General features: G+C 35.8%; 3 protein-coding genes across 7 annotated transcripts; 1 reads left to right on the top strand and 2 right to left on the bottom strand.

Moving 5' to 3' along the window:
* The first annotated feature begins 51060 nt into the window (after positions 1–51060).
* Positions 51061–55047, top strand: med28 (mediator complex subunit 28). The gene is made up of 4 exons (XM_056460283.1): positions 51061–51246; positions 51583–51649; positions 52603–52715; positions 54479–55047. The coding sequence occupies exons 1-4, from the start codon at positions 51085–51087 to the stop codon at positions 54674–54676; spliced, it is 540 nt and encodes a 179-aa protein (XP_056316258.1). The 5' UTR covers positions 51061–51084; the 3' UTR covers positions 54677–55047.
* Positions 55048–55174: 127 nt separating this feature from the next.
* On the bottom strand, positions 55175–62518 carry tmem144a (transmembrane protein 144a). The gene is made up of 12 exons (XM_056460272.1): positions 62319–62518; positions 62072–62215; positions 60533–60655; positions 60304–60403; positions 59180–59260; positions 58573–58651; positions 58370–58446; positions 57294–57412; positions 57091–57210; positions 56897–56994; positions 56438–56491; positions 55175–56022 (listed from the first exon to the last, which is right to left on the bottom strand). The coding sequence occupies exons 1-12, from the start codon at positions 62395–62397 to the stop codon at positions 55939–55941; spliced, it is 1158 nt and encodes a 385-aa protein (XP_056316247.1). The 5' UTR covers positions 62398–62518; the 3' UTR covers positions 55175–55938.
* Positions 62519–68591: 6073 nt separating this feature from the next.
* gria2a (glutamate receptor, ionotropic, AMPA 2a) lies at positions 68592–137218 on the bottom strand. 5 transcript variants are annotated; one of them, XM_056460258.1, is made up of 16 exons: positions 136957–137218; positions 136607–136747; positions 106310–106549; positions 97176–97372; positions 96971–97024; positions 92037–92195; positions 91739–91906; positions 91551–91655; positions 86995–87102; positions 86709–86915; positions 84197–84564; positions 83546–83744; positions 79018–79265; positions 75823–75937; positions 74084–74299; positions 68592–70559 (listed from the first exon to the last, which is right to left on the bottom strand). In XM_056460258.1, the coding sequence occupies exons 1-16, from the start codon at positions 137027–137029 to the stop codon at positions 70395–70397; spliced, it is 2763 nt and encodes a 920-aa protein (XP_056316233.1). In that variant the 5' UTR covers positions 137030–137218; the 3' UTR covers positions 68592–70394. The 5 variants fall into 5 exon arrangements, with proteins under 5 accessions (XP_056316233.1, XP_056316200.1, XP_056316209.1 ...); XM_056460225.1 differs by having other exon boundaries at positions 74165–74299; XM_056460234.1 differs by lacking the exon at positions 75823–75937 and adding an exon at positions 75286–75400 and having other exon boundaries at positions 74165–74299.
* Positions 137219–144179: the final 6961 nt, after the last annotated feature.

The following is a 144179-nucleotide window of genomic DNA, read 5'->3' as shown; positions in this document are numbered from 1 at the left end:
GACACCTTTACAACATAACAAATTTTGCAAACTATGAATCTAGAAGGGCGATGCAATGGTGCAGTAGGTAGTGCTGTCGCCTCACAGCAAGAAGGTCGCTGGTTCGAGCTTTGGGTGGGTCAGTTGGCATTTCTTTGTGGAGTTTGCATGCTCTCCCTGCGTTTCCATAGGTTTTCTCCGGGTGCTCCGGTTTCCCCCACAGTCCAAAAACATGCGCTATAGGTGAATTGGGAGGGCTAAATTGTCCGTAGTGTATGAGTGTGTATGGATGTATCCCAGAGATTGGTTGCGGCTAGAAGTGCATCCGCTGTGCAAAACATGTGCTGGATAAGTTGATGGTTCATTCCGCTGTGGCAACCCCGGATTAATGAAGGGAATAAGCCAAAAAGAAAATGAATGAATGAATGAATGAATCTAGAATTCCTACATCTATACTAAAACCCGTCAATGAACCACACTGTGCTTATTCTCTTTAAGTAACAATCAACAGTGACACTTAACAGGAATAGCACACAATTAAATTATCACACACAGTTAAACCTTAAGGACTATAACGTGCTGGGGGCTTGATGGTACGTTCAGGATAACTCTTAGTCTCTTTGTGAGGAGTTTGTTGCAACACCTATGTATCCTTTGTAGGTGCATCCTCGAATTGTGCTGATCCAGTTGGAACTGAATTGAGACTGGGGGGCAATGTCTCTTCAGACATAGAACCATCATACAGATTTGTTTTCTAGTCCGTAGAGAACCTAGCGTTCACTGGACCAATATCCTCTCCACAGTCATCATCACTCCGATGTGCCAACATCTGATCAACATGACGCCTCCAGTAAACTGAGTCCCACATCCACTCTGTAAGATACAGGTCCTGTTTTTGCTAACACAATTCCAGGCATCCACTTCTTCCCCTGCCGGAAATCACGAACCAATACCTTGTCCCCTACTGCGACTTTAGCATGCACTTGACGTTGCTAGTACTGTTTCTCTTGAGCTTTTTCAACAACAGCAACCATATTAGGCTTGATCAGATCAATATGTGACCGTAATCTCAGATGTAGGAATAACATGGCAGGTGATTCCTTCGTGTTGGTATGTGGAATATTGCAGTATGCTAAGAGAAATGTGTTCAGCCTCTGTTGAATGGATGCTGATCCATTTGAACAGTGTAAAGCCTGTTTTAATGTCTGAACCATGCGTTCTGCCAAGCCATTCGTAGCTGGGTGAAAAGGTGCAGAGCGTGTGTGTGTGACATCGTTAGCTTTGAGAATGTCAGGAATTCGTACGAGGTGAACTGAGGACCATTATCACTAACCAGCACTTCTGGAAGGCCATAATGACTAAATAATGTCCTCAGCACTTGAATGGTCTTCGCAGAAGTAGTTGAATCCATCACACACACTTCGGGCCACTTTGAATGAGCATCTACTACAATGAGATACATGTGTCCCTCAAATGGACCTGCATAGTCTACATGATTATGTTGCCATGGAGACTCTGGCCATTTCCAGGGGTGTAAGGGAGAAGGTCCAGGTGCTTTTAGTGTTTGTTGGCAGGACTGACAGTTCTTTGCCAACTGTTCTACTTAAGTGTCAATACCTGGTCACCAGACATAACTCCGCGCAACTGCTTCATTCGCATGACACCTGGATGTCCAGTATGAATTTCAGGCAGCACCCTGGATCGCAATTTAGGAGGAATAACTATCCTCCTTCCCCACATAAGACAGCCTTGTTGGATTGTCAACTCATCCTTACTATTCACATATGGGGCAAAAACATTACTAGCATCCCTAAGGTGTAGAAAATGTCCAGTTGTCACCATCTCCATTACTTGTGACAAGATTGGATCAGTCCTTGTCTCTCTACAAACATCTGCGCACTGCACAGGTAGAGCCACTAGTTGTTTGATTTGAAGTAACTGCACTGTGTCATGTTTAACTTGAGGTGCAGTGGGCAGAGGCAGTCGCGATTACCCATCTGCATTATAATGATGAGCACTGGATATCATAATCATAAGCTGCTAATAACAAAGCCCAGCGTTGAAGCCTTGCCGCAGCCATCATAGGTGGAATGGCTTTTGTTGAACTAAAAATGGTTGTAAGTGGACGGTGATCCATGAGTAATATAAATTTGCTCCCATACAGGTATTGATAGAATTTACGTACTCCAAAAACAATACCAAGTGCCTCTCTTTCGATGTGAGCATAATTTTCTTGAGGCAAAGGCGATTTTTCCTGTCTATTTGGAAATATGTGCGAGATGACAGCTCCTACGCCGTGTGGTGAGGCATCACAAGCCAACCTGATAGATCATAATGTGTCAACACGCCCTGTGACAGCAACAAGCTCTTAGCTTTACCAAAAGCTTCCTTACACTCCTGAGACCACAGCCACTTTTTTTTCTTTGCACAAAAGAGCATTAAGAGGGGCCAACACTGATGCCAGATTATGAATAAATCTACTGTAATAGTTTAGTAGTCCCAAAAATAAACAAAGTTGGGTAGTATCCTTAGGTGCAGGTGCATCTACAATTGCCCTGACCTTTTCTGGTGACTTGAGCATCAATGATGTGCCCCAAGTATTCCAACGAATCCTTAAAGAATTCACATTTCTCACATTGAAGGGACAGTCCAAATTCGTTCAGAACTGCATCCACATTTTTTAGATGTTGTTCCTTATTGGACCCCATCACCAGTATCCCGTCGAGGTAGCAGTGTACATTGGGAAGGCCTTGTAAAATCTGATCCATCGCTCTTTGGAAAATCGCCGGTGCCGATGCAATTCCGAATGGTAAACAATTATAACAGAGCAGCCCTTTCAATGTGGTGATTGTGAAATATTTCCTTTCTGCTACCTGAACTTGGAGGTATGCATTGGAGAGATCTAATTTGGTGTAACGTTGACCCCCTGCTAAGGATGCAAATAAATCCTCTATGTGTGGAACTGGGTAAAGCTCAACACACAGAGCAGGATTCACTGTCACCTTAAAATCTCCGCATATTCTCACATCCCCAATCCTCTTTATAACTGGTACAATCGGTGTGGTCCACTCACTGCACGTCACTGGGGAGATAACTCCAAGCTCCACTAATCGGTTAATTTCGGCTTCAACTTTTGGCTTCAGAGCAAAAGGAACATTGGGTACTTGGCAAAACTTGGCTGAGATTGCGGCTTAAGTAAAATATGGCTTCAATACCCTTTAACATGCCTAGTCCTTCCGTCTTTATGCTTTGTCAGCATAATTTCAAGTGAATCAGTTCACACTGTCTTAATTTCATACCAGTTTGGCCTGATTTTCTTTAGCCATACTCTGCCGAAAAGTGGTGGGGCCGTTCCTTCTACCACATAAAGTGGCAATTTTGCTTTTTGTTTGTTCATTTTCACTTTGACCTTAATAAGCCCTATACAGGACACTGCTTCTCCAGTATATGTTTTCAAAATAACATTCGTTGTACGCAGTGGTCTGTGAGCCAATTTTTCCTTGTAAAGATCTCTGGAAATTAAAAAAAAACAGAAGCTCCAGTGTCCAGTGTCCAATTCCATTTCCAAAATTTCTCCTTCCACTTTTGGTTTCAGACAAATATGTGATAAATCATCTTTATTATTCACCACATTCAGTGCAAGTTCTTTTTTCTGCCACTTTATTTTTACATTTTCATCTACACACCCTAGAAATGTGGCCTTTTTTACCACAGTTGTGACACGGTTGCTCTCTAAAATAGAAATCTTTCTCACTGTGGTTTGTTTTTCCACAACAGTAGCACTTTCTTTCCTCTTTAGCTTGCAGAGATAGTGCATTAACTTTCAAAGAGCCACTTAACTGTTGTGATTCTCTTGCAGCCGTTTCCATCGATACAGCGATCTCCACTGCCTTTTGGAACGTGAGCACTGCTTCCGTGAGCAGCCGTTTCTGTATGTACTCCGTTTTTAGTTCGCATACAAAACGAACGCGCAAGGCATTTAGCAAATGTGTTCCAAATTCACAGTGTTCACTCAGTTTTTTTTAGGATGGCAACAAACTGTGTTACAGTCTCTGTATCATGCTAACTGTAGTTATGAAACCTGAATCTCTCTGCAATCACGATTGGTTTTGGAGAAAAATGATCTTTCAGAACACTCACAATCTCATATTATGCTTTTGTGCCCGGCTTTATTGGGGCGATTAAGCCATGCAGCAGTCTGTATGTAGAGAAGCTTATGACACTCAACAACACCGCTACTCGTTTGTCATCTGCAATATCATTAGCAGAAACAAACTGTTCAAACCTTTCAATGTAGGTAGCCCATTGTTCGAGCAACTCATCAAAGGCGTACATATAGCCTAGAAACACTGCCATCTCATTGTTTATTATTTGTTTTACATTCGTGACAGTCTTTTTATCCACTTTATGTCAAGTTAGGAGTTCATCGTCACATACATCCATTTAAGAAGATAATCCTCGTCGCCAAAATGTTATATTTTACCATTAATATAACATGAGTAACACACTGAGACGATCGCTGTATTGAACACACTTATTTCTTTACTGAAAAAAGTAAACACAGCCAGACTTCTTCAGGTGCAATGTATCACAGGTATCAGGATAACTAGAGCGCCCTCTAGCCTTGCAACATGTAGTGCATACATTCCACCATTTATCTGTTTTATTTAGATCTTTTACGTCATTTTCATACAGTGACAAAATCAAAATATAGTCTTCTGAATATTTTCAGCCCTAAAGGAAATCTGATAATCAGGGCTTAATTTGTGCCGGAACACGCCGGTTTCCCTCCTCAACCGCACTCCTCACCCATCCGCTGTTCACTTCCAAATTCATCCGCGATGCGACACCCCTCCGCTATCTAACGCCCCGCATGACCCACCACACCCCCCTTCCCCCCGGCCCCCGCTCTCTACATTCGTGTGCGGACACCTCTTCATACTCGGGTAACATGCCGGATCCGTTATCCCGATCTGTTCCAGGACCTCGCAATTCACAAATTAAGCACTGCTGATAATTATAGCTTATATATTTGTACATACATATAATACATATATATGGTAGTTCAGACTTGCCAAGTTCAAACTTGGAAGAATGAACTAACGAGGACGTAAGGACACAAGTAGGGTACTTCTTCAAATGGAGCAGCAGTGTATTTAATAACGTCATTTACCTCACCATGAATTCATCAGTTTCACTGTACATTAACCATAAAATGATCTAAAACTATAAAGCACGGCCTTATAATTAATATTCTATTGATATTATAAATCTATATTTTTGATTTAAAAAAATGTAAACATAAATCACAATAAATGTGAAGTAAAATGTGTTATTTTACACAGACTCGTGTCTTTGATTATCAGATTTAATAAACTACAGTGGACATTATACAAGTATAAAGTACAAGACGTAAACAATAAGAAATAAAGATAACATTAGGCATTGTACAACACGGTAACATAATTCAAGACAATTCTAAAACGTAACAAAATAATAGATTTAAAAGACTAAAAAGTATCAGTTTGATATGCACAAGATTAATTAAATATCATGTTTTAACTACAATGGACAGCTGCAATCCAGCGATACATCCGAGATGGACTGGCCAATTAAAGCTGCTCTCGGGCTGGGGCTCAGAGTCCGCATAAGCTGAGGCAGATTGCCAAAGACGCGCTATCTTTGTGAATAAACTGCCGATTTGATTTTCAAACAACATTCTCGCCTGTAAAACTCTTAAAACTTTATTTTGTGACACAACAGAGGGGTATTTTTATAACCGTGCGGGTTTTCTCCGCCATTAGCTTTCGCTGGTTGGGCTGCATTGCATTCTGGGATACCTGTGCTTCACAAGTTCACACAAGTCACCTCTAGATGCATCTTTGACAAAAGGGGCATAACAAGTACACATCCGGGAATTTTTTCTGTACTGCTGTATTTCAGCAAAGGTTGATGACGTTTCACGAGAACACAAGAACGCAAGTACAGACAAGATCGCATATTAAGAAACAGCCTATGTCTCTCGGGTGACCTGGGAACGCCTTGGGATCTCCCCAGAGGAGCTGGAGGAAGTGTCCGGGGTTCTCTTCAGAGACTGATACCCCCACGACCCAGGAAAATGGATAGTTTTATGGTTAACCCATAAATCAAAATTCTGTCATTATTTACTCGCCCTTCACTTATTACAGATTACAGATTTCTAACATTTTTCAAAATATCTTCTTTTGTGTTGAACAGAAGAAAGAAACTGGGTAAATAAATGATGACAGAATTTTCATTTTTGAGCATATAAAAACTCCTATGGTATCTGGACACTAAAATGGCACTTAAAGGTCCCATATACTGCATTGGCTTTTAAGTTAAATTGTTCTTTGGCAGCTACATAGTAGATTTAAAGCTTCGGTAAGTTAAAAAAACTCCAGAAATGGTTTTAAATGCTCATTTATTACGGCATAAAATACCCACAGAATCAGAAGGTCCATGATTGACCATATATGGTTCATGTCGTGTACATTATGAGCTCCGCTCTGACGTATCGCTCTTACAGACGTGCACACACACAGCATAATGTACACAGAACACGAACAAATAGGAACCCAGTCAGAGTGACGTTAACCTATTTTGCTCACCAGATCTGTTGTGCATAAAGGATAATTTGTAATTAAACTTGACAAAGGAGTGTGATAGAGATGTATCGTGTTGTATTTTATAGCTATAGTAAAAAAAAACTATGCCAGGAACTAATTTCAACCTCTGCATGAACAGATGACAATTTATCTCAGTGATGTGACATGATTCAGCAGTATACAGCAGTGTTTGTTGAAACATGCGCATCAAATTTCACAACAAACATGATAAATTAACAAAAATAAATCAATTTTTATGATCTTAGAGTTGCATATGAGTTGTGTTCTCATGACGACATGGCTGCTCGTCAGGTCCGGATGAATGTCCTAAAGTAGGCATACATGCAAATGCGTTTATTTACATGAATTTACATGAAAACGAGGAAACAGTGGTGTCTGAGGCTCACATTATGCCCATTTCCATATACTGATCTTTTACTATTCTACTATGCCTTGGCATATCCAGATTTTCATTGTAGGACACCTTTAATAATGCAATAATTAAAAGAAAAGAAAAGAAGCTAACCATGTCTGCATACTACTGGACATAGTAGTAGATAACAAAAATAGTAACAAGACAAATGAGCTAAATTAGCATGAATATAAAAAAAGTGCTTATTTCTCTAAGGCACAATTTGATCCATTCACACACAGACACACACAATTTGAAAATAATAGAGACCGAGATGGGAAAACAATGCAAGTGAAGAGAAAGAGAAACAGAATGACAAACATGTGTGTGTGCGAGTGGGTGTAAGTGCAGTTCCATTTTTGAACTAGCCGCCTGTGGTTAATTAGGTGTAAAAGTGACAAGCATCCTTGACCAAACTCTGCCATTTCACTTGAACACCAACAAATGCCCGACAGCACTTGACAGTCTGAAGTGTGTACCATCGTCACAGTGACGGCAGAATACTCATTCTGTCACCCCCCACACGCATTTTCATTTTTACAACTCTATTAGCATAATAATCTCCATATTAAACCCATTACTGTCACATGAATCCTCCCTTTCATTTATGCCATTCTTTTACACAACTTGTGTTTCCTTTGTTTTATCGCATATCTCTTTGTCTCTATATTATTATTATTACTATTTTTGTACCCTGTGCGGAGGAGCAATGATGAACCATTTTTGTGAGTTTTTTAATTATAATTTTTTTTCCACTCTCTTCTTCAGATGTTCTTTCTCATTTATTCTGCCATTCTTTGACCAATTGCATCTTCTCTCGCTTCTCTTTCAAAACCTGCAGCAGCGCTGGGTTTGTGTTAGCAGTGAGCTGATGTGGCAGGTCATGTTGGCTGCTGGTCATATTCAGTCAGAACATACACTCTGTTTCACTGAGCCACGTCCAAAGCCACTGGATTCTGGGACGGGGAAAAAAAAAACTCAGCAATATTTTTTGACAATACAGCAGACCTGATGAGACATGCCTTTTTTGGTTTGTCTGTGTGTTTGATGCAACAGGCTCATTGGAAATAATGCCAAAATATACGTCAACGTACAGTTGAAGTCAAAATTATTAGCACTGCTGTGATTTTCTTTTTTTTTTCAAATATTTCCTAAACGATGTTTAACGAAGCAAGAAATTTTTATTGTACAGGGTGGGCCATTTATATGGATAGACCTTAATAAAATGGGAATGGTTGGTGATATTAACGTCCTGTTTGTGGCACATTAGTATATGTGAGGGGTCTTGAAAATAACTCATGAAAGAATAAAGTCACATTAAAACCAAGCACACCATTGTTTTTTCATGTGAAATTCCCAATAAGTTTATTAACGTGTATCCATATAAATGGACCACCCTGTATTTCCTAAAATATTTTTTCTCCTGGAGAAAGTCTTAATTGTTTTATTTTGGCTAAAATAAAAGCAGTTTTAAATGTTTTAATTCAATACTTTTAGCCCCCTCAAGCAATATTTTTTTTATGATTGTCTAGACTGTCAGAACAAACAATCATTATATAATAAATCATTACCAAAGATTTGCCTAATTACCCTAACTTGCCTAGTTCAGTAGTTCCCAGCTTGGGGGTCAGGACACCCTGGGGGTTCGCGAGACAAGGACGAGGGGTCGCTTTATAATTTTCAAAAATCAAAAAATGTTATTAAACTATAAGAATTACCATATTTTATTTATAACCCACAGAAGACACATAATACATAAAAAAATAACAACATGCAAATAAAAAGCCATCAGCCTTTCAATTTTTTTTCCATTTGATTGCAACCCCTTGGGTATTTACCTTAGATTAACAATACAGCAATCGCTGCAGTAGACTGATTTTATGGCACCAGATTAAACTTTTAAAACACCTTTATGGTACTTAAATACATTAAAAATAAATACAGACCACCACTGAACATGAAGGTCGATCTCTGAGTGGAGGTCTCCAAATTAAACCAAGAATAGACTTGTGCTGTAAACATTGTGCCCACCGGTTTTAATTGGGTGAAGTTAATAATAAATTAAACAAATTAATGGGCAACCTGAGTTCTATTCCTCTCTCCAGGTCCTTTGCTGATCCTTCCCCTATCTCTGCTCCCCACACTTTCCAGTCTGTAAATCTTCACTGTCCTATCACTAAAGGTGAAAACCCCTAAAAAAAAATAATAATAATACTAAAATAATAATTATGTTCTTGTTAAACTGTTGCACTTTTTTGTGTTTGTTTATAATCACCTCAGAGAATAGTGGGCACGAATCACGAATCACGGGCATTGTTATTTTTCGGGTCGCAAGCTGAAAAGTTTGGGAACTCCTGGCCTAGTTAACCAAATTAACCTAGTTAAGCCTTTAAATGACACTTTAAGCTGAATACTTGTATCATAAAATATCTAGTACAATATTATGTGCTGTCATAATGTCACGTTACAAGACAGACGTGTATCTGAAACGTACATAAAACAAACCCTAAGTAACAAACACTATAAAAAATGTTGGGTTCCACACAATCAAAATGTGTTAGGGCAATATGAAGGAATTAAGTTAACTTGTTACTTTTTACAAATTGAACATTGAACATAAAACAATTAAGTTTTCCCACAAAAAAAAAACATACAGCAAATGTGTACAAAAGCTTAGATAGCACCTTAGTCTAGTGTATTTGTTATCAGTGGATTTGTGAAACGTGCAACAAAATATACCAGGAAAGCAAAGTATTTTACGTTTTGCCAAAAATGAGAAAATTAGACTCCAAGAGAAAGACATTTTCTGTTTGTTAAAACTACTTAAGAACTTAAGAACTAGTTAAGAACTTAATTGTTTTATGTTCAATCTACTTAAATTTGTAAGAACTAATGAGTTAACTAATTCCTTCATGTTGTCCCAACACAAATCAGTTGTGTTGACAGTTTATATTCAATCGGCCTGGATTGGTTTGATTGCATTTCTGAGACTGCCATTCTAGTGTGTCTTTAAAAAAAGTCAAAGTATTCTACTTAGCATTCAACTTATGCTTATGCCACAGCCATACCACCCTGCAGCCCAAGATCAGTCACTCACTGAAGCTAAGCAGGGCTGAGCCTCGTCAGTACCTGGATGGGAGACAACATGGGAAAACTAGGTTGGTGTTGAAAGCGGTGTTAGTGAGGCCAGCAGGGGGTACTAAACCTGCGGTCTGTGTGAGTCCTAATGCCCCAGTATAGTGAAGGGGACACTGTTCTGTCAGTCAGTGGCGTCTTTCGGATGAGACGTTAAACCGAGGGCCTGACTCTGTGGTCAATTAAAAATCCCATGGCATTTCTCGTAAAAGAGTAGTGGTGTAACCCTGGTGTCCTGGCTAAATTTTCCCTTACCATCATGGTCTCCCAATCATCCCAATCCACCAAATTGGCTCTATCACTGTCTCTCCACTCCATCTATAGCTGGTGTGTGTGATGAGCGCACTGGCGCCTTTGTCCTGTGGCTGCCGTCGCATCATCCAAGTGGATGCTGCACACTGGTGGTGGTGTGGAGAGACCCCCCTCATGATTGTGAAGTGCTTTGGGTGTATGGCCATACACGACAAATATATATAAATAAACATTACATTACATTACAACTTCAGTAACAGACATCATTTCAGAGTAAAACAGGTCATTTGAGAGGAAAAGGTTTTAACCATTTAAGATATGACTGAATAATGGGTGTCCCGACTCCCTATGTAAGTCGTACTAAATGAGATCGTAAAAATCAATACATATCATCCGCGAAATCTAAAAGTTATGCATTTCCATTGCATTGATTTCCAATAAAGGGAACTGTCTACATTTCTGCAAATCTAAAATATGCTATGTACACTAAGCTTTTTTTCTAAGTTCAGATATACAACCTTCTTGTACAACTAAGAGAGTTGTACCAAGCAAACTGCATTGCGTCAACTTCATGGGATTGTAGCTCTTTCCCTCATTAAAGTGCACAGTCTAGTACCTGTGTCATTATTTAAGTCTGATTTTCATGTATCTATTTGTTTCAAATCAAAGTGAATCCCCTTGTGGATGTTTGGCTTGACTCATGGTAATAACACTTCAGCAAAGACTTTTTTAAAATCCCTATAGGAAAAATCAATCATAAAAGTACTTTAGAAACCATTACTGCTAAAAAAAGTGGGTAAGCACTAATGCACTCTATTGAGCCTGCATAAATACAACAGTATTGAAAAATCTCATGTCTCAAAACATGTATATAAGGAAGTGTCATCGAAAAAAGGTTTATTTAATCAAGCACCTTTCTGAATGCTCTTGATTTTGCCCTCAATTGAGGCTATTCTACACACTGATTGCTCTAAACAACTGCTGCTTTTGCTTTTGCTTTTAAAATATTATCAAATAATGGAGCTTCAAGCAGGGATGTTGAAGTACCGCTGTCTGTAAAATACTGATAAACCCGTGTCAGTGGAATGAATGCATAAAGACCTGAGATGATTTTATCTAATAATATTTCAGCCGTGCGTGTTTTCTATCAGCTGCAAGCACCAGATTCACAAATGTATCACTCTTTGAAGCATATCAGTCAAACAGATTAGCAAAACGTCTGAAAGGGTTCACTCAGTTCGATTCATTCGAATAGTTCACTCTCAAACAATCATGTTTGAATTAGTTTTTGCATATTTGATGTGTTAAAGATTTTATCAAGGAGGTATATGGACAAATTAAGAAACAGAACTTATCAACAATGAAGAAGCTCTTATTATTATGTATGTTGTGGTGGGGTAAAGATGATTTTTCTATATTTAAAAAATGACTTGAATGTCATGAGAGTTTAATTTCATGAAATCAAGTCAGTCATTTGCATCACCGGTCAATATAGGTCAATCACTGACCGACTCTTTGCTCTTTTTGCTTGAGGCTTTAAAAAGTGCCGTGTTACTGTAATGTATTATACATCTTTTACTGTGGCAGAAATGTACTGCTAAGGGATTCTTGGGAGACTGTGAAAACAAAAGCTGTCAAAATTCATCAAAACATATCAATTACAGACTTTCCTGCTGTATGGAAAGTTCCTTTTTATATAAATGACAAATGCACAAATTAAATATATTAAATATCCTTAACACAACTGAATTAATGACTGTTCACTCAGTCTTCATTCTGTATAAAATTAATAAAACAAGTGTTATTACATTGACAGCTGTTATTTTCAATAGTAAGGTGAAAAATGTTAATACAAAAACATTACTGCAGGAATAGACCAAAAAGTCTATTTTAAACAATGATAATATTGAATAATTAAATATTGGTATTATTATGATAATCTTAATGATAGTCTTGTTGCACATGTATATTTGTGGGTATAGCCAAAAATGCAAATGCATGAGTCAAATCTATTACTTACATTTTTATTTTATGCCAGAAAGCATTAGAATATGAAGTAAATATCATGTTTCGTGAAAATATTTTGTCAAATTCTTTCTATAAATAAATCAAAATGTATTTTTAATTAGTGATATGCAGTGCTAAAAACCTGATTTGCTCATTTAAAGGGGATTTTCTAAACATTTGGATTTTTTGAACCCTCACATTTCAGTAAACTCGTCCAAATATTGTTTTGTCTTAACAATACATTAATAGGAAGATTATTTATTTAGATTTCAGATGATGTATAAATCTCCCAAAATTGACCCTTATGCCTCAGGTTGAGGGGGGTCTATCATAAACACTAAAACAAATAGTAAAAAGTGTAAAAAAAAAAAAAAAAACTTCTCTACTACAAAAACTACTGCTTTGTTCTAACTACTTATTTAAAATGAGCTAAAACAACACAATTCTTGAGTTTTTTGTGTCAACTAGATTGTTTTATGTTCCCAGCATTCTTTACAGTGTATGTGTCACGATCACCAGCGATCATACTCCCAGATCGCTGGATCTCACACACATGGACTACAAATCCGCCATTCATGGACTACATATTCATACATGCACTCCGTTCACACACACACACTTGCTTCCCCATTTCCACTGATTGGACTCCCACAGCTGTTGCAGCTTCTGGACTGATTGCAAACACCATTTAAACCACACACACTCTCACTTCCATTGCCGAGTCTTGTTTAACTGTAAAGTGACATCACAACGCGGTTCCCTTAGTCTTGTTTTGATCTTTTCCTGGTTTCCCTTTCTCCTTGTCTGCCGCCTGTCTACCGACCTCTCGCCTGTGTTTAACTATGATTCTGGACTGCCTTTATACATCTGTTTGCACCTGTGTTGACCATTGCCTCCCTGAGTTTGAATAAACCTGCACGTGGATCCTAAACCTCAGTTGTCGCTGTCACTCCCCGTGTAACAGAATGCAATACACACTCTGTTACATATAAACTATGTCATATAAAAGTATATATAAAGTTATATAAACTACTTATATAAAATTCTCGAGTTTGGTTTGGGACAACTTAATTGTTCCATGTTCAATTCACTTAAAAATGTAATAACAAAAAGTCAAGACAACAAATATTTCTATGTTCTATGATCAGGTTTCAACATTTTTTGTTGTTGTTAAAGCCTGTTTTTTAAAACAAAATGTAAATTTTTTAGTTTGATGTAAATTGAGATTACTAGAAAAGTTAATTTGAGTCAACAAAAAAACTAAGGCATCAAGATTTATTTTTACACTGTAATCAGTTAACTTGTTTATTCCTTCATCAGGCCCGTAGCCAACCTATTGAAAGGGATGGGGGTTTTTCTGAAAAAGTGGACCTTTTCTGCAGTTATTCACCTGGTTTTCTATACAATTATGTATTTTAGTAACGTTTTAAGAACAAATTTTTGCTGGATCAGCCTGTCGGATGGTAATCATAACCACACTTTTTTGATAAAGTGCTCACCATACTATTTTACTACGAAGTATTTATTTACAAACTAGGATTTAAATTGTAAATTAATCCAGTTTTATAAATATTATTATGAGATTAGCATTTTTAAACTGAATAAAGAAATATAAAAAAATTACTTATTTTTAAATACAAATTTATTACCATCCATCATTTAAAAAAAAATGGAATCTGAAAATAAAAACTGTAGCCTATGGGCAAATAAAAAATGACCAGCTCATTAATCTTTCCTTAGTCATTTGGCCACTTAATTAAAATTATAATTGAAAATTACATTTGTCTTAAAGCCTTCTATCTATAATTTTCATAATTTATGATGGCATAGCAGTCAAAAATGGCCTAAATTAACTCATATTGGGGTCAAATTCTGGACTTTATCAGTGGAGGCGTGGGTTTTTTGAACCACCCACCCCTGGATATGGGCCTGTTTATGTCGTCCAACAAATCACTTGTGTGGGACTCAGCAATTTTACAGTGCAAGAAAGAAATTTGAATCATGTAAATTATTAAAAGACACATAAAAACAGTTTTCTCATTTACTTTTTTCCATTAGACTTCATTATTACAGCTTCTTAAAGCTCTATGATGGAGCACCACTGACTATTAAATTGAAATCTATCAAGTGTGCCAGCTTAACATTTACAAATAAGTACCAGGCCCACTTAGATAAGCCTGAATAAATGTCAAATTGCAAAGCTCTCTGTGACGTCTCACCCACCCTTAACCTCACCGGTCAGACATATAAGCTGAACTCCAGAGACAAGAAAAAAGAGCAACAAACAACATGCACACTACATCTGCTTGAATATCTTCCTCTTCCTCTAGAGACGTGTACCACGCTGTGATGCACCAGTCAGGATGTTGTAGGAGGGATTTGTTCTGTTCAGACTAACATTGGACTATGGAATAAATTGGGCTCTCCACAGCCCACAGTGTCTTTAAACTGAGTGACAGAAATGAGCCTTCCCTGTAGCACTCTGAAACTATACATTTTTTTTAGTGTCATGAAAAATTTTATTAATTTGTTATACTTTTTTGGGTACTGTAAGTACGGGGATGAAAAACCCAAATAGGAAAGCAAAATGTATAAAATATGAGACCTTTATAAAGTAACAATGTTCTAACTTTGTTCACAACAAGAAGATCACTGTTTCGAGTCCCGTCTGGGCCAGATGGCATTTTCGTGTGGAGTTTGCATGTTCTGCCCATGCTATGTTGCAGCTGGAAGGGTATTCACTTTGTTAAACATATTCTGGAATAGTTGGCGACCCCTAATAAATAACGGACTAAGCCGAAGGAAAATGAATGAATGAATTTAAAGCCTGTATTTATAGCTAATTAAAGGTATTCTTAAAGGGATAGTTCACCCAAAATTTAAGGTTCACTCACCCTCCAGTGGTTCCATGCCTTGATGAATTTTTTTTTTTCTGTTAAACATAAAAAAGATATTATGAAAAATGTAGGAAACTGATAACCATTAGACTTCTATAGTAGGAAAAACAAAAACTATGGTTCAATGGTCAATGGTTACAGCTTTTCAACATTTTTTAAAATATCTTATCTTGTGTTTAATAGAAAAAATAAACTCCAACAAATTTGTGATGTGAAGATTGAGTAAATAATGAGAGAATGTTCAGTTTTGGGTGAATTATCCCTTGAAGTAATGATTAAAGATGTCATTGAATTACTAGAATAATTCATATGAGAGGTGATGTTGAGAAACATATGCTATATTTTCTAATAATTATTCTGCTTTTATTGTGGTTTTACACACCTGTTCAGATGTTGTATTTTAGAACATTTGTCAGATTTTTATCCTTAACGATGGGCCATTGAATTATTTAGGAAAAATAATGCACACTCAAGGTAGTGAAGCAGCCACTGGAGTGACCATTACCCAGATGTGCATTATTTTCTAATACCTCAATGGACCTGAGTCTATTATTCTGCTAGTATGGTTACTACACTTAAAGAGATTGTTGATGTTGTATTTTCAAAACATTTTCCATGTTTTTGTCCTCAAACATCTCATGTGTTTTGGACTAGTTTCTTACACATCTCATCGAAAGCCTTTGAAATCATTCATTTATCATAATACAGTCAAACCTGCCAGGATTGGAACTACTTTAACTCTGCGTCTATCTGAAAATAGAATGTTCAACTTCTTTATAGTAATGCAGTGTTTCCCCTACCATTATATAAGGGGGGCACCCCGCCCTCCCAACAGCTGTACCCGCCCCCCTTGAAGGCACGTTAATTGTAATATCTTATTTACACAACAGCATGTCATTTCTGTTCTGCGCTCACGCTCACAGTAGCTAAAATATATACAGATGCAGACATCCCAAGTCTTCCGGAAGTTCCGAGAGTGTCCCGCAAATGCATAGAGACTCCCGGATGCCCGAAACAAGATAATCTCCCGGAAATGGTGCATCTCCGGCCCGGTCTTTAAATATGTCCTGCATTTCTCTTAGTGTCTAGTTATGACCTCTCTGGAAAGCTCAGCGTGTCTTCCGCAAATTCACACCGGCTCCGTGATCCCCCAAAATTAATTTAAATACCCCGGAAATCATGGCGACGAGAGTGGAGGAGCAAGGGAACAGATCACGAGAGGCACAAGCATAGTCTAAGCTTTACATTTGTTAGGTTAAATGAATAGAGCAATAAAGATATTGCGAGTGCAAATCCCTCTATCTCCCTGATTGAGAGATCTGCTGTCAATAGTTGGAGATGAGCAAATTACTTGAATGGTCCTGCATGTATTCAGGCCTTTTTACATTTAACAACTGAAAGTTCTGTGTTTTGACAATATTGCAAGTCCACTAAAAGCTGGCTGGAATTATTAGATAAAACTTTTTAATACAATTTTATAATAACTATTTTTTTGTAATACACTCATTGTGTATTACTTATAAGAAGTAGTTTATGAGCCTTTTTCCTTTCAGTAAACAAGTATTAGATTCATAGATGTGCATTTTTCATAATTTTCATCTTTCAACAATGACTTGGGTTTCCAAAATGCATTGTTTGTCATTTTTCTTTGGTGATTCTGCTTTGGTGACCCCTGATAAATAAGGAACCTAAGCTGAAGTAAAATGAATGGATGAATTATTTTCTGTAAAGCTGCTTCTGGCCATGACATGTTCACATCTAAATTTTTATAAGAGACATAATTAATAAATGTCTCAATAAATGGGCCAGACATTTCTGACTTTCCATTCCAAGAGGCTCAAGAAATGTTCTTCCAGAAGCCCATAAAGATACATTGCAGTGACAAAAGCTGCACAGTTTGTGAATAAAAATGTTATATGTTAAAAATAATAAAAATATAAATGTTAATTTAGAATTTACAAACGGTTGTACAGTTCAAATAGTTGTTCAGTTATTTACTGCTGTCATTAAAAAACCATGACTCCTTGTGTCAGTGTGAGTCTATGTTTTTCTCTTCTTTTTAATTCTTTTATAACACATTTTATCAGCTTTTATTTTATTTTATTTTTATTCTTACCATTTTTATGTTTGTTTTTATTTCTCTTATACTTGTTTCTTTTATTCCTGTTTATGTAAAGCACTTTGATTTGCCACTGTGTATGAAATGTGCTATATAAATAAACTTGCCTTGCCTTGCCTTGCCTTAACATTATTTATATTCTTTATTAATTTCCCATTAATTGTATTTCATTATTGTCTACCCCTACCCCAACCCTAAACCCAACCATCACACTAATGTAAAAACAGATTTGGATTTGGAGTCTTCTCTATTAGTATAGCTGATTAACCATGCGCATTATTTATATCATTTAATAAATTCATATTAATTGTATTTTATGAATGTCTACCCCTACACCAACCTTAAACCCACCCATCACAGTAATGTAAAAATAGATCTGAATCTGGAGTCTTCTATATTAGTATAGCTGATCAACCATGTGAATGGATAATAACAGCCTTCTGAGCCTACCATTAGGCGCAGAAGGCCCCTACTGGCGCATATCTATTAGCTGATAACCACTGATACGCCCATTCAATCGAGTGGTAACGTTTGAAGCGGGTGGGTTTCCTGGGTTACATATCTTGATATTACACTCCAAAAACAAAAAAGAATCAAGATAAAGTTTATGATGATGATGATGATGAAGCCTTTAGTCACATACACTTGTCTACATGTAGCGAAATTGGACCCCTCCAACCACACACATACATCACACATTATCATTAACTGTTTGTAACCTGTTGATTTGAATTTGTCATTTTTTAAAAAAGATTGGTCGTCAGGTTCCTTGGAATCAATTTAAATCGGTTAATAATAATTTAAATCCAATACTATTAGATTCAATCTGTTAAAAGATTTAAATATGGTAAAAAAGCCAGATCCAATTACTTAAATTCTATGAGATTGGTTCACTTAATTTTCAGGGGCAAAATTGATGCCGCTCCATACAATAGATGAATTAATAAGATGCATTTAAAACACATCAGATTTATTGATATTATTACATAAATCGTGATCTAATTTGTTTAATTTATGGTTAACTAACAAATATTAACCCCTTAACTACCTGCTCGACCAAATAGTTGACCATATTTTGACTGACTATATTTTATTGAGAGAATTACTAAACCTCTACCATCTGGTTGAAGTATGTTATGCCAAAACATACCACGTATCCACTAGTTGTCACTAACTCAATCAAAAGCACTCGTCACAAGATTACTTCTACCATTGAAGTCAAACCAAGCAAATCACTCCTGACATGTGAACTGTTTTTGGTGAAAATTTGCAAGGTAAGCATTTTTTTTCACATATTACCCTCTAGTACCCTAGCATTACTAAGTTATGTTACTTGGTGCCATGAAAAATATTTAGTATGTTTGTAATAATTTTTCAAAAATATGCTCAACCAAATGGTTGATTTGCCTATTTATGGCAAAATAAAAGTGGTAACACTTACTGTACAATAACAGTACATGAATAATGATGTGTTAATATGTAAACTAAGCATTACTTTATTATGGACTAATGGTGAGGTAATGTGTGCGCTAATCATGAACTAACTTTAACTACAACATGAGTTCATGTGTAAATAATGGCTAGCTTAATTACTTATTAGAACATGCTTGTTTGTTAATTTGTGTATTAATTACCACATTAGTTTATGCTTAATTTAACCGTCATGAACTCATTCATTCATTTTCTTTTCGGCTTAGTCCCTTTATAAATACAGGGTCGCCACAGCAGAATGAACCGCCAACTTATCCAGCACATGTTTTATGCAGCCGATATCCTTCCAGCTGCAACCTATCTCTGGGAAACATCCGTACAATCTTGCATTCACAAACATACATGACGAACAATTTAGCTTACCCAATTCACCTGTACCGCATATCTTTGGACTGTGGGGGAAACCGGAGCACCCGGAGGAAACCCACATGAACACGGGGAGAACATGCAAACTCCACACAGAAACGCCAACTGACCCAGCCGAGGCTCGAACCACCGACCTTCTTGCTGTGAGGCGACAGCACTACCCATTCTTAACTACTTATGAACTCCTTATGCACATTCGTCTAGTGTGATTACACTGAATAATAATAGAAAAGTGTTCAGTCAACATCAACATGAACAGAAGTTCATGAGTAGTTAAGGGTGAGTTAATGGTGATGTGCCCCTCCAAGTAAAGTCATGACATAATTTTATATTAACAGCTCATGAGTTCATGCTGGTTACATTTAGTTTAAACCTAAATGTTAATTAATGCATTAAATAACAACATGTACTAACAAGTAGCTGAGGTAGCCATTTTTCATACTTGAACTCTTGTGACTCAAGTTGTAGTTAACGTCAGTTCATGATTAGTGCATGCCTTAACTCATCATTAATTCCTAATAAAGCAATGTTTACATATTAATACATCATTATTCATGTTCTGTTATTACATAGGTTCTGTTAACATAAATGATTTCAAATCATGCATTTCTGCAGTCAGAATGGACTGTGTGCTGAGAAATATTAACTTCTGATCATTCACAGAATAAATATGACACAGCTAATTATTTATTCATGAATATACTGGGATAATTTCTTAAGTATATATTTTTTTCCATACTTTTGGGATATTTTTTGAGTAAATATAATGAATTCTTAGAGCTAAAGTTTGTTAGTTAAATACCATATCTAAAAATTAAATAAAAAGTATGTTATCCAAAGGAGTGGAAATTTTACATGCAATCAAAATACATGAATCTTATTTGTTGGACCTAAATATTTTTTGAGTGTGTTTAGAGATCTGAACAGCATCACATTACATTTTATAGTTTTATTAATGGCTAAAATGACAAAAGAAAATGACAAAAAGTTGTATTTAAAACATATAAAAAACTTTATGATGTGTTCATAATGTGTAAATACTTTAGTATGAAAACAAATTGCCATTTTTCATTTATTTTAATCCTACCCATATCTTAATGAATTCCTCCAACAGCTACATTACTAACTGATTTGCATTACAATTCATCAAGTAAACTAATTTATTCCAGTGACTGTCACAAATCAAATTATACATCATATTATATAGTCACATTGTGTTTTTATATCTATGAAATTGACAAAACTAGAGCTGTTCTTTGTGACCTCAGCCTTTAACTACCAAACGAGGAAGAAAAATGACCATAAAATTGGCCTGTATGATTCATGCTCCATGCTTTTGGTGAGGAAAAGACAGAAATATAAGTAAATTATTCTCTGAAAATCTTGATCTCCATGGCAGCTCTCAAATCAACTGTTACGCCTGTGACTCCTCTGATGACGTCTAGGGTTTTACATCATGACATTAAGAGACATTCAAAGACCAAAGCATCTGCAACATGCGTCATGCAGTTGGTGACATTTCTGATTAGCCATTTCTTGATCAATGAATGATGACTTTAGCACAAGGTCAGTCTAAACCTGTCAGTCAAATATGAGGGACATGTCCACTTTTATGGATTTACAGAGATGGATTACTTTTCTATAAATCTCTATTTGTGTTTCACAGAGGAAATGATGGCATGAATGTAAAGGATAAGAGATTTTCATTTTCAGGTATACCTTGAAATGTATTTTTTGGGAAAAAATGGTAATAAAATAAATTTAAATATCATTATCAGAATCAGAATCAGAATCAGTTTCATTGCCAAGTGTGCTTCACACACACAAGGAATTTGTTACAGAAGCTTCCAGTGTACATAAAGTGACAAGTGACAACACAAAATAAATCTGAAAAAATAAAATAATAATAATAAAAAATGATAAACATTAAACAGATGCGGTTAGTCAAGAAACCTGGATGTTGAGTTGTATGTACAGATTGTTATAATATACAGGTTATAAGGTGCTGTGTACAAGTGCGAATGTAGAAAGTATTGCATTGTATATTGATATAAGGTGCTGTGTACAAGTGCGTATGAGAAAGTATTGCACATATTTATTGCACAGTAGGGGAATATCTGACTATTCATAAGGTAGACAGCCTGAGGAAAGAAACTTTTCCTGTGTCTGGCTGTTTTTGTGCTTGGTGCTTTGAAGCGCCGACCAGATGGTAACAGTTCGAACAGGTAGTGTGCTGGGTGTGAGGCGTCCAGAGTGATTTTTCGAGCCCTTTTACTCACTCTGGAAGAGTACAGTTCTTGAAGTGTAGGAAGGGTTGTGCCAGTGATTCGTTCAGCAGTCCGGACTATTCGCTGTAGTCTACGGAGGTCGGTTTTGGCAGCTGAGCCAATATATAGTACAATTATAGTAAGTAAATAATGACAGAATCAGGTTATTTTGTTTAATTATAACTAAAGTGTTGTCAATGTAGCTCACACATTTTTTAGAATCATTTACTTTGTTTTTTCCAAATTACAAATCAACAATGAACAAAAATTACAATGGTAATAACTAGTCAATAGTATCCAAAACAGGTGACCATTCATTTATTAATTTTCCTTCGGCTTAGTCTCTGATTTATCAGAGGTTATGAACTGCCAACTATTCCGGCATGTTTTTTTTAATGCAGCAGAAGCTCTTCCAGCTGCAAACCCAGTACTGGGAAACACCCATTCACACTCATTCACACATTAAAGGGCACTTATTTTACCCCTTTTTAAAGTTTTAGTATTAATATTATGGTTCTTCTGAGTGTGCCAGTTTAGGTTCAGTTCAAAACACAATTTAGATTTTTTTTATCATAATGTGTTTAAAAAGTGTCATTTTTGGGGGCGTGTACACAGGTGGTTGTTTTAGGGGTGTGCTGCTTCACATTAAAAATTAGTTTCGACTTCCCACCCAACTTAACAAGGGGGCGGAGCCAAGAGCTCTCCCACTTTGTGTATGGCAACAGACAGTCAGACCGAGAGAAGAAAGTTGAGTGAGAGGACAAGCATTTAGCCGTACATTTACGACCCGGATTCAGACACAGACCAAGCAGAGACTACTGTTGAGGAATCAATATTCCTAATGTGCCAGAATATGTCAGAATGGTAGTTACAAAATCATTAGTGTCTTTGCATTGTTTTACAGCGGCTATGTAACGATGTATGCGTCATCCATATAGGGATGCAACGATTAACAGGTTTCACTATAAACTGCGCTTTAATTCTACGCGGTTAATTAATCATAAAGGCTTCTCAACAACCGTGTTTCTGCATGGAAAAAATTGCAGCAACTAAACAAAGTTATGCCAACTGTGTGCTAGTTTAAAGTTCTGAGCTTGTACACCAAGACTAATAACCACGCACACTGGTTTAACTTTGACTGAGGCTATAAGTAAGCCAAGTTCGTTATTTCCAATGGAGGGAGGCGCACGCGAGGCAACGTGCTCACACTTTACAGCCGCACCTAGTTGAGATAACAGGGAGCTTCTGTGACCGCAAGAAATACAAACAGCTGAAGTTTAAGGAAGTCGCAATGAAAAGTACAAAGGTTTGCAAACCCACCTAAAGTTACAAACAATGGCGCCAATGAGAACGATGATGTGGTGATGTTGATCTGCCAGCCGAGATCAATCGAATGTTTTCGGAGAGAGTTTTCGAATGTTTAATGGCCCAAATCTTGATATGTTGAATTCACTGCGTGTTCAGCGCAAATGACCTCTAATTGTAAAATCTCTGTTGGTCATTGGCAGGAAGACGATGAAGACTCTTGTGTCGAGCCCAATGAGCCTTACATAAAAAATAGAGCAAGGGTGTTCCTTTGGTGACATCGCTTTGACTCACACGCTGAAAATGGCGGACATATGTTAGTTCAGACATAATAGTTCAGACATGAGTTATGTTGTTTGGGAAACGCACCCCAGTCCGGGACTCAAACCAGGACCTTCTTGCTGTGAGGCGACAACTGAGCTACCGTGCCGCCAAACTGGTAAACAGTGTTCTTCAATATATATCCTATTGTGTTTTGCATAAAGTTGAAAGTCTTTGGAATAATATAACAGTAAGTATAACCCTTTATCAGGTGAAGAGTAATTTATTGTAACTTCATTGACATTATTTACAATATAATATTTTGTTTGAAATCATAAGAAGTAAAATAACTCCCAGTAACACTATATGAGTGGCCTATAAAGTCTATTTATTTTCTGGAAATATGCATTTGTTTTCAGCAGGGTTCTGCAGGTTTCTTCTGGTCAAATTTAAGAATTTTAGACTTATACAGTGCTAAACCCGGGTGAGAGCCCTGAGCTTATGTAATCCTCGAGCCCTGGGCTCCCTCCTGCAGGGTGAGAGGGGAGTTTGAGCTCAGGTAGATCTCGATAAACTTCCCCGATTATTTCATGGCTAATGACAGATATAGGATGTCTAAGGAGAGATGTATGCTTGCTAAGAGCTTGGCTTTGGTATCAATTTGGTATGTTCAATTTACTTAGGTTGCCTGTTTTTGAACTGTCGGAGGAAACCAGAACACTGGGGGAAAACCCACATGAGCATGGGGAGAACGAGCAAACTCCACACAGAAATGTCAACTGGTTAAGTAGGGACTTTAACCAGAGACATTTGTGCTGTGAGGCAACAGTGCTAATCACTGGGACACCATGTCGCCCATCTGGAAAGAAGGGGGAGTAGGGGTGGGTAGGGGGTGGGGTTCTTCAAGACGAAGATTCTGAGATTCTAAGTTATTTTTAGTGGGTTAGGAATCATCTGATGATCTGATGGTGAATCAATCGTAAGCTGATGCGGGACCAACTTTGATCAATCATAATCACATGATCTTCTCGAAATTAGTTCATAAATATACTTCACTTCCCTGATTAGGTAATTTAATTTGGAGAATTTTCTGTAAAATGTTTAACAGCTGTTGTGAATTCTATCTCTTTGCAAAAAGAACAATCGTAAATATAAAAAATATTAAAAATGTTGGGTGTCAGCCCGATAGGGTAGCTGTACCCGGACATAGGAAAATTAAGACCTGTTTAAAATGATTTAAGATCTATAACCCAATATTTCAGTAAATCTAAGTCTTTTTAAGCCTAAAATTTTGTTTTTGAAATTTAAGACTTTTTAAGACCTCACGGGCACCTTGTTTGGGTTTATATAATATGTCAAATTTTAAAAATCATTAATTTAAATAGATTTTTTTATATCAAAGTAAAAAACTTATTTACTGTCTTTTTTAATGCATCCTTGTAAATAAATTTATTAATATCTATAAAAACATACAAACCAAAAAAGTCATGCATTAATATATTCAGCTGTACGAAATGGAAGTTTCAACAATGCAATGATTTATACCATGGCAACCATTGCAGCATTCTGGCGTGTTGCATGTTTTGGTATCAGCTGTTTTGGACAAGCATAATTTTACAGCGACAAACACTCATTATGTTTGGCAAATTTGAGCTTAACCACTGTTGAAAAGAGGTGTCATATTTTTGTTCAGTTTTGGAAGCCGGCTTCGCAGAGCACACTCTGAAAGTGTTGCCAAGTCCACTTGTTTATTGTATTTGTGCTTGGCTCATAACACGAAATGGTTTATGAAGTTAATAAAGTAGGCAGGTGCAGTTTGTGACATTCTGGTGTGTGGCTTCTTTCCAAGATAAAGTGTTTGCATTTAAATTTATTATGGGCTTGTCCTGACGTTGTCAAGATGTATCTCTTCCCTGTGATTTCTGAATCATAGACTGAAAACAGACACAGCTGTAATGCGTTTAAATGGTACACACAGCAAAATGATATGATATGGTATGGTATAGAACTGTATTATATATATGTAGTTATATATATTATATATAACTGTATATATATATATATATATATATATATATATATATATATATATATATATATATATATATATATATATATATATATATATATATATATATATATATATATATAGGTGCACATGCTATTCTTATGATGAAATTCATGTCACACACACTGTGTCTCTATAACCTTATTGGCTTGAGACTTCCAGTCTCATTCACTTCCATTGATTTTTAGCCATAAATAAACAACTCTTTATGCTCCTCGATGTTGTAAACTTGGATTTTCTTATTATATAATTTTTATGTATAGTCATGAACACACATGTTTCTAGGGGAAATAGTTTAACCGTTTATTACTGTTTGTTATTCCTGGTCATTTCTCCACAGGCAAGTCAATCAAAAGAGCTTCTCATTGCAGAATGAAGTCAATATTTTTGGCTTTATATGATTCTCTGATCCAAAATTAGAATATTTGTCAAAAAACATTATATAGACTGCATTAACTGGCTTTTTACAAATGAAACAATGCGAGGCACAACCATTTAGAGATCACTTTCAGTAAATGATGTCACAGAGTATATATATAACATATAATTTACCAGGCATTCACTACTTACTATATATAATAATATATATATATATGGTATTATGAACATCTTTGTATTTACCAGTAAACTCATTCCAGTTATAATCTGTATTAGCTGTATTACTACTCTGCGAATAGTCATTGTTTCATTTCTAAAGGAATCTGCAGTTTTGGATGAATGACTTGAATCAATTAACATTCTTTTTTTCACGTGGGATTATTTCTAGATGGCATGGTTCATAATTGTGAGCAAAATAAGGTTTCATAAAAAAAGTAATTTAGCCTGAGAGCAGACATTTTCTTTGATCCAATTCTCTGCCTTAACACCAGAACTGCAATGTAAAATATGCTGGTTTCCACACAATTGCTTTGTGAATTACGAATTAAGTTAAAAGTGCAGTAGGTGATTTGGCAAAATGCTAACCGTTTAGCATAGTATCTTTGAAACACAGTCCCACCTCAGCTGTCCAAAGCCACGCCTCCTAATATCATGATCGCCAGTTAGAAAACTTTATAGTACTTTATAATACTACAATTCTGAATGAAAAACTATTATATCTAGCACTTTTTCAGTTGTGTAGCAAGCAAAACTTGTCATAATGTGCAATATTTCATGCATGCAAAGTTCGCTGGTCTCTTACATGCTGTCCTAAAGCAACGACTGTATGCTTTGTGGTTGGTCGGCGGGGTGCAGGAATTACACTTACTACTAAGCCATACTTACATGCTATTTCAGACTGAATATTCAAAGTAGCATGGTAAACAATAAGAGCGCGTCACAGGCTGTCATTGTTAAAAAATGAACCAATGTGAATATAAAACCAACTTCAGCTCAGTAAAGCAGGCTAGACGGAATAGTGCCATTTACTGATGTTTTATTGTTAAACTAAATAAAAATCTACATTTATCGATGCTGTAAAAGATCCCTTGTGACACTAAAAATAGTCACATCAATCTTTCACTGATTTCAGTGGCTGAACAACAATTCTGTGCATATAACCAGGGGAGTTGCTAGACATAAAGCTAGACATTCCCCCATCTCCCCATCATATATATATATATATACATTATTTTTATATACATATTATTATTCTTCAACATAATCTTAAATGTAACTGGAAAACAATGTTAAGACCACTGGAGTGATGCTAAGATCATTTAAGAAATTACTTTTGCATAAATATTAATTTCATTTGAATGAAATTCTATAGACAATTCAATAAAATACAAAAAAAAAAAAAGATATGTTATAGGATTATATGTTGTAGACTTGACACATGGCAGATAATTAGGTTTGTTAAGTCTTACCTCCCTGACTCGTCATCCCTCCTTTTTGCTTCATACAAAAAAATCTATCAGGAGGCATGCTGAGTAAGATCACCATCATATTGTTTAGATATTGCATCACTTTAGTTTTGTCCACTTGCAAAACAAAAAAGGCTGTTACGCTGGTTTTACAATGCATGAGCGGCGCGTAACAAGCAGGTAGCCGTCTTTTTTGGCGCTACCGGGACTCTCAGAAGAAGAGCAGCGTGTGCGAGAGGCGCGCTACTTCTCTGCGCACACGCGGAGATGCGTCGGTTTGCTTTTTGATTACATTGCTTTTACCAGCGTTGGTTCGGTTGCACATAGAGAATAACGTCTTTATTTCGGAATTACCACTCCTAATAAATACACTTTGCATATGAAGTAAATCATATCTCAATGCATTTACTGGGGCACTGGAGATTTTTACTGGGGCACGTGCCCCAGTGAATTGGATCTAGCGACGCCCCTGCATATAACCCATTCATAGAACAACAAAATCTACAGAAGCTTTGCGTGACTAAAAGAGTTTTAAAACATAACATCAACTGTCTAAAATAAATACTTCAGCCATGGTGTCGTCTTTCCTCCAGCGTGCAAAAGTAACTCCAATATTGATTCAGGATTTTAAAGTTTTGATTCAGCATTTGTTTGTACCGCTGTCACTCTCTCGTGTGCACATGAATGGCACATAAACGGTGGATCTGCATGGTGCGTTGATGTTCAAATCTACATTTGCTAACAGAAAGTTTGGGCTACTTATCAGAATTATGGGAATTGTCTTATGCCTTTCCCAGAATATAAAAATACATATAAATAGATCATTTACTTTATTAATCACTATTGGAATGTGAAGAGACTTTCAACCAGCACAACAAAAAATGTTTCTGAAGACAATCACCTACTGCACCTCTAACTTATTAGTTTTTATAAATTTAAGTGGATTAACATAAAACAATTATGTTGTCCCTAAAAAACTCAAGAATTGTGTTGTTTCAGCTCATCTTAAATAAGAAGTTTGAACAAACAGCAAACATAATTTTGCAAATTAATAACTAAAATAAAACCCATATAACTATAGTTTCCTCTAGTTCTAAGTATTTCTACTTTGAATGCCAATGAAAATAGTGAAAAAACATTGCTCTCCGACTTGCTAGTCAAGGTTAGGTATGCATCTTTGGGTCAGTCTAGTAACTTGCACACAATTATAGGCTATATTACAATTAAAGATTATGTTTTTAGATGATGTAATTATGTTATTACATATGACAACAGACATTCAAAGCTTCATTTTGCAATCTCAATAGAAGCTTTGAATGTAAATACTGTATGGTGACAAATGAAATTCAGCACAGTCTTATATGAACATCATTCTAGTAGTAGTGGTAGCTCCATTACTAAAAGAGTTTGACACCCTTGCTGTTGAAAATGTGTAGAGTTTTGTAGATCTGACCTGATTTATTCAGGAGTTGCAGAATACAAGTGTCACTCCAGTAAATTACTGAGCTGTGTATGTACCAAACAGGATTTGTCAGGATTAAGTGGATTGACATCTGAATGTAACTGCAGTGTTTACCTGACCTAAGTGACCTTTCTCCCCCTTCATCTCTCTGCTCTTACCTTCAGGTAACAGATGAAGATGAATGTGAGAGGCGTGATGTACTGCAGCACCAGCATGCCGGTGGTGTAGGTGAGTTTGATTTCTCTGGAGGGCCACTCCTCCACACACACCACTTTTCCCCGATACTGCTCCTGAAACACTGAAGGCAGCTGCTTGAGCGGGGCGTCTGTCACCCGGGAGAACAGTAGAAAAGGTGTAGCGGTGAGAACAGCCAGGGCCCAGGTCAAGCTGATGCCCAGGCACGCGTGGTTCAGGCTGGGCCTCCATCCGCGAGGGTGCAGGATGAGCTGGTGCCTCTCGATGGCGATCAGAACCAAGGAGAATATCGACACTGAGACGGAGCAGCACTGAACCAGGCTGTTGAGTTTACACATGACTGCACCGAAAACCCAATGGTCCATGAAGGTGTAGATGAAGGTGAAGGGCAAACACACCACGGCCATGAGCAAGTCTGAAACCGAGAGGTTTGCGATTAAGACATTTGTGACATTGTGAAGCTCCCGCTGGCGTGCGATCACAAGGATGAGAGCCAGGTTTCCAACGACACCCAGCAGTACAACAGCACTGTAGGCAACAGCCATGATAACAAACAAAGAGTGGCTGCCGTAACACTCATCGCCATATGCAATCGCAGAGAAGTTCGTGATTGAACAATTCGATAAGTCCAGGGAACAGTTCAGAGCAGCGATTGGTGGAACTGGCGGAGAGAAGGCGGAGTCTGGCATTGTTCCGCCTCCTCTGTAGTCACATGGGGTTGGTTTATATCAGGTGATCATAGACTCCTTCCTCCTAGGTAATGATTTTTCCATGTCTTTGTAATTCTGGAAACACACTGTTGGGACATAAGAAAACATTCCAATCAATACTCGAGAAAGACAAGACCGTCTCTACTGTCATCTTTGATTACCAACCAATCTAGTTATTAAAAAAAAAAATCAATAAATGTTCCCTTCGGTTTTATTTAATAAAGAGTTATTTTAATCTTCTAGCATCACCTTTTCTGTTGACCTCAGGCTTGTTGACTTTCATTTCTGAGACTTATTATTACACTTTTAAAGGGCAAGTCTCTTTAATCCATATTTAATTGTGCGATAATCATCTAAGAGCATTCCACGGGCAGTTGAATAATATTAGAAAGAAATGATGATAATGTTCCACATTTCTTTAAAAGGTTTAATTAAGCTTGCGTTGGTGTTCATGGAATCAGGGAGTTAATTAAGATTTTGGCATTTGATTTTTTCTTTTTTTTTTGCATATTTAAAATGAAGCCATCAAATGCTCCCGGCTGAGCTACTGGGAAATAATAATATGAATAAAGCCACTGGATTTTGGCCCATACGCACAAGTGCACACACTCATGCATGCTTATGTTGGTTTTTCATATTTAATGGGGACTTTTTATAGATGTAATGATTTTTATACTGTACACACTGTACATTACGGACCCCTAAACACAACCCTCACAGAAAACCCTCTACCTTTTTAGATTTTCAAAAAGCATCATTCTGTATAATTTATTCCTTATAAAGACAAAAATAAAATGTCCTACAAGGTCAAAAATGACTGGAATTACTATACTTGAAGGGATTTGGTGCCCATAGGGAATTCTAGAACACATAACGCACAAACACCAAGGTATTTTTCACTGGCTTTGTTTCTATAATTAGCTAATGATATATTCTGTCCTCAACACTGCATATTTACATATTAATTAAGACAAGCATTAATATGTTAATTAAGCCATCTGCAACCTGTTATTAATTAAAAAAACTAATTTTGTTTCGATAATGTAATTAGAAATTGAGACATCCCATTTTAGTATCTGAATCAAATACATTTTAAACATGATTCCATATAACAAGCATGTTAAAGGTGCATGTTTTACTTTAAAGGGCACCTATTTTACCCCTTTTTCAAGATTTAAGATAAGTCTTTTGTGTATCCAGAATGTGTCTGTAAAATTTCAGCTTAAAACTCCCATCAGATTATTTTTTATGCCTTTCAGAATGTTTGAATTTTCTGCTCTGAACACAATTTAGCGGTTTTTGTGGCCTGCGCCTTTAATGCTAGTCCTCCTTGCCCACCGATGTATTTGTTGTGGAGTGAATTCAAGCCCTTTGCAATGATTAGTCACACACAATGTCATTTCAAAGTTTACGCACAAACAGACACATGCAGAGTGCGCATGTTTAACTTTGCAATGTTTTTGCATGGCAAATGTGACAGGATACATGTTAATATCCATTGCTGTATGGATATCTGTTATGTTAACGTACAAAATAAACCTGATTTAATGTCCACAAACCAGTATTGAAGCGTCTTCTTTTATAATTGTGCTGACATGCAGCTGTGGTGATAAAGACTGTAAAATCGATGTAATTCATTACAAACATGCACTTTTTAAACTTGTAAAACTCATTCTTGATCACATTTGATGATGATTGATGATCACTGAGAGCTGAACAGATCTTTTAATCCCTGTTGCTTTGCGCACGTCCTCTCTTGTTGATATGATTATATGCGTTACTACGGAGACATGCTAATACGCAGCTGTCAATCAATTCGGTGGGTGGAGAAACCGCACTCCTACGTAAGGTTTTGGTCACCCTCAAAATGGGGGGAATTTGAATCCTATTTTTAACGTCAGGAAATTTCAAAACAGGGACTTATTGTCTTTATATCACACCAATATGACTGTGGACACACTATACCTGCACACAGTTCTGTCCAAACAGTTTACAAACGTTTTAATGTGCCCTTTAATGTTTCAAATCATTTTTATGCAAAATATACAAATGTGATCATAAAAAAATGTTATATTTTAAAAGATAAAAACGCTTTGATTGGTACTGTGAATGATAGGGTCAAGGTAAGTATTTATTTATTTATTTATTTATTTATTTATTTATTTATTTATTTATTTATTTATTTATTTATCAGGATTCCCATTAGTCACTACCAAGGTGGTGGCTATTCTTCCTGGGGTCCATCGAACACAAAGCAAAATTACATTAATCCATAACAACAAAGACCAATAAAAAACATAAAAACCCAAATTCATACACAACATCCAGATCAACAATCCACTTAATATTGTACCATTAAATATTTCTTCAATAATTTTTTAAAAATCTCATTTTACTAGTTACAAAACATGTCTGATGGCAATTCATTCTATGTTTTCATTCCTCTTTACATTTCAACAGCATGGCCCACGCCACACTTTGAGCTAGACTTTACTGTAGGGATGTAGGGATGAAAGGGATGGTAAGAGAACAGTGGGATGAATAGGAAGGGGAGTAAGAGGATGACTGTTGAACAGGTGGGTAGGTGATCGGGTGTCCTACTATGCCCAGAGACTCAGAGTGGGGGTACTGTCTCTGTAATAGTTTGGCAGAGTGATTGGACCCCCGATTCAACCTACATGTAGAAGTGAAGAGGGTTATAGGATTGTGAATGGGAAGCGAGGAAATGGAGCAAGGGAGGGTGGGTTCAAAAGAACGAGAAGAACAGTGCTAGAGGGATGGTCTTCTTTAAATAAGTTTAAGGGAGTAGGTGATTGGTTAAGGAGACAAAGTGAGGCATGGTTCCGCAGCTGAACCTGTACAAACACATTAACTCCATTACAGTCAGTTGCTTTGCGTTAGATTTTGAAACAGGACACTAAAAAATTTCCTTTTGAGGCATGCCTGGTGTTAAAATGATTACTAGCATTACTATACAAAGGTTGACAGTACGATACACTTGGAACTCTTGACACAGAAATATTTCTTATGAAACACAACAGAGAAACAATTACCCCATTCTTCACCAATAACCAACCTAAAGTTTTATGCATTTTCATAATATTAACCCTTTTATTGCAGTGTAAAATTTCTTGTTCCGCTCTAATCTGGACTAACTGTAATTTATCTAAGTCTTTACTTGGTGCACTCGACCATACCACCACATACCACCATACCACAGTAATCTAGATAAGTATAACACTTTTTAATTCATCAGTATTCTTAGGTCATTTAATTTGATATTATATGATTTGTCTTCTAACTATGCCTTTATATGAAAAAATGACCAGAATACATTCTAATACAGAAATGATTTTAGCTGTATAACCCTTTTGTTGTTTTCCCATTTGAAAACCCTTCTCATCTTTAAGCCAGTTATAAATGTTGTAGTCGACATTAACTAAATTACCATATAATTCCCTAAACGTCTTTAATATATAATATGAGCACACATAAGACGTCCTAATTAGAAACAATTTGATTCACAGACATAAGCGCAGACACAGTTCAGACATAATCTCTCTATGAATGGTCTATATATCAGAGTCAGAAGCAGGTTGTCAAGGTAACAGAGGTGACAAAGCCTCCCGTTTTTAGGTCTCTGGTTCTTTCATCTCCTGCTCCCTCGTCTTCTCTAACAGCAGCCAAATTCTCCCCCTTCAAAAACCCACCGCTTCATAATTCACCATGTTCAGGTATTGTAAACAAACCCAATGAAAATGTATTCAGCGGAAACCTAACTGCAAGCCCAGCCGCGTATCTCTGAATAACCTTTCTTATTCATAGCAGGCCAATTCGTTTACAGTACAATAGTCTCCTGCACATGAACTGCAATGGGATCTGCAGACGGTGGCTAATCCCAGGAGACTGGGGCTAAATGGCAGGCCGTTCGCATGCTCCGTGCGGAATATTCCCTTGATAGTGCTGTTCTACAAAGTGACCTTAAGAGTAGAGTGGGCTACAAAGGGAATACGCAAGCATTTGAAGCGGGCACTTAAATGTCAAGATGGACTACCAGTCATTCATTTGTCTTTGCATGCCTGTGCAGGAACAACTAATTAGGTGTGCCGAGTATTAAAAATGCATTTCTGCTAAGTAACATTGTGTAATGGTCTACCGAGAAATGGCGCAATGTCATTTAGGACTGAAGGAATGTGCAAAGGTAATTAACTGTTATCATATAAGAGTTTGTTTGATTTCGCTTATTTTTATGGACTACATATGGCAAATGCCTTGACAAATATTACACCCTACTGTTTATTGTTCCGGTGGATCCTCATTAATACTTAAACTGTGCATAATAGTCTCCTATCACACTGACATTTACTTTTAATCATTTAGCAGACTCTTTTATTCAAAGAGGCTTACGAATGAGAGGCGATAAGGAGATAAAGTGGTGATAAGGAGACATTAAGATGCAGAAAGTTCTAAGATTGTTCAGGGAATGCTAGAACAGAGATAAAAGTGAAAAACAGTTAAAGAGAAGGTGCTTTTTTAAAGAGTCGAAGGCATTTGTAGGGTTGAGTCGAGTGCTCATTGAAGAGCTGTCTTTAGATGTGTTTTTGTAAGTTGAAAAACACTTGGTTGTTTGGGTATCTTGGGTATATGATGTGTGCATGAAGCGTATCTGGGTTATGCTTAAGATTTTGCTAGTCCTGCTTCAATAGAATTGATAATTTCTTGAATATCAACCTGACAGGTACTGTTAGATTTGGTATGGAATGGAAATGCATCATAGTTTTAAAATGCATATTATGAATCTTTTTGTGAAAAAGCAAATTCTCCTTCTAGTTTTAAATCAAAATGTCATAACTTGATATCAATTTGACATCATATCCTCATAAATACCTTCCTTTTAAAATAACAACTATTAAATTAAACCAAGTCCTGCCCTAATAATTTATTTTGGTGTGTTTTTTTTTAATTTAATGTAACTTTTAAAAAGATATAATCTGGATGGGTTACACTGGAACTTTACTGTAACAGAATCAGTATCATTTCTCTAGTGCAATGTAGACGTGTCATAATTACTAAGTAATTGCCTTATCTTGATTATTTTAACTAATTGCATGTGAATAATCCATATTCCTAAAATTAAAGGTATCTTTAAGGACACTGAACCATTTTTGAACTAATTTTTAATTCCCAAAAGAATCATTGAGTAAGGGCTCTTAAAAGAACCCTGACATGAATAACATTTTTAACAGACCATTTACTACATATACAGAACATTTTGTGTAATGGTAAGGTTCCATAGATTTTAAAGGTACTCCACTGAAAAACTGATGCCAAAAGAACCCTTTTTTAAGAGAGAGGTTTTGTGCAAAAATGTGTGTGTAATATGCAAAAGAGATATTTAATCCAATAATAATAATAATAATAATAATAATAATAATAATAATAATTAAGTATTCTTAATAATAATTATGTATAAAATAGTATAGCAAGAAGGTTGCTGGTTCCAGCCTCGGCTGGGTCAGCTGGCATTACTGTGTGAAGTTTGCATGTTCTCCCTGCGTTCGCGTGGGTTTCCTCCGGGTGCTCCCCACATAACATAACATAACATAACATAACATAACATAACATAACATAACATAACATAACATAACATAACATAACATAACATAACATAACATAACATAACATAACATAACATAACATAACATAATAATGTAATATAGTGTAATATAATATAACATAACATAATATAGGCAACGCGGTGGCGCAGTAGGTGGCGCTGTCACCTCACAGCAAGATGGTCACTGGTTCGAGCCTCGGCTGGGTCAGTTGGCATTTCTGTGTGGAGTTTGTATATTCTCCCCGCGTTCACGTGGGTTTCCTCCGGGTGCTCAGGTTTCCCCCACAAGTCTAAAGACATGCGGTATAGGTGAATTGGGTAAGCTAAAATTGTCCTTAGTGTATGTGTGTGAATGAGAGTGTATGTGTGTTCCCCAGAGATGGGTTGCAGCTGGAAGGGCATCCGCTTCGTAAAACATATGCTGGATAAGTTGATGGTTCACTCCGCTGTGGCGACCCCGGAATAATAAAGGGACTAAGTGGAAAAGAAAATGAATGAATGAATGAATGAATGAATAACATATATATATATATATATATATATATATATATATATATATATATATATATATATATATATATATATATATATATATATATATATATATATATATATATATATATATATATAATATAATATAATTTAGGATTCATTTAGATTTAAGATTAAATTAGCTAGTAAAATATTATTGAAATACATATTTATATTGTCCAATTAACTTTTTGATATGAAAATTAACATTAAAAATAAATGTGTATATATACAGTTGAAGTCAGAATTATTAGCCCCCCTGAATTATTAGCCCCACTGTTTTTTCTCAACACATTTCTAAACATAATAGTTTTAATAACTCATCTCTAATAACTGATTTATTTTATCTTTGCCATGATGACAGTAAATAATATTCATTCATTCATTTTCTTCTCGGCTTTGTCTCTTTATTAATTTGGGGTCACTACAGCAGAATGAACCACTAACTTATCCAGCATTTGTTTTATGCAGTGGATGCCCTTCCAGCCACAACCCATCTCTGGGAAACACATAAACACACACTACGGACATTTTAGCCTACCCAATTCACCTGTACTGCATGTCTTTGGACTGTAGGGGAAACCGACTCGAACGCAGGGAGAACATGCAAACTCCACACAGAAAACACCAACTAACCCAGCCGAGGCTTGAACCAGCAGCCCTCTGGCTGTGAGGAGACAGCACTACCTACTGCGCCACTACATCGCCCCAGTAAATAATATCACTAGATATTTTTCAAGACACTTCTATACAGCTTAAGGTGACATTTAAAGGCTTAACTAGGCAAATAAGTTAACTAGGCAGGTTAGGGTAAGTAGGCAAGTTATTGTATAATGATGGTTTGTTCTGTAGACTATCAAAAAATACATAGCTTAAAGGGGCGAATAATGTTGACCTTAAAATTGGTTGAATAAAATTAAAAACTGCTTTTATTTTAGCTGAAATAAAACAAATAAGACTTTCTCCAGAAGAAAAAAATATTATCAGACATTTTGTGAAAAAGTCCTTTCTCTGTTAAACGTCATTTGGGAAATATTTAAAAAAGAAAAAAAATTCAAAAGGGGGCTAATAATTCTGACCTCAACTGAATAGTTTTCTTAACTGGGCTGCAGCTGGAAGGACATCCACTGCGTAAAACATATGCTGGATAAGTTGGCGGTTCATTCCGCTGTGGCGACCCCAGATTAATAAAGGGACTAAGCCGAAAAGAAAATGAATGAATGAATGAATGAGTTCTCTTAACTATTTATTTGAAAATTATTTTATTTGACAAAACCAGTACAAAATGTTAATTCTCAACAGTTTCGAGCAGTAGACCACATAAGTGGACTGAATATTTGGCCATTATTCACTAACCCTGATGTTATACATTCTGTATTCTGCTTTTTTATACTAGTCCATAAGGATTTTTCAACAATTTTGAGAGCAATGATGAGTCCCTTTTCCAGCAACATTTTTAGTTTTTTTATTCACAAATGTTCTTTTAAACATTAAAAGTAGACTCCAATGCTTTTATTCTGCTTTCTGTGTCCTTTCATTTATTTTGTTTCAGCTTAGTCCCTTATTTATCAGGCGTCGCCACTGCGAAATGAACTACCAACTGCAGCATATGTTCCACGCAGCGGATGCCCTTCCAGCTTCCTCCCAGTACTATACACTCTCACATTCACCCACTATGGCCAGTTTAGTTCATCCAATTGACCTGTGAGGAAAACCAGAGCACCTGGAGAAAACCTACGCAAACACAGGGAGAACATACAAACTCCACAGAAATGTCAACTGGCCCAGCCGGGACTCAAACCAGCAACCGTCTTGCTTTGAGAGGACTGTGCCGCCCATCCATAAACTCGGTTGTGTATAATTGTAATTTGATGTAGACACCAATACAGGACACTGATCTCTCTAAAAGCAAGTGAAAAAATCCTTCTTTTAAGGAAGGTCATTTCAATTAACCAGTTGATTTAGTAAAGAAATCAGACTGAACAATTTATTCGCCAATCAGTCACTCACTCAATCAACTCTCTCTCTCAATAATCCACTTGCAGCTCAAGCTGACGAGAGGCTACCAGTAGGAAAAATCAGTGAATGATTACTGCCGTGGTCTGTTCCTCATGCAAAAAAAAAAAAAACCCTGATGTGACTCAGAAGAAGACCTTCTTGATATTTATTTTCATTCTTCTTTTGTGAGTCACTTGAAATAAAACATTCAGCTAAACGATTAAAGTTAAATGTCAATGAGACAAGAGACTTTTATTCTCACGGTTTCCGTTTTAATGAGTCTCCAGTGGAACATTAAACAATCAGATCATTTGCCACATGTTGTTCATAACAATAAGAGAAACCAAATGCAGTCTTGTTATATTTATTACAGCATTATTCAAATATTTTATTCATTACCGAGGCTTCACTAGACAATATGTGTGATATTTGACAGTAGATTATTCATCTATTTGTCCATAAACACAAAGGGAATTTTCAAGCCTAAAAGTCATTGATGTTATGAACAGTTGCAGAATAAATGAATAATAAATTAATTAATTAAAAAGCTGTTTAAAGATTGTTGGAAATATCATTCATTCATTTTCTTTTCAGCTCAGTCCCTTTATTAATCTGGGGTCACCACAGTGGAATGAACCGCCAACTTTTCCAGCACATGTTTTACGCAGCGGATGCCCTTCCAGCCACAACCCATCTGGAAAACATCTATATACACTACGGACAATTTAGCCTTCCCAATTCACCTGTACCACATCTTTAGGGGAAACCGGAGCACCCGGAGGAAACCCATGCGAACACAGGGAGAACATGCAAACTTCACACAGAAACGCCAACTGACCCAGCTGAGGCTCGAACCAGCGACCTTCTTGCTGTGAGGCGACAGCACTACCTACTGCACCACTGCGTCACCCTGTTGTGTATCAGAATCTTGTAATTATTGGCAGCCCAGAAACTCAATCAAATTAGACTCTAGGGTCAGTATTGACCAACTTTTTTAAATGAATTGATTAACCATAAAATTAACACATTTATGATTATGCGATGAATCAGCAGTGGGTTTTTAATGCCATTGCCATGACAATATAATTAGGTCATCGGCTGTGGTCTTTCTAGAGCCCCATGGAGAAACTCACAATAAGTGCCAAATGAATCGGACGTGAATGACATCTATTTCAAACTTCCAAAAATAAACGGGTTTCAAATCTGTCAGCAAGACGCTCCCACACCTTGAGGCTTAAAAATAAGAGATGAAATTATACAAAGAAATGACATAACATCTTCACCACCTAATAAAGTCATTGGGAACCATGGGAACCAGACAAGGTAGAGATTCTGTACACACACACATACACACGCACACACACACACACAAAATAGGTGAAGATGAAGAAAACACTGTGAGATCAACTGACAAAAGAGGAAGAAAAAAAAACTTCCATTATCTAATACCTGAAGTCTTTACAGTGTTCTAGATTAGTAAAAACCATAAGAAACCATAATGTTGAAATCTATAAAACCCACTGTAAACTATGAAGAAATCAGGTCTTACACACACTAGCACCAAACATCCTTCAGGCAACAAAAAGACACTAAATGAACTTTGATATTTTCAGTCTGCACCAGGAATTTATAGAGCGCCATAAAAGACAAATTCGAAGAGAATGACAGCAGTTACAATAATAATACGCATGTGGTGTAGAAACACAACTGCGATAAGAAACAAAGAGATTTCATTTGAGCCCACCAACACATTACCTTAATGTCTCCTCTCAACAATCCGAAATGTGCCATTAAATCCTAAAGCGAAAGATAAGCCCGTTCAGGGGAATCGTCTAGGTGTGCGCGTGGCATCGCCTCACTCTCGTTCCCAGGGGAGACAGTTTCGAGCTTCAGGATCAATTATTGCGCGTTATTAGCCTACAAACTCATGAGTTAAGTGGTTTCAATGAGTTTATCGTAAACAGGTCAAAGTCCTGCAGGTACTTTAGTCCTCACAGCATAATGATCCATTTCTTCGAGATCATCAGCCGCGCTCGGCGTCGCGCGTTTGGTGCGCAAAGTTTATTTCCCAACGCATATCAATTAACCCTAGATTTCAGTTTCCTTTAGACAAATACGTGTTCAAACCGCGTCCTAACTGACAGAATGACAGCAACATATATAGAGGATGGTTGAATGGCATTTCGTGACTGGCTGTTCGTAAATGACACGATACATTCGCGTGCGAAAAAGCCGAAATAATGAAGTGTAAAAGGCGTTCAGGAGACTTACCTGCTGTCGGTCAGAGCTGAAGACACAAGCGCGTCTCCATCAGTCTGAAGTGAGTGGACGTGTGTGTGTGTGTGCAGCGCTGACTCTGAACTGACAGCTGGCTCCACGGAGCGTCTGCACAAGCGTTACTCACGCGGGGCTCCATGGCTGTCCGAAAGCAACCAAACGCAACCACTTCACTGCGTGACGCGCTGATGCATTCAGAGAATGACACTGACTTATTTACGAGCTTCTGATCTTCGTTCGTTTATTCTGGGTAACTTTACTCGACTTTATTACAGCTTTGTCACGAGAAATATATGAGGCTGTTTGCACAATTGAAATAAAGTTGGACCATAACAAATGTAAGTGTATTTTTACACTCACAGTACACTGTAAAATGCAGGGTTTCACACAATTCATTTAGTTTAAAACAATTAACTTGTTCCAAACAAATCTTAAAAATTGTGTTGTTTCAGCTCATTTTAAATAAGAGGTTTTTTGAAGTAGCAAAAAAATCATTTTTATTAGATTTCTATTGATGTATGGTTTGTTAGGATGAGAGAATATTTGGTCGAGATGCAAGTATTTGAAAATCTGTAATCTCAGAGCTGTTTGCACTGATGGTCTCTGTGTAAATAATGGTCAGTTTCTGACCTTGAGGTAATCATACAGTCTGACTTGTTTGCATTACAATAAATCAATGTAGCCTATAATTAGAAACCAGTCCTTCATTCATTATAAAATAAAGGTGGACCATAACACCCGTCTTAAGTGTATTTTACACTTACAGTACACTGTAGAAATGCAGGGTTCCACACAATTCATTCATGTTGTCCCAACACAAATCGATTAAGTTAATGTAACAAATGTTTGTGGATTGAGCTTAAAACAATTAAGTTGTCCCAAACAGTTCTTAAGAATTGTGTTGTTTCAGCTCATTTTAAATAAGAAGTTTGTTGAAGTAGCAAAAATCCTTTTTATTAGATTTCTATTGATGTATGGTTTGTTAGGATGGGAGAATATTTGGTCGAGATGCAAGTATTTGAAAATCTGCAATCTGAGAGTAAAAAAAAAATCTAAATAATGGAGAATTGCCTTAAAAGTTTTGATATATTTAGGAAATGTACAACATATCTTCATGGAACATGATCTTTATACTTAATATTCTAATGATTTTAATGCACATGATGCATTTTTGAATATAAATTTGTGCAATGGCAAATGTTGCAACTGAAAAGTAAACATTTGTTGTTGTTATTTTTTCTTTCTGTATTGGAATATTAAGGTATTATGAAGGATCTTTAACAATCACAAACACTTATCATGCAACAAACGGTTATTTATAGTGGAAAAATGATTTTTTTAAAGATTATTAAAATGCTCACTATACAAAGGAAAATCTACACTCAAAGTAAAAAACAGAAAATAAGGTGTTACAATTAATAGTTCTTTTGGGTCACACTTTATTTTGATGGTTCGTTAGTTGAATATAAGTTATATTGCATCTACATGCCAACTAATTCTTATTAGATTATAAGTAGACTGTTAGGTTGGGGTTAGGGTTAGTGCAAGTTGACATGTACTTGCAAAGTTCCTTATAGTCAGTTAAATGTCAGTTGAAGCAGCAGTCTCAACAGATATTAAGCAGACAGTCTAATAATACTCAAATGGACCATCAAAATAAAGTGTTACCCCATGTACTCCTATAAACATGCTCAGTTTATTTCATTATTTACAAAATTTCAAATACAATATTTTGGAATATTATGTGCTTTTAGTTTTGTAATATTGAAGTGTGACAATTAGTCCTAACCTCTCCTATATTTTCCCAATATCTTAACTCTAAAAAATAAAGGGGTTTCTCAAAGATTCTGTAAGAACCATTTTGGTTGCCAAAGGAACTTTTCGGTGAAGCAGTGAACCAAAAGAAGGTAACACTTTATTTGACCATCAAAATAAAGTGTGACCGAAGATGGTTTGGGCTATTATTGTATTTGTCACTCTCCTATTTAATATTAAAGCTGCTTTGAATCTATCTCTGTCATTTAATGCACCATAAAAGGTGACAAATTGACATGTGGATGTTAGTTTAATTCATAGTTCAAAGCCTATTTAAATGACAAAATATGCCCTCCAAACAACCATTTTTATATAATATTTTTTGTAATAGCTGCAAGGTAAACAAGTGAGCTCAATAAATCACTCTGGCATACAGTCAACTATAATAATGGATTTTAACTGAAAGGTTGAGTTTTGTTCTCAGGACAAAGACATTTGTCATAAATGTCAGGTCAGGGCACTTGCATGCATTTTAAATGCTAAATTCATCCTTTACCGAATCTCCTACACTTTATATATTTTTGTCATTGCATAATTTGTTCTTATACACCATTCAATCTGACTTCTCTTCAGCTGAAGCTCAGACTGTTTGCACTGATGGCCTCTGTGTAAATAATGGTCAGTTTCTGACCTTAAGGTAATCATACAGTCTGACTTGTTCGCATTACAATAAATCAATGTAGCCTATAATTAGAAACCAGTCGTTCATTCATTCATGCATTCATTAATTTGGTCACACATTAAAATAAGGTTGCATTAGTTATGTTAGTAATATACTTACTAACATGAACTAATAATGAACAATATTTGTACAGCATTTATTAATGATAGTTCATCAGTTACCAATGCATTATTAAAATCCAAATTCATGCTTGTTAACATTAGTTAATGCACCATGAATTAACATGAACTAACAATGAACAAATTTATTTCCATTAACTATTATTAACAAAGATGAATAAATACTTTAAGAAATGTTTTGTTCATAGTTTTTTCATGTTAGTAAATACATTAACTAACATTAACTGATACAACCTTAGTGTAAAGTGTTACCATTCATATAGGGAATTAAAATATTAAAATATATATAGGGAATTAAAAATAACATTGTGATCATTTAAAGACAGTAAAGGGTTAAAATTTTACTTAGTCTTTTTTGGACTCTTGTTAAAAAACTGCTATGTTATTAAATATTTTACAATTTTTAGCCAAATCTCAAAACTGTCCTATGGTGTTATACTGTCTCAAGCATAGTTCAATAAATTACAGCTATTTTAATTAAAAAGTAAATTGTAAAATCATTAATAAATACACCAGGCGTAATTTTACATCTGACTATTTTAGTAAATGACAATCTTTTTTTATCCATATATTTCTACAAATAAATAAACATGCTAGTTACAAATCAGCATTTTACTGAAAACCGTGATTAGATGAAGGAGCCCATCATTCAAGATCAAGACTGAAGGTTTCTGACATGCACCGGTTGAGTTTTTGTCTCAGAATTCCACATATTATTCACCTTTTAATCACAGCTTTTTTTCACAACCAATATAAAGTTTATATATATATATAAACCAAATATTAAGTTTTGTTGTCCTTTGGTGTGACACCTTATTTATTGAAAATGATAAGTCCAACAAGTCATGGAGAAAAAAAAAAATATTATTAATTTCATACTATGAAGATAAGTGTCCAACAGTGAAGATAAATTGCTCTCATACTATTTGTATATTATATTAAGAGTTGTTTTTATTTAATTTTTGCTAAGTCACATATTTAAGGTGGACCATACAATTCAGTAAAAATGTTTCAAGAGTTCACACTTAGCTGATGATTAATTATAAGCTTGTTTGGCATGCTGTCCCAGGAGAGAGCCCTGAGCTCATAAGATCTCAAGCCCGGGGCTCCCTCCCGTTGCAAGGCGAGAGGGGAGTTTGAGCTCAGGTAGATCTCGAGAACTCCCCTGCTGTAATAACCAATGAACAACCAGTGATTGCTCTTGAGAGATAGGCATTTACTAGGAGCATGTCTATAGTGCCGGTTTGGATTAGTCAATTAACTTATGTTGCATGTTTTTGGACGGTGGGAGGAAACTGGGGAACCCGGGGGAAACCCATGTGAGCACGGGGAGAAATGCAAACTCTGCACAGAAACGTCTACTGGTTTGGTAAAGCCTGGAAGCAGAGACATTCTTGCTGTGAGGCAACAGTGCTAAGCACTGGGCCACCATGTCACCCATCTAGGAAGAAGGAGGAGTAGGGGTGGATGGGGGGATTCTTCAAAACGAAGATAGCGGTGGTACATAACCCAGGGTATTTTCAGTAGCTTAGGGGTCGTCTGATTAGTGCATTGAGAATTGGATAATGCGGATCCAGCCGCTAGCAATCATAAGCCTGGGATCCTCTCTAAATTAGTTTATAAATAAACTTCACTAATTAAATTGATAAAGTTAGTAACTCCTTATACTGTACCAGATATCAAACTTTTAAGTACATAAATATAAAAAATGTATTTAAAAATTGTGTTTTACAAAAAGGTTTTAACTACCTATTTTTCAGCTACCTGCGTATGTGCATGCATAGGGGAGAATAAGGATGTTTGCAACATGGGGCAGCTGCAACTTATTCCTCTATTCAGGAATGAGCTAGAGTGATGACATTCATACTACATACAGTTAGACCCTCCTTGATTCTGAGAGAATTAGCCATTTGTGACCATTCCTTCAGCATAAAACCCATTTTTAGGAAAAAAATATTTTTTTTAATGTTCAGAAAATTTCTCATACTGTCTAATCTGTTTTTGTGAAACATTATTCATTCATTTAATTTAAATCACTGTTTTCTTAGTTTGAAATAGGTGTTGCTATCAAGCGTTAAAGCTATCTCCCTAACATAGACTGTTTAATCGGCTGACAGAGTTGGAACAGTTGCGACATGTTGTTGCAACTGTCCCCATAATTTATTTAAAAGTGCCATATTATAATTTAAATTTAATCACAGTTTCAATGTAATTTATTTTGAAAAAAAAAAATATTTATTTTCTTCAAAAAGGTTTGGTCTAGATTTCCAGTAAAAAATATTTTTGTTCAGTTTTTTAGGTCTGATAATTGATTGTTTGTTGCTTGTTCTTTTAATAGTCTGTATTTATATGCCCAATTTAACATTTAGTCTGGTGTGCATCATTGTTTCTCAGAGATAGGTTGCAGCTGGAAGGGCATCCGCTGTGTAAAACATATGCTGGATAAGTTGGCGGTTCATTTCGCTGTGGCAACCTCAACAGTTATATCCTTTCGGGTTTGGGAAGAGTGGGGGCAGTTTTAACACTTGCATTTCGTTCAGTTTCTCAGAGACAATTTTTTTGTGGAAACCCACAAAATATATAATAAATATTTTTTTATATAATAAACCCACATCTATTGGACACCCGCCCACATTGCTGTAACGTGTACATACTTGAACAGACAAAGTCAAACGTTGCAACTGACCCTGAGCAGGGATTGCTGCAGCATTCATTGAAGTGTAATAAAAAAATCTAATTCTCTTTTTTGGTAAACAGACTAAATGTTTATTCATTCAATCAATTTCTTTTTGGCTTAGTCCCTTTATTAATCTTCATGAATCACCAGGCATCACGGTTTCAGCTAATAATCGTCTTAAATGTTTTACTTAAGAAGAAATCTAAACTTGGACTGCCTTAGGGTGACTAACAGCACATTTTTATTTGTGCGTTTACCTCATTAATCTCCTGTAGGGTTCATTTACAGTGACAGTACTATTCAATATCATTTTTTTTGTGGCCAAGACTTCAAAACAGTTCAGAACACGGTTTTTAAAATAGGTTTAATGTTAAATATGGGTTAAAATAGGTTAGATATTAAACCTAAGCTGACAAATACTCTGGAATCAGTTGTAAAGCATCGAGTGAAATGTTCCGATAGAGCTGACATTGTTCAGATCTGTTTTACCTAGTATAGTAGCGCCATCTGATGGTATAAAGTTGTAAGACAAATTTAGTTGCAAGTGTGTGTCAATTAATGTAATTTAATCCAACCGGGCAAATTCCCTTCCATACAGAACCATGAAGCAGCAAATCAGAGAAGTCAGCTATTTTATAATAATAATAAAAAAAAAAAATCTTAGAAACATTCTCAGTTAAGAGCATTAGGGGTGTACTGAAAGGGTTAAGATTTTTGGTTGATACATATATCGATTAACAACAAAATCTCTTTCATTCATGTATACATCAAGACAAAAGCAAATGTAAGCTTTTCCAAAATCACACAAAAAAAATAAAATCCAGCAAAATGTCACAGTTACTTCAGTCACTATACACAACAAATGTGTGTGTCCCTGACAGGATATTATTGGGCTACATGAAATTAAATCAATATTAAAATTTGTGAAAAACTATTCTGTACAAATAAATGAAGCCCACGGGTCAATGAAGAGGCTTTGAAACACTCCTTTGACACTTAATGACAAGTAGACAGATGCTCTATAGATTTTTCTGCCAATTACATTAGCAGTAGCTCTGGAGCTCAAGCTCTTTTAAATGTCAGTGAACTTTCTCTCTGACCTGTTTGTGCGAGCTGTCACTTTTTATCTGCTTGGTTCTTTTACTCAAACTTCTTTAAAAGGCCCAAGTCAGTGGGAAGGTTGAAATGGCAAACTGTGAGCTGTTATTCTTCTCTCTTTCTCTCTTTCTCCTTGCATGGGTGTGCAATGAACAATGTGCAGTTGGATGAAGATGAAATCTAAAAGTATGATTTTCTATGGACTATTCTATGGCTATGATTTTCAGGACACAAAACAACTTTGTAGCCTACATATATGTTTTAGGGATTTGAATTACGAAAACCAATTTTAACTTTTTTGTTGTTGTTATTAAATCTGTCTCAGAGATGTTATATCCCTAACATGGATTTAATTGTTTTAACATTCTAATATTGAAATAAAAAAATATCTGTCATGATGAATTACAGTAAGATATAACCAAAGAGACAGAAGACAGACATACATTTCAATAAAGATTTTAATCTAAACATTTCATTTTAAATCGCAATTTATTGACCAATCCAATCAAACTAGCAGGTAATGTCATAGGATTACAAGCCTGACCCTACTCCAAGGCCAGTACACACCAAGCTGACACCAAACAACTAGTGCAGATGAAACCCCATTGTGTTGTCACCTTGCATTGGCTCAAGTCTGGTTCCATCAGAACCAAAAATCTGCCCATGAGCATACCAAACGGATGAAAGCTGACTGTAACAAGAGAGCAGGTTGTGTCTTTCTGCCTCCACGGAGGGCAGTATCTGTTTTCTTGTTCACAGTGGATGACGGAAAGTTCACTGCAAAGTGAAAAAAACAGCGTTCAGTACCATTATCACAGTAATTGTCACTCACCACAAATGGTTTCGCTCCTGCAAATATGTCTAATAATCTAATAATCCATATCCTTTGCAAATATTTGAGAAATGTTGCTAAATTCCAGCCACCTCATTGCGGTCTTTCTTGCTTACTTGCTACGTCACTTCCCAACATCACACTCGTGCTCTGATGTGTTGCTGAAAAGCCACCCAGAGCTCTCTCTTCAGCCAATGGCCAATGATGATTCAACATTCTGAATCAGGCCAACAAGCTCCAATGTTAACCGGATGAGAGGGGACACACCAAACCAACTAGCTGAACTTACTAAACCTGACAGACGAAGCCTAACAACCAACCTTCAACTTGGTGTGTCCCGGCCCTTAGGCCCATTACGTTATTTCTGTGTTCCTCATCTCCTGTGATCCTCATCGTTTCCTGTGTACTGCCTTGATGTCTCCTGTTAATCCCTGAATGACTCCTGTGTCTCCTACATCTCATGTGTTGTTCATTTTTCATAAACCATCTTTGAACTCAGTCAAGACAAAGGTTTAATATAATTGCATTAATTATTGTTATTGCATTATTATTATTGCATGCATTATTAACTTTATCTGCACTCAATTTGCAATACTGTTTATTAAAAACACTGTTTTGCACTACTTCCTATGTGTCGCCTCCTGATTATTGTGATGGAAGACCATACCAACACCAAAACACCATGGATTTCCACCCACTGCCACTATCACCATGGATCCCTTTGCGAACTAGTTATAACCTCATTCAAATCTTCCCTCGTCTCAGCTCTGCCAACAAAACCTCCCCTTTTGCCTTTGCAAGTCACATTGGAGTGTAATGGCTTTTTGTTGCAAGTGAATCTGTATCTGTATATTGGGATTAGAGTTCCCCATGGAAATCTCTAATGTGTTTTTGATATAAAGCTCTGATATAGATGATTTCCATATGTAACGCTAATAATACCATAATCAATCACTTATTTTACTTTTTGCTAACCACCTTGCTGAAGTTTTCAGTGTGTCCACTGGAGTACTTTCCACAGCTGTTCCATCTGCATCAAGGATCCTCAAACGTCAATGAGTACAACTTGCTGTTATGAACTAGTGGCAGCCAACAACTGGAATGAATTAGCGCTTCTCTGAGCTTATCGACAAGTCTGAACATTCACATTAAGACTGGAACTGGAACATTCCACCATTAGCATCATACTGGGATGCCTGTGGTTGTCTTCATTCTATAAATTCAGTTGGAATTCATCTGATGTCACCTGCTGGAATAAAGACTAAACAAAATTGTTTCCAGAATTATCCCATCCTTATCTGTTTCAGTAGCTCCCACACTCATTGAAAGTCCTAAGACAAAGATCCTTGAAGAATACTGGGCGTTCCAGAAATTTTCATGTGGATTTTCTTGTGTTCCCGTTGCAGCGGAAAGATTTAAGTCTTGCAGATTCTGAAAGAACTGCCTACAGCTATGTTGCGCTATGTATTCTGCAACTCCTAGAGTTTTCACCTGAAGTCAACTGGTCAGATTGCAACAAACCAAATGCAGCCTACTAACTACATGTATACAGTTTTCATGAACTTCATATTTTTTTTTACGAAAAAATATTTTTATTTATCTATCTATCTATCTATCTATCTATCTATCTATCTATCTATCTATCTATCTATCTATCTATCTATCTATCTATCTATCTATCTATCTATCTATCTATCTATCTATCTATCTATCTGTCTGTTTTGAAACAAATGATTTTGGCTCATATTGACCCGTTTTGTTCTCTTACAGCCAAAAACCCATAAAGCCAAATTTAGCTGTTGAAATTTACCTAATGTTCATTTTATGTCTTGTGAAATTATTTTAATCTAATTTATAAATTTACTTTTAACCTTTTAAATTGATGTGCCACAATATGTAAGCCTGTTTAAGTAAAACAATAAAATAATTAATGTAAATGTGACTTTTTATTTAACAATTCTGAATGTTTCTCATAATGACAAGTCCAAACTCTGAACATTTGTCTTGAAATAATTCTGATCAGTATTGCAAGTTTATATTTTAAACTATTTTTTAACACAATTTATTTCTCTAGATCATGGGAGAAGCAGTAATTTGAACTCAAATGTGACCAGACTTAAAATCATAAAAAGGCGTTGCATTACCTTTATTATCCCATGCCGCACACAGACTTCTATAACCACCATCAGAACCTTTTAACTTTCATCATGTCCTGCTTTGCTTCATATGCAGGTGCCATCCAAATATGGGACTCCTGGATTTATGTCTCCAACCTGCTGAAAGCTGATCTGGACCCCAACCTGCACCCACCTGTCGAAGTGTATTACTAATGACTGTGGATGATTCAGCTCCATAATCCTGTGTGAAGTGTAGTAACTTTTTTGACCATGAGAGAATTTCAGCTGCTTCTATGAGAGTTCTATTTGTGACATTTGAGGAATTTAAGAATGTTGAAGGAATTTACAGATTCATTCGGGTATTAACAATTCACTTCAAATGAAAATGTAAGCTATTCTTTCTTTCTTTCTTTCTTTCTTTCTTTCTTTCTTTCTTTATTTATTTATTTATTTATTTATTTATTTATTTATTTATTTATTTATTTATTTATTTATTTATTTATTTATTTAAACACAAAAGAAGATATTTTGCAAAAAGGTTGGAAATCAGTAGCCATTGACATCCATCCTAATAGACAAAAAACTGTCAGTGGCTACCAGTTTCCAACTTTATTCAAAATCTCATCTTTTGTGTTTAACAGATAAAAGATTTTCATTTTTGGATGAACTCTTCATATAGTTTTTAAAGAAATTCACTCAAACATTTGCACTTCACACAGGATTATAAAGCTGATATTACAAAATAGAATACAAAACAAGATTTAGCCTACATTCATTCATTCATTTTCCTTTGGCTTATTCCCTTATTTATCAGGGGTTGCCACAGCAGAATGAACTGCCAACTGTTTCAGCATGTTTTACACAGCGGATGCCCTTCCAGACGCAACCCAGTACTGGGAAACACCCATACACACTTACATTCACACTCATACACTATGGCCAATTTCATTCATTCATTTTCTTTTCTGCTTAGTCCCTTTATTAATCAGAGGTCGGCACAGCAGAATGAACCGCCAACTTATCCAGCATATGTTTTACACAGCGGATGCCCTTCCAGTCGCAACCCAGTACTGGAAAACACCCATACACACTCACATTTACACTAATGACCAATTTTGTTCAAATCCAATTCACTTATAGTGCATGTTTGGACTGTGGGGGAAACCAGAGCACCCGGAGGAATCCCACACGAACACAGGAAGAACATACATAGGGAGAAGATGCAAACTCCAAACTCGAACCAGCAACCGTCTTGTGTGGTGACAATACTAACCACTGAGCCATCATGCCACATTTAGGTCTACATTCATTCATTCATTTTCTTCTCGCTAAGTCGCTTTATTAATCTGGGGTCACCACAGCAGAATGAACCGCCAACTTATGCAACATATGTTTTACACAGCGGATGCCCTTCCAGCTGCAACCAATCACTGGGAAACATCCATACACATTCAATCACACACATACACTATGGACAGTTTAGCTTACCCAAATCACCTATACCACATATATTTGGACTGTGGGGGAAACCGGAGCACCCGGAGGAAACCCACACCAACACGGGAAGAACATGCAAACTCCACACAGAAATGGCAACTGACCCAGCTGAGGCTGGAACCAGCGACATTTCTTGCTGTGAGGCGATTGTGCTACCCACTGCGCCACCGTGCAGCCCTTAGGTCTACATCTGCATGTTAATTATGTTTTTGCATTGACTATATTATTAATTCTGAGAAACTCAAAATGGCTATATAAACAAAATCTATTTAATTATTAGCATTCTTTCGCTATGAGATGATAAACTGGCACAAACCTGGGCCTACATGGCTTTCATTGCACGCATTGTACAATAGATGGCGGTACTTCACATTTGGAATGAGTGCTTTGCCGCACACGAGGAAAAGAGCTTGTTGTTAGTGGGGAAAATGGCGTCGTCCATGGGCGGAATGTTCACAGGTCAGCAACCTCCTGGATCTCATCCACCTCCGGGTCCCGGTGGTCCAAGTCAGCCAGGGCTCCTCACCGGTCCTCCCGGTAACAGAGGGGCGAATAACACTTTAGTGGATGAGCTGGAAGCTTCCTTCGAGGTAAAGAGCTCATATAAACTCTTTCTGCTAATATAACATTGGTGCAACTGCACACTAACGTTAAACTTTTGTTAATGTTTGTTTAAATATTTCATGTATGCGTTTTATGTATGCGATCATTAAATTATTACCTTGGCTGTTGATTGAAATGATGTGTATAATCGCTAGACAGTTAATGGAGTTTTAATTTTTTTTTTACATTGTTTCTAATGTGTGTGTGTGTGTGTGTGTGTGTGTGTGTGTGTGTGTGTGTGTGTGTGTGTGTGAAATTTATGGTGTTACTGGTTAATATTGTGTGTTATAATGTCCGTTGATGTGTGTTTTTAATTCTGCCAGGCGTGTTTTGCATCTCTTGTCAGTCAAGACTATGTCAATGGAACCGACCAGGAAGAAATTCGAACTGGTAAAGATTGTTTTTATTCGTCTGTGGTTCCAAAAATGTTGTATTGATTTTATTTAATGATATCAAACACCAATACCAGTGAACCATATTCAAATATTACAATTTACATTAAGCCGCAACAACATCACAGATGACCATTTAACTAATGTCATGCTCTCATTGAATGTAGAACAAAAATGTATATACTGCAAGTTTTCTGAAATGTTATATTTAAATATGAAATTAGGTAAAAATATAAAAACGCACATTTTTCATAAAGATTCAGAACAAAAATCTTCCTCATTTCCTGTGATCTCCTCTTATCTTTAGTGGGAAACCATGTGAGAGCTAGCAAGATTAATATTGTGCTTTAAGCTTTAAAGACATGTATTGTAATCAGTGTTATGTGTAGTTACAAATTAGCTAATTAATGTAATTACTTTTCTACTGAAAATGTAAAGTAAGGGATTACTTAATTTTTAGGTAATTTAATTAGTTACTTATAATGTACAGGCCTTAAATATGTGGTATTTATGAAATGTGTCATTGCTTTGAAATGTTTTGATATGTTTATTATTCAAAGATCTATTTTTGGAATCTAAAAGGTCCTGTTTGGCTCAAATGTACAGAATTATGCTTAATTTATATTGTCTGTGTAAGATTTATAGAGATTTTACGTAGCGTTGAGTTAAGTGCTTAAATTACATAAAGAGCATTTAAGTTACTTTTCCGACATAACTTTATTATAAAATTCAAATACAATTTTAATTATGTAATTAATTACTTTTTTTGAACTAACTTACCCAACAATGATTGTAATTAAACTTTAGACACAAATTAACAAATGGTAGTTTGGAAGTCATTTCTTTCCAATAGTCTGAGCGAAGATGCTATAAAAGAAATGTAGGCCACAAACTCCAAACCGACCAGTGCATTAAAAAAAGGTTTACTGTTATTTATTTTGTGTATTTCAGGGGTTGATCAGTGTATACAGAAGTTTCTGGACGTGGCCAGACAGACTGAATGTTTCTTTCTTCAGAAGAGACTACAGCTCTCTGTACAGAAACCAGAACAGGTGGAAAAAGAGGTATACTCGTACACTTTCAGCAGTTTAAAATACAATCATGCATCATCTAAACCAATACTGCTTTCAAAACCCTTTTAAATAGTTAATCTTCAACTTTATACAGCATATTACAATTAACTATGTTCCTGTTGTTTCATTTGATAGAGCATTGAAATGGAATACTTTTTTGCCATTGAAACACCAACAAAAACAAACAAACAAGCAATTGAAATGATTCAAACACACCTTTTTCAATGCAATATATGATAATTCCTCAAAAGCAGACATTTGCTATTTTCTTCTATTATTTTACTATAAAGTCAGCGTAAAGAGACTTATTTCAGTATGTTGATGTATTTCAAACTGAAACAAAAAAGTCTATAGAGCTAAAAAATACTTTTTGGAAGTAATGCCATCTCGGATACTTGAGACTCACTCATTGAAGGTTATTTAAAGGAGAAGCTCCCCCAAAATGTCAATATTACAACCAGGGGCGTCGCAAGACCCAATTTACTTGGGCCAGTGCCCCAGTAAATGCTTTGAGATATTACTTCATATGCTAAGTGTGTTTCTTAAGACTGGTAATCCCGGAATAAAGACGTTGCTTTATTATTGGAATAAACTCTATGTGCAACCGAACCAATGCTGGTGAAAACATGTTTAATCAAAAAGCAAACTGACGCATCTCTGCATGTGCGCAGAGAACCCAACCAGCGCCTCACACGCACTGCTCCTGCTGGACCCTGACGCGCTGCTCTTCTCCCGGTGCGAGTCCCGATGGTTAACATGCATGCCGAAAAAAAGTACTTGCTGCTCACGTGCCGCTCATACGTTGTGAAACCGGTGTAAAAGCCTTTTATGCAGAGGTGATGGCATGAACTGAGCTTTGCAAATCGACAAAACTAAACTAAAGAGCGGGTAATCTTACGAAGCATGTCTCCTGATAGATTTTTTGTATGAAGTAAAAAGTAGGAATGACGAGTCAGGGAGGTAAAGACTTAATAAACCTAATTCTCTGCCATGTGTCCAAGTCTAAGACAACAGATAATTCCATAATACATCTTTTTTGTAATCCATAGAACTGTGCCAGTAAAGCTCTATGTCTAGCAACGCCCCTCATTGCAACAGAAACCAAAATGTTATACATATATTTTTAGAATTCCCTATTTTTAATGTTATCAGACAACGTTTTGGTCTGGAGAGACTTTTAATTACAAATCCTTCAAAAATGGTAGAAACTGTTTTAGATTTTTATCTTGCGTATTATTTTCTGCAGTTGATATATTTTTAATGTTATTGTTATTTTTTTACTATTATAGAAAATTAATATTTATAAAATGTTGTAAATTTGATCTGGTTTTGCCATAAAATAGTCAGAGAAGCTGACATTGCAATAAATTAAACTCTCTTTCCCCAACTGAAATGAAATAATGAGTAGGGGGCGGGGCTTTCTTTTTGCACATCATTCCCTCATAGCAAACTTAACGGTATGGGGGCGTGGCTATGAATATTGTGGCTGAAGTCATCAAACTGACGTTAACATAGAAGGACCACCCTTTCAACTACAAAAGCAATTGGGGATTAACTTTCATGGATTAATTGTTTATCTGAAGAATGATTATGCATGCTAGTAATATGGAAAAAAAAATTATTGTGATTTCTCACAGACTTTAAACCAGATTGGATCAAAATATAGCTTGAGTTTGTCTGCAAGACGTTTTAAAACTTGACTTAACCAATCACAAATGTTTATAGTAAAATCTATGTTCTGTTAAATCTCTCAGGATGCATCAGAACTGAAGAATGAACTCCAGAGGAAAGAGATGCTAATTCAGAAACACCTCGCCAAGATCCATCACTGGCAGCAGGTATTGGAGGACATCAATGTCCAGCACAAGAAGCCCACAGAACTGCCACAGGGTCCGCTTGCCTTTCTGGAGCAGGCCTCAGCCAACCTCCCCGCTCCAATGAAACCAAACTAATGTATTTACACAGATCCAAAAACTTGCTTCAGACTGTGCTCAATGGGACGCTTTTTCCTCTCCCTCCCAATAAATGGTACAGGAAGCCCTTGGTATGTTACAGTGTGCTTCAAGAGCTACTAAATAACATTATTACCACATATTCCTCATGAAGGTGTTAGGTTTTGAAGAAGTCAAAGTTATTTTATATTTTTTCATAAGGAAACTTAAGAATTCATTAGTTAGCTTAGGAAATGTTCTGTAGAGGAGTTATATTGATCTGAATTAGGTGGGATAATTTTTTGTTCATAGTTTACAATTTTATTATTCTTTTTTTCTTTGTACAGCTTAAAATAAAAATTTTGTCATACATTTTCATATTTTTTTAAAAAGACTCTTTGGTCTTCCTGCATCTGGCATGTGTGTTTTTTATTTATATCCAGTGTTTGATACTTTAGCCTTTATACATTTTCTATTGATATAAGCACTACTGATCAATTTCATCCAACTACACACCGATTATCTCACTCTTGTATTTGAATATTTATTTCCCTTTTAGAAAAAAGTACAAAAAATATGATACAAATATAAAATAAAGGCCTTTGACATTTTGGCAGCAGTAAAGAAACCCATGACATTTACCTCTAATATTATATACAGTTTCAGAAATTCAGATATAGAAAAATTAATTGCTATATAGTGCTGAAACCTTAAAACTACTGTAATTTTATTACAGTAAAAATGCTATTACAGTACTATGGATTTCCATTCATAATAATTAGAAATACAAAAAAAGTGGGGTAAAGGGAAAACATGTTTTTACCAAGAAAAGTGCATTAAATTTAAAAAATAATTAAATAGGCTTTGTATTCTTCATCAAAAAGGTATTAAGTAAGGCCTGTGAAGCGAGATCCACTGAATCTTACTGTATAATAAAAACCACTAACCATTATGTGCAAACATATAGTGAGGTCCATTATAGTGTAAACACAGAAAAAAGTCTGTAAAATATAATAAAACACAGTGAACTAGGCTCCCATAAACATAACATGTGCGAATATTGCCGTTGCAGTAACATTTCAAGTTTAAGGACCACATCCCTTTTCTGATAAAAACATCATAGTTTTCTTCAGTTTGTTCAGCTTGTTGTAGCTGTATTACCTGTAATAACCGCATAATACATTTCTAATTTTCAGCTTTCAAAAATCAATTAAAATAGGTTTTAAAAGTAGAAAAAAATAGAATAAAATATGTGTTCTGTGCATTTCTTGCCCTTAAAAGATTTAGGTCTTTGAAAATGCAGTCATTAATGCTCCAGATATAACCAAACAGAATGCAAAAATGAGGACAATGTAATTTTGGCAACCCTGAGGGAGAAAGGAAAAGAGGATGAGATGCAGTTACGTAAAAACAATTGATGCTTTGAGGAATTGGAAATTGTCCACCATACATGGGGTGTAACAGTACATAAAATGCCACAGAGACTACATTCAAATCCACTGAAAAAGAATAAAACTTTTAGTTTTTTTTTACACAATGTAATATATTGATGGTTAATTAATTTTGCACATGACTATACAGTTTGAACTAATCATCAAACATAAAGATGGATATGGAAGATTTGTACAATTACAACTTCCTCAGTGCACTACTGCTTCTTCATGTTGATTTGCTAAATATCTCCTCAATTGTAAGTTGCTTTAGACAAAAATGTCTGCCAAATGACTAAATGTAAATGTATGTGTCTACTGTTACACCCCTATCATACACATAAATGTTTACCTTCACTTCCTTGAACACCAGAACACCCCAAAGAGCTGCAATCAGTCCAGGAACCTGAAAAAAAAAAGGCAAACGCGTTGTAATTTATTGAAAAAAAATTAAGAGATCACTTACAAATTCTCAGTTTGTTAGGATTTACTGAATTCATTACATATGGATTTGAGAACACCCCATTTAATCAAATTAGTTTTATTCGTTTTATATTAAACGTTCTCATTTGTTGTCGTTGCAAATCAGGTTTGTCTCACCAAATATTGATTTCATAACTTATATATAAACAAAATATTAGTTAAATAAGTTATAATATGGTTTAAATATTGGCATTTTTTGTTCTTAAAAAAATGTACTTTATTTTTTAATGTAGTTTTACTCAAATGCATTACTTTAAAAATCACATAGAATTTTTAAACGGTTTCTTAATATTTTCCATAGCTGTATTTTTAAAGAACTGCCACTCACAGTGGTGATAATGGGGAAGCTCACTACAGCACTGAGATAGTGGTTAGCCAGGAACCAGCAGCACGTAGCAACACCCCACATGATGCCAGAAAGGAATCCTTCATGGGAAATCATGCACAAAATAACATCAGGAATACAGAGGTATGAGGGAAAAGAAAGCAGATAAACAACGCCAGAGGAAGTGACTGCGTTACCTGGCAGAACTGCTTTAGGAAACACCTGAGGCTTGTTTCTTTTGATGGCACAATACAAAATGAAATACACTGTACTAGCCAGGAAAATCCCACTATACTGTGCAAAAACGTAGTCCAGATCTACAAGGTTGACATACACAAAATATATTAAAGTTCATATTAAATGAATTCAACCAATGTTAATCAAAGTAATCTAAATTTACCAAATTGGCTAGCCCCACTGTATGGGCTGTCTGGATCTGATGCATGATTTTTTATGTACAGAACTGGAACAAAAGATGATCCGTACAGCAGTCCAGCGACGACAGCAAGGAATGATCCACTGCAACACATAACATATTTACAAATGCATTATTCTATTAGATATTGTATCAGTGTGGAGATTATATTTTTATTAGTTGTATTGTATTCAGAGGTTGTACAAAACGTATACAAACATAAAAAACACATAAAAGGTAGATTTTAATGCAGTAAAAAAGACAAAGATATAAAATGAAAACAAAGACTATTCATATAGCAAATTTCTAAAGTGAAACCGCCATTCTATGGTAAACTGGAAGGATTGGATCATCTTTAAATAAACTATTATTTAGGCCTATTTATTTATTATTCATGTACATTAATTAAGATTTAAAAAGTCGTTTTTAAACAAAAAAAGGATTTATTTTTAAAACTAAGGCATCAATTTAGTAGGCTAGGCCATATGTGGCCCATGGTAAACTTGCACAACACAGGCCCTTCGAAAATAAAAATCTTTGTGCAAGCTGTTGAATTCACATTCATTAATAGGTCTAAATAAATACATCTATTACTAAACCCATATTATCAACAAAGAAAATGTAGATGAAAAGCTAGCCTCTATGAAAGAGCTTAGACTATGATTTTAAATAACAAATACTGTACATCTCTAGATTTAAGCTAAAACACTGCTTTTTATGTTTGTTTGTTTGTACTTTCAGTTTGGTTGTCTTTTATTTCTTTTTTTTATTTCAATAATAAAACTTAACAAGTTTTTAATGAATTATGAATTAATTTTAATGCTTTGTTTTGCTATTTTATCCTCATTTATAAGTAGCAGGGTATTTACTTCTGGTTTGTTCTCCCTGGCAGCATTGTCGCAAGCTAATGATACACCTAAAAACATTTTAATAATCCCTTTGTCCGGCAACGGTGTCACATGCGTCGGTAGTGGTCATTTGGAACTGTCACCTACTGTATGTCGACACGGTGTACATAAATTAAATTATTCAACCAGTGTTTAAGTGTGATGTGTACATACACTAAACGTTTCATGCGTGGACTTAATGCATCCACCCAGGAATCATCTGTAGCCACCACAGTTTCTGCGTTGACTACCTTCAGGAGAAATATTTATAATATAAGTTAACCATTGTTCAAACAAAACCATTACATTTCTCATCTCAATTTTTAAAGGCTCCTTTAAATCCTTTAAACTCAACAGTGTTTAAAATGTCAACATACATGGTCTATTAGTAGCGGTGTTTCTTCAGATGTTGTTGATCTTTGAACATCAGTCTTCACAAAGAAAAATACAATGGCACTGTAGACACATATACAGAAATAAGGAAAATGAACGGCGGAGATGAGAAAAAAAGAACCAATGTTATTTATAATTATAAGATTTAACACCAAACATAAATGAAACTAAAGATAATAGAAGGCAGAAGTCAATTCTCTATTAACTGCAAGAATTGCAAAAGGCACATTTCTGACAGCCAAATAATGTACTGAATAATCCTTTTATCATGTTCGTTTGTTTATTCATTGCCACATCAGCAACTTATAGCTATTTCACGGCAAGATTAATACAGAACAGAACACATTACATAATAATAACAGCTTCATAATTCAATAAAAGATGACTGATAAATAAAAATAAGACATTTTACATTAAAAAATCTGATTTCAGATTAGATTTCGGTTCCATATATGATAAATAACATAAAATTCTTTCATTTTGTCACATTCAGTCAGTGTACACCTCTTGTATATTCTCAAAAGTATTCATAAAATTAAAACATCCTTTTCCTGTGACGTTAAACTTTAATGTCAATGTGTGCACATTTACCTAAGTAAACATACACCTGCTCCACAGTAGTTCAGCACTGGTTTGGAAACAGTTTCAGCACCAATACCGAACCAGCCAAACCTAAACCATCAGCAAAGAGTCAATGTGAGTTTGTGAGCCCAAGATGTTAAGACCCTCAAAACACACACAAATTCAAATACTGGGGAAAAAAAATGTATAGTTTGGGTATGTAAAAAATAAATCCGTAAAAAAACGGCAGCTGTGGTTGCCAGTATTTTACCGTTAAAAATATGGTACAAACTGTAAAAGTAATTTCTAATTTTTACAGTAAACTACCGTATTTGATTAATTTATAGATGCACTATGTCTGTATTTTAAATTACCAACATCTACACATCTTTTGTTACACAGTTAGACACGGCCATATGCAGGTGGTGATGAGAAAGTTCCATAATGAACCAATGCTCATCACAAACAACATTTCCCACAAGCAGAAAAGTGTATCATTGTATAGAAGGGGCTCAGTGTCATTCACACAGCTAATTAACACCAGTATGGTAACACGCATCAAATTAAAAGTCATGAAATAAACATTGTTTATTAACATTAGATCTAACATATGATGGGGAAACCACTAAAAAGATAGCAATGTCAACAAAAAGCATAAAAAGTGATGTGCCATGCAGGGAATTCTGCGAAAGTCAATTTACGGTTATTCGCCGTATATAGTAAGGAAAAATAATGTTAACCAGGTTACGGATTTTTTTACTGTAGCATTTTTACAGTTTTTTACCGTAAAAAAAAAATCAGCCATTTTTTACAGTCTATAAGAACATAAACACACGCATACATATAGACATGTACAAGTAAACACAAAAACTCTAGTAAATTACATTATTTAGGTACACGTTACTAGGTCTTTGCAAGTTGATTTTATATTGGAACCGACCATTAGAAAACTAATTGGATATTCTGGATATCGACTTTGCTGAAGTCATTTTATTGTCTGATTCCAACAAAACATTCATTTGGAAATTTACTTTTATTATTATAATTAACATTTTTGAAAATTGTGATTCATTATGCCAGCTTGGTTCATAGGCATTATAAAATAATACATTATATAAATCATCCAGTACATTCTGAAAGCAAATTTTGCTTACCGTGAGCTGGCCCAACCCAACAGCAGATTAAATGAAGCCCATATAAGAAGACCAAGACCAAGCCCAATAGTCTTTACAATGGGAACTACTGTTACATTTCCTACAGGCACACACAAACACAATGACACATAAATGAAACAGAATGCATGTATAAGGTGCATATGTTCTATTTCTCAAGCAGTAATTATTAAATGCCATATTAAGTGCATATTATATAATTCGTGATTACCAGTAGCCCAAATAGCTCCTCCCAGCATAACAAGAGGCCAAAACTTAGGACTGTTCAGAATGATGTTCACCACAAGGGAGACTGTCCATATAGCAGCACATAGGATCCACTGGAAAAACATACCTACATGTATACACAGTAGAGTTAACTGAACATATTGTGCAAGCAACATTGCTTTGGTGTGTTCTCAAAGCAAAAATTTCATTTCATATTTCAAGAAAAACAGCAACTTAAGTTAGACGTATGTTAGTTGTCAAATTTTCCAGAATAATTTGTAATAACTGTAGAAAGAATAATAACAAATAAAAAAAACACACAGAAACCATACATGCATGTTGATACTTGGGTTGTCAAACTGGTGCTGGCGACCCAAATTATTAGTCAAATTTAGTTAAATGCAAACACAACATTCTAGATTAAAATAAAACAATTTAATACATTAAATAAATAGTTGATTATTCATTAATTTTCCTTTGGCTTAGTCTCTGATTTATCAGAGGTCATTTACTGTCTGATTCCAACAAATCATAATTCGTTTTGAAATTAACAAAAACTTTAATTATTATTAATAATTATAATAGTTTATGTAATATAACATTTCTGAAAATTTGCCTATTCTGAGTCATGTCGGCTATTCCAGCCTATGTTTTACGCAGAGGATGCCTTTCCGGCCACCACCCAGTACTGGGAAAATTAGTTAATTATAATAAATATAAGTAGATTTATATATTATTAAGAGTGCAGTACTAAATCGTGTACATAAAAATAAAAAAATTATTATTTTGCTCAAATTTAATTCTAACGATACTAATGTGTTATTTAAATGAAAAAATAAAACAGTGTTTTCAAATTTAGGATTAGTGCATGTGAAATAATCAAATTAAAGTTGATAGAACTGAATTGATAATTAAATTATTATTATATTTTTCCTGTGGAATATGAGACATTGTAACACTTCCAAAGTAAGACAGCAATATTTATAGTTTACAAAACTACTGTAATTATTAATTAATTAATTAATTATCAAGCTACCTTTACAAACAAAAACATAACAAGAGCACCTAAAATTATTAACTATGCAATAAAGTCAAGATGACCCTATCATTGAAGTTAATAAAAGCAAGCAATATCCCTATATAGATTTCTGTAAGACATAATATAGTTAAGTGCATTTACATTTACACTTTAAAAAAAGATCCAAGTCAGAATTTAAAATGTTTTATTAAATTACTGAAGTTGCCAGATTACTAAATTTCAAGTTACTACTACTACACATGAAGCACAAACTTCAACCTACTATGAAACAATTGTCAAAATATGTGATTATTAGGGACTGTCAGATATCAGCTTTTACTTTTATTCCATCTTTGCTCCATACAATGAAAATAAATAAGTCTTATTTTTGCTTACCCTTTTGCTAAAATATTACTTTGCATTTTCTTCTGTTGGCACTTTGTACTATAAACCTTTACTGTGACCTTTAGAAAAGCTTAAAAGGAGGCAAAAGTGTTCAAAACCAAAAAGATAAAAATGACTAACCATCCCCTGTCTCAATCTTTTTCACCGGAACAAAGTTGCTCCCGAAGAAGACTGCAGACACTGCGCAGGATATGAATCCATAAGTCAGGTCGGAGGAGTTAGATGTGCTGTTGGACTCAACCGGACGGTCTGACAGCCAATTTTCTGCATCACAATTAAATTATGTTTTAATAATTAAATCAGCCAGCACCTGAAATGTCTCCTTAAACCAGTTCGGTTTAACGTGTCTTTGTGTTTATTAACTTACCTTTGTCCAGGTGTTGATCGGCGCCGGTGGAGAGCGCGCAGACGAGAGCAACGATAAACGCGGTCAGGTAAGGATTCATATTAGATACACATAACAATTAAGACAGGAATTAATAAAACTACTTTTATGCATAAATAGACGTAATAAAGTATATCGAGCCGAGAGCTGCTCTTTGAATAAGTGACTTAACTTCCGTGTCAGCTGACGGGCATGATCACATGATTGTGGCACGCGTGTGATAAACATTGCGTCACGTGATTGAGAGTGATGATCACAGACATTTTCACTGTTTTAGGAGGAAACTATTTTGCTGACTGTTGGACGACCTTGAAAAATAACTTAACTATTGTAACATTGTATTTACTATCTATCTATCTATCTATCTATCTATCTATCTATCTATCTATCTATCTATCTATCTATCTATCTATCTATCTATCTATCTATCTATCTATCTATCTATCTATCTATCTATCTATCAGGTCAATGGTTACAGGTACAGGCTTTCTTCAAAACCTCATCTTTATGTGTTCATCATAAAAAAAGAAAGTCAAACAGGTTTGAAACAATTAAAGGGCGAGTAAATGATGACAAAATATAAATTTTTGAGTGAACAAACCCTTTAAGGGCAAGGGTTGCACTGACCCACTCAATCTTACAGTTGGCCCACCCAATCAAATGATATAACTTTAAATCTTTGATTTGTTTATTTGTTGATTCACTTTTTTTAAATCAATTTTGTTTTTACTTATGTTTAAGTAAGGCTCTTTGTGAAAAAGAGTGAACATGAAAACATTGTTATTACATTCATTCATTAAAATAAATCATAATTTATTCACCATTTACTGGTTTGAAACCTTTTTTGTGTTTCTTCTGTTGAACACAAAATATAATATTTTGAACCTTTTGAGCTGAATATTTTGTAATTTTTTACTATGGAAGTCAATGGTTACATGCTTCCATCTTTCTTCAAAATATCTTAATTTGTTTTCAACAGAAGAAAGAAACTCAGAGTTGCGGATTTTCTTCAAACGCCTTTACAGGTTTTAAACCATCCTATGTTTCCTCATTCTGTCCAAAGTGTTGCTTTAGATGGCATCGACGACTTCCATGCATGTAATATGTTTAAAGAACCTCCCATTGAGGTGATTGTGATGTTGTTGCAATTGTCAGAAGACTGTGATCTTCTGCCAGGATCATCAAGCTGACCAGAATCAGGTGGTTTGTCTTGGTCTGGCATCTCAGCTGAGACCTGTCCACTATGGGTGACTCGACCAGTAGTTGTGAGGTACCAGTGGCATAGCTCTCAGCATCACTGATGCACACAGGCCCTCACAGCATGTCAAGCTGCAAACCGCATGAGGGACCCTAAACTATCCTAACCCCACTGTTTAAAAGCAGCAACATGTTGACCAACCGCAAACATTCAAGGCCATCCATAACCTCACACCACCATACTTGTCTGATCTCCTCCATATCACAACTCATTCCCACTCCCTTAGATCCTCCTCCTCCTTCATTCACCTCTCTGTTCCCTCTGCCCATCTCAGCTCAATAGGGAGCAGAGCTTACAGTCGCTCTGCTCCCAAACTCTGGAATTCTCCTCCTCCTGTCATCCGCAATACTAACTCTCTCCCTCTGTTTAAATCCAGACTTTAAACTCATCTGTTCAAAATAACGTACTCTTTATAACTGCATACTACATTCTGTATCATGTCCTTGTATTTTATCATCTTTTCTATTTTTATACTGTCGGTTTATTTTTTTTAATTATTAAATTGTGTATATGTTGTGCAATTTTAAATGATTGAATTGTGTATATAAATGTTGTACAGTGACCTTGGGATTCTTGAAAGGCCCTTTAAATAAAATGTATTATTATTAAATTCTGTAATCATTCACATTCATAGTATTTGTTTTTCTACTGTGGATATCAGTTCATAAATCTGAATGTCTCAATAGCATTATTGTTAGCTGGCCAAGAAAATGAGGAGCTCTGTCTTGGCTAGACTGGGATGGGCTGTGTCCAAATTCACATACTACGCAGTAGGTACTACATTTAATTTTAATGTACTACATGACTTTTAGAAATGTATGTGCTATTGCAGGGCTCAACAATAAGGAACGCCCAATAGCCCGGGGCCAGTGTGAGAGAGGCTCGGGAGAGTAGACAGAATTGTTACTGGCTTGATCAGGCTAGTGCTGCCTTGTCACTTAATTTAATTTTGCTTGCGACTATTTGTCAAGTGTGTGTCATAGAATTGATGAACAAAATGTGATGTTTTGCACAGTTTGCCGTCAGTTTGGCAAGTCAGCCACCTTTTGTCTTGCAATAAAATACCTGCATGGTTTCTGCTACATTCATTCTTCCATGGCGGGGCACCACACCAAAATTCATCCCGCCATGGCTACATTACAGCTTCTCGTTCAAAAAAATTTTTTTTTTTAAATAGCGAGTTATAATCACGGCAAAACGTATTGGTAAGTGATTTATAACAGCGCAAACTTTTCTGTAATCGTTATTTGTTTAACCCTTTAAGGTGACGTGCTGACTGACTAACTGACTGACTGACAGGTGGGTGATGCGTGAGGCCAGCAAAACATGACGCAGTTTCAGGTATGGCGAACACAGTGTTCATAATTATATTTTATTTATAGTTAAAGGTCTATGGCTCTGCATACAATGACTTTATCTTGCTGGAGTTTATAACTGTTTCACTTTACTTCAGAGCGCATTAATGACGCTCTGTAGGTCTATTGGAGACATACACAAATAATCCTAGCAAATCTAATAAATGTTGGAGACATACTTGTTACATAAACGCACTAAATCGCACTTCAGCAGCGTATATTTAAGGGTGCGCAAGAAAATCTGCACTTGAGCAGTGTATATTTGAGGGCGCGCAAGAAGTTTTGTGCACAAACAGAGGAAACCGGCGCTCGAGCACAGAGATTCACATGCTTGTATTACATAAATGCGCTCTCGACTTGTAATACTGCGCTCACGACATTTGGCAATGAAATAACCCCACAGGTAGTTGGTAGATCTGTGTAAAAGGCCCAACAAATTCTGTCATCACTGCTGGAAAAAATCCTAGAGGAAACACTGACCTGCATATTTTCCATACTGCTATATTTTACTGCTAAATATTTTCACATTTTTAAAAATATTTAAATTCTAGATTCACAGATGTTATTTTTGACACAATATTTAAAATATGTGCCTAAGAAATAGCTATTTATTATTATTATTTTTTTTGGTGGGGCCAGAGAATATATTGGCAGTGCACGTAAAAATCTGAACCACTGGTCCAATCGTGCCAGTAGAAAAAATCCTTAGAATTGAACCCTGTTTAAAGTATGAATGTGAGTAGTATGAATGGAGCTCAGACATACTACATCATCCATTTGTCATTATCAAGTTACCTATCCACAACAGTTGTCGCTTCCATCGCATTTATGAATTTTCTCGCGTGACATCATGGCATAGCGTAGCGTCCATCGGATACGCACTTCAGAATCTCTCCGGAAGTAGCAGGAAGTAGTACTTCTCGTCTACTGTTTTTTGAATACTATGAATTCGGACATACTGCTCGGCTCATATACTGCTTTGATCATACTATTGACCATTTCAGTGTGGTGATGTCATTGGCCTATGAACATTTCCTGCTTGTTATTAAATTATTTCATAACTGTAACAAGAGGGAATCTAATCATAACTTAATTTTAAAACGGCTATCATACCATTGTTTATCAATATGTGAATTTTAGATTTTTTTGGATCCTCGGAGGCTATAAAAATAAAAATGTAAAACAAAAAATATTGTTTTTGTTTGCATGCCTCAAAATGGTCTAATCTGGAAGTATGCGACCCGGCCACTGACTTTTATTCAAGCCAATATCCATGTAGCCCCTGTAGAATTGTCAGGCTAGCTAACACTGCACTTTTCTCCCCATAGACTTCCATTTATACGCATATGAATGCGTTAGACTGGAAACGCAAGTTCATGCATCAAGTTTCGCAGTTCGCTGCTGTGCAAACTTCAAGCTTGGTCAACTCTGACCTGCTAAATCGCATCACTTGAGACCAGTCAAGGATCAAAACATAACCTCTCTGAACAGAAAATTAAAATATGGCACAATCCCACCCTGTTTAGCAGCGCCGTACGACAGAATTTTGCATGCTCAAACTCTAGTGTGACCGCAGCTTTATGTATAGGAGAAAGAAAAAACAAAAACAATGCTCTGTAATGTTAAATCAGAACTGTTATATACATCAGGCCCACCACTGAGCCAGTGGAACCCCCTTTAAATACTCCTAATAGCAAACAAAAACAATGTGCTTAAGCATTAGATGCAAACGTGAAATCATGGAGGCAAAATTGATTAAAAAACTGTTACCTGAATGTGCTTCCCTAATTGATTTGATGCTGAGTGCTAATTGGCTGCAACAGACTCAAGTACGTTTGGCTACAGGGGAATGCTGTTTTCCCATTGGTTGATAAAGCTAATAAGGAACTAGGCTCAGCAAGAGGAAACTCGACTGCTGAGCTGCAGATGCTATGCCAGTCTGTTTGCCTGGAAGCCTTGCCTGAAAAGAGACTGTGTTTGTTAGTGTTGTGTGCCAGAACTATAACATATATCCTGAACATCAGGCAAGTCTTTCAGTAAGAATTTAATAAGAATACATACACACAAATGTTGACATTTTTCCTTTCGCCAAAAGATCATCAGGCAATTAGAAACACTTGGCTAAAATACTGTAGCTTGTTTACGAGTACACTAATGTGTCCCTAGTACATACTGATCAGGGCCACATCTGTTCCTGTGCTTCTGAGCCTCTCAAAGCACATTAGCTTGAATAAATCAACAAAGTTTTTCATTGGCTTAGAGCACCGTCTGTGCAGTTCACTACTGGTTAAAGGAATAGGAAAATTCTTCTTATTTGTATAAACCAACGATCTAAATGCATGGAAGCATGTTTCTGCCAGTAACAAATTATATCTTACAATTCATACATTTCTCACAAGAATTGTAAGTTCATATCTCGAAATTTTGAGTTACAAGCTTTGTTAATTTTAATTTATTTCGGGTTGCGCTTCCTCATATTTTTGTGTAAATTGTGATTTACTTCCATTTAAAAATTATTCAATACTAAAAATACTTTAATAATATTCAGTGAGCGGCAGTTTTGTGGGCGCAAATGTCTTGTTGATGCCAGAAGTCAGAGGAGAATGGCCAGACTAGTTCCAACTGATAGGAAGGCAACATTAACTCAAATAACCACTCGTTACAACAGAGGGCAATAGAAGATCGGAAAAACATTGCCTGGTCTGATGAGTCTTTATTCGCATGGTAGGGTCAGAATTTGCCATCAACAACATGAAAGTCTTGTCTATAGCACTTGAAAGTCTTGTCTATAGTCACCTGAAACTTGTCTATAGCACTTGTTCACTGCTGCTCTTATAGTTGTGTAAATTGCTTCCTTGTCCTCATTTGTAAGTCGCTTTGGATAAAAGCGTCTGCTAAATGACTAAATGTAAATGTAAATGAAAGTATGGATCCATCCAGCCTCTTATCAACAGTTCAGACTGGTGGTGGTGGTGTAAGGGTGTGGGCGATATTTTCATGGCACATTTTTGGCCCCATTAGTACCAACTGAGCATCGAATTTTCCAGTACCTTGTTGAATCTATGCCATGAAGGATTAAGGCAGTTCTGATAGCAAAAGTGAGGCTAACCCGGTACTAGTAAGGTGTACCTAATAAAGTGGCCGGTGAGTGTATGTGTATGTATAGATTATATTATATATCATCATGCGCAATAGTGCTTTAGTTGAGAATACCAGTTCAGAGAATACCAATTTCTTACCATAAAACCATCAAAATAATTTTGACATAATTATAATTCAATTGAATATGATTCAATACATTATTTGTACATTTTTATTTAAAATACATTTTGTTCCAATTAATAGAATTGTTTGGTTGTATTATTTTCAACATCAGTCCAAGTGTCATAAAAACACAACATCCACCTATTTTATTGCTCATATTTTCATACTTCTAGCAAATTATGCGGAATCTTTCACAAATGTGTTGCCACATGTTGTATAAGAAAAAAAGAGACATCCTAGATAAGCTGTTTCAACATTTCATATTCTCTGTGTTAATTTTGGACCCAGGATGTGAATTAATGTGTGAAGAGCTGACATGCTTGTCAACCCCCTGCTGTGCGCTTTCCTCCATCACACGAAACAGAGTAAAACAGAATATCAGAGGATTCTCAGTCTCTGTTTATTTCAAAATATTCCAAAAAATAAAGCAATCGGTCCACATTCCATTTAGAAAAATGTCCTCCTTTTATTTTTCATCCCATGGCAAACTCTCCAGCTGAAATGATGCTAGTGATGACCAGTCCATTTGTGTCTGGAAATGAGAGACAGCTTGGTACTTCACTCAGACGTTCCCAAACATTCTCCCAAAAAAAGCACAATATGAGCAATCCTCTAATGTGCATCTTTGTGTAATCGTGTATCATCCAAGATTTTAAGTTATACACATGAATGGATTCTATTTACATGTACAGTACATATACATATAAAACTAATGACCAAGATTTCAGGTACACAGCATGGCATAGAAAAGGGTGATCGGCTTATACTTTATCAATATAATTTTCAATATAACTATCTGTAATAATCATCTCCATCTCTCAGTCTTCAGGTCTTGACTACGTCAAAGAAAGCCCCTACTTAACTAATATAAGTGATATACATAATCATCGCTTTTATAAAAACAAACATAACTAAAGGTCATGCTTTTCACAGTTAAAACTGCATATCGTAGTGCACCTTATTAAAAGTACAATGCATTTGAAATGAAAAACAAAAACAAAACATAGAGAGCCAAAGATGACATAAATAACAAACCCTCGAGTATAGGGTGCTAATTTTCAGTCTTTACATTTCCCCGTACAGAGACAAAATTGATAAAAGCATCTGAAATGCCTTGACATATTTTGGCACACATCAATATTTGGCATTTTGAGATATCGATATATATATATAGAAGTTCATTTATTCATATACAGATCCATACCATCTAAATGGTGAAATGCAGAAGGTAAAATATTCTTGAATTTTTTAAGTTTCTTTTTTAATTAAAAGACAGAATTATAAAACTACTGCTTGCATTGTCCATAGGCCAGAAAAACAGAACACAGTGAACAAAAAAAAAAAATTAACATCACAACAAAACAAACCAGTGAGGAGAAGAAACAAAACTAGTTAAATCATTTAGATTTTTTTTCTTAATCATTTAGCATTTGCATGGTAACATTAACGTTAAATGAACAAAAGTGTAAGTATATACATAATTTATTATACAGATCTCATATAATAAGAAACGATTCTAGTCAAACGTTTGATTTAATATATATATATATTGTAGACCAAGTAAACAAAATCACATTTGACGCAGATGATTTGTGTGCTTGAGTTCTTGACAATCCAAAACACTTCGCAATGGAAACAGGAGTGGAGTTGAGTTTTTCCAGTAGGAATGACTTTAACATTGTTCCTCAGTGCAGCATTGTGATGTCATCACTTACAATGTGAAAATAAACGATGAAAACTGGAGCCAAGTGATTATGCGAGTGAATACATGAGGTCATATAACGTGTGTGTATTCAAAACGAGAACTTGGAAATGCAAAAATACACAACTTTATAGATGTGTAGCTACACAAAGTTGAAGTTGTCTGCATATGCACACACGGCGATGTGCCTGTATACCTTTTTACGTCTGTTTTTGCAATGTACACGTGACACGCTGGTCAAAATATGATTGCACTGAACAGTAAACGTGATAAAGTGTGTGTATATGGATTTGACATCCTGTGTATAGATGTTGTGATTCATTAAATATGGAATAATTAACTATTATTATGTATATATATTTATTTATATATATTTATTTATAGTGTCTGTGTGTGTGTAAGAATATGTACACGTATGAAAGTGGGGGTACAGCATGCTTGCACCAGTGTTTGTGTGTATGTGTGTGTGTGTAAGGCACTCAGGACAGCTCGCTCACACTCAGAGGCATTGCCATGCCAGGTCTCAGGTACGGCACAGCATGGACGGCTTTAGAGAAGTCTGGAGTCAGCACTCGCCCGTTCTCCCCTGTACTGCCCGTTATAGACAACCTGGCCTTACTGCGCATAGCATCTGTGAACGTCATCTGTTCCCAAACAAACACCCACACATGCGGAAATACACAGCCATTCACATACAAACCGAGAGAGAGGGAGAGAAAACAGAAATATTTGTTAATGTTGTATATGGGACGACGTCTGAAATAGAGATCTATATTAATATATGTATAACATCTATATAAACTGTAGATGTATATGAGGAGCTGATGGGGTGGAGAATGATTGACAGCTAATGGGTCTCGTACTACGATGACAGAGATTTGTAATCAAAGCAAGCGGTGCAGCCGATTCACAAAACAACAAGCGTCAATGAAGGTAAACAAACGGAAAATGAAGGAACTGCCGCTGAACAAAATGAGCTGAGGAGATTTATTCCATAAGTTTTACCCTCCCTCTGTTTATCTTCCTTTTCTTTAATCTTCATTTGATGTGAATATAGGGTCAGTTTAACACAACTTAAACTAATTGCTTGCGTGTTTTTATTTAAAGAGGTCATATCATGAAAAATCTAATTGTCTTTTTATTTTATAAAACACTGTGACAAAATTTGGGTCATTAGAATAATTTTTTTTCTGTCATTTTGACAATATAGCTGTCAGTACATCAGTAATAATAGTGATGCCTGATCTGTGTTGAGAAACCTTTAATTCCAGTTTAATAGAAATAAAGAGGATAATGGATAATGCTAGGATTTGGGTGACACGGTGGCGCAGTGGGTAGCGCTGTCGCCTCACAACAAGAAGGTCGCTGGTTCCCTGTGTTCGCATGGGTTTTCTCCGGGTGCTATGTGCTGTAGGTGAATTGGGTAAGCTAAATTGTCCATAGTGTATGTGTGTCCTGGTCCTCCAGGTTGGGGGTTGAATGTTGTGCTGACAACCCGCCTCGTAAAAACTAGATGTTACGAAACACCAATATGGTGCGACTGAATATCAACTTCAATAAAAATGGCCCTGGAAGTAAGTAAGTAAGTAAGTAAGTATTGTTTATGAACATATAACAGTTTAATACAGACTTTCCAAAAAGTCTACTACAAAATGTTACTTTTTGGATTAGTAACAAAAAAATACAACTATCAAGTAAGTACATCCAACATTAATGTAGTCTTCTTATCCTATCTAATTTCTAATGGTAAGCTTCTAATAATGTTAATTATTTGAGTTGTTTGTTCCCATTTCATTGGATTTCATTTCAATTGTGAGCAAACATTTGTTCAGTAAACAGTAACAAATGTATGTTATTTGTTTAGATTACATTTGTTTTGGATATGTGCCTAGTTGGAACTGCTTGTTATTGTCATGCTAATGTACAAAGACTGATCCACTCTGATGTGTTTACAGATTCATTCATGGTATATCACAACTAGTAAAAAATATATACTGCACCAGCAACTTGCTTTAAAGGGCACCTTTGATGAAAATCAACTCTTGTAAGCTGTTTGGACAGACAGAGACTGTCTGTCTCTATCACTGACTGCTGTGAAGCAGACAAGCACGAGGGAACGGTGGATGGGGAGAAGCAGCTCATTTGGATTTAAAGCCACAGGCTACAAAAACAGCTACATACTGTAGTCCTCAAACACCAAAATGGGCAGATTCTACATTATATAATAAATTATCTGATGGGTATTTTGAGCTGAAACTTCACGGACACATTCTGGAGACACCAAAGGCTTATCTTACATCTTGTAAAGGGGTAAAATAGGTCCCCTTTATATTATTTTAAACAGAGATGCTGATAGAGAAACAAAGTACAGTATTCTAGCTTAAAGAAAACAAATCATTTTAACTTAGTTAAAAATAGAATCATTAAAAAAGCAAAAAACTTTCCATTTAATTTTAAGGGTCGGAGAGAGTGTGGAAAACATATGTTAAACTAAATTACAGCCTAAAGGTCTATTCACACAAACTACCTCATGTCATTTCGCAGACCTGAAAACAAGCTCCAACAGACACCAAACAAGGCTAACACACAGATTTACACGTCATGATTTTGCCATGTACAATGCAATACTGGATTAACATTTATGTTGATCCTGGAACATCATTTTTGTTGGAAAATATAATCCATACCTTTTCCCTACCTCTAAACCCAACCATAATTGTAAATTATTATCAAAATCAGAGGGTAATAACAGTTGGATAACAATCATGTAGAAGCCTAACCATAAGCCTAAACTTAACTAAATGTAAACGTATCCCTTAATTCTGATTGGCTGATTGGAATGTTGTTCCAGGATCAACATAGATGTTAAACCAGGAACATTTCCTACTGGGTGAAATCAGGTTGGCGCACATATTTAACCAAAACCAAAGTGTTGTCTTTTGTCTGCGTCAGTCTGTGGCGGATTTAGGCATGGGCAATATAGGCGATTGCCCAGGGCAGCATCTTGCTGGGGGCGGCACAGGGTGCAAAAAAAAATGCCCCAGTAAAAATCAACTGTGCCCCAGTAAAAACTTCGAGATACGATTTGCTTTATGCAAGTGAATTTATTTAGGGTGGTAATCCCGGAATAAAGACATTCACATTTGGCATCTTTTGCACGCGCAAGTTTGTTATTTTGTATGTAAACCCGGAATAAAGCTGGTCAAAGCAAATTGACGCATGCGCGCAGAAAATCATTCCCGTGCACCTCACACGGGCTGCTCTTGCTCTCGGTGTGAATCCCGGTTGTTTACATACACGTCGATAAAATACATGCTGCTCATGCGCTGTGAAACCGGAGTAACAGCTTTTTATGCAGAGGTGTCGGCAGGCAGCGAGTGTTGCAATTCAACAAAACTAAAGTTTCCAAAATATGATGATGATCTTATTTTGAACATGGCTATGAAGCAGAAAAGAGAGATGATGAGTCAGGGACATTAGACTTTATAACATTATTAATCGGCCATGAGTTGGATCTAAGACAACAGATTATACTATAAAACATATTTTTGTATTCTATAGAATTATCACAATTAATATTCATGCAGAAGATTTTGTTAGTAATCTTAGCAGTTGTGTCAACATTGTTTTCCAGTTACATTTGGGATTGATTTCTGTTATTTATTTAGAATAATAATTGTATAATAATAATCATAATTGTATTTGTTTATAATAATATAAATAAATTGTTATATGTATTGAAAATAAATAAATATATTTAAATGTATTAAAAAATATTTTAAATTTATATATTTAAATATATATATTTAATATATATATAAAGTCAACCCCATAGCGTCTTTATTTCTTGGTGGTTCGCCCAGGGTGCCATTTAAACAAGAACCGCCACTGATGTCAGTGGAGCTTAAATCTGCCTTAAAACAAACTCTTACTGGTTGACCTCAGAGAAAAACAAAGGGAAATTATTATATAAAAATTATGATATGACCCCTTTAAATCTTAAAGAAATGCATGTGAGAGTGATGCCTGCAGAGTTGTGCAGTGGCGATGAAGCGCTTGGCTAACGATAAAAAATGAGAAAATGAAAACAAAACAGTGAACAAACAACAAAAATAAAACCTCTGCCGTTCCTACCCCACTAGATCTTAACACTCTCCAGCCCATAAACGTTGTACCCTTCCTTATAAGTAGCAAAATTCTGAGAATTCTGCGAGGAAGAGGAGGGATTTAGAGCCTGAGTCTTGGCAACCTTCATGCGTTTGGCCTCCGCACGCGACTTGTAGCAGAACTCCACCAGAGCGACCAGCATAGCCAACCCGAGGCCGCCAACCAGGATGTAGAAGACGCCCGCAACGTTACTCAGGCTGAGGGCGCTAGTCTTCTCCTGCAGGGGGCGAAGGTCAAAGGTCAAAGATAAGGGAGAGAAAGGATGACAGTATGCCAAAACCACTTATTACAGTACTATATATTTATATACTTAACACATTACGACTTTAAAGATAACTGTATTCAATAGACTAGAAAAATAGTACAGTATCATTAAATGTGTATATATATATATACTGTATATGTGAGCGTCTAACAGTACTTCACACAGAATACACAGACGGCTACAAAAATACAACAGGACAGTGCGGTGCAGTGTGTGCACATAAAGAAGGAAAAAAGACGCCACCTACAGAATTGCAATTAAAGACAGCTGAAGTAAAAGGCAAAAAATACAAACAACATTTACAGCATTGGTGAAGGGAGAAGGAGAGACCGCATGGGGAGAGAGAAAGAGAGATAGGAGGGAGAAAGAGAGAGCGTAAGAAAGATATAAAATAAAAAGGAACAGGACAAGTTGTCAATAAAGCACACAGATATACAAAGGAGCACAAGGAAATTCTGAGCCTATACAGGTATGGTGTTTGCGTGTGTGTGTGTGAGGGGAATGTGGATCAAGTGCAGAGTGAATGATGTCTTTGCTAGTGTATGTGTGTGGCATGCATTACTGCGTGTTTATATCACATCCCTGTTTGTATAGGCATCATTGATTGTATACACAGGTCAGGCTCTGATTCATGCGGTGGTAAATCTGTGTAGGGGGCTTGCTTTGACACACACACACACACACATTAACATAAGCTGTAATTCTGTTTAGCACAAGTTTCCTTTAATATCGCTCTCATACTCTTTTCCTCTCCAATACACGACACACACACATACACACTAGTCTGCTAATGCTTGGGTTTGTATCACCCAAACTGAGACAGTATTTTTAACAGATTTTCATGCATACGCACATATACATTCTAGCCCTGCCAGACACACACACACACACACACACACACACACACACACACACGCACGCTCCCTGCAGTGACTGACCTTACTTCCAGAGTCCTTGGCTCCACATTCTCCCTTATCGTACCACCATTTGTTTTTCAGCTTGTCTAAGATGCCTTGCTCACTGAGTTTCAATACTGCAAGGTTTACTGGCGTTCTTCGCGTATGGGAAATAACATAAATAACATTACCAATGTTATTTTATGTTATTGTCAGTAACATTTGCACTCGCTAACAGCGCTGGTCATGATTCAGCCCTGAGCGTGATGGCGATCGACAGTCTGCGCTCCATTTGGCAGTCGGCAAACGCGGCTTTGCCGTGCCAGATGTGCACAGACTCATCGCCGCGAGCAGGAAGCAGAAACAGCCCCCGCCAACGAGCCGTATACCACTGAGAATCTGTTTTTTAAGTTGTCTGCATTTCATTCTGGAACAGATGTTGTGTCGGACAAACTGGCCAATTGATGGAAGATTTGTAGGCATTAGGCTTGTTTTTCTGGGATCTCTGGTAGTGCTTCCTGCTCATTTGCATTTTGTTCATTTCATTTTTGTAGCCACAATCCCGAGCACGGGTCTGACCTTTGACTCCCCGCCTCCGCTGCCGCACTCTCCTTTGTCGTACCACCATTTGTTTTTCAATTTATCCAGAAGCCCCTGCTCGTTCAGTTTTAGCACTGCAAGGTTTACCGCGTTTCTTAAACAAACGATAAAACATACTTGTCAGACAGCATGGAGGGGGGCGGGGCTGCAGCGGGCCACGCCCCCCAAAAGTCTCATAGAATGAATGGAACATTGGGTTAGACAATCCATCAATCAATAAGTCAGTCAAATCAATCAACCAATCAAAATTGTATTCAACGACCCATAAAAATGTAAGGTGGTCGAGCTTTAAGAGTTGTTTTTTTTAAACTCAAACTCTTGAGGCAGGAGGCTAGAACAGAGGAGGATCAGTGATAGTATCAGTTATTGCTCAAATGCACATCCAGATCCTCGAGTCAGTTAGCAGAGAACATTTTAAGCATTGAAGCAAACAAACCTGGTTAGAAGTATCAAGAAAGACAGCATGCATGGTTCAAACGGTGCATCATCAAATGCATTCATAATCAAGTTACTGTTCAGCCTCTGAATCATCAGCTTAAACATTCTGTAATGCTTATGGCGACCATTCAATTCCAAGTGCCCAAACGCATGCATTGATTACTGCAGATTTTCAGTAAATAGCATTTGTCATGACAAAACAGTCTGGTTGCAAGAGGCCATTGCTTCAGTCATTAAGAACTGACATGCATTCAGTAAAACAGATGATAACGGCAAACGTGAGTAGAATTGGCTTGCACTGAGCATACATATAATTTGTAAAGATATAATTTCCAATGTTCACTACGTCACTATGCTTTAGTTTAGAGAGAATAGAAAGTTATTTTTAGTTTGCCAATGTTTGCTTCACTGAAAACATGGCAGTTGATCATCATCAGCAAAACAGGTGAAAAAAAGGCTTCAGAACTTCTGAAGTCTGTTGGAAATAACACATATGAAACCTTCTCTTCAATTATTATCTACTAAACTCCATGAGCAGACCCGGTATTTCCTGAAAAAGAACCACACAATCTAATCTATTTCCTTTAGGGCTGTGAAAAGTTAGAATGGTAACACAAGCAATTAATTGAAAACATTTTTTCACATATCAGAAAATCTAAACAAATGAAATGACAGGTAAATCACCTTTAGAGAGTTTAGTTGCCACTCTCTTTATTTAATTCTAGACATTAACCAATAATTGGTTTTACAGATTTACTTTTCTTTGCAATAATTAAGCATTACTTTTAACTAGATTTAGATTTTGTAATATCAAATCCACTGATAAAAGTTACACAGAACTGTCAGTCAAGTTTAACAATTATAAAATATCACTAGGTACAGTGCTCAGCATAATCGAGTTCACCCAATTTTGAAAATGAATATTTTTACCCATTTCTCAGTAATTATAGACTATGTATTTTAGTGCAATTAAGCAAAACAGATTTATTAAACAGATATATTTATTTAAAAATAATTTAGTCACTGAACATATTTAGAAATTAAAAGGTAATACAATTAAATTAGAGCAAAATATTGCAAAATAAATTACAACCTACAAAATTTCAACTAAATTTTTCCAATTTTTTGCTTTTCTTGATTTTTCCTCTTTTTAAATTTGTATTTAATATTTTTCTGTAACATAAATTTGGGTGTACTAGTTTTTGGACCGTTATCGAAAGTTATTTTATTAAGCTCCAGATTTGGCTTCAGTACCAACTAATCTAATGTATCTCCACAAATATAAAATGGTATAGCTTCCTATTACAAATATGAATTTAAAAGACAGGTTTGTGAGGGGTGTACTTGTATATGCTGAGCACTGTATATGAAAATGAATACACCAGAGCTTCCCAAACTGTGGGCCTCAACACCCTGGTGGGCCGCAAGGGGTCCATGGGCAATGGTAAATCAACAAAATTAAAATATTTATAACAAATAAATTGTGTTTAGTTTAATAGTCATGTTCTGTTAAGTTTCTTTGTCTTGGATTTCTCTTGTTTCTGTCAGCATGGCTTCCATTTCAAAATACTCATCATAAAAACGGTATCTTTAGGTTTCGTCTTTATAATGCCAATGTGGACACTAAATGAACCAGGACCAAATGTATTATTTTCTTTTTTAGTCTGGACAATACAAACCAAGAGAAATGAAGTGCATGTGTGAACATTGCTTCATTAAAAAGGAATAGTCCAATCTTTAAGTTAAATTAATGGCTATGTTGACAAACTAATTTGTTGAGTTAAATTATGTCTGTTTTTGTAGTCCAATGATTTGCTTTTCTGTTGTTTTTCTACTCAAACATGCACTAGACTTGTTGCCCTTGGGTCTTTTGTAGAACATCACAAGTCCATCACCCTTCAGTCTAAATTTAATCGCAGCAATGACATTTCAATGTTGTTCAGAACATGGATCATATAGATTTTTGTGAATTCTATGTGTAAAGCTTGTGTTAGAGATTGTCTTAAATTAGTGTTTAGTTTTTTTTTTTTAGAAAGAATATAGCTAATCATTTTATCCTAGCCAGAATTTGATTTGAACACTTTATTGCAGTAAATAATACAAATGGAAGTGTTCCAACTGTTATTAAATGATTATTATATGTCCATATTGTGTATAATACACAAGTGAAGTTCGGGGAGCTCTATGTTACATTAATTCATATTTGCAGATGTATAAAAGCCACTAAATATACAGTCACTCAATAATTACACCCTTTATTAACTTTATTAACAGATTTTTATATTTAATATTAACATTATATATATTAAACATTTAAATTAATTGCTTTCATATATTTTAATTTAACAGCCCTAAAGGTAAATTCATCTTTTATCTTATTATGCTGCTCATTTTCTATCTTAATACAATAGTTAATAATGTTAAGCTAGTTGTTCATTTGTTTGCTACTAAATTTTTCTCCTTTTTCTAAAGCTTCATTCCAAGAGAGCACCGGCTGCTAGGTCTCCTGCTTGTCAGCTGTCAGCTAGCATTTCTTAAGCCCTCACTATCTCTGCAGTTTCCTTGCTAAGTCTCTACCCTGCTGTTTTTGCCCATCTTGCTTAGGTTACCATTCTTCCCTACTCTCAGTTCTGCTGTTACCTAGTTTACCTCATTTTAAAGAGGACCCCCGGCCTACATCAGGGTAGGTGGGATACTATAACAACATGGGCCATATTGTTATACTACTCCACCCACCTTAAAGCAGATCCCTTGGGTGTGGCGATGCCGTAGCCTTTAGAGTCAAGGTTCCCTCCGACCTTCATGGTGTCGCAGGGCTTGCGCTGCTCGATGTACTCATTCATAGTGGACTCCAGAAGATAAGCGTATTTGCCTTTGGATTTCCGGACACGCAACACGCCTTCCACTGTGTTTTTAACAAACACCGAAGGCTCTGCGCTTTTCATGTACTGCCACATCTTGTCAAAGAGAGCAATCTTAGATCTCTGGTTAAAGTGAAAAAAGAGACAAACAAGAAGAGGTTTAGATATTAACAAATAAGATTTAGCAATGTCACTTCTCACTGTAAATCACATATCAGTGGAATAGCATTTCATAGTAATTCAGTTCTAGTAATAAATAAACAAAAACAAATCTCATCTGATTAATTTATAATCTGCTAAATCTGAAAATGGGAATTTGTCAAACCTGTATGACTATAGGTCCCTAATTTTCACGGTTTGTGCCACGTTGTTTAAAAATAAAGACCTCGACAGAAATAGAATAGAAATAGACTGTGCCATTGCCCAACTAAAAGCTGGTCTAAAGTCCAGCGCAGAGCGTGTTAGTTATGCGCACATGCAGGTCCAAATGCTTACACATTGCTTAATACACACAGGATGTACAGCAATACACAAATATCTTCACATATATAAAAAAATTTTAAGGATTACAATGTTACAAAATTATTATTTTCTACATGAATATAAAAACCACTACCTGCATGCCTCCTTCATGCTGGGGGGCTTTTTCAGTTTATTCATGACAATTTGCCTTTGTATAATGTTATTATTATTAGCAGTATTATTTATTATATGCATATTTATGTTTGTTTTAATAAAAAGTTTAGATTTGCCAGGTTTTGGAGATGTTTATATCACCATATGGGGCATAAGAATAGGATGTGTGTTTGAACATAACTTTTTATTAAATTGTTTATTTATTGTTCATTTATTTATGTTCAATATTTTTATTATTGTTCATATATTCGTTTGCTGGAAATTAGAACTGAATTTAGAAATAGTTATGAAACAAATCTTTGCGCCTAACACATAAAAATAAATATTTAGGCTAATAGATGTCTTCAGTGGAGTCCGTTTCCTTATTCAGAAAAGTAAAGGAGTAAAGTAAAGAGTAAAAGTAAAAAAAAGAGAAAGTAAAGAGACCGAATGCAGGAGGCTCGTTCTTTATCCTCACGCTGCAGATGGTCTGTTTAACAGTTTTCTCTAGTGAAGCATTCAGTTTTTCCACTAACAAAGTCCACCATGTAAATAGCAAATGCACCATGGCGCGACACAACTGACTCTTAAAGGGAATTGGAAACTTAAGGGAAGCTCTGATTTAATGCATGTTGTGATCAAAACACACCCATAACTCATTAAGAGAATAAGCAAAACCCTGTTAGACCATGCGCCGGAGTGAAAACTGTATTTAGATTAAAGTAGATTCGCACACTATGCGTTAATATCATTAAAATATCTCACAGTTTAATGATGTTTTCAGGAAATGCCAAAGTCAATAAAAATACATTTAAAAAAAAAACCTGAATTCACTTTTTTTATGTGATGTACATGTTTTTTTTTTCTACGAGGGGTATAAGTTAAAAATTATAAAGAAGAAAAGCCGCACTTAGATTTTTTTTAAAGAAAACGTTTAAAAGAACATTGGTATAATCTTAAATATTTTTTAAATAAATAAAAATAGGAGAAACGGTTATTATAAAATATTGCATATTTATGAAACATTTATCTGCCAAATTGGTTATATAGAGAGGACTCCTGGAGATTATAATTTGATTTTGTCTTGGCTAGTTCAAACCTGCAAGACCACTATTATACACAAAAATTTTAAAAAGTGTACACTGGTCATTTTTGGACATTGAATAAATTGAGATAAACAATATTAAATGATGCTAAACATTCTTTCAGAGCTTGTGCTTGTTGCACAAATGCACATGTATATTTTATAGGGTTATTTTTGAACTTGACCACATATCTGAAGTGGAAAAAGGAAAAGGAGATATCTTTTATCTCTTTTAGTATGTTGTCCTTTAATATGTTGTACATGGATGGAGATGTACGTTTTCTTTGGCAGTTTGTCAAGGTTTGCAGCATATATATAAATGGCATTTTTTTCAATAGTGTTTAACTGCTGCATATTTTTAGCTATATAGTGAGTTACGCTGTCTGTGAGTGTGCCCCATGTTATGTTTACAGTGCATCCGGCCTTATACCAAAATGAATTCATTTATTTCCCCAAAATTCTACACGCAATTCCCTAATAAAAATGACAATGTGTAAAAAGATTTTTTGAAATTTGAAAATTTATTAAAAATAATGTATTCACAGCCTTTGCTCAATACTTTGTTGATGCACCTTTGGCAGCAATTACAGCCTCAAGTCTTTTTGAACATAATGCCACAAGCTTGGCACACCTGTCTTTGGGAATTTTTGCCCATTCCTCTTTGCAGTACCTCTCAAGCTCTATCAGGTTGGATGGGAAGCGACTGTGTACAGCCATTTTTAGATCTTTCCAGAGATGTTCAATAGGATTTAGGTCTGGGAGTTGTTGTGAAGCCTTTCCATTGATATTTTTGCAGTGTGCTTTGGGTCATTGTCCTGCTGGAAGATGAACCGTCACCCCTGTCTAAAGTCAAGAGCACTCTGAAGCAGGTTTTCCTTCAGAATGTCTCTGTACATTGCTGCATTCATCTTTCCCTCTATCCTGAATAGTCTTCCAGTTCCTGCTGCTGAAAAACATGGTATTAGCCTGTTGATGAGTGGTGCCTTTTCTCCAAATGTAATGCCTGGCATTCACTCCAAAGAGTTTAATTTTAGTCTCATCAGACCAGAGAATTTTGTTTCTTATGATCTGAGAGTCCTTCAGATGCCTTTTGGCAAATTCCAGGTGTGGAGTGGCTTCTGTCTGGCCACTCTACCATACAGGCCTGATTGGTGGATTGCTGCACAGATGGTTGTCCTTCTGTAAGGTTCTCTTCTCTCCACAGAAGAACGCTGGAGCTCAGACAGAGTGACCATCGGGTTATTGATCACCTCTCTGATTAAGGCCCTTCTCTCCGATCACTCAGCTTAGATGGCCGGCCAGCTCTAGGAAGAGTCCTAGTGGTTCCAAACATCTTCCACTTACAGATTATGGAGGCCACTGTGCTCATTGGAACTTTCAGAGTAGCAGAAATTTTTCTGTAACCTTTCCCAGCTTTGTGCCTCGAGACAATCCTGTCTTGGAGGTCTACCGACAATTCCTCTGTCTTCATGCTTGGTTTGTGCTTTGACATGCACTGTCAACCCTGGGAACTTATACAGACAGGCGTATGCCTTTTCAAATCATGTCCAATCAACTGAATTTACCACAGATGAACTCCAATTAAGCTGCTGAAACATCTCAAGAATGATCAGTGGAAATAGAATGTACCTGAGCTCAATTTAGAGCTTCACAGCAAAGGCTGTGAATACTTATGTACATGGGATTTTTCAGGTGTTTTATTTTTAATAAATTTGCAACAATTTAAACAAATCTTTTTTCACATTGTCATTATGGGCTATTGTGTGTAGAATTTTGAGGAAATAGTGAATTTAATACATTTTTGAATGAGGCTGTAATATAAAAAAGTGTGGAAAAAGTGAAGCACTATGAATACTTTCCGGATGCATTGTATATTTGCATTGCTGGGTAAATGCATCTGTTACAGTTAACTGTTACAATACTTTTCTTGTTATATTATGTAGCCTAATCATCATCATCTTTAATTTATATGTATATATTTGACAATATATCACGCCTTCAAAATTAACCACCCTCATTTTTATATATCACGCACTAAGTCAATATATTGACTATCACGACAGGCCTACCTGCCTATGATAAATAATGTACATTTGCATGTTTTTTTATGTATTCAATAAGATTGTTTATTGAAAAAAAAACTTAACATTTATTCACTCTCAAGTTGTTCCAAGTCTTGAGTTTCTTCTGATTTATATACACACACAAAAAAAAAATACATTCTGAAAAAAGTTAATATTAACCACTAAATTCTATATTTGGGAAACATATCATAAAGTTCAATGGTTACCATAAACTGTTTATTTCACAAACATCTTAAAACATTTCACCTTTGGTGTTTAACAGAGAAAAGAAACTCACTGGAACAAGTGACAGAATTTAAATTTTTGGGTGAAAATCCCTTTAAAGAAGATTATGTTAATACGCTTTACTTGATGCTTGATAGTTACACCACATGACATTTTAGCCATAGCAGTTTATGACATAGCCAAAAAAAGATTCATGGCGTGTCTGTATTTCCTTCTATAGAACAATTAAGCCAAAATGTCAGCAAAATGGTCACAATTATCTTGGGCTGAAGATGTCATTTTGCAGATTTAATCGCTTTAGCTTAGTCAATGTCATTTTTCAGATGTAATGTTTATTAACTCAGTTATATCTTGAAAAAATGGAAAAAATATGATGCCTACAATAATCCACTCACCCTAAAGAACTCTTTGGTGGAACCAGCATCCAGTGTCCCATAAGCAATCTCCGTCTGTTTGGCCAGGTCTTCAGCACTTTCGATAGGGGACACCATTCTCTCCACAGTGAGAAAGGCAGCCAGGTTAGCCGTGTAGGAGGAAATGATGATGAGGGTGAAAAACCACCACACACCACCAACTATACGGCCAGATAAAGACCTACACACAGCAAACAGTGTCAGCGACTCACAAATACTCCAATAATTTGCTACTGTTAATAAAAAAAGAAACCCTTTCACTTTGAAGAATATGGGGAATATGCAGCCGAAACACGGTACCACTCCAAGAGGGCAGGAAACGGCGACCTTGTGCACTTTACTTTTCCCAACCGGGTCAATACATGTTCACAAAAGAAATGTTCAACCAAAGGTTAAATCAGGACTCTGATTAAACATTCCTTATCCTGTGATAGTTCTTTCTTCTTATTCATTGAACAATGAAGTTACAGTTATTTCTACATATATTTTATCTAGATTATTACTTATGGAAATGGATTTGAAGCAAGAACTGCAGGAGTGTGAACAAATACAAACCACGGCATCAGTAGGAAAATGTGTTGATGCACAAAGCCGAAAGCAAACCCCAAACTGTAGCCCACTGCATGCACCAACCTTGGCGAAATATCGCATCCCTGCTGCATAAAAGCGCCCAGAGAAAACCACAGACTATTAAAGATGCCAAATTCGTTGGTAGATTCGCTCGGGCCCAGCTGCCCATCCTCAAACTCCTCAGTGTGCCACTCGTAAGGGCTGAAGCGGCTAACGAGGAAGAGCACAACGCTAACTCCGATGTAGGCAAACACAATGCACATCCAGATCTCATAAGCCAGTGGATCCAGGAAAGAGAAGACGCCCGGCTTGGATTTCTGTGGTTTCTTGATCATAATGGATATGCCCAGACTCATGAATGGTTTCGAGAAGTCTATCACTTCCTCTCGGACCAGAGTAATGGTGAGAGGAGCGACAGCTATGTCTGCTTTCTGTCAACAGTGAAAAGAAAAGGAATTAGGTGAAGGAGAGACAAAATGTAATTCTCATGAAGATAATGTTTAGTGTTTCTTGATCGTGTACTCTTGACTGTATGTCTTCATTGATCTGTATACTTTGTAAAGTTTTATTTTCTCTCGGTTTTGGAGTTTAATTCACATCGACATTGCATTTTGTCCTATATTGTCTTATATACAATCTCCTAAATAGATACATTTGAAAACACTGCGCATTGTAGTGTCTACTGTGAAAATTTAGGTATTTAAAAATGATCATGCGTGTTAAGTAATAATGTAACATTATATGTATTTGTAGCAAATTTGGTTCAGTACATACATGTACCCAACAAATATAGCGTTGTTTTAAAGATGCCATAGAATTAAAGTTAATATACACCTAATAAAATGAGTACTGCACATTAAAATGATATACGTTGAGCGTCAAACACTATCGTCATTCTCATATAAATTCTCTGAGTGTAAAATCCTGGTGAAAAACAGGCCAATCTGATCAAAACACTGACCATCCACACAGGATCATTAATATGCATGCCCCAGGCAGCAATTGATTGACCACATTGTTTCCTAATAAGATTACAACATATATATTTTAAATTTTTTCCTTATTTTTAAGTGTATTTAAGCTTACTATGTATGTGGAACTCTTATTTCGAAAATGAGATCGGCATTATAGAGCTCTCAGGGTAATGTAACCAGGTGTGGAGCATTTAATCTCATAAGAGAACATCATCAGAACACAAAATTCCGAAAAGATTATAGGTTATAATCAAGTAAATATAAATAAAGGTTATAAATTTATTCAGGCTTAAGATCTGTTTAACTGTGTATTTTGTTAGTTTAACGTGAATATTGTGAAATTTGCCACACATGTTTGCAATGAGGCAACAAACACATGTAAACTGCTGATTATAAGCATGTTTATGCATCGTGTCATTTCAGCTCTTTCTGAGATTATTCTGGAGTCAATTGGAGGTTGGCAATAAACTTCAAAACGCATCGATATTAATTCTTGCCTCTGTTTCTATATAAAACCACAAAATACAACTCTACACTACCTGACAAATGTCTTGTCAGAAGTGGCTTATACGAAAGACAAAGACCTCTAGATTATGCTTGTTTTACCAAAATAAAACATGATCATGCCTTGATTTTTAAATATTTAATTAGGACAGTAAGGTCTGACTTTGCTTAGACAAAAGTCTTGTCACTTAACAGAAATAATGTACAGTATAGAATATAAAGTCATGGTGCAATGGAAAAAGAATTAATATTGTGTATGACTCCCATGAGCTTGGAGGACTGTATCCATACATCTCGGCAGTAACCCAAATTACTAATTAATAAAGTTTTCTGGAATGGCAAAGAAAGCGTTCTTGCAGGATTTCCAGAGTTTATCAAGATTCTTTGTATTCATCTTCAATGCCTCCTCATTCATCTTACCCCAAATATGCTCAATAATGTTCATTTCTGGTGACTGGGCTGGCCAATCCTGGAGCACCTTGACCTTCTTTGCTTTCAGGAACTTTGATGTGGAGGCTAAAGTAGAAGAAGGAGTGCTATCCTGCTGAAAAATTTGCCCTCTCCTGTGGTTTGTAATATAATGGGCTGCACAAATGTCAATACCTCTTTTTGATGTTGCCATCCACTCTGCAGATTTCTTGCATGCCCCATACTGAATGTAGCCCCAAACCATGATTTTTCCTTCACCAAACTTGACTGGTTTCTGTGAGAATCTTGGGTCCATGCGGGTTCCAATAGGTCTTCTGCAGTATTTGTGATGACTGGGATGTAGTTCAACAGATATTTCATTGGAAAAACCTATCTTTTGCCACTTTTCCAAGTGATCAACTAGAATTATCTGTTGCTCTTACAACTGGGATAGACAAGATTTTTGTCAGGTAGTGTATATGCAATCTTATCTATATGCACTTTTGTTGAGAGTAATTATAATTTAGCCTGAATTTCATCTACAACACAACTTTCATTCTCATTTTATTCACTCCTTCTAGCTACAATAAACCACTTCAGTTGAAAAGATTGAAAAAATAAATGACACCATTTTAAACTGTATGCAGATCAATGTAGACTTTGCTCAAGTGTATGGGTTTACTCCTCACCCCATACACCAGTTCCCCAACCATGCCGTTCCAGATCTTGGTCTCAGCATCTCGAGCACCATACTTTCCATCAGCGACAATCCTCAGCTGATACTTAAACCCGCAATGCTTTGCAATCTCAGCGGCCAGGTCCACACAGTATCCCTCATAACGTTCATTATCAGTGAACAACTCTGCATTCTTTTTCAGCATCACATACGGTGCCTCCTACAACACGCAGGCAAATACATTGTTATATACAGACTTCAGATGCTCTTGACATTGAACATTATGAAGTTTCTCTTACCAGGATTGTCGTCACAATAACTGTTTTATTTTCCATTCCCATGGTGTCATTAGGGAAAAGGTCAGACTTTGTCACTGCCATTTTGTCCATCTCATTCCAGTAACCAATCTGAGGAAAAAAGTACACATTTTAGGAAATACAAAATGCAAATAATAGCAGCACATTTTAACAGGGGCCAAAAAACGTATATAGATCCATTCTTTTGGAGATTTGGTTTAGTTAACATCCCATTACTGTCTGTATTTTTCCAAAATGTGGATGGAACACTCTAAAATTATTCTGGCAAGGTTTTCTACATCATTATTCAGTGGTGGTGCTGTGTGAACAGTGCCAAGAAAAAAAGAAATGATGTTTGAACTAGGCTGTCTGCTTGTAGTCTGACTTGAATGTGATGAAAGAGAAAGGCTGTGCACAGTGATATACAGCAAATTTGATAAATTGTCAAAACCCTTTTATATTGTGTTGTTTCTACTGGTTGTAGAAACCTGTTCCACAAACAGTGAAGTCTAATTCAATAATTAGTTCTTTGTTAAAATCATTCTTGAGTTCAAAAGTTTAGATATGGTAAGATGTCAAAGTAGGAAACAAGGCTGTTGTAACTAATGGACACTGGCAATGAATGTGCAGTACTTTATTACACAGAGAATGATCAGGCAGGCAATGGTCATAATCAGGAACAAATTGTAATAACTAGTGATGTGACGTTGTGCATTGAGGCTTCGAAACATGTATCAAAAAAGCTATACATCTCACAGTGAAGCACTGTACCGGAGCTTGATTCGTTTTGCCATAATCACTTGATCAGTGACGTACGAAGCTTTATTTTCGTTTCTACCCACATGACTACTTCGAATTTTGATTCAAAAGTTTAAACACCCTCATGGGTTACATGTTGTATAGCGAAAGATTCGGCGTCGATTACATACATTTCTGCTTTTTAAAAGCACTGCTTCAGTTCCGCGCACCAGTAATTCAACTAAAATACAATAGTAATTTATAAGTGTATTAGTGTATTATTTACAACAATTTTGAAGTATAGTGTGTAATGGAGGCCAGCTGGCAAGTAATGTAATGTAATGTAATGTGTATTTAAATAGCGCATTTATCGTTTATGGCCAAACACCTATACACAATCATGAGGGGGTCTCTTCACACCACCACCAATGTGCAGCATCCACTTGGCAGATGCAACGGCAGCCACAGGAGAACGGCACTCACCACACACCAGCTGTTGGTGGAGTGGAGAGACAGTGATAAAGCCAGTTCAGTGGATGGGGATGATTGGGAGGCCATGATGGTTAAGGGTCGAGAGGGAATTTAGCCAGAACACAAGGGTTACACCCCTAATACTTTACGAGAAGTGCCATGGGATTTTTAATGACCACAGAGAGTCAGGCCTCTGTTTAATGTCTCATCCAAAAGATGGTACCCCACTGACAGTATAGTGTCCCCATCACTTTTACTGGGGCATAAGGACTCACACAGACCACAGGTTGAGCGCCCCCTGCTGGCCTCACTAACACCACTTCCAACAGCAGGGTGTGTACCAGCAAGATTAAGTAATGTCTGTGAGTGTGTGTGTGCTGTTTATATGGTCCATGTGTGTGTGTGTGTGGTGCCTGAAGGGAGTTGTAGTTCATATAGTGGCAGACATTGTAGCCCGAGGGAAAATTAATGTTCTCCAGCGATCTATGAGGGTTAGATCGCTGGTGATCGTGACAACTGTATTAATTGTTTAACACTTAAAATATTATTTAATTAATTAAAAATTATATATTTATGTAAAAAATTATGTAAAATATTATGATAAATTAAGATTACTTTTGTTTTTTAATTTAAACATTTTAAAATATCATAATTTATATTGTATATTGTTATAGTGATAATTTATATTGTTTATTCCTATTTACAATTACTAGAACAACAAATACTAATAAAATTACTTAAAAAAGGAAACCATCAAAATACATTTCCAAACCTGTATAACATTTTTTTGTCCATTATTTTTTGCTTTTTTTCAGGATTCTCTGATTAGCAGCCAATAAAAAGAGTTTATGTGTAGAACAGAATTTTTTATCTTCTGTATGACTTTAATGTCACTTTGAATATGTCTTTGCTGAATAGAAAATGTATTAATTACTGAATACTAATTACTAATCTTGGTCCCACTTTATATTAAGTGTCCTAAACTACCATGTACTTGCATCAAAAAGTAAATACAATGTACTTACTGTGTTCATAATGTATTTGAGAACACTTGTGGTTGTCTTGAGTTGGGATAGGGGTTGGGTTATGGACAGGTTTGGTGGCATGGGTAGGTTTAATGGTGGGTTAAGGTGTTAAGGGTTGGTCAACAGTGTAATTACAAATGTAATTACAGAAGTTAGTTACAGATGTAATTACATACAGGTTTTTAATCAAGTATCAGTACACAGTAAATACATATATTTACACAATAAGTACATTGTAACGAACTATTAATTCCTGTGTAAGAACATAGTTAAGGCCACTTAATATAAAGTGGGACCCTAATATGTATTACTAGGGCTGCACAATATTGGAAAATTCTGATATTGCAATATTTAATTTTTCCGAGATTAAATATTGCGATATGAATATTGTTTCACAAGATAGTTTGAATTTGATAATTTTCTGGGGAGTCTTAACAATATTCATGTAGAGAAATTGAATAACAACAATAGAAATAATGTTTTTTTTGTTTGTTTTGTCTTGTTTCCAGTCCAAATATCAAAAAAATTATTAGAGCAAGTAAAAATACTGATTTGTTTTCACCCTCAGAAGAAATAAATCACAAGTCACAAAGAGATTTTCTTTAAAATAAGCTAAAATATAAGCTAAAATATCTTAATATCAAATAATCAGATTTTCACTTTGAAATGTAGATATTACAAAACAAAAATTCTTAGTACAATTTTTTTGCGTAAATCATATTAATTCCATACAAATACAGTGATTAAATACAATTCTGTAGCTCCTGGGGCCTGTTTCAGTAAGGAGTTAGGTCTGACTTAGGTCAATTAAGTCTGAGTAGATTAATTCAGAATTAAGCGTGCACACCATGACTATAAAAAAGCACTATCAATGAGCGCAGATATTACGAGTCACCATGGCAACATCTGAAAACAGTTATCAGCATTTTTTTCTCCAGCTGAACTTATTAATATGACCATATATTTAGAAAAAAAGCAATACCACTGCATCGGCGAAACAGAAACTGTTAGCGTGGGAAAACATAGCTGCTCAAGTTAATGCATAAGTTTACTTTGAAAAAATTTATAGTATATAATAAAAATAAAAGTAAGGAAACGTTTATAGACTTTTCACTTGGAAAAAGTGGGGAACTGGTCGCAATTTTGATGTTATTTCAGATGTAATTGCATTAAATTTCATAAAATAGGTTACTGCATAGTTTCTACAACAAATTTGGCAAAACAAGAATGCAGATAACCATAACTCAATATTCAGAGAAAATTTTTTATTTAAGGTTCCCACTTTTACACATGTTGATCAGTTTAATATAACATTTCTAAAATTGAGCTTTTAAAAGATTTAAAAGGGCACTTGCGTGTCTGCCGGGTATTGATTAAGTGGTAGAGGTTGATATGATGTTTAGATTGTAAGCAATACTAAAAAATAGTTTTTAGAATGAGTAATAATCCCATTAATCTAATTACAGTACATGTCAGTGAATTTAAGCTTATTATTTATTTTTTGCAGTTGTATCAAAGGTAAAACTTAAAATCATGGTGTTGAATCTACAGTAATTGTAATTTTCCCAAAAAAGGACAAGTCATTCTTGTAATTTTGTTCTTTGTGTGACTGAAATGTAGGCAATGAATGACTAAGACTAAGGCTAAAGTGAGAAATACCGCTCTGTCTTTAAAAAACAGAAGGAGACCGACAGAAACTCCACAGTACCACAGTACCTGAAAAAGTTACCTCTCTTTCAGAAACCTTTCCCTGCTTTCTCGAGTTTGACAAACCTGCCATTTTGAGTTTCTCTCATTTCAGGGTTAACATACTCTGAGTTTTCACTTAACCTGCTTTTTTGAAACAGGGCCCTGGTCAAACATAATTCAGACTCAACATTGATTATCGTTGCGATGTGACTATTGCGGATGTGCACATTGCGATATTGATGCTGAAATGATATATTGTGCAGCTCTATTTATTACACATTTTAACAATAGCGTTGATAAAAGTGTTTTGTTCCAATCAATGGAAATAAAAATGATAAAACAATATAACAATAACAATCCATAAAATATTAATATTTGTTTTCAAATATAATAGAAATGTATCAATCCACAAAAATTGAAAACTATCAAAACAGTATTGCTTTGTTCAGTATTTATTCAGCATATAATTATGAAATAATTATTACTAACATTAGAAAGGGAGCAATTATCATAATTGATTAAATAAAGAACACAGAAACTTGATATGCTATTGATTCCAGATTTACATTTCCCATCCCTATTAAAAGTACTTATATTAATGAAGAAATGGCAAAATGTACTTCTAGTCAGCGTTACCTTCACAGGGCCGCTGTTTTTCAGCTCCATGACATTGACTGTGTAATTCACTCTTCTGCCATACTGATCAAACTGAATATTTCCAGTCAGTCCGTCCACACGCACCTGAACAAATGAATGTGTACACAAAAATCATAAGAAGATCTTACACACAGAAAACAGGCATTGACAATGTGTTGGCAGAGGACCTGTTTAAGAGCACGTTCAATCTCCACCCCCTGAGCCCACGGCACCGCAGGATTGGCCAGGCAGTCTCCGTTGTTGCCACGGCGACTGATGTCAATCCTTTGTTTATGCAGAAAGCGAAACGCCTCTGTCATCACTTGCACAGCATCATATGTGAGAGCGGAGGTGTACTGTGAAGTAAACAAATACGACCAATAGTCTTTCTGTGTCATGATAGACATAATAATTAGGACTGTGTTCAAAAATGCTGTCAGCAGCATATTTTACTGCAGCATAATTTCAATATTTGCACTCTCTCACCCTGATTTTGCTGTCCGCTCCAGGATACTCCTTTTCCTCCAGAGCCTCCCAGCGCTGGTCAAATTTAGCAACAAGAGGGTCATCAAAATCCACAATCTGAAATCCAGATACATTCGCTCCTCCATACTGAATCTTGGACAAATCTCCATCTACAAAGCCCTGAAAGACACACACGGACACACACTTTTTAACTACATAGTTCATGTTGAACTGTGAGCTGCAGTTGTGTTGTTAGGATCACAAATTATTATTATAGAACAATAAACACTATAAAAAAGTTATGGTCATAGACAAATGAACTCATTATTAGTAATTATTTACTCAGTAATGTTCGAAACATTTACAATGTTTTTTTTTGTCCACGTAACTAAAAGGAGATGCTTGACAGTATGTTCAAGCTGCACTGTAAAACAAAATCTGTGATTTTAGTGGTAAAAAATGTAAACAATTATGAAGTAAAAATCCATAACCTGGTTAATAGTAAGTATATATATACAGTGAATAACCCGTACATTGACTTTTCCCAGAATTCCCTGTGACACTTCACTTTTTATGCTTTTTGTTGAGATTACCATGGTTGTTTATCATTTTTTTTCATCAGTTATTATAGTTTCATCAAGTTGTATTTTTAAGGATTCATTTTGTTATTGTATAACTACAGTGCTCTTGGTCAATCCAAAATGTTAAGAAAACCTCAAGCCTGAACATTTAAGTAGTAAAAGTGTAGTTTTGGCATTCTTAAGAGAATATCTGCATGTACACCATTATTAGGCAACTATTAGTGTGCAGAATTATGCAGCTAAATGAAAAACAAAGCTTCTCCTATCCACTTGTTTATTTTCACCTGTTAAAGTGAGAATAATAAACAAACTCAATTTACAAAGAAACGTTTCTGAAATTTTATAATAAAAAATAAAGAAACTCAGTGACCAATATAGCCACCCTTTTTTTTTTGATAACAGTCACAAGCCTTCCATTCACTTCCACCCAGTCAGATTCTTGATCTGGTCGGAATCAACTTTTTGTGCAGCTGCAACCACAGCCAACCAGACACTGTTCAGAGAGGTGTACTGTTAACCTTGACTATAAATTTCCTGCTTAAGAAGGGCCCAAAAGTTCTCAATAGGATTTGAGTCAGGTAAAGAAGGGGGACATGCCATTATTTTTTTTTTATCTTTAAGGCCTTTACTGGCCAGCCACGCAGTGGAGTACTTTAACACATGTGATGGAGCATTGTCTTGCATAATTATCAGAAAGTCTTTTTAAAAGATGCTGACTTTTTTCCTGTACCACTGCTTGAAGAAACTGTCTTCTTAAAAATTAGCAGTAGGCCTGAGAGTTGATTTTGAGTCAATTGTTGAGTCCAGGTCCAGCTAGCTCATCTTTAATAATATTTGCCTATGCCAGTACCCCACCACCACCTTACTGGCGTCTGAGTAGAAGTGGAGCTCTTTGTCCATTACTGATCCAGCTCACCGCATCTTTAGGTCTCAAAAATCTTTTCATTTCACTAGTGAAATTAATTTCAGTAGTAAAATTAAAGGACTTTTTGAGAGCTTGGCAGTGTGCTGATTTTCTTTTGATCTTTTTCCACCCTGTTTAATTTTGATCGAGCACCTGCCTTTGAGATTTTTAGATGTGCGCACATTTCCGTTTTGTTTCCATTACTGATTCAACCACGGGCCCATCCATCTTGTGCATCAAGAGTCACTCTCAATCTCATCAGTCCAAAAAACCTTTGAAAAATCTGTCTTCAGATATTTCATGGCCCATTCTTAACGCTTCAACCTATGTGTCTTGTTCAGAGGTGGTCGGGTTTCAGCCTTTCTGAGAACTGAACACCCCATACTTCTTGACACTCTAGGTGGGTTGCAGTTGTGGAATATGGCAGCACTGGTGGATAATGGGTTCCTCGTTGCTTCATGTTTGATTCTTCTCAAATTTTTGGCGGTGAATTTGCATCTTTTCTTCTCGACATGTTTCTTGTGACCCTGTTGACTTTTGCTACAAAACATTTGATAGTTCTGTGATCATGCCCTAATATCTTATTTCAAGAGTGCTGCATCCCTGTGAAAGACTTTTTACAACTTTGGCTTCTCAGAGTCAGTTAAATCTCTTTTTCGTGAGGAGAAGAAACTGCCTAAAAATTATGCACACCTTGATATACTATAGGCCACACCCTCCCTCGTTATGCATTAAATCCAATAAGCATTCAAGTTTATACAGCTTGGAGTTGAAAATTATTAATAAAATCATAATTTGGTCAAAATTATCAACTGCCTAATAATTGTGTACGCAGTTTAGAGTGTTATGTTACATCTAATGTTGATAAATAATGTTAATTCCATTACTTTAATTTTGTATCTGTTACCATGATGGTGTTTCGTAGTTGTGTGAATGACACTTAGCGTCTTTTACATATTAGTATGTTTCTCTGCTTGTAGGAAAAGTTATCTGATATGAGCATTGGTTCATTATATGACTTTCTCATCACCATATGGTTGTGTTTTTGTCTGTGCAACAAAAGATGTGATGTGTAGATGTTAGTACTTCAAAATATTTGTGTATTAACAATATAAATAAATGAAATAGGGTTGTTTACCATGGAAATTAAAAATGTATTTTACAATTTTGTACAGTTTTTTTATGGTAAAATACTGGCAACCACAGTTTTATTTGATTTTTACCAGTGTGCTCTTTTTCTACATAACATGAGCATATGAGCGAGGGGCAGTCAAAAGGAATTCTGGAACAAATTTTAGATATAATAGTAATGTCTTTGGTCGCATTTTACAATTAATTTTTCATTAGTTCACAATTATTACACTGTTTATTAATTTTGGTTAACAGTAATAAAGTTGTTCATTGTTAGTTCTTCTGCATTAACAAATTTTAATAAGCGTAAATTTGGATTTTAATAAATGTTGAACTATGATTAATAAACGTTAAGTGTTGTTCATTCATAGTTAGTAAATACATTAACATCTAATAAAACCTTAACGAAAAGTAATTACAAAATTATTTAAATAACACGAAGTCAAATATTGTTCAGATTTGTCTCAAACATATTCAGAAACAATCTGAAATGAGAACCACTTGAAATATAGTTTCAGGGAAAACGTAAACATTTAGGTTTAGAAGTGAGTTCTAAATTGTTTCTTTATGTTTCTTTGCATAGGACTGCGTTGCGTTTTACATTGTACATGTTTGACCATCATGCACTCAATAAAATACTAAAAATGCTGAAGATAAAAGAACTTCAGCAAAAAAAAAAAAATTCTGTAAAGCAAGAACACATTCTGTATCATTAACAGACCTTTAGAATTGGCAATGTGTTCTTTGTGGACCTTCAAAGAGCCCATTCTCACATGAGCATTTAAATATCTATATTTATATAATAAATAAAGTTTAATTATAATTATTTTTATAGTTTGGTTTTGTTGAACAGAAAGTAAAATAATTCTCAATCTTCTTTTACTGTCTTTTGTTTTGTTATCAGCATTTTCTTTTTCAAAACATTAAATCCTTGATAAAATTACACTGAAATTCAACAATAACATCTTTTTTTTTTGTCATGATCATTATGAAATCTTGGTGTTTATGTGCCACATTAAAATATAATATCAGATTAAAGTCTAAACGTAGGTAATATAAAAATGTAAGAATAATAAAATAGCATAAAAATCATAATATTATGCAAGCAGATTAGAAATATTTAAAGAAAATATTCAATTACTAAAAGAAAGGTGTTACTAGACAATAGGGAATGCTTCTGAATAAAGCTGCTTATTCTACACCAAAAAATCGATGTAGGATTTAGTTACTGTAAATCATACATACATAAACAGGATTCACAACAAAGCAGCGCTTGAGTTTCTGGCACATCAGCACTGAGTTATCATTAGTATTCGGACACTGCAGCGGTTATATAGGAAATTGAATTCATTCAGAAGGAAAAAAAAGCTGACAGACATTCAGGAAATTGGCTATTTTGTCCAATCTGAAATTGCAATCAGCTGTCCACTACACAACAAGATGTTCCCTTATTATCATAGCTAATATGATAACATTAATGTCATAATACTATCCTTTTGAAATATCATTCATCTAGCTGATTCTAAGTTTTTTTTTTTACATAACAGTAATCAGAGCAAAGTTACTTTATTGAAAATAGGCCAAAATGAACACCCTACAAATTTAAGATTATGCAGATAAACTATTTATTTATTTATTTATTTATTTATTTATTTATTTATTTATTTATTTATTTATTTATTTATTTATTTATTTATTTATTTATTTATGTAATCAAAATGAATAATGATTATTATTACAAAATTAAGATCAATATTAATACAATATTAAGATCAAACAATAATATTTTTGTCATAATACTGCAGCTTGTCCCTGATTTTTAAATGTTTAGTACTATATATATATATATATATATATATATATATATATATATATATATATATATATATATATATATATATATATATATATATATATATAATTTTAATCAGTTTGTTATTAACATTTTACTGGTAGCAATTTAGTTTAATTTTCTGACAGATTGAAGTAGTAACTGGTTAAATACCATTTGCTTTTCACCAATAAATGACAACACAGATGGATTTAATTATAAAGGTAATTATAAAATATGACCTTATTAACATAGAAAAATGCCTCCAGAAATCAATTCCAGGTGTGAAATTATTGCCCTTAATAGAAAAGTTAATTTCTGAACTTGCTCAGAATATATATCATGGAAGACATATTAGGATTTTTAATGAAAAACATGAACATACTGTATTAATTTCTACAGAAAATAACAAAAGAAACTATTTTCATTTGGAATCAAAAGACTGTAATAATGTTAATGATTTCTTTAAATAACAGTAAAACACATCAGTAAAAAATAAGAAACTTACAAAATTTGCAATGATGTAATGATATCCTTTCACATGTCGACCGATGGTAATAACCTGAGGAGAAGCAGACAATAAAGTATTTCACAAGAGCAATATAATTGCAGCGTCATGTAATGAATACTAAAGATGTACGCAGTCCATCATTCCTTAACTACACCTCTGACCTTACACGTGTGGAGTAATGGGCTTTTAGTGCGCCATTCACCTGCTCCATAATGTCCTTGACCTTGTCCTGTTCACAGTCGAGGATGACTCTCCTCTCGTTCTTGTTCTCCAGGTCCTGAAAGAGTGAGCGATATGCCTCGTCTTTCCACTCATCCTTCAGGTTTCCAACGTTTATGGCTGTTACCTGCCATTTCCTCTCTGCTGCTGTGTCCAGCACCGCCTGCAGGGTCGACAGACCTACATGGAGACAAACCGACGTGTGTCTTACATCAAATGTCTTCATCAAATTCTTCTTGAAGCTGCTCTTGCTTTAATTGCCCTTCTAAAGCCTCATTCACACTAACAGTGACTTTGTAGCTGCCTTTCACCCTGTGTCGCATCTGAAGGCATAGTGAGGGCATAGTGAGCGTTGCTTAACGTTTATAAATGTTTTGAGTATTCTTGCTGCTAAAAAATAAAAATTGTGAAGGAAAAACACTATATAAATGGAATCAGTACATAAAATACTCAAAGGTGGAGAATGTAGGTTGAACTAGGTATTGCCGTCCAAATTCAAAATACTGGAGAGGTTTTTTTTTCCCACACAGCACTTCCTCCTCAGATTGACAAACCCGCAGGTTGCCAGATTGACAAAACCAACAGAAGCCAGCATACCTGGTGATTGAGCCTTACAATGTAATATTTGCTAATTAAACACCACATTATGTGAATTTTAATAACTCTGAATCCTAATCTCTTTTCGAATGTACATACATTGAGGCGGGTTTCATGACTGGAATGAAATAATTTGTGTTTTCCGCCAAGGTAACCCGGGATGCTGAAATATAATTGGGTAAATTGGCAGTGGGCAGGTTATATGTATCAAAACAAAGACCGATATTCTGACACGAAACATATTTTCGAAGCAGATTAACTGGCTTTAGCATTGTCTTTCAGATAATTAAGTATGCTAACTTAGCATGTTCTTAAAGATCTCTAAACATATTTTGGTATTGTTATGCTTTAGTAGTGTCAAGAGAGGGTCGCACACCGGTAAATACACGCAGCACCATGCATTTTAGAATTCTAAACATAGATTTCTATCAGGGTACAAACACTAGATTGCATGTCCGCGGCGCCAATCTACGACTCAGGACACTGTTCATATTTCTACCGCTCCACAGAAACTCCATTTAATTTTAAATAACATGCGAGTGTGCACATCTGGTGTGTGATACTTCAAAAACATACAAACAGCACCTTTAATTACCAGGATAAACAAGAAGCTTGCTTTGTCATTGCGGCTATTTATCTGTAGCCAAAGAGGACCTATGTACAGCACAGAGAATACAACTGGCTGGTGCGGTAGAGAAGCAGAGATAGGATTATGTGACCTCTACTGATGATTGGCTGGCGCTCACGAAAGTCGAACTTTAATTGCTTAAAGTTGATAAACTCTCGACTTTGTTGGATTGCTAGACATGCCCACATCCAGTCACCAATGGTCTAGAGATCAGCAGAAATTGCTAGCTCTTTTAAATAAATTGTTGCTTTGTTGCTGCATGTCACTGACTATGTTTACTTGGAAATCATACATCTAATTAGTTGCCTTCATCTGAATAAGACAATAATATGATTAAGGTGTTTATATGAGTTGCTTTTTGAATGCTCTACACATGATTCAGTTTTACATGTTATACCACATAGTTCGATTAACGTCATTGTGTCACCACGATATCCACATTTCCGGAGTTACATGTAAATTCGGGTGTTTTATTTAAAATTTTAGAAATAACTGCAGCTCGGCAGCTTCACTTTCGTTCAGGAACAATTCATTCATGTCCCCACGACAAACTGAATTTATTTGATACACTGGTGTTTTAGTAGAATTTGATTCCAAATTCTAAACGAAGGCGACGCAGTGAGGCAGTAGGTAGTGCTGTCGCCTCACAGCAAGAAGGTCACTGGATCGAGCCTCGGCTGGGTCAGTTGGCATTTCTGTGTGGAGTTTGCACGTTCTCCCTGCGTTCGTGTTGGTTCACACCGGGTTTTCACTGGGTGCTTCGGTTTCCCCCACAGTTCAAAGACATGTAGTACAGGTGGATTGGGTAGGCTTAATTGTCCGTAGTGTATGTGTGTGTGTGTTTGTGTTTCCCAGTGATGGGTTGCAGCTGGAAGGGCATCCGCTGCATAAAACAAATGCTGGATAAGTTGGCAGTTCATAGTGCTGTGGCGACCCCAGATTAATAAAGGGACTAAGCTGAAAAGAAAATGAATAAATGAGTGATGCTTAATGAAAAAAAAAACTTTTCATTTAGTGATGAGTGTATCTGTGCTCATTTACTGCATCGGTAGGTGCAGAGAATAGCGTCAAAACAGCTGTGTGTGTATGGAATCCTGTCACAAAATGTGTGTCCTGCATGATGGTAATAGTTTGATTAAGGTGTTTACATGTCTGTACTTCACTTTAATAATGCCATTAAATAGGAATTCTTAATTCAGTTTCTGTTTAGTTCAATTATGACTTTACTCGGATTAAGGTAATCAAAAATCGCTGTTTACATGGTAAACTCTTAATTAGAGTATTGTCTTAAAATATTAAAATCAGATTATTGGTGTCCATTTAAACGTACTCAGTGTTGGTTTAAGGTGAACATGCAAACTCCACACAGAAATGCCAACTGACCCAGCGACCTTCTTGCTGTGAGGCGACAGTGTTACCCACTGCGCCACCACGTCGCCACCACGTCGCCATATAATATAATATAATTATTAATTAATATTATATTATATTATATTGTTCAAATTTGCTCAAAAACTGTTACAGATATATTTAGAAAAATGCTCATTATTATTATTATTATTATTATTTTATAGAAAAAAATGTAAACTTTTAGAATTAGACATGAGTTCTAAAGTAGTTTTTTACAGGTTTTTACACACAAGAAAGAACATTTAGAATGCTTCTACTTCTAATGTTTTTTTTTTTTTAAGCAAAAACATATTCTGTATGATTAGACCATTTGGATTAGCAACATGTTCTTTATGGACCTTAAAAGAGAATTTAAATATTTTTTCATGTCATATATCAATGGCATATATATCAGCACGTAAAATTTGTTTGATAAAATTGTAAAATAATGTTTCTAAATATATTTATTCAAAACATTGAATCTCTGATACAAAAATACATTTATGGCAAAGCATTATTCATTCATACATATAATATTTTTTAAACTTACACTTATTCATCGATAAAATCTTAACTATCATATTTATTTTTCAGATTAGCTTTTTAATCTAATTATTATTAATATTATTATTATTATTATTATTATTATTATTATTATTATTATTATTATTATTATTATTATTATTATTATTATATTGATATTAGTCCCCATGGAAATCTACAAAGTGTTTTAGTGCCACAATAAAATATAAAAAGAGAAAGTTTTAACTTTAGTCAAATAAAAAAGTAAGACTAAAGTAATAGTATTGTGCAAGGTCATATCAAACGTCTTCATAAAATGTTTCATCACTCTGTTCTAGCTTTAATTACACTTCTAAAATGTAACTGCTTTAAAACCCCACGTTCACCAGCTTTACTGCGTCTTTTTAGATAAGATTGGATCTCAGTTACGACTGCTCTCTGTGTTTTAACCACTGTTCTACTTTAATCAACCTCCACTCCAAATTACACCCAGAGACCTTGATATTAGGAGTATTTTTATTGCACTAGAGGCCCCCTTGGGACACTTTTTCTCCTTCATTTATCAAGTCTTCTCCTCGCTCTCTTTATTTCAGCCTTCTCTCTTTTGGTCATTTGCCCTTTCGTACTCATCTTCTCTTTCGCTTCCCTCCTTTCCTGCACATCTCTCCTCCTCTCCCTCTCTCTGTGTCTCTCGGTTGATTTCATATCTAGGTCTGGGGGGAGAGATTTATTTTGCCGCCTCAAACCAGAGATGTAGCACATATAATGGACACTCAGCTAACATTCAGATAACATCCTCACAGTAGCAGCAATTCTTAGACTGACAAAAAGTTTTTGGCTTAGGGCTCAGAGAATATGTTCAAGATGGAGTTAAGATATTGTGAGGATTTTTACAATACTTGTTGTTATTCGGATATATTTTTTAATGTTTCTCTGTAAAAATTTAAAGAGCCCCTATTATGGGTTTTTGAAAATGAGCTTCCATGCAGTGTGTAACAGCTCTAAGTGAATGAAAACATCCAGATGAGGTTTAAATCTGAAAGTGCACCGTGTTTAAAACTATTGATTCCTAAAGGAAAGAGTGATTCGTTTGGTGCGAATCTTTTTGTCTGTTCGTATCAGTAAACACAGTTTATATCAGGGGTCTCAAACTGCCTGCAACTGATGCCAAAAATATAATGAGATTCGGTCCACACAAAACATATATTTTTGAACCATTATCATTGTTGTGCAGTTGGATCTAGCCACTTATGGTTTTGACTCACCACCTAGCGAAAGTACTCCATTCAGATTGGTTTTACTTTCATTTTCTGTCAGTGTACGATCATGAGTAACACACGTGTTTTAATTCTGTGGCTGATTAAAACGTTACAATATATGTCCGTAAGTGCTCTGTTTTTACTAAAGCTCTATTTTTGTAAATATTCAAGGGTTGTTTGATCATTATCAGTTTTATTCCACTTACATTTTGTTTTACAAATGCTTCTTCGTTGCTTACATGTTATGCTGATGGTGTAACAAATATGATAAATGTGCTAATATTCACATTTAATAGATTTTCCTCATATGCTTATTAAGATTGCATAAAAACTATGGACATTAGTAAAATTGTACTGCTAGTTGAATTGAACTTGTTAAAGTAAATGTGAATATGTACATACTTTGCCCCTCTTTGTTGTAGTTTTACAAAAAAGAATGATACTGAGAAGAACAATTGCCAGTAAAGTCACTTAAGTTACCCTAATTGCCTTCTGCTCTTCTTACGGTATTAGGACAATACAGTTGGTTGGAACAGAACAATCATTATAATGCCTATCGTTTGTAATATTTTCATAGCAATTTAAACTACCCCTTCAATATGTACAACAAAAACAAAAAGCTAGAATTTTGACCGCATGTACTCTGTGGAAAAACGACTGAGTGTGCGTCTAACGCTCAGCCATGCACAAAAACCACAGATATATTTTAGCAGCTGATGGGTGACACGATAAACGTTCTGATTTGCATTATCACTGATGACAGGTAATGCTTGAAATATAAACGTCATGTATGTTGTCCTAGGATGCATCAATGACGTCAGGTTTCCACTTTTTTTCTTGTGCTTGAATGTTAAAACGATGCTCCTATGAATTGTCAGTCACTGATATGGCCCCCCGCCAATTTGAGTTCGAGACCCCTGGTTTACATGGGCCAGTTTCTTCTTCCTCCAGATCCTGTAAATATTTCTCCTTCCTACACAACCTGTAAGTATGATTAAAATGGTTGCCTCATTTTCTGTAGTTTGCAAAATATGTATTTAATTGTGTGTTGTAACTTGTAATCGCTCCGAGCAGCTTGTATTCACTTGTCTATTATAGATCAGTGCTTGTAATGTATGTCTTAGGTAAAATCTTTATGGGCTATTTACATATTGCGTCCAAAACCACGTTGAAAACGCAACACATGCTTCTTTCCTTACCGATTTTAATGCGTTTCTGAAAAAGGAATAGTTCAACTTTTGCCACTGTGTGGATCAATACTGAATGTGTGTCGTTGCTAATACTTGGGCTTATGGTTAAGAATAGAAGAATATGCTGGTGTTTAACTGCATTACTGCATTGGGTCACACGTATACTCTATACGGTACATAATAATGGTGGGCGTTTCTTTCCGTTTCCAGCTGAACGCAGTCGACCAATCACAACACACTGGGTCATCAGACCAGTCAGCGCAGATTAGCATAATGCTAAGAAGCGGTTTGGGAACAAATTAATTGCTGAACAAATCATATAGAAGGCTTTGGGATAATTAGGTAAAAATAAATGCATATTTCACAAGACAATGAAAGTGTTTTTTGACCTTGCGTGCATATCAGCCTGCTGTTGAAGACCCCCAAATACAAAATATCACCTTTTATAATGCATAATAGGGGCTCTTTAGAGGAAACTTTTTTTCTAGTCCATTTTCTTTTTAGTAGATTCAAACATTTCTGTCAACCCTGCCATTTTTTTCCAGGGATTCTCCCGTATTTTTGCATCTTGCTATCATCGTGTTTAAATATTTTCTTGTATTACTCCTGTATTTTTAATCTTCCTATACAAAATCCCACCTGGTGTAACTTATGTTTACTACATTTGCCTCTGATACAGCAGGTGGCATATACTAAACAGCATTAGCTAAAATCTACAAGAGCTGATTCACAGCAAGAAGGTCGCTGGTTCAAGCCTCGGCTGAGTCAGTTGGCGTTTCCGTGTGGAGTTTGCATGTTCTCCCTGCGTTCGTGTGGGTTTCCTCCGGGTGCTCCGGTTTCCCCCACAGTTCAAAGACATGCGGTACAGGTGAATTGGGTAGGCTAAATTGTCCGTAATGTATGTGTGTGTGAATAAGTGTGTATGTGTTTCCCAGTTCTGGGTTGCGGCTGGAAGGGCATCTGCTACATCAAACCTAAGCCAGAGTAGTTGGTGGTTCATTCCGCAGTGGCAACCCCTGAAAAATTTAAGTCTAGCCAAAGGAAAATGAATAAATAGAGTTATTTTATAAACCATATTACTCAACTCAACTTGCTGTTCTGATTGAAATTGCTCTGAATGAAATGATAAAGGAGTTGGGTGTCATTTGGGCATATACATTAATGCACTGATGGAAGCCTAAACTTTGTGCAAGGTTAGGGTTAGTGTTCCCTTATTTTCAAATCAAAATGTTGACAGTTATGGATTCAAAATCTGTCTGAAAATATTTAATATTAAAAGCAGACCAGCACAAGTCAAGATAAAGGCCCAATCCCAATTCTACCCCTTAGCCCTTCCCCTTATCCCTACCCCTCGTTTTTCCCGTGAAGGGGTAGGGGTGTCCCAATTTTCTTTAGCTTGAAGGAGTAGGGCTAAGGGGGAGGGGTAAATAGCCCTTCGAACTGAGATTTTTCAGGACCACACTCGAAACCAAGGGGTAAGAAAATTTCCCAGAATTCACCAGCCACAATGGCAGCATAGCCGCACCCGGAAGTAAGGAGTCTTTATTACTTTATTACTAGTTTTTTACAACAATCAAGCTTATTTTATTATATATTCATAACCGCGTTCATGGTTTACCTATATGCTTTTAAAAAAAATGCTAAAATAAAAACCACTAAATTTCGCTATCTATAATCCCTAATAATAACTCCTGTATAGCAGTCCCACAACATTCTGCCACTCGATGACACTCGAATACCCTGTCAGAAAAGTCTAGTGGCTGTGAATGAGCTTTTTACAGTGTCTGCTATAATGTTAATGTTGTTTTTGTGTGTTTAATTGGATGAATATGGACACTGTGTAAATGTGCAGTATAGTTACAATCTTATTGCCACATTGGATTGTCATGATAACATGATATATGATTTCCTGAATATGAATACCAAAAAATAAAGCAACTGGAATAACTACAGCAGTCACGATCGTCCCATTTCATATGAAGCAAGAGATTGCGATGGCATATGATGACGTGTGCAGGTGTTGTCCCATTTCTTAGAGGTAAATTTTGAAACCCTTCCCCTTCACACTCTGTTTTAAGGGCCAAGGGGAAGGGGTAGGGGTACAAAAATAGAATTGGGATTGGGCCAAAAGAATCAGAATTAAATCAGCAATTAAAAAGTGAAACATGTCCTTAGGAAATTGTATGGCCACACAAAAAGCTCATTAAATATTATTCACGAGTTCACACTCAGATATTTGACTGAATAGAATATGCATATTTGGCGTGCTGTCTGGGAAGAGGGCTCTGAGCTCAGAAAGACACCCTAACTCGTGTTATTCCCCTCATCAGCATAGAGAGAGATCAAAGCACAAAGCACAGTGTCTATCCCAGCACTAGAACGCTCCCCCCTCAGATGTAAGTAGGTATCAGGCTAATAGTGTGGATTTGGGGTGGTGGAGGGACGCTGAAGTCAAGAGAAAACAGAGGCATGACGTGTTTGACTATTTATAGATGTTTGGTCTTAAGCTGATTGGATAGTAGAATGCTTGTAAATGATGAATTAGCCTTGTCAAAAACTGATTCTCTCGAAATTTGTTTATAAAACATCACATCGATCACTCGATTTTATTTTGCAGCAAAATTGTAAAAAAAAACTTGTGAAAATTCTTTATATTGCCCTGCTGTAGATTCATTACTTTTCCTTTGGCTAATTCTCTATTTCAGAAGTGACCACAGCGGAATGAACTGCCTACTATTCCTGCAAAAGTTTTATGTAGTGGATGCCCTTCCAGCCGCAACCGAGTATTGGGAAACAGCCATACACTCTCATTCATACACTACGGACAATTTAGTTTATTCAATTCATTTATAGCACAGGACTGTGGGGGAAACGGGAGCACCCGGAGGAAACTCATGCCAACACTGGGAGAACATGCAAACTCCACACAGAAATGCCCACAGGCCCAGCCGGGACCCGAACCAGCGACTTTCTTGCTGTGAGGTGACAGTGCTAACCGCTGAGCCACTGTACTGCCTGCTGTACATTCAGTAAAAAACAAACAAACAATATGAAGTCCAATAACAAGCCGCAACAGTGACAAGTCACAAGTGACATGTTGTTTCTGTTTTTGCGTTATCATCTTTCACACATGGCAGTGCATTTCACAAAATATATGCTGTTTTGTGTTTAATGCGGACAGATAAATTGCTTGTCAACAGAAACATGCCATGTCACATCTGATTAGATATTGAGAGCCTGCGAGTAAATAACAGATGAAGCTATGATTAAATAGTTAAAATGGATATAAATAAAACAGTGTGAATGAGAGAGAGAGAGACTGTAATGTAATGTGCTTATCTCTAGCACTCCCACCTCACATGCTCTTTCTCCAAGAAGCATTTCACCACAAAGTAATAGGACTATTGATTGAATTCTCTAGTGTGTGTGTGTTTACGTGTGTGTGCAAGCAGCTCTGAAAAAGCCTTGGCTGTGAATAAAAGATAAAGAATGCATGCATTTCTCAAAACTGAACGAGAAAGCAAGTGTTTACCTCTGTCGCTGTCATACAGATAGGCAAACTTCTCCCACTTGTAATACTCCACCAGGCTGATGAGAGGCCCTTTGATATCAGGCCTCATCTGCAGGACAAACTGATTGAGTCCATCTGCTGGAAAACTGGGTGTGATGAAGGACACGTGCAGCGTCTCGCAGAATGACGTGATGGTGTTCACCGACTTCTTATCGTAGAAGCCAAAGATAGCGTACACTCCTCTGGAAAACTGGGAGCAAACTGAAAAAAAGAAACAGTAACAGAGATCAGTATTGTAATAAATATAACAACATGTTACAATTCTGGCAGATACCAGCAAATGGCCAATATTAAAAATTTTCCTATTTTGTCTAAATACAAACATACACATAAAAGAATGTCCAAAATGTGTACAGTTTGACTATTACAGTAGATATATATATAAATATATATATATATATATATATATATATATATATATATATATATATATATATATATATATATATATATATATATATATATATATATATATAAATGAATGGAAGTGAATGAGACCGGAAGCCTTGAGCCAAAAAGATTCAAATGGCTGCGCTCGCTCGTACGCGGAGAATAAGTTGAATAGAACATAGCACGCATGACTTCAGTTTAAAATTGAGAGACACACAATTGACCTGTTTATTCCCTTCATTACTTTTTCTCTTTTCATTTGTATCACAAACGACCAAAACAATGTGATTATTCAAAAATTAATTAGACAAGAGATTATTGGATGAAAAAGCCAACACTCAGTTTATGGGTCAAGGTGCATCTTGACTGCTCACAATATACATGTGAAATAAGCACATGGGATACCCAGAAATTAGTACTGTATATGGGTATTCATTCATTCATTCATTCATTTTCTTTTGGCTTAGTCCCTTATTTATCAGGAGTTGCCACAGTGGAATGAACCAACAACTATTCTGGCATATGTTTCATGCATCTGATGCCCATCCAGCTGCAACCTAGTACTGGGAAACACCCTTACACTCTCACTTATACACTACGGCCAATTTTGTTTGCCCAATTAACAATATAGTGCATACAGTGTGTACAGAACCAAGCTGCTGTGAACACCTGGAGGAAACCCACGCAAACACAGGGAGAACATGCAAGCTCCCCACAGAAATGCTAACTGGCCCAGCCGGGACTCAAACCAGCAATCTTCTTGCTGCGAGGCGACAGTGCTAACCACTTAGCCACCTTGCCAACCTGAATATGGGTATTTTCAAGAAAAATGCATTCCTGGAAGAATCCCGCTCCTTGGTCATATGTGCATTTCTGTGAGCTGAATGGTTAAAATAGATAAATGAAAGCAAAAAAAGTGCTGCCATATTTAAGGATGCGGAGGTGGCTTGCAAGCCGCAAGCAATATTGTTTATTGAATTTGTGCAATGTAAAGTAAAGGTAAGCAACAGCTAGCTAATCTGCAGATCTGTTAGCTACAGACTATGATGCCTGCAATAAATAATAAAAAAAAGTTGGAACAGGGTTAAACACACATGGTGTATAAAAGCGAGTTGAAAGTGGGGGTGCGTTGCTACCTTCACCTTTTCAACATACTTTGAGCTTGTGCACCCATGTCCATCTGTCATTGCTAGGCGACCATCTACCATTTTCTCAGAGGAGGACAAACTAAACAACATTGCTGCAGCTCTGATACAAGTTTTATTTTCGGAGTGTTCTGTGTTCGTCTGAGGTAATTAGTCTGCCAAAATGTGTATATTTCATAGAAAGTATGAAGCTGATTATTCAGTTCTTTTCACGTGACTTGCGGTGTGCTTGTGACATTGTGAAAAGTTGAGATATTTCCAACTAGGTGCATGTGGAATATGAGAGCGGATTGAATGTGTGCCATGTGCACGCCACTCTTAATATGCGAGCATAAACCATGTGCCTCCATTGGAGATAACGAATTTGCATGCGCAAAACATGCCAAATGTGAACGGCCCCTAACACTGACTACGTTTACATGGACATCAGTAATCGAATTATTTTCCTTAATCTGAATAAGACAATAATATGATTAAGGTGTTTCCATGAGTTGCTTTTTGAATGTTCTTTCGTTTTATATAGCACATAGTTTGATTAATTTCATTGCGTCACCACGCTTTCACGTTTCATGTAATTTCGGTTGTTTCATTTTTAATTTGTCGACTTTAATAGCAGTTTTGCACTTTCACTTTCAATCAGGAACTTTTCAGCAAAAAAACAAGATTTTGGATGTGAGTATGAACTGCTGGAAGAGTGTAGTTTTAATAGAATTTGATACCGCACACTGTATGGAAAAAAAAAAAACTCGGCATTTCACGATGCAGGTGTCTGTGGCCCTTCACTGACTTGGTAGGTGCAGAGAATAGTGACAAACAGCCATGTGTATATAGACTGTCACAAAATCCTACATGATGGTAATAGTTTGATTGCGGTGTTTACATGTCTGTACTACACTTCAATAAAGCCACTAAAATCGGCATACTCCACGCCTTTGATTACGGTTTAATTCAGTTATGACTTTACATGGTAGACTCTTAATCATATTAAAATTATATTATTGGTGCCCATGTAAACATACTCAGTCACATCAACTTTCCTTTTAATACTATGTGTAATCATCTGGAAATTGATTATACAAACTTTTAAATGAAAGTTTTACAAGCAAAATGTTTTGCCCAATGTGCCATAAAACAAAACTTCAGATGCTCAACAGTCAGTGGTCACCATTATCTGTTTCTCCTTTTCATGATGAGCCATACAGTACATTTTCAATAGGACAATGTCTATTCCAAGCTGCAATATCTCGCTCTCCCTCGTGAAGCCAAAACGGAAGTAACTGAAACTGCAATTCATCGACTGGCCTTTGGAGGCTGGCTCCAGGAACTCCAGATGTTAACTGACTGCAATGCTACATTGGCCAATTTTACAGCTGATAAAAACATGTTTACAGCCTGGTACAAAAGAATATTTTAATGAATATATCACTAATATTACCCTTCATGGCAACTGTGAGGGGGTGAATTTTTTATAACTCATCCGTTTCATTTTTATTAAGTTTTATTAAGTCTGCATATTTAAGGGCGTGGCAACTTGAGTGGCAGCCAGGTCTCACTGGTCGTTGTCCCACCACCTCAGCTGATTCCGGCTGATTAGCCGCAGAACTCGGCATATACATCATATTTTGGTTTTGTTTTATGTAGCTTTACACAGTCAATTGTTTTTTGGAATTATTTCCTACAATTATCAGATAATATGACATGTTGTGCACTTAATTGTGCTCACAAACCATTCAAGTGGCCTCCATTTCCCAGGTGAGTGCAATTCTTATATACTTATATACCATATCTGTGTATTTGTAAAAATGTATTTGTTTTATTTAAGATAATTTATTATTGATAATTTTCTTTAGAACTTGAATGCGCTCCAGAATCTAACAGATTTATTAGCTGTAGGCTCTAGAACAGTCATCTGATGCACTGTCATGCAGTTTTATGCCTGGATTTCATTAATAGCCTTGCAGTTACTAACACAGACTATATTTGAAGTATTTGAAAGTAATTTGCGTTTTCCTCCTGTAGAAAAATGTCATAAGAACAATGCTTAGTGGCTCAATGTGTTACAACAGTGTTTTTAAAAGACTAAACACTTTATTGATGTAGTTTACAACCAGCACATGTGGTCAGAACACAAACGAGTCATAGCAAATGAAGTAATTAAGGGTTTCTCCCAAAAGAAAAGCCTGTCAAAGGAAAATGCTAGCAGACTTCTGTAGCTCCGCTAAAACTCTGCCTTTTTTAACTTGCTTGGTCGCCCTCGATTGGTGCGATGACGTGCAAATAAAACGATTGGCCATGCCTACTTGTAGCATCATTTGCGCTCTTCAGAAACCTAGGGGTGATGTCACAGATACTACGTCCATATCTTTTACAGTCTATGGTCTATTCTGATCTAGACTGCAGAAAGGCTAGTCAAGCACATCCATTTTGTGTCTACAGAACTAAGCTGCTGTAGCACATGCAGAATGAGACAATCTAATCATAGACTTACCATAAAAGACATCATCTTGATGGCAGAATATGGCTCTGTAATCTGCCAATATATGCCTCCATGTCAATGTTAAGTTTTGCTCACATTTATCACACCCATACCGTTTGCTCTGCTGTTCCCGGAACCATGACAGATGTTTACTTTTGCATCTGTCACTCATGAAAGTCTGGACAGACTCTTTGAACATTGAGACTGGGATCTCAATGTCTAGTTTTCCAGAAACTTGCTGAAATGTGGACGCCTCTGAGCCCAGCACACATCGCCTTTGTGTTCTTAATGATCTTTGCTTGCAAAGACTGAGATGCTAATTTTATACCCAACTATGAGACCCAGGTGAATCACCAATTCACCTGCTTATTGTGGATTGCTTCAAAGGTGTCTCATTTGGGTCCTATGACCTTTTCACTTTTAATTAGTCTCTGTCCCAACTTTTTGGGAGTGTGTTGCAGGCATCAAAATTTGTTTATATTTTAAGAATACAATTAATTTGCTCTCTGAAAACACTGGAAATCTTTTCTTTGTACTTTTGTCAATTAAATAAAAGTGAAAGAAAATCAGAAAAATGCATATTATTGAATATTACTGCATTTATTTTAAAAAGTCCCACCTTTTCTGCACTTCGTCTTCTTTTATCGTACACATAAACTCTACATATAAAGTCTCAAAATCAGATGAAAATCATACAACGTATCCAGGGCTGTAGATGATTTACAATAGTTTTCTTGAGTTGCCTGTTTGTTACTATGGTCAACATTTGTTTTCACCTGTTCCTTGTTAGTTTACTTATTTAGTCCTGTGTATTTATACTCCCTTTTTAGTTTAGTTTAGTTTAGTTCACTGTGGATTGTTGTCATTATGAACCCATTTGTTATGTTAAGGATAAAAACATCCACTGAATTTAACTGCTGTAAAAACGCATCAGATTACAGGACTACAGCATTTTAACTCTTTAAATGCCAAGTTCACAAATGATGCCACTGATTTGGTAAAAAAAAACACACACAAAATGACGTATTTTCAATATATTTCAAGAGTTCACACTTAGCTGATGATTGATTATAAAGCAAGTTTGGCATGCTGTCCCGGGAGAGAGCCCTGAGCTCAAAGGTCCTTGGGCCCTGGGCTCCCTCCCATTTGCTGAGCGAGAGAGGAGCTCTGAGCTCAGGTAGGTCTCAAGAACTCCCCCTTTTTGGATAAGAGCTGATGACAGAAAAGGGAAAGGTGGAGGAGCAGGGGTGGAAGGGGGGATTCTTCAAATCGAAGATGACTGTAGTGAGAAACCCTGGCTCTTTACAGTGTGTTAGGAACGTCTGATTGGTGAATCATACATGGTTAATGCAGAACCAGCCGTGTTCAATCATAATCATGTGATCCTCTTGAAATTAGTTTATAAATAAACTTCACAAAGTAAATGTGGGCTGGATTTTTATACCTTTTATCACAGTCTTGGACATGTGAATGATTAGTAACAACATTGGCTTTGATGCATTGTTAGATTTTCTTTTTTTTCCCCCTAATTTACTGTTGGTGGCTGTTTTTGCCCCCTTGACTTCCATTATAACCACATTTGATGGTGCATAAATACTCAGTCTTTGTTTTTATTTACTCTGTAGTTCTGAGAGCTGAGATGCATATTTAGATTTTCTCAGACATATCAAGGTAAGTGCACAAAGGTCACTCTCACACTCTTACACACTCACAGACACACATACAGTTTAATTTGCTGTTATACTCCATAGCTTTTTTTGCACAGGTCTATCTAAAGGGTTAAAGGCGCCAACTGATGATCAACCGTAAAAAATGACAAATTTTACCTCTTCCCAACAGGGAAAACCACCAACAATTAAAAATGCATGATTATATGGTGTCATGGTTTTGTAATAAAAAAGTTTTTTGCTCAATGGAGCAAAAACAGGCACAAACAGTAAATTAGGAAGAAAGAAAGAAAATTAATCAAAAACAATGCATCAAAGGCAATGTTGTTTCACGTACAAAAAATAATAATAAAATGCAGTCCGCAATTACTTTTATATTGAAAATTTTATTTAATTTAGATTTTTTTCCCACCAAATCAGTGACATCAATTATGAATTTGGCTATTAAAGAGTTCAATCCTGTAATTTTATAAGAAAATAGTTTTGATCAGGACAGATTTGTGCAAAAAAACAACAACAACAAAACAAAAAAAAAACATCTGAGTTTAATTTAGTTGATGCTTAAAACAAAAGGGTAGTAAATTTGCCCAGACTGTATTGTTGAGGTTGTTTTTTTATTCAAAGCATTTTCTCAAAATATGTGTCAAAACAAGATTTGTCACCAAAAATCATTCTACCAGCTGAAACACAGAAAAAGTTGTGGCCAAATTAAGACTCAAAATTACCCCAGAGTGGATGAAAACATCCCCAAACACTACATAAGGATTAAGTGTGGTTTGTGTGTTTGTTTACTAAAAAGTCTCCTGTGTATTTCTGTTTGTGGATTCAAGACTATTGAGATATAATTACAGAGTCTTTTGTGTTAGGTTGCTAGCGTGACATCAGCATTACTTGCCAACTAGAGCTAAAATAAATTTTTGGAATAAAAGAAAAATCAATAATTTTGACCCATATTATGTATCCTTGTGTATAGCCAAAATATACCTGTGTAACATAAGACTGGGTTTGTGGCCCAGGGTCAAATGTGTATCTGAGAGCAAGAGCCTACTGTTCTCTTTGTGTGACAGTCTTAGTAGCCAAATGAGTGTTTTAGCCAAGACGACTATGTTTAGACATCTATTAGACATCTTTTAAAAACAAATAATGCTTGCTGGATATTGAACTGAAGCTTGACTTCATAAAACTAAACTGCAAATCAAATTAGAGAAATCGCAGTTAATACATTTCACAAATCACATCCTATTATGGAAACCAACATTGATTCATTCATTAGTCTCTATTTCAGAGGTCGCCACAGTGGAATGAACCGCCAACTATCCAACACATGTTTTACTCAGCGGATACCCTTGAAGCCACAACCCAGTACTGGGAAACATCGTTCGTTATTAACAGCAGATTCAGTGAGCTAATCTGTGCATTACTGATAGTAAAATAATACGCTAATCATAAACTGTTTAAAATAAACATTTCTTTATAAAAACAACATACAGCACTTCACAGCCGTTGCATATTATATACCCAGAACTTGATTTGTCCTCGTTAACCACTTCGCTTAAATGCTTGCTCACAGCACTTTTCTTTCCTTCCTTTTGTTTTGTTTTTAATTCTCCCTTTTTAAGTTTTTCTCGGATCTGTTTTGCCTCCATTTCTGCCATTTTCTAAGAAAGGGACCTCCACCACGTTTGTATTTTTAAACTTTTTTTAAACTTTAATTGTAAAAAAAAAATTTGCCTAATGAAAAATGCATTAAAAACACATTTGTATGTTACAGAATGTATTTAAAAAACCAAAATTATTATTATTAATAATTAAGCTCATGCACCTGCAATTAATCATAATGTATTTTTTTTATCATCCGATTATTTTATTTAACTCGCAAATTATCTGCAAATATAACCGCCATTTGTGCCTCACTACTCCACACAGACATGCCAACTGGCCCAGCTGGGACTCGAACCAGCGACCTTTTTGCTGTGAGGAGACAGTTCTAACCACAATGCCACCTGACAACCAATATTTAATGTTAAAAGATAAGCAACACACTTTTTTGTTGTTGTCCTGCTTACTACTAGCCATGCAAATAAAATATTTAATATAAATATGATATTGCACAGCCTTATTATAATTAAATTATTGAGTAAATGGAAAGTAACATAATTGTGCAGCCCTAAGAATGAATAAATAAATAAAAAAGATTTCACATATAACTTAAGAATATTAAAAATTCATAATATGCATACCAGCACTTTTAAGAGTAAAAAGTCACCTGTATCTTGGATTGTCTAAGGGTGAGACAAGAACAGAAAATATATTTATTTTTAGGTGAACTATTCCTTCTACACAAATGCAAATTTTTAGAATATTGAAAAGGGTAAGCTCCTTGTCACTGGTCTGAGCTTTGTATTCCTATTGTAAAGAAACGGGGGCTGATGACCAGAATCAGTGCCTGAAGCTGCATTGGATGACAGAGAGTATTGAGTTTAATCTGATCTGAGAATGTGTGACTGAGCATTGGAGAGAAAGAAATGGATTAGACACTGATAACGCCCACTTCTAAGCCAGCCTGGCTTTTTAAGTACAATAAATCTATGCAAACATGATATAGACACTAACTCAAACCACTGCCAACGACCTAATGTATTTAGTCTTTCGTTGATTCACAGTGACTCTTACTTTGACAAAAGCCACTAAATGATATACACTCCGACCAATGAGACAGAAATCAATTGAAGAATTAAGTGTGTTTACATTCAGGCGGACTAAAGCAATAATATATCATCTTTTGGAAATGTCATGTTGTACTGTATGTAGTCCACATGAAATATAATCAGACTAATAGACTTATAATGCTATTGTAGCTAATTATAGGCTTATCCAGCATGTTATTCAGCAAAAAATGACATGTATTTACTTTATAAAATTATTATTTTAATGAATTTAGAATATCATACTTAATTTTAATCTTGCTCTTATTTTACATGACTGCTACTATGACAAGTCTGCATTCCGCAAAAGCATCATAAGTAGGGAAGAACTCAAACCAAAAATTCTAGATGCACTTGACTGAAAACTGAAACAGAAAGTGCTTTATAGTAATTATTTATTATTTTATAAAATAATATAATTAAAAAATTTAACTCAATAACTTAAAAAAAGCAAAAAAAAAAACATTTTATTGAATTAGTCAAATATTTTATTGAGTATTACCCATGTTGGCCTTACAGAACAGTAGCGCTACTGCAAGCTGCAGGAACAAGAGTTTATATACATAGAAATGTCTTGTCACCATGTTATTTAAGCGGGAACTAGGATGCACCGATATCATTTTTTTGAAACCGATCCGATCTCGATACCAAAATTCTGAGTATCGATCTATACAGATCCCATCCCGATACTGTGCCGTTTTTGTTGTTGTTGTTGTTGTTGTTGTTGTTTTTTCCCCAAGTTTGTTCAAAATAACCGATTAACCGTTAACCGAAAGGAAGCGTTAGTAACCGATAAATAGTATTAGTTAAACGACAAAAAATTATTGTTTTATATATTTTTTAAGTTTTGCTTCATAAGGGGCCGATCACAGCGAATGCGTTTTTTTTGCGTTGAGATTAAGGTGCATCTTTTGAATGATTCACTAACGTCCGCGAGTTTTTTTACGCGCTGCTTATGCGCCCTGCGTGCCTCACGTTTTGCCGTTGTACGCTATGTTCGCTCGAGTGGAAAAAGCATGTTACCTCAGTCGCGTCTTTTTCATTCTTCAATCAAATGGGGTTTCGCAGTGTTTGTGTTGTCACGACTACGGTGAGCTTTTAATGATGGCGGAGGGACTTGTGGTCGCTGTTTCAAGTTATCCTGCTATATATTAATTATAGCAGCACAACTTGCATACGTACTAATGGAGAAAGATGGTTGAGACGGTGCATCTAATAGACAAAATCAACCTGGGACATTAAAACTTGAACTTTCCTAAGCATAGTAATCTTGTTAAGGAACAGTGTTCATATATCTGTTTCTGAGACCTAACATAATTATTCCCAGCAGTAAGGTCAGATGGGATTGTGGCCAAGGTGACAAAAATGAACAACAATGCCCCACAAATTCACAAGATGTTTTTTAGTTTTCTGAATTGTCTCATGACAAACAACAAAGTCATGAAATATAAACATGAAGTATAAAAGAATAATGTAGTTTGAGTGCTTTTTCTTCTGGTAGACTAATGTCATGGATGACAGCCAGAATAGGACATACAGTTGAACACAAAATAATTAGCCCCGCTGTGAAATTTTGTTTCTTTTCCCAAGTGCTGTTAAACAGAGATAAAAAAAATCCAACATATTTTTGCAATAGTTTTTATTAATACTTTATAGTTTTAATAACTCATTTCTAAAAACGAATTTATTTAGTTTTGCCATGATGACAGTACATCATATTTTACTGGGTATTTTGCAAGAAATGGTTTCCAGCTTAAAGTGCGATTTGTAGGCTTAACTAGGTTAATTAAGATTAAAAAAGACAGGTCAATGAACAACAATGGTTTGTTCTGTCGCCAGTTGAAAAAAACAAACAAACAAAAAAAACTAAATGGGCTAACTATATTGACCTAACAAGTTTTTCATTAAAAAAAAAAAAAAACTTTTCCAGAAGAAAAAGATATTATGTAAAAAATATTGTGAAAAATGGTCTTGCTCTTGATCTGGAAAATATTTGAAAAGGAATTACATGATGGCTATTTTCACAGGATGGCTAACAATTTCATCTTCAGATATACGTTTCACGAACATTTTATCTGTTTATTCCATTTATTACAAGACAATAAAATAAAAAGCTCCTTAATTATGATGTGTTTTAAAGGGCACCTATGGTAAAAAATCTACTTTTCAAGCTGTTTGGACAGCCATATGTGCATGTATGGTGTATAGACTGTCATATTTAGGTGATATAAGCACACCCAGTGCTTTTTTTTCAATTTAACAAAATAAAAAGGGTGGACCAATTGGAGCGGTTTTCAAACCGACTGCAACTTTACGTAGGAGAGCGGTTCCCCCGCCCACCAATATTGATTGACAGGCGTGTCATCATATCCTCAGTTTGTTGATTCACGTCCGCCATTTTCAGCGTGAGTCAAATCGATATCACTAAAGGAACACCCTTGCTCTATTTTTAAATGCAAAGCTCATTGTGCTCAACACAAGATCAATATTCTCCACATTATCGCTCTAATCGGAATTATTGGTTGTATCTTTAGGTAGGTTTGCAAACATGTGTACTTCTCATTGAGTCTACCTTATACTTCAGCCGTTTGCATTTCTCGCGATCCCAGAAGCTCCCTGTGATCTTAACTAGCATGCGTTTTAGAATTCTAAACATAGGTTTCTATCAGGGTACACTCAAGTCGACGGCTGGGCACTGCGGACCGCTGCAGAAACGTTTAGAATTCAAAAATGCGCGACGATTCGAGACACTTCATGTTTCTGCCGTGCCACAGAGAGTGTCTGGTGTGCCGTGTCGCGGCTTTGAGCGGCGCATCCGGTGCCTCAGTCAAAGTTAATTCAGTGTGCGTGGTTATTAGTTTCTGTGTACAAGCTCGGCACTTGAAACTAGCACACAGTTGGCTGTAAAACTGTACAAAGACACAAATGATTTTGTACTCTCTGCTTGGTCTGTGTCAGAGTCGTACATGTATGACTGAATGCTGTACCTCTCACTCTAGCTCGTTCTCGCAGTCTGTCTGACCGACTCTGTTGCAAACGCAGAGCGGGTGAGCTCATGGCCCCGCCCCCTTGTTACGTTGATGGGAAGCCGAAACTAATCTACATGTGAAGCAACACACCCATAAATCAGCGAACTGTGGACACGCCCCCAACATGACACTTTTTAACACATTATAATAAAAAAATCTGAATTGTGTTTTAAACTGAACCTAAACTGGCACACTCAGAAGAACCATAATATTAATATTAAATCATAAAAAAGAGGTAAACTATGTGCCCTTTAATGGTAACAACTTTTGGTGAAGTTCTAGATTACTTGTATGAGCAAATAATATTTTATTTAACACTATTTTTCTTTTTTGTAATATATAGTATTGTGTGGGACCCCCTTTTGCCTTCAGAACTGCCTTAATCCTTCGTGGCATAGATTCAACATGGAAATTCATGTTGTTGACACCAGATTTTGACCCTACCATCTGAATGTTGCAGCAGAAATCGAGACTCATCAGACCAGGCAATGTTTCTCCAATCTTCTATTGTACAAGTTTGGTGAGACTGTGCGAACTGTAGCATCGTGGTCCTGTTCTTAGCTGATAGGAGTGGCACCCGCTGTGGTCTTCTGCTGCTGTAGCCCATCCACCTCAAGGTTCGACATGTTGTGCATTCAGAGATGCTCTTCTGCATACCCCAGATGTAAAAAGTGGTTATTTGAGTTACTGTTGCCTTTCTATCAGCTGGAACCAGTCTAGCCATTCTCCTCTGACCTCTGGCATCAACAAGGCATTTGCGCACACAGAACTGCCACTCACTGGATATTTTCTCTATTTCTGACCATTCTCTGTAAACCCTAGAGATGGCTCTGCATGAAAATCCCAGTAGATCAGCAGTTTCTGAAATACTCAGACCAGCCCGTCTGACACCAACAACCATTCCACGTTCAAAGTCACTTAAATCTCCTTTTTTCCCCATTCTGATGCTCAGTTTGAACTGCATCTGATTGTCTGGACCATGTATACATGCCTAAATGCTTTAAATTGTTGCCATGTGATTGTCTGATTAGAAATATGCATTAACGAGCAGTTGGATAGGTGTATCTAATTAAGTGGCCAGTGAGTGTACATCATACAAATTTGACTTTGGTTTTTCATCCACGTGCATTTTTTGCCTCTCAGAAATCAGGTAGCCATTGATTTACATTTTATGAATTTTCTGAGTGAAAATGAAAGAATCTTGAATACATGCACAATAATGTACAATTTCATATTGATCAATCATCTAAAATTAGACTACTGTGTCTTTGAATGTGTAATGTGGAATGATAATATCCCGGAGAATGCGGTGTAGGGCAAAATATATGATCACATGTGTGTACAATTCACCTGGTTTTTATGTTCTGCTTTGCAAATTTAATTCCATGTGTACATGTACAATAATGTGCTCATTAAACCATGAAGCAGATTTAGTTTGTGTTCGCACAGAGTGATCTGCACACAGTCTGCATGAAGTCAGAAAGCTAAATATGAGCGTTTGATCAGCAGTCACACGGAACAGTAGAGAGAGTCTGAGCTGGCACTGCCGCACACCAGGGCTTATGGGATACAACTGTGTGTGAATGGGGCCGCACACATGCATGCACTGGGGATTCATTTGTGTGTCAATTGCTCTAGCTGTCTAAACGGGCTGTCAGTACAGTAGGGAATTTCAGTATGGTAATTTGCATGCCATATTCATACTGGGAATCGTGACCAGGAAACAATGTTCTTCTGGCATATTCTTGCTGTATTGAGGATACCGTAGGATGAGTAATAATTGCAGATATTTCTAACAAATGCATGTTTTATACTCTGTAACGAACGTTCTTTAATCGTCCCTTCATAGAATAAAACAAATCCTCCAGAAGAAGTGTTTAGAATAAAATGTTTCTTTTTGTAAGAATGTTTTCCAGTAATCTGTAAATGCCACTTTTTTATTGCAAATTAATGGAGGTCAACATAATTTCAAGAGATGGTTTGGTGATAATGTTTTTCCCTTCAAATTCTGTGAGAAATAAAACAAAACAAGACAAAATAAAACAAAACTAAACTAAAATAAAACTAAACTAAAAAAGATAAGACAAAACAAAAAAAAAAGTGAAACGACCATTCTGTGCATGGATTTGAATTTTTTTTATTACCTTTAATCCACAGCCTTGACCAAAAGTCTTGAGCATGTTCATGATCATCTGAAGCATGATCTTCCTGAACTCACACATGGGCTGATATTGTTAGTGCACAATGGAGAGGGAAGGTGTGTGTGTGTTGTATTATTCATAGAAATGGATGTTGTGTTTATCCTGTATGCTGCTGCCAAGATAAAATGTTATAAACAAACAACGTCAGCTTGTGTAATTTTGTGACCTCCATAAAAGTTGCATGCGTTCTCAGAAGTCACAGGACCTGGCGGTATGGGTAAAAATATTTTAATTAGTTTTTTGGCTGAATTCTCCAATTTTTTCTATTGTCTAATTTAGGTGAGCCTGTGCAAATTGTAGCCTCAGTTTCCTGTTCTTAGCTGACAGAAGTGGCACCCGGTGTGGTCTTCTGCTGCTGTAGTCCATCCGCCTCAAGGTTCGACGTGTTGTGTGTCCAGAGATGTTCTTCTGCATACCTCGGTTGTAACAAATGGTTAATTTGAGTTACTGTTGCCTTTCTATTAGCTCGAACCAGTCTGGCCATTCTCCTCTGACCTCTAGCATCAACAAGCCATTTGCGCTCACAGAACTGCCGTTCACTGGATATTTTCTCTTTTTCTGACCCTTCTCTGTAAATCCCAGAGATGGTTGTGCGTGAAAATCCCAGTAGATCAGCATTTTCTGAAATACTCAGACCAGCCCGTCTGGCTCCAACAACCATGCCATGTTCAAAGTCTCTTAAATCACCTTTCTTCCCCATTCTGCTGCTCGGTTTGAACTGCAGCAGACTGTCTGGATCACGTCTACCTGCCATGTTGATTAGAAACTTGTGTTAACGAGCAGTTGGACAGGTGTACCTAATAAAGTGGCAGATGAGTGTCATACAAATTTGAATTCGGTTTTCCCTCCACATGTATTTTTGGCCTCACAGAGTTCTAGTAGCCACTGACCTAAATATCATTGACTTAAATTTTATGAATCATCACGGACCACAGTTTCACCTAAAAAAATAACATCTATTTATAATGGCAAACTAATAATAAAGGCAATTTATCACTCCAAAATGAAAATTCTTTCACTATTTAATCTCTCCTCAAATGGTTTCAAACCATTGAGTTTCTTTTTCTGTTGAACACAAACAAAAATATTTTGAAGAAAGCTGAAATTTGTAGCCATCAACTTCCATAGTAGAAAAAAAAAATACTATGAAAATCAATGGTTACCAGTTTCCAGCTTTCCAGCTTTCCAAACAGGTTTGGTACAAATGAAGGGAAAGTAAATGATAATGAAATATAATTTTTGGGTGACCTAACCCTTTATTTCAATTGAAAAAAAGGCTTTATTTAGCTCCAAAATGGGTTCCGCTATCAGCTAAGAATCAGTAGGCTATCTGATAAAACTAAAAGTCTATTGCATTAGTTCTAATGTACATCAAGAACATTTTGGTTGTCATTTTATGGATCTTCAGAATAATGAGATGAGGGTCATCTGATTGGATCTGTCAGCTGTTATTGGCATAAACATTAAAGTCAATTGACAAGATGGTGTATCCGTCAATCAATGCTAATCAGAAATCATGGCTGTTTCTGCATTTGACCTTGAACGAGGGAGAGATGCACCTACATTAGCATTTGGTCCTGGGCATTAACATATCACTCCTACCACTGTCATTTAGAATTTTAATATGCAGATGTTGCTGACACTTTTTGACAGGAAATACGCTTGCTAGAGCTTTAAAGTCTGTCTTTTAAGCTCAGACTGAATATTTAATGAACATTCACACATATATGCACACTTCAGTGTAGGGGTGATATAAATGGGAATTAGTCATACCATACTTCCATTGACTTAATAATCACAAAGTTTGAGATTCAGATTTTATCTTCGGGATTCCAATGAAAGATCTCAAAAGGGAAAGTGACATCATTTTATTTAATTTATTTTTGTGTGTATATATGTTGTCTTCAACTGCACCCGAGTAAATCGATTCGAACATTTCAATCAAGCATTCATTAAAACAACAAAAACCAAACAGCTTCATCTGAAATCCAGCTTATGATTTTTAAAAATGTCTTAATGCTGTTGTTTGTATGCTTATTTGTTGTTAATTTTGAGGATTTTTATGCAAAACGTTTATCTGCTTCATGCAATCAGTTTAACAGCTTTAGGTTTATGAGGGTTATGATTCAACTAAACTGAACCTTCATATTAGACAAATTTATGTTCTTATCCCCCCATGCTATAAATGCACTTCAGCTGCTTAGGTAATATGTCTGATTTTACTTTTTAGAAGAGCCCAAAATTAGCTTTTAACATTTACCGAATAAAGCTCTCTACGCATGATGTGCAATGTCATGCTCATTGAGCGGTATGTGTTAGAATCAAAGACAAAAGTAGACTCTCAGAATATGGAATCTCCAAATTTGCACCTAGTCATTTACTGTCTTAAAAGGATATTTCATATCAACATAAAAAATGACGGTTATAATAAAGGATAATAAACAAAATTCTAAAATTTGCTGGTAAAAAACTTCTAGATTTTTTGGGAAATGTTAGGAATACATGTCACTAGTGCCTCACCATAAGGCCATGCTAACAACTTTGATCAGGCAGGGTTTTTTATTTAGATATACAGCAACTTAATAGAACATCATGGCGCACTCTGGGTGTGTCCGAATCAACTTTTGCTATTTTAAGGACAGAAAAAATAGTTGGCGTACCCAGCACATCGTCTAAAAGGGTTAGCTTAGAGTCCAAAAATATTCAACCGACCCTACCCGAGCCCGTTCACCTTGTGTCCGAGCCCGACCCAGTCTGACAAGTAAGCTGTGCCAAATGTACTTATGAACTTACACACACAACAGCATAGTATATGAATGTAGTGTCGTCCCAAATGGAACACTAATGTTTTTTTAGTAAGCGGAAATTCAAACCGTTTCCCTGATGACTTTGACGGTTGCCAAATTAGTGGAATAAATGACCAAAGTACCAAATAATACCTGCCATGAGTATAACCACATCCACAAACGGGAGGCGCTATAATCTCTCTCGGAGGAGAATTTTGCTTTCACAATCCAAAATAAATGAAGTAGTCCAACATGAGTGCCCAATAGTTCCACCCGTTCTGCTACGTGAGCGAAGCAGCGGCTGTTATTGAGTGTGTAAAGTGTCCATCATTCCACACTTCTTTTTAACTGTTGGATAAGTGCAACATCCGGGTAATTAAAGTGCACTTATTATTTTTATAGTTTTCAGTGTAAACGCACTACTTACACTATTTATACCACAAAATGGCATAGAATAGTGCATAAGTATGCAATTTGGGATCCACCTATTGACTGAAATTATGAGCCAGAGCCCAATTTAAACCTGACTATTTTTTTATATGTGGGCTGTTTTAACAGATGTTCTCAGCTACAATTCTGAGTTGTTTGAACTTCAGAAATTAGTTTATATTTATCTTACCTCGCTCTCAGGGGTATGCTTGAAAAAGTGACAAATGAGGACATTGAATGCTGACTATCATCCTTTCTGCATACCTGTCAACCCTCTCCATTTTTGCCAGGATTCTCCTGTTTTTTACTATTCTATCAAGCTATCACCCCGTTTAAGCATTTGTCTATATCTTTCTATGAAAAGTAAAAGTAGCATCAAAGAGTCAATCTTAAATGTGATATAGAATAATTGAGAATTATGCTTTCGCTTTATTTTGGCTTTGAAACCACGCTGAAATCCTTATGCAACCTCTGAATCAATCAATTCATGTACCGCCTGTTTCACAAAGAAGGGTCTGGCTGCAGACTTGGTGCAGATGTAATCTGAGCTGCATGCAATGCTCTTGAATGGGCTCACCTAACCCTACCCATCACAGTGACGTCACTAGGAAGTTGCTGCAGGCCTTGGTGCAGATGAAAAGTATAAATAAAAAGTGTATTTATATATAAAGACAGATAGGTAACTAGATAGAATAGAGATAGATTGATCTGTGCAGCAGCTGCTAATCAGCTGCAATCTATTTATAAGAAAACACCTGCGCACTGCTGCTCTCCATACGCACTGCGCACAGGTGACTGACAGACGCTCTCCGTATAAAGACACTGTTCTCAGATCAGCTTCTGCACACGCGATTTGAAGATGAGCTAAAGTGGATGCTATGGTATTTCTGTGTTTTTAAAAAGACAAATACACTTAATAAAATGTAAACATGTCCTGGCATCTTTTATTTTAAACAAAAATAACTTTGTCTTAAATGAGCACAAACAGTATAAAAGTAATTGAAGGCTTTCATTATAGATTTGTGTATAACTCTCCATGCAATTAGGCTAATTAAGTAATGAGACAAAAAACCCAAATGCTTTACAACGGCCTAGCCTGGCCCGGCCCAGCCCAAAGATAGTGTCAGGAAATATTGGCTTGGGCAGAAAATCTAAACTCAAGTCCTTATTCTCTTAAGGAGAAATCTTCTATTCTCTTTAAAAGAAAGATGTGGTTGCATCATGGCAGGTTCGCTATTTTCATGGTGGACTTTGTTCGTGGAAAAACAGAACCTTGTGGCGAGGTTAAATTACACGAGCAGACCATCTATGGAATGACCCCATTCCACCAATGTATGGAGACAATAATAACCTTTTACATTTTAATCTTTTACGTTTTCATATTTAAAGATGTTTGTGTGCTGCTGCGCATCCCTGTGTGTGCAATAAGCAACATGTACATGCCTAGTGGAGCCACCTATATGTACGTACTTTATATCAGCTTTTATTCAATCAATCGCATAGTCTAGTTCCGTTGCCTCAACAGCAGAGAGGCAACAATGCATCTTAACACACCTCCTTTTCAGAATAGCAAGCCCATAAGCACAAATGCATTTGCATCATGGCACAGGACATGAAAATGATAACTGCACCTGGCCGAAACTAGCAAATTGTCTCTGCATTGTACAAGGTGTTTAATAGAAAGCAATATGTTTAGCCCCTCTAGTCTTTTAAAGAACATAAACTTACTGAATTTACATAATGAAATATTAAATCATAAAATATTAGCTGCTGCTTTATTTTTAGATTATTTGAAAGAATCTAACCTCTAGTCCTTATTCTCTTAAGGAGAAATCTTTCATTCTCTTTAAGAGCAAGTTGTGGTTGCATCATGTAAGATTCGCTATTTACATGGTGGACTTTGTACGTGGGAAAGCGGAACCTTGTGCGCAAGGTTAAATTACACGAGCAGACCATCTATGGAATGACCCCATTCCACCAATGTATGGAGACAATAATAATCTTTTACATTTTAGTCTTTTACGTTTTCATATTTAAAGATGTTTGTGTGCTGCTGCGCATCCCTGTGTGTGTAATAAGCAACATGTACATGCCTAGTGACGCCACCTATATGTGTGTACTTTAGATCAGCTTTTATTCAATCAGTGGCACAGTCTAGTTCAGTTCCCTCAATAGCAGTGCACCAACAATGCATCTTAACACACCTCCTTTTCAGAACAGCAAGCCCATAGGCGCAATTGCATTTGCATCATGGCACAGGACATGAAAATGATAACTGCACCTGGCTGAAACTGGCAAATTAGCCCTTTTAGTCTTTCAAAGGACAAAAACTTATTGAAATATTGATTTAGATCATAAAATATTAGCTGCTGCTTTATTCTGATATTATTTTTATGCGCCATACCAATGCTCATTTGGCAGTGCGATCTTGTTATGACACTAGTTGATAAAAACTTATGAGTAAATGAATCAACCAATTCATTCTAATCATTGCTTCATTCAGGAACAATACAGCACTGTTGCTGAGAGACTTGACTGTGCAACTGTTTTCGTTGGCAAAGAAAAATAGACAAATTAATTGTTATACAGTTTTACCTATTATTTAGTAAATGACCAGAAATCCTTTTTTTGCAGGCATCTAAAAAAGAAAAATGTTTTTTTATCCATATCAATATCCATATGGTAGTGCCTGTTCTTATTGAATCCAGTCAGATAAATACAAATTATATTTTGGAACTTGATGAATGCTAACTTAAACCTGATTATTCATAATAAATTAGCTCTGTTGTAAAACATGCACCTGAATTATATATTAATGCGTCAAGTTGTGACATCGCTCACTAACCATGAACAGCTATCTGCTCATGTCGCAGCCTTTAATAAGTTCACCTCTTAATAGCAAGTGACATTGTTGACCCCGCTACTTTCACATCTTCTCACTTTTGACTGATTGATGGCCTCATTCATCTTCTGACAACACACAATCATCTTTAACCTTCAAAAGCATGCATCCTCAATAATAATCAGGTTATCCTTGCAGGCACACACACATTAATGACTTTAAAACAGCCCTTTTCTCTGCAGAGCAGCAGATCATCACGTCACATTCTTCATTCAAATGTCGACTGCCTTCTCAAGATTAACCAACACCTTTAAATGAAGTCCTGCTTTCTTGACCTCTCTCTCTCTTTCTTTCTCTCTCTCTTTCTTACTGTTCCTCAAGGTGATTGCAGATTGTTGGGATTGAAGGACTGTCAGTAAAGGAGAGAAAATGCTCAGTCACGCGTTTTTCATCCTGTCTTCAGCACTAAATCCTCCACACCCCCCTTCTAGACCCGCTGATGTGAATATCTTTAATATAGCCCACTCACACACGGACAACACACCACACGCAATGCCTTTAACATGCTGGTGGTTGTGCATGTGAGAGAGACAGCCTCAGATAGCAGAAGCGACAGAGAGATCACATTATAAATGCTGATCACGTTATACATATGCCAGCAGAATTTGTCATTGCTTTTTATCTAGCACATACACATATAGACAGAAACTCCCCCTCACACACAAACACATTAGGTTTCTGTGAATTGTGGGGACGTTACATAGACCAAAGACTCATCTCATTTTTCCCCCATAATTTAGCACACACATTATGCATGCGTGCATTACCCTAAGCAGAATACATTTGGAGCCATCCCTAGCCCTAAATAGTGGAGTACTGCCATTGCAAACTTGCCCACAATGCTTTTATTGCTTTATAAAAACAATTTCAAAATAATTTAATACTTCATACAAGTAGACGACGTTTATTAATCTTTAATTGCCTATTTTCAATAAATGTGCTACTAGATTATGTCTTTAACATCATCATTAGCACTTAAAAGCAATGCTGAAAATGATTTTGTGCTTGTCTCTTCTCATCGTCATTTTTCCCCTCAGTTTTTCTCCACCTGAAGAATAACGTTAGATTCGTTTCATTTTCGTGGTCCAATTTCTAAAATAAATCAGGTATATAGGGCGACATGGTGGCTCGGTGGTTAGCACTGTTGCCTCACAGCAAGAAGGTTTCTGGTTCGAGTGCCGGCTGGGTCAGTTTGCATGTTCTTCCTGTGTTGGCGTGCATTTTTCTCCGGGTGCTCCAGTTACACCCACAGTCCAAAGACATGCGCTATAGGTGAATTGAATAAACTAATTTGGCTTTAGTATACTGTATAAATGTGAATGTGTATGGGTGTTTCCCAGTACTGGGTTGCAGCTCGAAGGGGAATCCGCTGTGTAAAACATATGTTATATAAGTTGGTGGTTCATTCTGCTGTGGCGACCCCTGATCCCTGATGAATAAAAGGACTAAGCCAAAGGAAAATGAATGAATCAATGAATAAATGAATATTCTGTAGGAAAGGGCGGCATGGAGGTTCAAAGATTAGCACAGTCCAAAGATATGCGGTATGTGAATTGGATCAACTAAATTGGCCGTAGTGTATGAGTGTGTGAGGATGAGAGAGTGTATGAGTGTTTCCCAGCACAGTGCTGGGTTGCGGCTGGAAGTGCATCCGCTGTGTAAAATATATGTCAGAGTAGTTGGTGGTTCATTCTGCTGTGGTGACCCCTGATATAACAGTGACTAAGCTAAAGGAAAATGAATGAGTGAATTCTGTAGAAATGAAAATTAGTTTTACTCTGACTTTTGACTAAAGTAACGCATCCTTAATGAATAGAAACATTATTTTCTCTAAAAGAGCCAATCGCTAATGACCAATTTGCCAAATCATTATAAGAAACATTGTTTTGAGTTAAACCTGTTGAAAGGATGAAATACTGTAAGTTCAAAGGAAACTACTGAGGGATTCATGAGGGCCATGAACCAAACTTCACTATTTGCCAGTAGTTGCTTAGGGTCATATGATTTCTGTGATGCAGAAGATAGATGGAATTCTGAAATTCAATCATTCTTTCATTCTTTTTATTTTCGGCTTATTCCCTTTATTAATCTGGGGTTGCCACAGCAGAATGAACCGCTAACTTGTCCAGCATATGTTTTACGCAGCGGATGCCCTTCCAGCAGCAACCCATCACTGGGAAACACCCATACACTCCCATTCACACTCATACACTATGTGACCAGTGACCTTCTTGCTGTGAGGTGACAGCACTACCTACTGCACCACCGCATCGCCAAATTCAATCATGCAAACTTAATGTCTCAAGTGTCACAAAATTGGGCAAGTTTAATTAAATAAATCATAGGTAACACTGTACACCTAATCAAATCCCAATGTTGACTAATGTAGGCAAACACTACACAAAATACACAATGAAACAAACTTTCACAATAAAAGTTAGTTTAAACTTAATAACTCAAAAATATATGAATTTATTTTAACATAAAAAATGTGACAAACTAAAAAACTTTTAAGCAATAATTACACTTTTGATCTTCCATTGTTTTAATTTGAAATAAAATTAAGTAGGAGACAGCGTGCCTATAAATGTACTTTTTGTTAATCCACAGGTTTTCAAACCGTGAGACTCAAAAATGGGTTGACAGGATGATTTAAAGAGAATATAAATTTATGTATTCAAATTGCAAACATAATATACATAATTTATTATAAACAACTAAACATGACGATAAAAACTGATGGCAGACAGCATGTTCTTATGTCTTGACCTGATCACATGTGAAGATTTTCATCGTCAATTTAAAGGTGTTTTTACACCCGTGGTTCGTTTCTTTTGGTTCAGACCAAGGGCAACAAATGATTGTAGATTTTTCTGCCATTTTAGTTACTTTTCACAACACACCGATTGATCCAGTCCAAACCAGTTAAAATCAACCAAATTGTCCTAAACTACTTGTGTCATAAACTACCAAAGTGTCATTAACTACTTTTCCGTTGGTTAGAATTAATGTGCACAAATATTCCAACTGAACTCCTGAAAGTAAACAAGAGAGAAGGAAAATGTGGCAACATAATGCTTGTTAGTATGGAGAGATGACTGCACTGTCTGTTCCCCTGGTCATTGTGTAATATAAAGTTAGTAAGTGTGCATTACTTCAAACAAATTATAGGATTTTTTTAAGAATGAAGCACAGATGCCACTGGAAAACAATTTTTTTTACACTGCAAATTGCAATGACTCTTAATGAGTTTGTTCACAAGCTAAGAAACTATGTTGCTAAAGCCCTGTCAACAAAAACTAACCCTCAACCCATAATATACAGTGCAACTGGCTATGGCAGCTGGTTTAATCCAAAGATGTGCAGTACACTTTGCAGTTGAGTCTGTTCATTTATTTTATTCATCCTTTATTTTACCAGGAATTTCCCATTGATATATGCATCTCTTCTACCAGGGGTCCTGGCCGAAATGGCAGCTCAAAAAGTTTCACACATAAAATACCACATATTAAAATTTACACAAAACATTCACATGATTCTTCCAGGTAAGATTTTTTTCTTTTTAAAAGATTTTTAAAAATATTTAGAGATAAAATTGTTTCTAACATGATAACACTTCATTCTATAATGTAGGGCCAAAGGAGGAAAATGCTGTCTCCGTACGTACTTTAGGAACACTGTTTGAGTTCGGATCTTGTTAACTAACCACTACAGGGTTCGATTAAAAGCATAACAAGACCAACTCTTCAAGCAGGTCTCAGTACACTTGTTTAGTCTACTTCTGGTGCGCTTCAAGTGTGACTGCCCAAATGAAGTGTATAAAAAGGGATGTCAGTTTGATATGTATAGCACTTTACAGTTTTGTGTGCGGAGCTGAACAAACCCACTAATCACGGTGGGGTATTTGCCTCTCGGGGGCAGGACATCGCATTAGCTTGTGTGCTGTGAATACCTGCATTTGTGTGTGTGCGTGTGTGTGTGCGTGTGTGTGTGTGTGTGTGTGTGCGTGTGTGTGTGTGTGTGTGTGTGCATATGCGTGCACGAGCGAGCGAGAGAATGAGCGCACCGAATGCTGTGTGGATTGTGTGTGTGTGCACGCATAACTATTGGTCCTGAACAATATTTTCAACCAATCATCTTTCTTGCGTTTACAATCACTCTCATTGGTTGGTGGTTATTTTTTTGCATGCAGTGAGCAGAATTGAAATCAAAGTGATGCGAACAAGGCTGGATAAAAGAAAATTAAAGAACTCAATGCAGCTTAATGTAGTCGTCTGCAGTCACACATCAACACCTGTCCATCGGCAGTAAGACTTCCCTGTAACCCGGACCAATTATAGAGTCGCACCCTTATTTGTGGGTCATTTGCATCATTCTACCTGCATTGTATTTGCATTGCCTCACGCAATAAACATTACATATCAAAACAAATGACAACACAGTGTTGCTTCTTTTTTAAGTAACAACAGCAAAGCGGATAACAGTAAATCTAATTATTATTATTCTTATTACTACTATTTATTACTGATTAATTTATTTTCTTATTAATTTTTTATTTATTTATTTGTTCATATTATTTTGTGTAAAAAAATCCATCTCTTTATTTAAATTTTTACACAAAATAAGATGAAAAAACAAACAAATAAAAAATTTATAATTAATAATCTAATTATTTTTTGTGGAAAACTTGATGCAGCCCAGCCCCACCCAGACTCCAATATCCAGCAGCCCCCAGGTAAATTAGGTTTGAGACCCTTGAACCAAACTAAAAAGAACTAAACGTTTGAAAATTACAGTGTAAACCCAAAAATTGTTGCAATATTGAAGTTAAATTAGTTCAACTGGTCATGTTTTTAAATAATGTTTATTTTAATTATTAAAATTGAGTCCAGAAGAATTTAAGAAAAATAAAACATATTTCATAGGGACGTAAGTCAGATAAGTTAGCATTAAAGATAAAAATGATCCCAGAACCCTTTAATTAACCAATAAAAGTCAAGAAATTCATGCTGTGTAGTGTGATATGTGCATCACAGTGGAGGGTTGTTGATGTAGGGTGATCGCATCTCATATCTGGCGACAAGCTGGAGGCAAACTACGCCAAGTCTTAACATTAATGTGTTATTCAATCTGACTATTGAAGAAAAGCCGCTGTGTTCCAGGAACACAAACTCTAACATCATCAAGGAATACATGTAAGCAAATAGGACCATCCAAAAACAAACATTCCATTGAAAATGGCTGACTAGAGAGTGCTGCATACCAAAGAAAAAAAAACTGCTCTCATACAACAGCAACAACAATGCAGAAACCACTCTAGGGCACATATATGTCAATAGACTTAGATGGGTCTCAGATGAGTCACTTCAGCCCCCTCAAGGATACAAACGAGCGATAACAGAGTGTATGCTACACCAGAAATGTGTTATGCTATGGCAGACCATGAACTGCCTGAACAGTTGGCTTTTCTGGCAGCGCGTTTCATATCGTTCAAAGATAATCCTGCTCAAAATCAATGCCATGTATATTATCTGCATGTGAGTAAAAGTGTTTGTGCTGAAACTAACAGGAGAGGAAATCTCTTGCGTGCATTAAACATACAACATTATGCAAATTTAAGCCTGTTTTCATGTAGCAAGACAAGATAATATAGGCCAACTCATCTGAATACCGTTTCCACGTTTGCAGGCCCAAAGGAGTAAACACAGTCCCCAATTCTACACTAAAATGCCTGATTTCCGAAACCAAATGTACTGTTAAAGTCAGAATTATCTAGATTTTTCCACCAATTTCTGTTTAACAGATGTAAGATTTTTTTCCAAAAATTTCTAAACATTATAGATTTAATAACAAATTTCTAATAACTCATTATTTAATCTTTGCCATGATGACAGTGCATAATATATTACTAGATATTTTAAAGATACTAGTATTCAGCTTAAAGTGCAGTTTAAAGGCTTAATTAGGTTAATTAGGCAAGTTAGGGTAATTAGGCAAATCATTATATAACAATAGCTATGTTGACAATTGACAACAAATATTGCTTAAGGGGCCTATAACATTGACCTTAAAATGATTTTAACAAATTAAAATTGCTTTTTTTCTAGCCGAAATAAAACAAATAGGACACCATTCTCCAGAAGAAAAAATATTATAGGAAATACTGTGAAAAATTCCTTTGTCTATTAAACATTAATTGGGAAATACTTGAAAAAAATTCACAAGAGGGCTAATAATTTTGACTTCAACTGTACGTTTCTGTACATGATGTGAGTACTGTATGTGTGGGACGGGTTTATGGGGGTGTGCAGGCCATTCGCATGAATCACAGACTTGTCGCAGTGAAGCTCAAATCAAGCAAAAGCAGTTTTTGAAATCAAAAGGAGCTGTGCACACCAAGGCCCCATTTACATCTACTATTGAGAACTTTTTAACTAGAGCAGCAATATATAATGTTAGCATTGATGTTGTAATGTATGAATCTCCAATAGTCACACTGCAGGATGTGCAATGTGGAGTCAGGATTATTATAGTTGACCAGGTACAACAGTTCGGAACACGTTAGAATTGTGGAGTCATTGCAGTTTAATCATAATACAGTGAAAGTTTTTAAAGCCTGTGACTGTGTAAGCACAAGGAATCATTACATTAAATGTAATAAGTAATTAAGACTATACAGCTTTTTTGATCGTTTTAATATCTGTGAATACTGTTAGACTCCTTTATTTGTATATTTGCTCCACTGTATTTATCAATGCAATCACAGAAAATTGTAATTTGTTGATTTAGTGGCTCATTCATTTCAATTTGTACAATCTGAGTCATACATTTTAGTACAATTTTTTCATTCCTCAATAGGATAGGATCATTGGTGAGGTACCTCCTTTCAAAAATCATACGATTTCAAACGAATTGTACAGTTTTCTGACAATACATAAAATAGTTACGTTTCCTCGAGAGATTAGACTGGTATTTATCTATGCCAGTAATTTGTTTATTAAATTTTATGCAGATCCGCTCCACAACAAAATCCTCCCAATTAGTCTAAAATGATTAATTCCATTCAAGTTATCTAGTGAAATATCGCAATATGAATAGTACAAAATCAAAATATAGCTATGTATTTTTTCCAATATCATGCAATATAATTTTCAACTAATCCATTGTCAAACACTTGCTGAAGTAGTCCAAAAAACGTTTAATTAGATTGCATTAATAGCGTAAACACTTGTGTGGTTGATCAAGAGGCTATCTACTCTTTAACTACTGAACAAACATGTAAACTGTTGCGAGAAAGCACACCAAAACAGCTACACTGCATTACACCAAAACAAACAGTCTAATCTAAATTGTAGTTGCCATTCACATTCATTCATTCACTTGGCTTCCTGTTTACTCATAACTTGCGTAGCACTGGTTACTTCGTTCAGTACAGAAGTACTCGAGCATTACATTGGGTGCTCCCATGAAAATGATGACAAAAAGAGAAGTGTCTCATCAAAATCCAAGCATATATGGTCTGAACTAAAACAAATAGTTCTGAACAAAAGCAAAACTGAAATAGAGCAAATCTGAACTGAAACAAACAAACAGTAATTGGCTCTCAGCTGACCACTTGTTGTTGGATCATTGAAAACAAATGTTAAAACCAGGTACTGTACAACCGGGTTTAAAAACTCATTCCAGTTGCTGATTGGGTGAAAATTACACAAAAGAGGCTCAGACAAATGTCTGCAGTTCGTTCATCTAGTTTAAAATATCACACTTTCAATTATTTGCATAGCTTCTCATTGATGATATCTTGCAATATGCACTTAAGCAATACATAATATAACATATCTATACTTATTTATAACATACTGTATATTTATCTATCCCTGCATTATAACAACAAATAGTGGCTTCTATTGCAAATGTAACACAATGCTCAGCACAATTGAGTACACTCCTTTTTGAAAATGAATATTTTTATCCATTTCTCAGTGAATATAGGCAATGTTTTTGGTGCTTTTAAACAAAACAGATTTATTAAACAGATATATTTATTAAAATAATATTTTAGTCACCAAACATATTTAGAAATCGGATAAAACACAATTAAATTCAAGCAAAATATAGCAGAAAAAAAAAAATAATACAACCTACTAAATTTCAACTAAATCTTTCCATATTTTGTTTCTTTTTTCTTTTCTTGATTTTTCCTCTTTTTAAAATTTGTATTTAATATTTTTCTATAACATATAAATTTTGGTTAACTCATTTTTGGACCGTTATCGTAAGTTATTTTGTTAGATAAGCTCCAGATTTGGCTTCAGTACTGACTAATCTAATGTATATGCACAAATATAATATTGTATAGCTTCCTATTAGAAATGTGAATTTAAAAGATAGATTGTGATGGGTGTACTTATATATGCTGAGCACTATAAATGTAAATAAAAATCTTTTTTTCTTCCAAGTTTAATCTATATCAGCTATAATGCAGGTCATATAACCAAAATTGCCTTTAATAAATATAAATGAACATATTTATGCAAATATATATTTATTTAGAACATATTGCTGATGACTACATTTTTCCCAGTTCAGCTGGCTGCAGATTCAGCACATAAAGACCTAAATGCCTTTAAGCATTGATAGAAAACATAAATGCATACATTTAAATAACTCTAATATAAATGTAGTTCGGATACTGCAGCCGTTGTAATATGATATTATGTCTCTTTAAAAGCACAATTCAATTCAACAAACACTTGTATGTGTTGCAACTGTTATTGTAATGTGAAATTACAAATGTCTTTTTAAAAGAACAATTAAACAAACATTCAAACTGTAAAATTATGCTGTGTACTTCACTTTATCTTAACGTCACAGATTTCAATATCAAACAAGCTTCTCTTTTGCACCTAGAAATGAAATTTAAAGGAGCAGCAACAACAAAATGGATTGCTCATTAAGTCTTAAACTGGTCACAAACAATTTAATTTATGTAAAAAATTCAATTTAAATGTGTGTTAATTTAAGTTATGACATAATTACATAATGTGGTTTATATATTAAATTATGTTGAAATATTTAACATTTACCCAGTTCAATCTGTTGCATCCATGATTCCTCATTTAAAAAAAAAAACATGAAAGCATTTATATAAAACACAGAAAAAATCAGAAGGGAGATTTACTTCATTTCTGTGAAATAGTGTACAGTTTGTTTTACAGGCATGTTGAATAAAAATATGTATATTCAATTAATAGTTTCATCATGGCCTTAATTCATGACACAAATTAATAATGTCAGCCTGACTTCTAACATTCCAACATAATTGTTCTAAAAAATAAAGATTCCCATGTTCAGTCTGTTGCAGTCATGTTTTAGCTCCAAAAGCACAAATGCATTATACAAACTCCTGAAATATTCAAGAAGTTTCATTTTTTAAATTTCATTTAGCCTAGATAATAAAGTAACTTTTCACCCCATCAAAGCCTACCAGCTCACTCATCAGTTCTCTGATCATTACTAACCGAACATGTTGGAAAGAGACCGTTTTCAGTTCAGTGAATCAGTGAGCTGTTTTTCAAAACCGTTTTGGATCTAAAATAGTGAACGAATCATTCAATCCGGTTCGTGAATGAACCGTAGATCGGTTTTGAGAGAACAGAACCAACCTACTAACAAACCTTACAATGGATGCGACGCAAAACCAACATTTTCCAAGAATCCCAACCCTTAAAACTGACACTAACTCGCACGCACTAATAATTAATGTCATTTTTGAATAGCACAGCGTTTCATCGTTCGGTCTTCATGCCACAGATGTAAGATGCGTGGGGGAGGGACGCGCGCGAGGTCCATTTTTACGCCCTCGTGCCTCGTTTGTCAGAAACCTTTAAATAATATACATCACCAAATAAAATGCAAAAATTCGACGGTCAAAGAGTCAGCCACAAAGCACACATAAATACTGTCGAGGGAGGCAGCCTGCTTTTTCATTTGCTACCGAATTGTGCAGATGCTGGTAAAACGGGGCCATCTCCTCTCCTCCTCCGTTACTGTGGAAACCATCATCATGCTGCTCCCGCGAATGCCAATTATCACATCCCCCCCAAAACTGCTTTATATAACGATCACCCCAACATGCAATTTACACACACACACAACGGGCCACAGTTGAGACTCGAGAAGAAAAGTGCTTGAACGATGAACCGATTGTTTGCTAACATCCAGCCTCAGGTTCCTTCAAGGGTTGCGTAGATGCATATTACACCAGCGTTAATAATAGAACACATATATATACACCGGCGATCGCTATCCACTGTTAACTCGAATAGGAATAACACACGGAACCTGCCATAAAGGCTCCTGTAATATTTAACATAGCATAACCGGAGGGTGAATGAATAATATAGGGGAGGGGAGGGGAGTGGAGGGGGGCTGCTTTATGATCACACCTGTGCATGGGTAGGCTAATTCATAACAGCATCCAGGTTAGAATAGATGGGGAATAAATGAGAAGTGCAAGTTGACTTACAGCAATTGGTTATGGCGAAGCTGTTTGCCACCTCCAGGTTATCAATGTGCGGAGTGAGGCGGAATTCTGCCGTGCCGAACTGGACCATTCCGATCCGAAACGCGCTGTACTCTTGATCTGCTCCTCTGGGGAACAGGCCACCTGTGAAAATAACATATTAAATATGATATTTAATTAAATCTTAAAACAAACCACGACTTAAATATTAGAAGTACACCAACTGTAACGTTTTATCACGATAATCTCTCATGGTATAGCTTACAATTCAACATGACGTTTGGCATGTCATTTCATTCAGCAGATATATCAAGAGATTTGGTAATTATCAAAGACAGCTGGAGAGCGTTTACCGATTTGGACGCTTGGAGATCCGCCGAGCGCCAGTCCCCATAACGCGGGTAAAAGGAGACCCGACAAAATCATCGTCTTCTGCTTATCCACGCGACCACATCCACCAAACGCGCACTGTTCACAAAACAGCGGGCATCATACAGGGTGGACACATGTTAAAACTGACCACAGCTGAAACGCAACGGCTCTCGGTGCTGGTGAGGGAAAGAGCGGGCGCGATGATGCGGGAGTCTTTCCCTCCTCCTTTGCGGCTCCGTCCCCGAGAATCGTTTCAACTCAGCGGACACGGTAAGAATACTGATGAAGACGAAAAGAGCCGAGCGCAGCCGAAGCTGCTCTTATATTTTGAACGCGGGGAGAGGCGCGCGCTCGCGCTGGGATGTCGGCTCAGCTGCTTGGCGAAATAGAATTGCGATTCGAGGTTCTAATTCATTACTGTAACATATGTCGTTAAGTTATGCATTTATTGAATTAGTAGAAGCCTAATGTGTGCCTTCTATAGGTGACAGATGTTCCTCTGCAATCCAATAGGCTTGGCCTCCCCCATTTTCTGAAACGTAATGAACTTAACCACCTTCACTCCAAATAATCAATAACTGACATACAAGTATTACACATATTTCTGTTTAGAATTGGCTCCTTTTTAAGCCTGGTGGGTAGAGGGAACTGCGACCCTGGTATAAAATTGACAGTAGTTTAACATAGCATAATGTTTTTAAATAATAATAATGTATAAATATATAAATAAATAAAAAATGATAAATAATTTATTATGCTGGTGGTTACATTAAATGATCATTAGCCTCATGATTAACATTAGCCTACATTACCTTTTAATTGCACCTAATTCACAACCTTTTATTTAAACAGCCCAGTCACTTCTGTGAATTCTTATTTTCATCAAAAGACTAGCAGGAGAATATGTCTTCTGGAGAACGGACAGAAATTATATCTAGCCCATAAGTCTCAAACTCTGCTGATCCAAATAATCAAGGTGTTCAAGACTACTACACTCTCAGAAATAAAGGTACGCAAGCTGTCACTGTTTCAAAAGGTACACATTTGTACTTAAAGGGTCCATATTGTTGTATGAAAAGTATATATTAGTACCTAAAAATTTTAAGAGGAACACTTTTGTACTTTTTAGGTACTAATATGTTCCCTTGAGGTTTTAAAATTTAATATATGGACATTTTAGGTACAATTTTCTACTTTTTGAAAAGGTACCACACCAGTGACAGCTCACGTAGCTTTATTTCTGAGAATGTAGAGACTATTAAGCAGGTATGATTTGGAGGTGGATGGAGCTAAACAGTGCAGAGTTGTGGCCCTCCAGGAGTTTGAGATCCTTGATCTAGCCTATGTGTTATTGATATTGTTTACAAATTGTAAAGCAAAAACATTTAAAGCAGAAATTGAAATATTGAACACTCTTAACACATTTTACTGGTGGATGGACAATAAAACATTTAGCAGAATTAGCTCAATTATTTGTTTGTTTTTCCACAAAATATTTCGATTCAACTATGGGCTATATGCATACAGACTTTTAATTTTCAGTCAGGCAGCCCAAGGGCTTCCTGTGAACTGTCTTTCGATTATAAAATTGTCACGATTAAGATCTGATTACTTTAAAAATCAGCGATCTTCACTGCCTGTTAGATATACAAAATGGGTCTCTGATCGGGCAAGAAGCACTGCATTAAATTCCATTCCAAGCCTTTAAAATATGAGCTTATTTTACCCCAGTATTTTCAATGGAATTTCTGCCCTAGCCTGTTGCTACTGACGGTGCTAGTTGTTACAACGATCTTTCATCTCGTTTGACACTTTAACAACTAAATAAATGCTTATATCTATTTAGCTGAATGTATTGTAATTACATTACAACATCGATGCTGTAAAAACAACCTTGCGAAATTGAAAATAGTCACATTAAGCTTTCACCGGAAATGTATCATTGGCTTTAAAATTCTTAGAGCCTATTATTGTCAGACCTCAGATACAAACTTTTATTTTGAGCTTGAATTGAAGCTGAGCCTAAATGTTCCCTGTGAGCCTTTTTGCAAATAAAGCACACATTCTATAATTGCTGTATTTTTATACACTAAATCAATTATTGTTCAAGTAATTACACTGAAAAAAATTATGTCTGCAAAACTGTTGCAAACAATTTATCTGTGTTGAATTTAAACAAACAAATTAAATTGAAGAAAATTCTACTTAATTTGTTTGTTTAAATTCAACCCAAATAAATTGTTTACAACCACTTAACGTAAAAAAAATAGTAAATCCAAGGACTCATCTTTGAATATTTTTTCAGTGTAATTAATAAACCACAGAAAGGCAGAGCAAGCATAAAGATCTTATATGGGTAAAACATATATTTGAAGTTTTTTTTTTATTGTCTTAAAATTTAAATTGTTTTAAATTATAAAAGACAAGAAGTGTGTTTAATAGTTTTAGGAAAATTTTACTAAAAGGTTTTGATAAACTCCAAATGTTGATTATAGTTCTAAATAAAATATTTTAGTGCTTAAGGGTCATGGTGGTGCAGTGGGTAGTACGATCACCGCACAGCAAGAAGGTTGCTGGTTCGAGCCTCGGCTGAGTCAGTTGACCCCCACAAGTCCAAAGATGTGGTACAGGTGAATTGGGTAAGCTAAATTGTCCATAGTGTATGTATGTGAATAGGAGTGTATAGATGTTTCCCAGTGTTGGATTGCGGCTGGAAGGGCATCCGCTGCATAAAACATATGCTGGATGGGTTGGCGGTTCCTTCCACTGTGGCTACCCCACATTAATAAAGGAACTAAGCCAAAAAGAAAATGTATGAATGAATGAATGAACGAGTGCTTAATGAAGAAGGTGGAGGCTTTACAGCCAGTGTTTCATACTCTCAACTCTTGTCTATTTCACTTACAGTACATTGCAGTTATTTATGATCATGAAAGTCTATTATCTGGTTTTTAGCGGGTTTTAAAGCAATAGTTTAAACACCTGAAATGCATTTTTCTGAATATGCACTCAGAAAGGAAGCTGGTGACATTGACATGTGAGTATTCACCTAAAGGTCCCTTTAGCATCTTGTTGTGTGTTCAATGTTAATATACACAACAGGTTATATAAAAAAAAATCCCTTTGCACATCTCATTCATTCCGCTGTGGTGACCCCATTAATAAAGGGACTATGCCGAAAAGTAAAGAAATTAATGAATGAACATATCATCGGATAGGGAAAGTCTCGCCATTAGTGACGATCTCTCCCTCATTAGCATAGACAGCCCTGACTGAGAAGCAGCTGTCTGACATTAGATTTATGATGCACAAATGGATATCGTACTGTAATCTCCATAGACTACCTTATTCAGAGCCACTTCTTTTGTAATTTTTAGTTTTTCACAGAGATAACGTTAGTCCTGTTTTGAATGCCGCTATGCTGACACATCTGTAGCTCCGCCTTCTTCTGAAAAGTCTCATTTGAATTTAAAGCTTCACTCACCAAGACAGAAAAATGTGAAAAGTCTAATAGGGGCAGTTTCAAAGAATCAAAAAAAATTGTGGTATTTGGAGCTGAAACTTCACATACACACTCTATACTGTAAAAAATACTGGTTGCCTTAATTTTTTAAGCTGATTCAAATTAACCTTATGGGTCCATTGAACTTGTATTATGTTAAACTGACTTAAAACAGCTTGCGTAACTAATAAAATTAAGTTAGAATATGATTAACTTAGTTTAATAAATTGCAATGAACTAAAAACATATGCTGTCATGACTAATTGATCATAAAATATTTTACAGTGTAGGGACATCGAGACTTATTTTACATCTTGTAAATAGGGGTGTAATAAGTCCCCTTTAAAGTGTATTTCAAGAGTTCCCACTTAGATATGCTTGGTGTATAAAGCAGGTTTGGCATGCTGTCCCGGGAAAGAACCCTGAGATTTGAGCCCAGGGCTCCCGCCCGGTCAATAAGCAAATCAGGAGATCCGAGATCAGGTAGGTCTCGAGAGCTCCCCCTTTAGAAAAGGGAGGAAAAGGAGGAGATGGGGTGGAAGGGGGGATTCCTCCAAACGAAGATAGAAACAGTAGGGAGAAAATGATCCATTTATAGTAAACTAGGATCACTCTGATTGGATTATTACTGATTACAGATGAGTGGCCAGACGTGCTCAATCATATCACGTGCTCCTCTCGAAATTAGTTTATGAAACTTCACTTAAATGACAGCAGCAGTCAAACTACAAATGAAAACAGAAAATCAATTCATGCTGTTGGTTGAATAATGTTAGGAGCTTAACGCACAATTTACACTAGTGCGGTATCGTTTTAAAGCTGTGTTTTTACTGCATTTCAGAAAATAATATCCGTCGTCCACACTATACAACCTGAAATGGATGATGAATGACAATTCATGTTCACTGGGCATGTGCAAATCTACAATTGTAAGCATCTATACCTGTTATCTACCAGTGGTGTAATGGTCATATGAGAGGGGCTTGACGAATCAAAGAATGATAACCAACAGTCGAGAAGAATAGTCGAGATAGGGATTGTGGATAGCCATGTTTTCAAAAGTCTTTTTTAGGTTGCTTATACTGAAACACAGGCATCTTCAAACAAAAAGGGATCTTCAGAGTTTTCATAACACACCATTTTGACAGAGAAGTGATGTCAGGCGTTACCTCAACAAAACATTCATTTTAAAATGAAAATGCACTAAATGGCGCCTAAGTAAGGTCTATTTTGAGGAAGTGCAATGATGTGAAGCGTTATTTTTATTCATTCAATGTACTGTCATCAGTTATTCTGCTTAAGCTATTTGGTTAACACACATAAATACATGGTTAATTTGAATAAATTAGTCAAGTTTTTGTCCTCAAACAGCTCATCATGTGGGACTAGTTTCTTACACATCACATTCAAAACATTTTGTTTGTTTTTTAGACTGTGAAATGACTGAAATCATTCAGCGTAGTGATATGAAGCTGTAATGCAGTCAAAGCCTGCCTGGAACTACTTTAGCTCTACGTTTATCTTATAAATGTTCATCAGCCAATCAAATGTAAGCATTCAACAGCCCCGTAGTGTTCATTTTAGAGTATAGAATTTATTTTTTTGATTTATACTAATAAGGCACATCATCTCGGGATTGTGATGTCATAGTGTACGGGAAAGCTGGCTGGAACAGCATATTTTAAGCCACTTCTGATTCATGGGATTTAAAAAAAGGAGTGGGTGGATTTGTACCATTTTAAGCTGGTGGTTTTCACACTCTCTTTACATACATCAGTGTTTAAATAACATGTACAAATGATTCACACACAATAGGTCACCTTTTAAAATGTTCTGACAGTAAAAATAAAATGTAAGGTTTAAAGCAGTATCATTAGACAATCAATAATTTTAAAAAAATCTAATATGCGGCTCAAAAATCTAATATACCCCAACAAAATGAGATTAGGTTTAGATATCGCAGAAGAGGTTCAGATAACCCTCTGCCTTAATTGTGCCGTTTTTTTAGAAAGGGTCCATACTGTTCTAACACACAGATGTCGTTCCTAGCAAGATCAGTAGAGGGCAGTAAAGTGCTGCGAAAATTCTACAGAGAGACCAAACTCAAATGTAAAGGCATCAATAAAGTTTCTTGTATAGACCATTTCAATGTGGTCATTTCATTGGCCCATGAACATTTCCTGCTTGTTATTAAACTATTTCATATCTGTAACAAGAGACAATTCAATCATAACTTAATGTTAACAGCTATCATATCATCATTTGTCAATATGTGGCTCTTCTCGGATTCTTGGAAGCTATAGAAATTAAAAATGTAAAACAGGAAGTATGTTGGGACCATTGTTATTGTTCACATCCTTCAAAATTTTTGAATTTTTACTAGGCAAAATTAATATTATATAGGTAAAATGCTAATAATATAATTTGCAACATATTATCTATAATTATACATATTTTTATACTGTCGGTTCATTTTTGTATTGGGTATATGTTGTACAATTTTAAATGATTGAATTGTATGTATATATATATATATATATATATATATATATATATATATATATATATATATATATATATATATATATATATATATATATATATATATATCCTGTACAGTGACCTTGGGTTTCTTGAAAGGGCCTTTAAAATAAAATGTATTATTATTATTGTTGTTTTTTATATTATATTTTAATATAAAGAATATTCTTGCATACATTAGCATTGCTTTTACGTTTTTAAACAACTAAATTTTCTATAATATGACTTGCAATATATCTTTTATTCAAATGTTGGTTTATCCAAACGTGAAAATTCTGTCATCATTTGCTTATTCTCAAAACCTTGTTCAAAACCTATTTGAGTTTCCTTTTTCTGTTGAACAGAAAAAAGTTAAAAAAACGGTTAATGGCTACCGGAATCCAACATTTTTCAAAATATCTTCTATTGTGTTCAGTAGAAGAAAAAAAAACTCATAAAGGAAAAAAGGAAAAATCAATAGAAGCAAAACACTGAAAAATTTAGTTGAAATTTTGTAGGTTGAACATTTTTTGCAATATTTTACTTGAATTTAATTGTATTATCTTTCAATTTCTAAATATGTTTGGTGACTAAAATAATATTTACTAAATATATCTGTTTTGTTTAAATGCACCAGAATACATTGCCTATATTCACTGAGAAATACATGAAAATATTTATTTTCAAAATGGGATCTACTCAATTATGCTGAGCACTGTACATATACACATCAACAATGTTATGTTCTATAAGCTTTTACACGGACCACTTAGCAACTTGTCACTTAGCAGAAAGGCCACTTTAATAGACTGCTTTGCACTGGTCTATGATCCATTCATCAATTTTTTTATTTTTTACAATGAATGCTATAATGAACATGACCCATATATAGACTACTATTATATTATACATACACTGCATTATAATGCAACAATTATGCAAATTGTGCAGAAATTTGATTGTTACATGTTTATCCAGTCAAGCAAAACCTCAAGCTGCACTTGATGATGGATTTCCTGCACCTTTTAAAGACATTAAGTGCTAAACCTTGTGCAGACAAAAGAATTACGTAAGAATATGCAGGCAGATAAAGCAAGACGTTTGCTGAGGCAGTGATTTCCTTCATTAGGATAATCACATCATTCACATAGAGATTCAGTTTCTATTATCGTTAACTGTGAT

Source organism: Danio aesculapii, chromosome 1 (assembly GCF_903798145.1).
Source record: "Danio aesculapii chromosome 1, fDanAes4.1, whole genome shotgun sequence".
Classification (NCBI taxonomy): domain Eukaryota; kingdom Metazoa; phylum Chordata; class Actinopteri; order Cypriniformes; family Danionidae; genus Danio; species Danio aesculapii.
Note: the sequence above shows the minus strand (reverse complement) of the source record. Positions and strands in the feature narration are given on the sequence as shown.

Coding starts and splice junctions, on each gene's coding strand:
- med28 (XM_056460283.1), top strand. CDS start 51,085: ATGGCGTCGTCCATGGGCGGAATGTTCACAGGTCAGCAACCTCCTGGA. Junction 51,247..51,582: donor AGCTGGAAGCTTCCTTCGAG/GTAAAGAGCTCA, acceptor TAATTCTGCCAG/GCGTGTTTTGCATCTCTTGT. Junction 51,650..52,602: donor CCAGGAAGAAATTCGAACTG/GTAAAGATTGTT, acceptor TGTGTATTTCAG/GGGTTGATCAGTGTATACAG.
- tmem144a (XM_056460272.1), bottom strand. CDS start 62,397: ATGAATCCTTACCTGACCGCGTTTATCGTTGCTCTCGTCTGCGCGCTC. Junction 58,652..59,179: donor GCAGGTGTATGTTTACTTAG/GTAAATGTGCAC, acceptor ATGTGTCTACAG/TGCCATTGTATTTTTCTTTG. Junction 57,211..57,293: donor CAGTGGGGCTAGCCAATTTG/GTAAATTTAGAT, acceptor TCAACCTTGTAG/ATCTGGACTACGTTTTTGCA.
- gria2a (XM_056460258.1), bottom strand. CDS start 137,029: ATGATTTTGTCGGGTCTCCTTTTACCCGCGTTATGGGGACTGGCGCTC. Junction 92,196..96,970: donor ATTACATCATTGCAAATTTT/GTAAGTTTCTTA, acceptor TGTGTCTTTCAG/GGCTTTGTAGATGGAGATTT. Junction 83,745..84,196: donor GGATGCGATATTTCGCCAAG/GTTGGTGCATGC, acceptor TGCTGTGTGTAG/GTCTTTATCTGGCCGTATAG.